At 43.0% G+C, this 127,466-nt stretch overlaps 5 protein-coding genes and 2 long non-coding RNA genes across 7 annotated transcripts; 3 read left to right on the top strand and 4 right to left on the bottom strand.

Moving 5' to 3' along the window:
* Nucleotides 1-5,869: 5,869 nt before the first annotated feature.
* On the top strand, nucleotides 5,870-41,984 carry gna12a (guanine nucleotide binding protein (G protein) alpha 12a). The gene is made up of 4 exons (XM_048990288.1): nucleotides 5,870-6,895; nucleotides 15,119-15,334; nucleotides 37,649-37,699; nucleotides 38,940-41,984. The coding sequence occupies exons 1-4, from the start codon at nucleotides 6,578-6,580 to the stop codon at nucleotides 39,507-39,509; spliced, it is 1,155 nt and encodes a 384-aa protein (XP_048846245.1). The 5' UTR covers nucleotides 5,870-6,577; the 3' UTR covers nucleotides 39,510-41,984.
* A 463-nt stretch (nucleotides 41,985-42,447) lies between these two features.
* On the bottom strand, nucleotides 42,448-50,983 carry LOC125717414 (uncharacterized). The gene is made up of 3 exons (XR_007384531.1): nucleotides 50,915-50,983; nucleotides 47,867-48,014; nucleotides 42,448-43,042 (listed from the first exon to the last, which is right to left on the bottom strand). It is a non-coding gene; the product is annotated as an uncharacterized LOC125717414 (long non-coding RNA).
* eif3ba (eukaryotic translation initiation factor 3, subunit Ba) lies at nucleotides 50,947-70,018 on the top strand. Its single transcript, XM_048990276.1, has 19 exons — nucleotides 50,947-51,176; nucleotides 51,775-51,967; nucleotides 52,080-52,199; nucleotides 52,664-52,721; nucleotides 52,828-52,956; nucleotides 53,184-53,341; nucleotides 55,604-55,735; nucleotides 55,973-56,039; nucleotides 56,585-56,631; nucleotides 56,836-57,046; nucleotides 58,050-58,122; nucleotides 58,207-58,329; nucleotides 58,469-58,547; nucleotides 58,638-58,776; nucleotides 58,896-59,021; nucleotides 59,107-59,184; nucleotides 59,558-59,666; nucleotides 68,508-68,616; nucleotides 69,618-70,018. The coding sequence occupies exons 1-18, from the start codon at nucleotides 51,074-51,076 to the stop codon at nucleotides 68,609-68,611; spliced, it is 2,049 nt and encodes a 682-aa protein (XP_048846233.1). The 5' UTR covers nucleotides 50,947-51,073; the 3' UTR covers nucleotides 68,612-68,616; nucleotides 69,618-70,018.
* Nucleotides 70,019-79,322: 9,304 nt separating this feature from the next.
* Nucleotides 79,323-94,778, bottom strand: LOC125717410 (uncharacterized). Its single transcript, XR_007384527.1, has 4 exons — nucleotides 94,597-94,778; nucleotides 85,628-85,788; nucleotides 79,585-79,830; nucleotides 79,323-79,457 (listed from the first exon to the last, which is right to left on the bottom strand). It is a non-coding gene; the product is annotated as an uncharacterized LOC125717410 (long non-coding RNA).
* Nucleotides 79,398-85,416, top strand: chst12a (carbohydrate (chondroitin 4) sulfotransferase 12a). Its single transcript, XM_048990286.1, has 2 exons — nucleotides 79,398-79,472; nucleotides 81,287-85,416. The coding sequence occupies exon 2, from the start codon at nucleotides 81,349-81,351 to the stop codon at nucleotides 82,654-82,656; it is 1,308 nt and encodes a 435-aa protein (XP_048846243.1). The 5' UTR covers nucleotides 79,398-79,472; nucleotides 81,287-81,348; the 3' UTR covers nucleotides 82,657-85,416.
* Nucleotides 94,779-107,435: 12,657 nt separating the features above from the next.
* LOC125718435 (gastrin/cholecystokinin type B receptor) lies at nucleotides 107,436-108,734 on the bottom strand. Its single transcript, XM_048992288.1, has one exon. It carries the CDS (start codon nucleotides 108,732-108,734, stop codon nucleotides 107,436-107,438), a length of 1,299 nt encoding a protein of 432 aa, XP_048848245.1.
* Nucleotides 108,735-111,014: 2,280 nt separating this feature from the next.
* On the bottom strand, nucleotides 111,015-116,278 carry grifin (galectin-related inter-fiber protein). Its single transcript, XM_048990308.1, has 4 exons — nucleotides 116,191-116,278; nucleotides 113,678-113,757; nucleotides 111,710-111,872; nucleotides 111,015-111,432 (listed from the first exon to the last, which is right to left on the bottom strand). Exons 1-4 carry the CDS (start codon nucleotides 116,200-116,202, stop codon nucleotides 111,271-111,273), a joined length of 417 nt encoding a protein of 138 aa, XP_048846265.1. The 5' UTR covers nucleotides 116,203-116,278; the 3' UTR covers nucleotides 111,015-111,270.
* Between the last annotated feature and the right edge of the window lie 11,188 nt (nucleotides 116,279-127,466).

Genomic DNA, 127,466 nt, shown 5'->3' with positions numbered 1-127,466 from the left:
ATCAAAGTAAGAATCAAAGATCTCCACACTGTCCAGTCCTTTAAGGTCTATAAATCGGTGATTAAATAACAAAGTCAGGCTGAAGCCAGTAAACTATACCAATCACCTTGCATGCCATCTTACAAAGAAAACATAATTTCCAGAGCTATTTAAAGAACTCTTTCCCAGAACAGGCAGCAAATTTGATGCAATACAAAATACGAAATTTTCCAGTATGCTGCATGCAAATGTGGTGGAGCGCTTCACACGTGGCCTAAGCCAGCCCTGATTATAGGATCGGAGGGGGGAGGGTTATGATATAATGATGAAGAAGGTGTTGAGGGCCATGCCCCACGTATCTTAAACCTCACTTCCCAGGCTCAGTTCACGATCACATGAAGGCAGAAGAAGACGTGAGAGGTAGCCGCCCACACAGCCCTCTCAGCGGCGAAGATCCGCCCCCACCAGTGGCGCCCCGCTGCTGCACGCTCACCTAGCAGGGCTCCAGCTAACAACAACAGTGTGAGGAAAGTAAAACCTGCCTCTTATGCGTGATTAACAACGGTGGAAAATTTGCTTGATCCTGTCCGGCGCCTTTCGATCAGTCTTCAAATTGCGGCGGTGTCGTTGGTGGTGGTTTTGCACGGGGGGGGCTGATGAGACATGGTGGGGGGGGGGGGGGGTTAGGGTTAGAAACCACCATTGTTTTCAACAACACTGACAGTAAATCGATGTTCCACTGTTTTTCGAGAAAGGGAACCGATATGCTGTTGTGAAACACATTACATGTAATAATTTACATTATATAAAAATGGCTTAGAGCATGGATATCAGTAGTGGATGACTATACTGTGAGCTCTGCAGCCTTTGTTCTCGCTGTAGGGTGACATTGAGCTTCTGCATTAATGACACGTCAGACCATATGCACTGCATACATAAGTGCTGCTTATTGTCTGTCGGTGTTGGATTAACAGCCTATATAAGTTACCTGCGATTTGCAGGCAAGACTTGCACGCTAGGATCAGGATTCCGTATGTTCTTTATGACGTTAACAAGTCATGGGTTGCAAATTAGCAAACCGTTTCTGCTGGGTTACTTACGGTGTGTAGGACTTCCAAGCGCTAATTAGGGTCAGGTTTACTGGGGACCTGGAGCTCACAGAAGGCACACGGCTGGAATATGCCTTAGGTGGGATCCTGGTCCATCGCAGACCATGTACAGCTATGCGTTGTTTAATTGCAGGGATACATTCTGGGAGATGCTTTCTTAGACAATTTCACCATTGTGCAAACATCATATAGCTTAGGCCTAATTACACCCTCTTCGATGGTATAGCCCACTACACACCTAAGCTAAATCCATCCATCCATCCATTTTCCAAACTGCTTATCCTACTGGGTCGCGGGGGGTCCAGAGCCTATCCCAGAAGCAATGGGCACAAGGTAGGGAACAACCCAGGATGGGGGGCCAGCCCATTGCAGGGCACACTCACACACCATTCACTCACACATGCACACCTACGGGCAATTTAGTAACTCCAATTAGCCTCAGCATGTTTTTGGACTGTGGGGGGAAACCGGAGTACCCGGAGGAAACCCCACGACGACATGGGGAAAACATGCAAACTCCACACACATGTAACCCAGGCGGAGACTCGAACCCGGGTCCCAGAGGTGTGAGGCAACAGTGCTAACCACTGCACCACCAGTGCTAGTTAACCACTAGTTAATGTTTGTTTTTTTTATTATTTTTGGTTTAACATTTCTATAGGTATTTTAGATACAGTTCATTGTCTTGCTTCTTGTTTCCTGTTCATTCGATTGCCCTAGTTTTGCTTCCCTTAGTGTTTTGTCTTTTTTTCCCGGGGCCTGTTAATCGTACTACCCCACCTGTGCCTTGTTGCCCCATGCCCTTAATGATCAGTTGATTTGATTGTCCTCTTCTGTTCCTTGTTGCCGCTAGCTCTGTGTAGCCGCACCTGCCACTTGTTAGTCATTGTGATCAGTGTTGTTAAGTGCCTGCCTTTGGTCTATTTGTTAGTCAGTGATTGTGAATATAGCTGTATGTGCTGCCATAGTGCTATGGTTTTTGTAGCCCCTTCCAGGTTCTACTCTCATTGTTGCCCTTCTACCTGGTTGTTTCCCTTATTGTTTTGTGGCTTGTTTTGGTAATAAGTTCTGCTGTAGTTTTCTGATCCCTCGTGGTCCCTTATTTTGTGTTATTCCCAGTGTTCTGTGCTTCACTTAAATAAAACCTATTTTTTGGTCTGGAACTGCAAGTGGACCATCTCCTTCTTTTCCCTACCTGTGCCGTGCCATGGTGCATTAACGGACAACCTGCAGCCCTAACCCTTAACCATAAGCAATCAAACAAAACACAAGACTTTTGGCATTTTTAGTTTTTTTATTGCAGTCACTGATCTTTATAAAGTTGAGTTTCCCCTTGTGGGGACCGAAAAAGTGGTCCCCACAATGTCAAAATAACAGATTTTTTTTGTTTTTGCATTGTGGGGACATTTGGTCCCTGCAGTGTAATTCATACATAACCCACACTTGCACACACGCAGAGCTGAAGCAATTAAAAAGCCAGTCTTAACAAATTCATTGAATGGAAGTTTACAGTTGTACTAAACAAATGGTGATTAGGCCTAAGTAATATTTAGTCATTTATCCACAATGTACAATCATAAGACATTTACAAGTGCGAAGGGGATCCCTTGTTTAACCTTGAGAGCTAAAATAGCGTCAATACACCTGTCTTTTCTGATTTAATATGAAGGTAGAGCTTGGTAAGTTATTGGTGTATTTTCATCGACAAATACAGCAGCTTACAGCTTATGGTATTATGTCGAAACAGTGGAAAGAATTGGTCTTCATCATTAATGTAAATTACTATGTTGCCTGGTCATGCCAGTTAATTCATTTCTTTTTCATTCGGAAGTATTTATGCTGACAGGCAGAATATAGAGTATTTTCCCTCCCGCTTCTTGTCATACTTAACCATGTCACGCTGCAAGGCTGCCGACTTTGGTCAGCTGGCTGGCGTGCGATTTTCAATTCGAGTCTGCGCACACATGCGCACGCATTTACATGTATGTAAGAGTTTATTACCTTGCAAGCAGGTCTGTAGGGTTTGCAGACTACCCAGGCACTTGTGATGCTGCTAGTTTTAGGTTTATAATGGAATAACATAGAGCATGAGAGCCAGACGGGTGAGAGATGACAACTCTGTTATCCCCAAAATTTAAGGCAGAATAAAAGAACCATGTAGGGGTGTAGGACGGGGGTCATGTACCCCCCATATAATCAATACGGCTTCATTCATTCTCCCCAAAAAACAGACATAGAAATTTTTACATTGGGCCCCCCTCCCCCCCCCCCCCCCCATATCAAACTCTCCTGTATGCCTATGGAACCACGCATGTCCTTCTTTGCATAAGGTTTCCTTGCAATCAAGGTTCAAAACAAAGCGATAGAAGTGCATGCTTCTGGGAGATTTCCGGACACACCAGTGCTCTCACGCTCAGACGGAAACCTGAGATTGAGAAAGACAAGGGACCTTAAATCTACTTGGCTGGAGTGCATGGCGTACAGTAAGGCTGAATGCAGTGTTTTCTGACTCTTTCGCGTAAATGTGCAAAGACCCAGACAGCAGTGGAACAACATCAATACGACGCACCTCCCTGCACAGTCACTGCTTTTCGTGTCTTCGCAACCCCCACTAGGAGCAACCTTTTCTGGTAACGCCTGTGGTTTGTGCGCCTCCTCATTCACTCCAATCCTCCCGTCTTCATCAGAGATCACAAACACCTCGGATCTCAGTTAAACATCAGTCCTTGTGTAATCCTTGCAGTTTTTGCAAGGACACGAAAGGCTATTTTTCCATCACCGTACACAGATTTGAGTGTAGCAATAAAATGCCTTCAATGCAGCTTGTCACTAACAACCTTCAAAAAAACTCCATCATTTAATGTTTATATAAAATATCGGCAGAAAATGTTCTGTTTGATTGTTATAGTTCGTAAATGGTGTTCCGTTGATACTATTCTGATTTATTTCGTATAGCTTAAGAAACGAGACGAGAGAGAAATTCCAGCTTCCCTGACGGATTGTCACCTTGGGCGCCCTGGTCAGGTTGGCACGTTCGATCTGATGAAACATGGGTTCCACAATAGATGGAATTTGTGGGTAAATTTTAAGGGGCTATAAAGTGTGGGGGCCCTGATTCTGCTAGGGCATGCTTGGCACTCCGAATGAGAAGCAATCCTAACCTTCTACACTGAGGAGGAGAATGCCCATACAGAAAGTGAGAGATAATAACGGAATATGCTTCTGGGTGACGTTCCCCGGGGGCTGCTCAAATCTGAGCATGTGGTAAGAATTCTACGTGCAGAACCTATGCACTCACAATACACTTTGCACTAATCTTCACACCCATAGCTTTGTTCAACTCCCCCCCCCCCCCCCCACACACACACACACACACACACAGACACACACACGTGGGGTATAACTATCCTTATAGGGCCCACATTCACTTCTATGGGAAAAATGCTAACGCTAACTATGACAACCTTAACCCCCCACCCTGCCCTAACCATAAGTAACCAAACTAAATACAAGAGTTTTTGCATTTTAGTTTTTTTCATAGCAGTCACTGATTTTTAGACCAGGAAACCGGTCCCCATAAGGGGGAAAAAACGGATATTTATCACGTTATGGGGACATCATGTCCCCATAAGAATAGGTATACCCGCTCACACACAAACACACACACACACACACACACAAACCCCAAAAGGGTGGTAGACCTCTCTTAACTGATAAACATTTTCTTTAAAAAGTGTTCAGAGTGCTGAGACCGCTTGAAAACCACTATTGTAATATACCCAAAGAAAGGTTCCCTCGAACAGCCCTAAACACACACGACAGCAGAGATGGCACTGGTGCGACACTGTGGTGACGGCTGAGACCGCTGACATGATAACAGCGTAGAGTGACAGCAGCAAACCTTTGAAAACAGGAAACTGACGTCGTCAGTCATGCGAAAAGCAAGACAGAGTATAGTTTCGTCTCGACTATAGATCGTTATAAAGAGTACAATCGGGATGTAACACTGTTGCAGTGATAAATTCTGTTTCCTCTCAACGATTTCTTATACGTAGAGCTCTGTTGTTACTGTGACTTGATGGGGAAACATATTAATCTACAGAATAATATGTAAAATAAGTATTATAAATTTCTAAAAAAAAAAAAAAAATTCGGAATATAATTTTGATGAAGAAAGAAACCGAAACTTAAAATAAAATGTAATATTGTTTCATGGCGCCACCTGCTGGCCACACAAAGAGATTAGTCCATTATTTACAGAACAGCGCTGCTGTGCGTCTTCAGAAGACGACCCACAGCGCCATAATCAGAAACATAGCCGCTCCTGGACCCTATTTGGGGGTGGGGGCGGTTTATGTCTCAGTCCCCCGAAAAATAATTATTCTAAAACAATTTAGCGATTTGACATCATATGTATTTAATACCAATCACTCGGCAGATGTTATCATGGGGATATATTTGCAATCTTAATCGTGTGGGACTGGGGAGGGGGGGGGCTCCCGTGTTTCTTCAGGGGGTAAATCCTTGAATCGCCCCTAATCAGAAATAATCAATGAATATGACAAATTAAATGTAATGTATTTATTGCAAACAGAACAGCATCGACCATTCCAATGCCTAAAACATATTCTAATAAAGAAAGAAAATTAAAGTTCTTGCAATGAACAGCTTAGTTGGTTTCCTTTACTATCTTCTCTGTCCTGACCTATGTCTGGTGGACAGAGTAAGCCAAAATCACAAAATATGAAAACAAGTAAATTCAACGTAATTCATATGTATTCCATATTGGCTTGTGATTCCGAAAGAAATCGTTCAAACGACTTTATGGTGAAATAGGGTTACAGATTGAGTACAATAGGTTTATGCGCCACCCACGGCTCTACCGACTCCCCCTGCAGGCGATTCCCATACCTGCAGCTGAATCCGTAATCCACTGGTATTATGAAAAGGAACAGAGTGGCACTGGTTTAGATATCCGCGCAACACAACCAATGCTTTTCTATTCAGAACTACTCTCAAAATTATTCTGTCATACAGTTTTTAAGATATTTTGTATAAGCAGTTATTCACGGAAATACTAGCTTGTTGACAGAACATGATTTGAAAATTGGAAAGAAGTTTCCTTGCGTGTGGTATGATAGATGTGAACTTGTTAGTAACTGTGAGCAGGAAGAACATTATTTACTGCACAAAGATACTTGCTTCGGATTTTGCGTCGATATTTCATGTTGCTTTAAATAGATAAGGTTTCATTCCTAGCTTTAAAGTTTTTGTTGCTTGTTTTAAAGAGAGTTAGACCTGTTATCTTTTGAGAAAACATGCGGATTAGTGGCTCTGGGTTATTTTTCTTCAGGAAGTGAGTTAACTTTTTAGTCATCGCCTGACTTACGGCGCTTAAAGCGACGCTTTCGATGAAAGCGACTCGAGGAAAGTTTCAGATGTAAAGGAACCAGTAGGAGTCCGTCATAGCGTCGGCTTAACTGGAAAGAATGGCCGGCGTGATGCGCACCCTGAGCCGGTGCCTGCTTCCAGCCGAACCCGGTCAGGAGCGAAGTAACGAGAAGGAACGGGAGCGAAACCGGGATCTGAACAAGGAGCGAGAAGCCAAGCGCCGGAGTCGAGAGATCGATGCCATGCTGGCCCGAGACAAAAGGTCCGTCCGACGCCTGGTCAGGATACTTCTGCTAGGGGCTGGAGAAAGTGGGAAATCCACGTTCTTGAAGCAGATGAGGATTATCCACGGGAAGGAATTCGACCAGAAAGCTGTTCTGGATTTTAGGGATACAATCTTCGAGAACATCATCAAGGTAGGTGACACGATAGAGATCAGTAAGTCTCCTACCCTTTTATAAAGATTTAAAATATTTATTAGTTGAATACCCTATAATGCGTGAACATAATGCATATACGCATTGTTAAATACGTATTTTTGTAAATGCAAAGTCTATATGTGATATAGGCAACGGTTTTTTGACACTCTAATAAGGCCTACATAAAATAGGTTTGACACTCAATCTGAATCCCGTCTACACTATAAATACCAAACCATGGGCAATAAACTGGGTGAATTAAATTTTAATTAGTTTAATGTGGACTTCAGCTATCAAAGCAATCACACCCTTGAGATTTAAAAAGTGCAAGTCAGCGCTGTTAAATGTAGATTCTGAGCATCAGGATGACGCCTTGGGTCAAGGGACATGAAATGGCATATATTTATGCATCCCCCTGCATAACGTTGACTGATACACCACTTGAGTGCAAAAATAGGCACTAATGTGTACTGGCTGGATTAGTATGTTGGTTGAGGAACCCTTTCTCAGCATAAACTCTGAGGTTGACGTCCTTCCATCGCAGAAACTGTATTAACCTCAAGTTGCAATATTGCAATAGGATTGCACTGTCGAGAGGTAGAAAGGGCTGTTTTTGTTGTCCCCTAAAGAACAGTTACGCAATATGTGACGCTGGCAGCCAATAAAAAAGAGCTATTTTTTTTATACCATGAGTTTTTGTATCTCCATTGAGTGAAAGTTGTAGAAGTGACTCAATTAATTGCACGTAAAACAAATTAAATCGACTGCTCAAAAAAATATTTCAAATATTTTAGATTGTTTACATTTACACAGTACGGTTTGCAAATAACTATACAGTTGAAGCCTCGGTTTAGCAAACAAAGAGAAAAATCCTACTTGTCCAGCTCCCTACGCTTGTGATTGATAGACTTGATATTGGACTAAATTATTCGCTAAACTTGTCAAATGGGCTCCACATATTTATGCAACTTAACGATTCCTAGCCTCACATATAGTTTGTTTTTCTGAAGGTATACATCATCTTCCTGGAATACAATTAACATTTCCCTACTTAGCCTATTTGGTTGAATCTGTTTGTTGTCCTGTTGCACTCCCTAAAGAATAGTTGAATGGTGCTAAAGACACAGAACCATAGATTGAAATTCTTTCAAATGAAGGTGCAATGAGTGGCTGTATTTAAAAATCGGTGACTTTTTGAAGGATGCGTCATCCCCTGTACCATGGCCTGTGTCATCCCCTGTGTCATCCCCTGTGTCATCCCCTGTGTCATGGCCTGTCTCATCCCCTGTGCCATGCCCTGTGTCATCGTCTGTGTTATCCCCTGTGCCATGGCCTGTGTCATCTCCTGTGTCATCGCCTGTGTCATCCCCTGTGCCATGCCCTGTGTCATTGCCTGTCTCATCCCCTGTGTCATTGCCTGTGCCATGCCCTGTGCCATGCCCTGTGTCATCGCCTGTGTCATCCCCTGTGTCATCCCCTGTGCCATGCCCTGTGTCATGGCCTGTCTCATCCCCTGTGCCATACCCTGTGTCATGGCCTGTCATCCCCTGTGTCATGGCCTGTGTCATCCCCTGTGCCATGCCCTTTGTCATGGCTTGTCTCATCCCCTGCACAATGCCCTGTTTCATCCCCTGTGTCATTTCCTGTGCCATGCCCTGTGTCATGGCCTGTGTCATTGCCTGTGCCATGCCCTGTGTCATGGCCTGTCTCATCCCCTGTGCAATGCCCTGTGTCATGTCCTGTGTCATGGCCTGTCTTATCCCCTGTACCATGGCCTGTGTCAATCCCTGTGTCAATCCCTGTGTCATGTCCTGTGTCATGCCCTGTGTGGGATAGATTCCATGCTCACTGTAGAAATGAAAGAGCTCATTTTGTATTAGTACAACAACAACAACAATAATAATAATAATAATAATAATAATAATATCATCTTCCAGGGAGTTAGGCTAGGCTTCCAGCTACCCCCCCCCCCTCCCGACTGGGATATGTGGTTAAAAGACGGATGGATGGATGGATGGATGGATAATTTCTTTTGTCTGTAGGTTTGTTTGTTTTCATATCTAAGTATTTGAGTGGCTGTGCAGGTTAAGTGCCTCAAGGGAACTAGAACTGGGCCATTTTTGGCCCTCGTCCTTAACGCCGTAACAGAGCTGCCAATTATCACCCAGAATTTGAGGTTAGGTACCCGCTGCAGTTACATCACTATCACTGTTATAACTCACGATAAGTGTCATTATAGCCATTACCTATTTAAGTGGATGGCTGCATATAAGAGAGCAGTGTGACTGAACCTAATCCTGCATGATCCGACCACTTGTGTTTCCACATGGGACGGCTTTGAAAATTGTGCAAAGCAATTAACAACGTGGCTTTTCCATCTCCTCCTGGGGGGGTGTTTCAGTTCACGTGGCCACGTTTTTAAATGGAACACATTTAATTTTAATCGATTCCACCCCTCCCCCCCATGTCTTTGAGTCTATTATGTTATAATAATATTATAAGTGATTGCCTTTTATAAAATAATGAATGTTTTTCTTATTGCATAGTCCATAGGTCCAGCACTGGATGGATGGATGGATGGGCATGAATATTTTACAGAATGTTGCAATACAGTAATTTCTGTCCAGGCACATGGGCAGTTGTGTCCGCACTGACCCTGACAGGAAGGTGGCTGCTAATTAGTCTTTTTGTTTATTAACCAATTTAGGCCTTTTCCATACATACACGGGTATTTTTAAAAATGGTGTTTTCCTCCTCCATTATTGAAAAAAAAATGCTGTCCACATAAACCCTGATTTTTATAAAATCTTTGTCCGCATGAAAACGCTGACTGACTAAGTCAGACCGCGGGGTCGGAGCAAGTCTGAAACGGCATGTGAAGAGCTCATGGTCAGTCGTGGAGAGTACTTACTGAGAGTGGACCAAGGAAGGAAAACCATGATCTACCAACACCATCAATGCAAGATGGGCACGTAGGGTGTCCCGCCTGGTACAAACTAACAGAAGTGGCACAAATCTCAGCTCATTTATATGATGGTCACGGGTATTAAAGCACTAAGAAAGGGTCAAGAAGGGCATTAGAATGGACAGTAAGTGTAATCTGAGTATGTAAAGTGTGGTGTGATTGTTGGTGCCGGACATGGTGGTTCCAGCACCTCAAGAACAGCCACCTTCCTGGGAATTTCACACGCCACAATGTCTAGAGTTTGCGGAGAATGATGGGATAAACAGCATCCATTTCTGTAGCCAAAAACACCTTGCTAATGAGGTTCGTGGAGAATGGTTTGTTAAAGTTGACAGGAAGGCCAGAACTGCAAAGAGAGCAGCTCGGTTCAGCAGCGGTGTGCAGAAAGGCTTGTCCCTGACTATATAGTGCTTATGGTGCCCTGAGAGTGACCTTCACATGCAGCCTTGCGTCGTCATTGATGTTGAGTTTTGGAGACGACGATGCTCAAGCCGGAAGGCGAACCTGCACGGATGACTTAAGTAGGCAAAGTTTCCGTTGGAGGATCCGTCCTCTGTTGTGCTGAGATACATGGGACTCCCCCCCCCTGGGTGACCTCACTGTGTTGTGGTGACGTGGCCTGCGAGCAGATGGTCTTTGCCGTTGAGGTTCCTTCAGTGCAAGAACATGACTAGGAAGATACAGTTTGACTATGTACAGCTGCAGCATGCCTTTCTGGGGTGTTCTCAGGAGGGATGAGGTAGCCCCCTCCTCTGTTTGAAGGACACTGTGTGAGACGATGCCCTTCGGGGGAGGGAGTAATGAGGGTTCAGGACCCTGTCAGTCACTGACTTGTGCAGCACACGTCTCCATGGTTATACCAGAGGCTGCCATCAGATCACACCAGACAATGACTAGCACTGTACAGCGGTCCGACCCATCGTAGCATCAGAACCTCATTCCCACGCAGGCCTACACATGGTCACATGACTAGTGAGTTGTCCTTCCCATGATGTGCCTGACTGTCCCTGATTCAGCTCTGAGACATCGTCCTATGTGTCATCTTTTACCCAGTCGTCACATGACCAGCCTGCTTTCCATCAGTCATTCTGAAACACCGAGTGGAATCAGGCCGTCAGCATCGGCGCGATATCAGGATGATGCATGTCTGCCTGTCACAGGCTCTACTCTTCCCTATCCTGGTCTGAGAAAGCTCTGGTGTCATTGTGGGTTTGAGTGCATCCGTGTTCAGAACCACGTGCATTCAGTTCAGTGTGAAATCTCTGGATATCCCTGCCCCCCCCTCCCGCCCCTCAGTTTGGCTTTTTAAATAAAAGCTTGTTTTTTGGCAGCTTGTACGCCGTCCTCTCTGAGCCTGCCAGGCGCTCTCCTTCCGACGACCCCTCCCACGACGAGGCAGAATGGCCGACGGGCGAAACTGCCCCGGTTTAAAAGGCGTGTCGCAGCTCTGCTGAGGACGGTGTGGTGGGCCACCACGAATCGCTTTGCCCGAGTTCTCAGACGGCCTGTGGATATTTCAGTCAGAACGCCACACTGACAGCCCACACAGAAAGACACAGAGAAGCGCGGTCAGGAAAGAGTAAGGTAGCGAGGTATATGAGAGTGCTGGAAATAGTGTGTGTGTGTGTGGGGAGCAGCTTCAGTCAGAAAGAAGGTGTTTACATTCTGGCAGTATATAAACAAAATATATATCTGTGTGGGTGTGCTTTCGCTCTCTTTGAAATATGAGCAAGCAGGCTAAATTTAAGAAACATGGCCACTTTATAGTGTCCCTGGGTCTAGAGGCTTCTGTCTTCTTGTTGCACTAAGGGTGGGGGAGGTGTGTTTAACCAATCTGTTTGAGTCAAGGTCAGGTTTGGTCAGTAATGGCCTCTCGCTGATACACACACAGGCCTATCTGGGTTCTTACGGTTCTTGCTGAGCCTTGGCACAGGCTGTTGGGAAGTTTTGTGTTTTAATCGCTCTTCCTTAACCTTGTGACTTCAGCTCATACTTGACATGGGGGCGGTGGGGGGGAGGGGTAGCCTCCTATTGACCTACAGAGGGTATAGCTTTTAAGCTATAGTAGACACACTTCCATTTTGGCAGCTTTTAGTGTTTTATGCCTGTGTATCAGCAGACCCCTGTGGGGGATCTTCCATGACCCATGAAGACAGCCCCACGTAATCTCTCCGAGCTACAGGATAAAGATTCAGAAGATGTTGGTCTTTCACTCCTTATTCCACACATGCAGGCCCCAGAGCTGACGCTATTCTCCACCTTAATCAATCAAAAGCCCTGAAAGTTCATCGGCATTCCTTATGAATCCCCTACAGGATTTAAATGAGAGCTTGCATGCGATTGGCTGTTTCCTGAAAATCCTACTAAGACTTGTGCTGCTAACGTGTCGCTCTGCTTGTTTCCTTACTGCGTATGGTTGCGTTTTAAAACATTAGGTGGGATATCTAAAGAATAAAAAGACTGCTTTTGTGTCTATAGGTGGAGGTGGGAAAACTAACATAAAAAGACCTGAGAGTCTTTGAAGAAAACGAAATGCTTAAAAATAGTAAAAAGTTTGGTACCACTTGCAGCTATTGTACAGACCTTAACAGAGCTGACAAATGCATACCCAGAATCTGGTCAGGCTACAGGGCGTGGGAATCCAAAACATTAGGTGGAGGCCACATTGCAACAGTGCAATGATACCTCAGGCTAAAAAAACGGGCAGCGTGGAAAATCTTAGAGTTTAAACCGATGCCTTCAGACAGCTGGAGTTGGTTTTTCCTGGGATGAAGCGTGAAAAACAGAATCTCTATTGCCCCTTTTCCTCTTTATAACGAGGACTAATTGCTTGATAAACATGATAACAAAACGATGTGGAAGAAACCTTTGTTTAAAAATTCATGTGGACATGTGAGATGAAGTTTATTGTGATAACGTCCATCAGATGGGATATGAATTATAGAAAGCGCAGATCAAAACTCAGTTTACATCTCTCAGAATGAATATTTAACAGAAATCCCCCAAAAAAATCTGATGGACTTATATTACATATTAGTTATCAAAACAATTAGTCCTAAATTATGCATTTTGTAGGTTTTAATGTACACAAATAATGAAGTAAGCTCTTGAATTTATATATAGTTTAACCCAACCAAGGCTAGCAGACGTCGAGAGAAGTCATGTGATCTAGGCATGTGAGCTGATTGGTCAAATCCGCATCACAGCAATCCCACAATCCACAGGTCTCAGGCAGCACTTGAGGACACATCCCACCTGCAAAAGTGGGACATGCCTGACAGCCATAATAAGAATTTACACCAGTGACCTGCTCTGTTTTCATGTACTGAGAAACTGTAACTTTATCCAACCATCTTCCAATTTCATATATTTTTCTTTTTATTTGACCTTGTAGTTGATTTGTTACATGTCAGAGATTTATAGTCCCTTAAATAGCGTGAAAATACATGCTTATAGTCGTACTTATTCTGCAGTTATGGGACACACTGTGTTTTCTGCTTTGTGCACTTATTAGAAAGCAGTCGCTTACAGCCTCCATTTCACTGTTGTCCCCGTGCTGCTCCCTGAATATGCTGTACTTCAGATTAGTTTATGACAGTGTTTCTCAAACTGGTCCAAGGACCCGGTTGAGAAACACCGGTTTCAGAGACTGCGCACAGGCACTCGCATGGTAATGATACTGGTCATCAGCCCCAAGTGGTCACACCTTCATGGGGGTCTATTTGACCCCCACAGGTGTTTCATTAACAGAGGACTTATGGGGGCAGGAAGGCATCTCAGGAGTAGTAATTCCGCACAAACGTTTGCCTCGTGCCTTAGGTTGCTTCACCAACGCGTGGATAAGTTCTCTGATTTCAAGGTTATCGCAGACATGCAAGGTCAGAAAGACTCCCAGCCATTTCCCCGGTATTTGGAAACATCAAAATTTATTGTTAAGATGAACGTTAGCCTGCTCAGGGTCAGCCTACTGCAAGCCCTCTGATGAAAAGCTCCTTTGTAGGGCAAAGTCAGCTTATTTGAATGGACTCCAAATTAGTTGGGGCGGGGGGGGGCAGTACAAAGAAACAAGAAGGGGAGGCCAGCTGAGAACATCTGCAGGACTTTGCAGAGATGCTGAGCCATTTTACACCCCACACTGCAATTATCCTGCACAGTGATAATGCAGTGATAATGCAGAGAAGGCTGATAGCCCCCCCCTGCTCTCCCTGCCCCCCCCCCCCTGCTAATTCCCATGTGGTGCCAGCTCACAAGGAAAGCAGGGGAAAGGTCGGGGGTATGGAAGAGAGGCCGGCCGTGGTGGGGATCTGCCCTGGAGACCAAACAAAGACCCCTACAGCAAGGCAATGCAGCTGGGAGGCCTGGGTGGGGATGACAGGCATTGAGGGGCTTCAAACGAGGGTGTCTGCAGTGTGAGGTGTTTGCTCTCAGTGTGCTGGACAGCTTCAGGAAGAACCCTGGGAATTTTGTGCTTTTATAATCTCTTTCTTCGAGTAATAAAAATAACAATCAATGTTCGGTCAAAAGATGTACAGTGGTAGCAGCACCAACCCGATCCACCATATTGGTTGCTGGAGTGGCATCCCCACTGCACTGGGCCGCCGGCGATTCTTCTGCATGAACACAGTGAGATTCCCAGGAGGCTTAATTCCGGCTGTGCAAGCTCAATGACATGATGTAGGAAGGTTCATTAATGGACACCCTATTTATCCTGAGATAATTAAATTAAGGGAGAGTTTATGTCTTAATAAATCACACTGATCCAAAGATGATGCACAGCTCTTCAGTTAAAGGATTAATGAGCCTCGCCTTTGTTTTTGCAGTTACCTGCAGTCTCCTTAGCAATATTCCGCTAAGCACAAAGTAGGCAGGGTCTCAGTGATTCTGTTTTCAGAGGTACATGTGACTCAGATCTTTGAGAAGCTTTCACTACTGATGGCACAGATTAGACGGCTTCGCATCACCCTCTGAATCACTGTTTCCATTGCTAGCTTCCGAAGCAGCTTCGTGCTATAAAAGTGCAAGAAACACAGATTTCTTTATTTACCCATAATATTAATCCCAGTTCTCTATACATCTCTATCCTTGGTGCTGTCTGAATGATTGAAGTCCTGTCATTTCTGCTGTCTTTTACCCTTGATGTCTCTGTGCTGAAAATCACGTCCATGCCTCTGCGAGGCCTCAGGCCTTTTTCATACGCCCCCATGGCGCTAATCCCAGACACTGACTGACTCTGCGTCTTCCCCACCCCTCCCCAGGGCATGCGGGTGCTGGTGGACGCCCGTGACAAGCTGGGGATCGCCTGGCAGAACTCGGAGAACGCCAAGCACGCCATGTTCGTGATGGCCTTCGAGAACAAGGCAGGGGTGCCCGTGGAGCCCAGCACCTTCCAGCTGTATGTGCCGGCGCTGCAGGCGCTGTGGGCCGACGCCGGCGTCCGCGAGGCCTATGGGCGCAGGAGCGAGTTCCAGCTGGTGAGTATCTCCCTCTGTGACCAGATCATGTGACCAGCAGGTGAGGCTTCCAAAGTGTTTAATTTCTTCGGTTGGTCGACTTTTTAAATGGTTAAGATAACTGACCTGAGGAAACATCTGCTTAACAACAAACCAGTTAGTGCAGACTGCTGGAACCAGAGCGGTGCTGGGGGGGGTGGGGGGGACTCAGCCGCGCTGAGGGTCACAGTGGACGACCGACCTTGCCATGCGTGTGAAGAAGCTTTCCTAATGTCCGCTTGCCTAGTTTCTCTGAAAAGATAGATGAGTCATCTACCCATAACACGAAAACTGTTTCTGTGAAGCATAAACCACAGTGATTAATGTGGCGTCCATCGCGTCAGGGTGTGAAGAATCCCCGGCTGCTGTTGTGTGTCTAGTTGCAGAGAATATTTAGATTTTTCTATCATACTGCTTTCATTGTGCAGCTTTTTTCTTGTTCATTTCTAATTTGATCTGTCATTACATAAATCAGTCACAAAATTCAATGTGTATACTGCCTTATTTGTCTATACCATAGAGACAACCGACCACAGGAATACTGATTTTAGGGAAGTGGTACTTGCTAGACTTGGGCAGTATTACAGTCACCCCCCAGCAAAATTTATTGGGAAATATTGGAATAGCATGGTTTTAGAAAATACAGTCAAAATACTATATACCTCAGTACATTGCCTGGACTGGACGGTTTGCGGGTGGCTGGCTGGGGCGGGAGTGGTGCTGGTGGTAAAATTTGCTGACTGGGTGGAGTGGGGTTGCAGCAGTAAAAATTTGAGTCTGCTAATTTTATCAGCGCTGAATAGCGAAATTACAGACTGCCAGCATGTTGTGCCTCGTTCACAGGTGTCAGGGAGCTGTTGTCAGTTTGCGGGCGACTCCTGGAACTTCTGGGAGAGGCGGGACGTCTGGCAGTGGCTGCATTTGAAGTGTCTTACGCAATACAGGAGTAAAATTCAGCTTATTGATATTTGTTTCCACTTGTGTTTGTGTGCACATTTGGCATTTAGGCAATCCAAAGGTAACAGGAAGTAATCAGGTTACGTTACTTAAATACTGATAATCATACTGGAGAACTTTTCTCCAGTAATTCTCCTAACCCTCTCTCATGGATATACATATCAATAGCACCATGGTCTGCTGCCTGCCCTGTCACAGCAAAGTTAGGTTTATTGTTGTTTCAGGGCAACACTATTCCGGTGTTTTGAAATCTTAAAGGTACAATTTACCAGGGGTCACTGAAAATACTGTGGTATACCATTGTCAGGGTGTACTACATCAGGAGGTATGTTTAACTCTTTTATCATGGTCTCCTACAGCAGGAAGTGTGGATAATTTTGCTGTCATGGTGTCCTACAGCAGGGAGTGTGGGTAGCCCTGTTGTCATGGTGTCCTCCAGGTTAATTCTGTTGTCATGGTGTCATACAGCAGGAGATGTGGGTAACCCTGTTGTCACAGTGCCCTACAGCAGGGAATGTGGTTAATTCTGTTGTCATGGTGTCCTACAGCAGGAGATGTGGGTAGCCCTGTTGTCACAGTGCCCTACAGCAGGGAATGTGGTTAACTCTGTTGTCATGGTGTCCTACAGCAGGAGATGTGGGTAGCCCTGTTGTCATGGTGTCCTACAGCAGGAGATGTGGGTAACCCTGTTGTCATGGTGTCCTATAGCAGGGAATGTGGTTAACTCTGTTGTCACAGTGTCCTACAGCAGGAGATGTGGGTAGCCCTGTTGTCATGGTGTCCTACAACAGGAGATGTGGGTAACCCTATTGTCACAGTGTCCTATAGCAGGAGATGTGGGTAGCCCTGTTGTCATGGTGTCCTACAGCAGGAGATGTGGGTAACCCTATTGTCACAGTGTCCTACAGCAGGAGATGTGGTTAATGGTGTTGTTGTGGCCTCCTAAAGCCGTCCTATTGGGGTGGCTTCTTTGATGTATGTCCATTTTGCTACGAGGGGGCAGGCTTTCCTATACTGCCTTCCCCCGGGGCCCGCAGACAAGCTGACAAGACTTCCTGTTTGGGAAAGGCAGCCCTCAGGACCAGCAGGTCTTTGAGAAGAGGATGTTGCCTCAATCCACTTGAGGAGCTTAGGGAGGAAACGAAATTACCATGACAGTTAAAAGAAAAGAAAAACAAGCCTTTCGCATTCTCTGGCTCTGCCTTTCAGTCTCACATCTCCTATTTTCTTAAGATTATATTTCTATAGCACTTCCTAAGGATTGCAAAAATAAATAAGAAAAAAACATCTCTTTCCTCAAAAATCTGACTTTGCTAGACGAGGCTGTAATGTATGTTTCATATAATAGTGTGTGAATATACTGTGTATGTAACCTTAATGGTATGAAGTAAATAGTGCCAGAATGCATTTTACTGGGAACTGATAACATAATTGTCTGGTCGTGGTTATTATAAGGGAATAAATTTGCATTTCCTCTGTAATCTGTATGTTGATATTGGACAGGGAAGGTGGAAGGTACTTGAGCTTGGTGAAGAATTTCTGATTCCAGTAACAGCAATTGCAGAATATAGATTTTCATGCTTTACATTCCACATTCCTCTACATCCAGGATTTTTGTACTACTTTGGGGATTCTGTGGAAGGAGTTTTATTTAGGTAACTCCGAATGCACATCCTGTAATGTGGGAAGCTCTCAGACTGCCCTCTCCGACCACAGCTAGACATTCTCGGATGACTTATTAAGGATTTAGCCCGTTCCTTTGCTGACCACATCTGAGGTTTACCGAGACTGTGACGAGGTTATGGATGAGCGGAGAGACTTGTTTAGAGGAAGAGGGCAATATTATGATGTATATTCTGGATGAGATGGTTGGTCTGTCCCTCCCATGAGTCTCTTAGACGGCAACTCGGAGAATGCTGTACATTTCCTGTCCCCCACATTGCCTGACGTCATCCAAGCTCGGATCATTCACAGACATAAATATCACTTTGGATATGAAGTGGGGAACATAGGAACATTGTACCATTCGTGTAGTAACGTGAGGAACGCTGATGGTCGATTCCCTAATGACCTTATGTGTCCAGCTGTTGCCCCTATCAAAGCAAAGGTGCTTTATTATCATCTGAACTGTAATACATCGGTCACACACTGAGGAAATGTATTGTACTGCTGGCAAGATGGCTTCAGTAAATGTGCTAAACATGCTGGGAGATGCTTCTAAATAGCCCCTTGTTTTGCTTATTGTTAATACTTGTGATCCCAAATGTCATGTGTGTGTTTGCCCATGTCTTGAGCTTTGTATAGATTACCTGCTGTGTGTATGACCTCTCTGTGTTTTCGTAGTAGGGTGGGGTCTGGTGTATATTCAGTGCCTGTAAGGATGTGTTCTCCCCTTTTAAAGAGCGTCCTCATCATTCATGCGACAATTCCTCAGTCTGCCTGGTGCTACAACGTCAACGCTTGTTGGTCAAAATCCATCCATCCATCCATTTTGCAAGACACTTATCCTACTGGGTCGCGGGGGGTCCGGAGCCTATCCCGGAAGCAATGGGCAGGAGACAGGGAACAACCCAGGATGGGGGGCCAGCCCATCGCAGGGCACACTCACACACCATTCACTCACACATGCACACCTACGGGCAATTTAGCAACTCCAATTATCCTCAGCATGTTTTTGGACTGTGGGGGGAAACCGGAGTACCCGGAGGAAACCCCACAACGACATGGGGAGAACATGCAAACTCCACACACATGTGACCCAGGCGGAGACTCGAACCCTGGTCCCAGAGGTGTGAGGCAACAGTGCTAACCACTGCACCACTATGCCGCCCTGTTGGTCCAAGTAAAGTAATAAATATAATATACTGTAAATATTTATTGGACATATTAAGACAAAACATGGAGATAAGATATTAGTGTGGTTGGGTGAGAGAGATTATGTAAATGGTTAATGGAAATGAAAGGGCAGATCAGAAGAATGTGTAGTAAATAGACAGGATATGCATTTGAGTTTGTTTATGTGCGTATGAGCTACACGCTGCTCAGGAACCCTCGTGCAGTAGATGTAGGGTTCATACTCACTAAGACAGTCTGCAAAACTGGCTCACTCTTTAAAGGGAGTGTATTGTGTGCTCAGCGTCTTCTGTTAGGATCTGCTGTTTGTAAGCAGTTAGCCGCTGGGAGAATCTGCTTCTGACGGCAGCTTGTGTGTCTCCTTTCATCGGGCCAAACAAAGAGGCCGTTAGACATCACCGATCCGTTTAACGCTGCCAGGCGAGAGACGACACTCCATTTTACCACAGCCCCTGAACGGCCGCCACTCATCCAGGGAGAAGACTGAGTGTTTCGGCAAACCAGGGCTACTGTGCTCAGAGAGGTCATGGTCAGTGGTGGGGGAAAGTCCCCCCACCCCCCCCCCTCGCTCTGCTACTCCTCCCCCCCCTCCTGCTGAGACCTGGAACGATTCCATGTGTATCGGAGCTCATCGGCGTAGGCGGGGTCCAGCTGACGTTAATTGGCGAATCCCCATCAGACGTTGCTGGCACGGGTCATGTGAAAGCGAAGACCTGGCTTTCGTCGACGCTCTCCCCACAATGACTCCATCTTTTCTTTCTGTATGCGGCTCAGAACACAGAGACGCCGCCCCCACCCCCTCAAGGCAACAGGTGGAAATTCTGGTGGGAGCCAAAAGTTGGTAACGTCACGTATTCTTACGGCCTCTTTCTGCTGCATGCCATGCTGTCAGAATCTTTGGGACTTATTGGTTGCTTGGGGTTTTGATGGCATATTCCAGCAGGGCCCATGAATAAACATTGTAATTTACTGAAACACAGCAGGAGCCAATCAGGCATGATGTTAAAGCCCACGTGTGGCTCTGTGCGTCAAGGGTGTTTTTACGTTAGAAGTCCGCTGAAAATCCCCCAGAGTCATGTGAGTCACTTTTTATTCTTTTGTGGGATTATCACTGCGTAAGTCACAGTCTGAAAGGCAAGAGATTATCCACCCTCGCGTTCTACAAAGGGAAAGGCCAGCTGGATGGATGTTTATATGACCTGAGGAATTCTGGGAGTACTATCTGGGTTTTCCGAAGGAAGCTGATGCGGTGCGGTCGCCGTGTGGCCAGCAGGCACCAGCCGACGTATGCGAAAGAGATCATGTGACCAGGTCGAGAGAGATCATGTGACCAGGTCAGGAACGATCATGTGACCAGGTCGGGAAAGATCATGTGACCAGGTCGGGAACGATCATGTGACCAGGTCGGGAAAGATCATGTGACCAGGTCGAGTGGTGGAAAGCCTGGAGGAGCCTGGGTGTGATGACGTACACGTGCTGTTCGACAGGCAGCTCGTGGGGTTGATGGCCTCTGCAATCACAGAAGCCACACACTCGCACTGAGGATACCCTCTATCTAATGATGAGATATGGGAGGATTTTCGTCAAACTGAACCAGATAGACTATGTTCTGTATTATAACAAAGACACTTTATTGATCCCATATGGAGAACTTCTCTTTTCACCCCATCTTGTTCTCCATGACACCCATTCCGGCAACAGCAAGCCTGCCAGCAAAGCCCAGCCCATAAAGCTGGTGGTTACGGGCCTCCCTCAGACGCCTACAGCCATAACCATTCTGCTAAGGTCAGGCTCAAACCGGTGACCTTCTAGTGATAGACATGAGGCTTAGCCCACTGAGCCACATGCAGCCGCTTTCAGGGGTCTTGCTGTGATCTTTGTGTGTTTATGTTTCTTGTATCTTTTTCTGCCATTTTATTGCCCTAAACTGAACTCAGATCCAAATCACTTGACTTTGTTCAAGCTGATTTAGTTTGCCGAGGGGACCAAAAAAATGTATGTGGTTTTTCCAGCACGCAGGGGGCCTGCACGCCTAACCCCCACCATGTGGAAAGGTTGACTGTATTTGATTCACATATGCGCCCAGATTTACTGTTACGTTGTGCGAAATTATGCTCTAATTTGACGATAGAATACTGAGTGCTTCCTTTATGCTCTACAGAATCCAGAGCCAATTATAGCATGTTAGTGTGAAGGCCCAATAGCAGCTCAGTATATTAAAGCGTGCTGTGGCAGCTTTGATCCCAGCTCGAATAGAACACTTCATTACTGCCGTGTTAAATGCAAATAGCAAGATCAAAAGTTACCAAATGAAAGCAGTCAGATTTAAACCAGCTGTGATCATTTTCCTGTAAAAGAGGAACAGAAAATAAATTGCCCAACGTGACCATGATCTCCAGAGGCCTCTTTAATGTAACCCTTCCCTCAAATTAAAAAAAAACGAGAGCAGTAAATAAAAGCTGAGGATGTCACTTTTTCATCCTCTCTTGCTATTGGAATATATAGGCTAATAAGTTAATTTCATACACTTTATATATTGCAGTTATTTATCTTATACATGCAAATGGCAATATAACCATATTATGAAGGTGCTGCCATTTACAGCCATACCTATCATATGACTTTAATGTTGAATGAATAATGTTGGCTATCTAGTACAACAGTGCGTGTCAAGGTCTGGGATATATTACACAATAAGTTAACATTTGGTACTCGTGGTCGATGCATTGAATGCAAAATTGATGGGCAGGGACTTTGATAAAAGTCAAATGACTATGGCCAGATGACTGGGTCAGAGTATCTCAGAAACGCCGAGGCTATGAACTGCCAAAAGGGGGTTTGGCGGCCAAGACTTGTCGACACAAGATGTGAATGGAGGCTATTACATCTGGGACGAACCAGCAGAAGGGCTACTGCATATGGAGCTACCTAGCTGCAGGCCAGGGTGCCCATGCTAATTCCTGTCCCCCTTTGAAAGCACCTGCAATGGGCATGTGAGCATCAGCACCTGGACCTTGCTGCAGTGGCAGATGGTTTGGTGAATCGAGTCTTCTGTTGCTTCAGGTGGAAGGCCAGGTATGCATTGAGCATGTGTGGGATACGTTGGACTGACAAGTCTGGCAGCACTTAATGCTCTGCGTCTCATGACACATCACTCCCATGACCATCATTAGAATGATTTGCAATTTGTGCCGCAGCAGCACAAATCGCATATAAGGTGGGGAAGCTCTGTGGCTCTCGCATGCCGATACCTGATGGGCCCCACACTTCACTGTCACATGGTTTTCAAAGGTTGGTGCGTGGCAGCATGGAGGCGGAGTGTGTCTCGAATGCAACTCGCATGCTTCGAGTTTCTCCATCTGTTCAGCCTCTGATCTGCTCGGTATCTAAAAAAAAATAACAAAAGAGCTGCTCTGGCACTGTGTGTATTTCTGTGTGTGTGTGTGTGTGTGTGTGTGTGTGCCTGCGTGTGTGTGTTCTGTTACTGTAGGAACCAGACAAAAAGTGTCAAATGAGCCAATTGTTTTACAGAGCAATGACTTTAAAGACCATAATGCACTGAAACTGAAACCGGCGTCCATCCTTTTGCTCATTTTATCTTATCTGCTCTTCGATAAATTATAAATGGAGCGTATAGTTAACTACACAGCTATTCCAATTGTAATAATTTTTTTTATACAATGAAGTATAAAAACAGTGAGAATAGAAATAGCCCAATAAAATCGTTTATATTGAAGGCCTCTAGCATATTGATATATTATGTTGACAGTCAGATTAGGATCCGAGGGCCTGTTTTTTCTTGTCCTGTTTACGTGATGCTCCCCCCCCCCCCCCCCCAATCAGAGCAGGCTAAGTTGGTCAGAGGAGCAGGTCTGGAACATTGTAAAGCAAGGCTTATGAACAGAAAGGGTGGGGGGCTCGGGGGTGCGGGGTTCTCCGTCGCATTGCAGCCTGGCACATCCCAGCTCTCTGGTAGCCATGGCGATGCAGTGCTGCCACCTGCCTGCCAGAACGAGGCCGTCTTCGACGACTCGCCCCCCCCGCTCTCACTCACTGGGCCACCTGTATCGGCGATCCCGCTCTGCACTGGCTCGGCGGATCGCCCCCCGTGCCCCGAGGTGACCCACGGCCAAGCTCTCATTGTGAGCTGCTAAAGAAATCGGAGACTAGAAGACCAGCAGCCCGACTCTTCCTGCCATTTCGCTGTTCCAGAAACCGCAGTCGGCCAGCTCCCTGCTAGAGAGCTGACGCGGTTCACCTACTTAATCCTTAAAATTCACTTCAGCCTGAAAAGCCAAGGCTCATTTTCCTTATTTGAAAAACTACACTCTGTTAGTTTCCCCATCGTTTTATACATGGTAGTTGGAAATAGGCTTGCAGTTGAATTGTCCTGTTTCCCCGAGTTTGTTCATTAATGAATGAAACAATAGGATTATTAAAGTCAAATCTGAAGAAAATCTGAAGGATGGAAAATTCATTTAAAGGGGAAGAATTTGCCAGACCATGAACATGTGATTCTTGCGCAAACATTGTATGCTGACACCTAACTGTAAACTGTGTAGCTTCATTATTGTTTCATATTTTGTAACAGATAATGGGAAGATCATATTTATAAGCAGAATTACTGTGTCAGTGTCTTTGCAATGTATTTGTCAAACTTTAGCTCTTCGAGAATAATCGAAGCAGCACATTAAAAGAAAATAATGGTGAAATTAATCAATGCTAAACCATTCAAATATACACACAGTGCACTGTGCTGTACGCTGAGGACTGTTTATGGGCTATATAATAAAGCATGAGAGAACTGGAGCCTGATCTATGAAAGCGAATGCGGCAATCCGTCAGGCTGGGTGAGACAGAATCCCAGGGATTTGGTGGGAGTCATTCAGATCTGATGCAGTGCCAGAACAGATTCCAGCAGCATCCGGCTGTTGCACTGGCTCACATCAAGGTCTGCCTGCTTGCATTTGTGTTTACATTTAACAGTCCAACTGTTAAATCTTTCTCATTGATTGTTTAGAAAATCCAGCTTACCTAAGTCTTCCAGTGTAATTGTCTATGTTACAGTATAAGGATATAATGTGAACTGTCAATAGCTTAGTATTTGACAATGTCTCTCAGGCACTGCAAACAAGCAGCCGCTGAAAAATACAGTTTCTTCCTCTCAAACACTAAATCATGGCTTCCCGTAAGGGGGAAAACCCATCCACTAGATACTGTGGAATTTGGAAGCCCTACAGAGGTTCACCAAACCATTATTTCATAGAGCGTACAGCCAGATGAAATGACTGATAATCTCATTAAGCGATCCAAAGTAAATAATCAGACTCTTTATGGAGGAAGGGTGTATTTGTATATTGCGCTGGCTTGGAACAGTGGCATGCACTGGAGCATGAACTGATAAGAGCAGAATGCACATTCCTGAGGAGCTGGATCATAGTCTGTTTCTCAAGGAACTGATCATCTAGTGGTCAGGAAGGATCCCTCACAATGGTGCTGTGCTACAAATACATAAGATAGTACACTATAAGCATTCTGTGGTTTTAATATCTGACCATAACATTTTCTGAAGTTCTGCAAGTGTTTCTAGTGGAGATGCACCAACCCACCGCCCAGCAACCCGAATCGATTTTCAGCGTGCTTAACCCTTACTGGAGACCGGCAAGTCAGTTTCACGCATTTCCTATACCAAACCAGTCCCTTTTACGCATGCGCTACACGTCATACGCACAGAGGCGCAGGCGATAGTAGACGCGTGCTCGCTCACAAACGCATGTTGAAAGCGTGAAGTTCTTCGCAGTGAGTGAAGACGGCACAAAGATTGCAATATGTCGTATATGTAAAGCCAAAGTAAACCGTGGGGGAAACCACCACGAAAACGTTGTAAAACATCGGAGATAAACTTTAAACAGATTTTTAAACATATACTAGATAATCCTGAAAAGGAAAAATCATTACAATTGCAAATCTAGCTAAGTTTTTTTCCTATGATAGACTAAAAATTTTTTAACTTTAACCCCCTGCGCTATAATATCTGTACAGTGTGAAGGTATGAAAACACGCGATCTTAATCCAGCTTACTAGCGATGTAAGAATTGTATGTGCATAGCATGCGATGTTAGTATTAATAATATTACCCTGCAACAATTATCATTTGGAAGATTATAGTACACTTAAGTCCATTTGGAGGTTTGTGCAAAAAAAGAAAAAACACAAAAAACGAAACTGAAATCAATAAAATTGCAGTCGGTGCATCTCTAGTTTCTAAGATGATTGGTTTCAGATGCAGTTATTAAAGTGCTGTTTGGGCTGAATTCTGGCAGTCCTTTGTTCATTACCATATCATATTTACATCCTTCTGTTCCAAAAAAACCATTAGTGATACTGTTAATGGTATTTTTCAGACTATGTATCTGTGTGTCTGTGTCTGTGTGTCAAACTGAATTTTGTGTTACCCTGTACTGGATGAGTTGTCAGGAGATACATTTACATAAATTCTCAAGTTTTACTTGTTCAAACGCACATTTCTCTCCCAGGGTTACCCTGACCATTTGTAAGAAGTCACATCAAGGAATTACCCACTTTCTTTGCCTGAATGAATAACTTTCTACTGATTTGCCCACAAAATAAATGTAAAAATGTGAAGGTTTTCCTGGTTTGAAAAAAAATATTTGGAAAAATGTTTTTTTTTTCTTTGCAGGAACTAGTTGAAACAAAGGCCTGACCTCTGGCCAAATGATCAATGATTCAGTCAGCCAGCTAATCAGTAAGTCAGCCAGCTAGTCAGTCAGTAAGTCAGTCAGTCAGCCAGCCAGCCAGTAAGTCAGTCAGTAAGTCAGTCAGCCAGCCATTAAGTCAGTCAGTAAGTCAGTCAGTCAGCCAGCCAGTCAGTAAGTCAGCCAGCCAGTCAGTAAGTTAGCCAGTCAGCCAGCCAGCCAGTAAGTCAGTCAGCCAGCCAGCCAGTAAGTCTCTCAGTCAGTCAGCTAGCCAGTCAGTAAGTCAGTCAGTCAGTCAGCCAGTAAGTTGTCGACTTGGTGGAGTGGGGGCTTGGGTAAGTGGACTATCATAGCCATGTCCCTGGGAGAGACTGGGCTTATTTGTTGTAGTATGAATACTTTTATAAAAAAAATAAAACATAAGACGGTGTCGTTGGTGAGTGGCATTTTGGAGAGCACAATGTTTCATTTGGGGGGCGGGGGGCCTGTGAATGCCCCCCCCCCCCCCCCCCCCCCATGACGCAGACCCTGTTTTTGACTATGGTATTGGTGTCCACAGTTTTCCATTTCCCTTGAAAATGAAGCATTGCCATTTCACTCATCACACATTTTAACAAGCATTGTCTTCAGATTGTGTGCAGTAAATCTTCCTCCCTAGGTGGCATTAAAAGATTATGGCCTGATTTGCCCTTCAGCATGAATTTCTGCATGTGTTATTCCAAATCTCCTTTTGTTTGGTATTTAATGCTGTAGAACAAAACAAGCAGAAATCATTTCTGTTCATAAAATAAACGTTATATCATCACAGATAATCTCGTCCCTATTTCCAGATTTTCGGCATTTGGGACAGTATGTCAGCATGGAAATTAGGAGATTCTTCCCTTGCTCCTTTAACCCTTGGGAGGGTGCTAACAGTGCAGTGTGAGAAAGCCCCCTCTGTCCCACTCGGTGCCCGTCAGCAGCATCTGCTGCACACAATGGTACCCCATTATCAAGGGGGCCACGACTCTGCCCCAAAGCGTCCCCTCACTCAGTGTGAGCGGAAAGAGGGCTGATTGTGTGCTCCTCCGGAAAGGGTCCTTGATATGCCGGCCCAGAGAATAGGTATCCACAAAGAATAAGAAAATGCACCATATATCAGTCACACCTCATTTATTTATTTAAATCAACAACAAACATTAGCTGGTTAATTGTTTTTTTTTTGTATTAAGAATCACTTTGCAGGAAATCTGTAGAGGATACTGGAAACTGAATGGTACATTTGCAATACTAAATCACTGCTCCATCAGTGCATTGGCAACTCTCCTTTAAAATGGTGCCAGATAGTTCCAGATATTCTAAGACCATTTAGTCCAGGAACCCCTTTCTAAGGCTTGACAGGGCGTAAGGTGGAGAGGGCCTTACAGCAAGCAGGAGAGCATGTGGACAGCAGCGTCTTCGGTTAAATGTCTCTGTGATTATGCCCTCTCTGATTTGAATTCTATTTTTGATTAGATATAATTTTCCATGTGCACAGAGGCACCTCATCCAAAGTATCCCCTACTTTTGCCCAGTTCTTCTTGGGGTGGGCTCTAGACTCTGCATGAGCCTTTACCGAATAAGCAGTTATTGAAGATAGATAGACGAATGCATGGATCAAAGGCCTAGAGGCAATTTTGATCCATCTAACCAGAGATCACCCATAATTATAAAGAGTAGAGTGTTGTTTGCTGACTCTAACCTTACTATGAACTGCACGTAATACTTCTTATGGCCCTTGTATGAACTTTAAGAATGGTACAGAGAATTATGCTTTATCCGGCTGATAGTATTATGTAGAGAGCTGGATTTTAGAAACCCTGAAATTTTAGCTTTAATCCCAAAGTCAACAGAAAGTTCTGTGGGGGGGGGGTGTTATCTTACAATTGAGCCAAATTGAACGTTCCATGAATCGTATAGGGAGTTACTGGGATAAACCAACATTGCATGAAATTATGCTGGTAAATGGGAGCTTTTCCTAAAAGAAGTATCTTTGTTCTATCTTTCCATTTGTCAGATATTTTTGTTTCCATAATATATTTTTTGAGCCAGATTACTTAGAAATAGTGGTAATACCCCCCTCCCCCCCCCCCCCAAAAAAAAAAATGTCTTTGAATTTTGCACTGGAGTGGAGTGGCAGGAGATCACATGGTATCAAGGATCTTGCGCTTTTCAGTGGAAGTGTCTGTTATTTTTGGGACAACCCTTTTCTCATTTCATTATATATATTTTTTTTTCACGTGAAACCTGACTGAAAATTGCAGCATTGGATTTCAGTCCCCCCCCCCCCCTCCCCCAAGAGTCTTAATCGCTACTGTTCAACTCCAAAAAGTCCTGTCATCTGCAAAGGAAACATCTCTCTGGGATATATGATTTAGGGTTTGGCCGTATGTCAATACCGTCGTCACGATGTCGACAACCTTGACAAACAATATCACTTCCGCGTAAAAACGATGACCGTCAAACACGGAGGACTGTAGAAATGGTGGTCTGGATATGTTTGCCTAAGTCACAAATGTTTCTTATTAGATGAAACTACTGCCTTACCCTACTTACCCTTCTTAAATTTATTTATTTCATATGTTTACCTCTTATTTTTGATAATCTTGGAAATGTTCTGTATTGTGTTTTAAAAATGCTAAAATTGAACATTTCTGGTTATGGTGTTTAAATGTGATTACAGTTTTATCCAATCATTTTCACACTTGTCCACTTTTGCAAAACATATCACACTGTGAAACATGCACCTGGGCATGTCAGTTAACTTTGGTGCAAAATGCGCTAAAACCACCAAAACACTTCGCACTTCACCCAAAAGTGACTCATGCCGCCAAAACTATAGCACATGCTCTCTGTCACAAGACGACTTTGTCATACAAAGTACAATGCATGGAAAAACACAAAGAACTTGAAGCAAAATTCATATATATATATATATATATATATATATATATATATATATATATATATATATATATATATATATATATATATATATATATATATATATATATATATATATATATATATATATATATATATATATATATATATATATATATATATATATATATACACACATATATATATACACTAGGGGCGGCATGGTGGTGCAGTGGTTAGCACTGTTGCCTCACACCTCTGGGACCCGGGTTCGAGTCTCCGCCTGGGTCACATGTGTGTGGAGTTTGCATGTTCTCCCCATGTCGTCGTGGGGTTTCCTCCGGGTACTCCGGTTTCCCCCCACAGTCCAAAAACATGCTGAGGCTAATTGGAGTCGCTAAATTGCCCATAGGTGTGCATGTGTGAGTGACTGGTGTGTGAGTGTGCCCTGTGATGGGCTGGCCCCCCATCCTGGGTTGTTCCCTGCCTCGTGCCCATTGCTTCCGGGATAGGCTCCGGACCCCCCGCGACCCAATAGGATAAGCGGTTTGGATAATGGATGGATGGATGGATATATATACACTGAACAAAAATATAAACGCAACACTTTTGTTTTTGCTCCCATTTTTCATGAGATGGACTTAAAGATCTACAATTCATTCCAGATACACAATATTACCATTTCTCTCAAACATTTCTCACAAATCAGTCTAAATGTGTGATAGTGAGCACTTCTGCTTTGCTGAGATAATCCATCCCACCTCACAGGTGTGCCACATCAAGATGCTGATCTGACATCATGGGTAGTGCACAGGTGTACCTTATACTGCCCACAATAAAAGGCCACCCTGGAATGTGCAGTTTTGTCTCACAGCAAAATGCCACAGATGCCACAAGCATTGAGGGAGCGTGCAATTGGCATGCGGACAGCAGGAATGTCAATCAGATCTGTTGCTCGTGCATTGAATGTTCATTTCTCAACCATAAGCCGTCTCCAAAGGCGTTTCAGAGAATATGGCAGTACATCCAACCGGCCTCACAACCGCAGACCACGTGTAACCACACCAGCCCAGGACCTCCACATCCAGCAGGTTCACCTCCAAGATCGTCTGAGACCAGCCACTCAGACAGATAATGCACGGCCCCATGTTGCAAGGATCTGTACACAGTTCTTGGAAGCTGAAAATGTCCCAGTTCTTGCATGGCCAGCATACTCACCGGACATGTCACCCGTTGAGCATGTTTGGGATGTGCTTGACCGGCGTATACGACAGCGTGTACCAGTTCCCACTAATATCCAACAACTTCACACAGCCATTGAAGAGGAGTGGACCAACATTCCACAGGCCACAATTGACAATCTGATAAACTCTAAAGAAGATGTGTTGCATTGCATGAGGCAAATGGTGGTCACACCAGATACTGACCGGTTCTGAGTCCCCAGACCCCCAATAAAGCAAAAAACTGCACATTCCAGGGTGGCCTTTTATTGTGGGCAGTATAAGGTACACCTGTGCACTACCCATGATGTCAGATCAGCATCTTGATGTGGCACACCTGTGAGGTGGGATGGATTATCTCAGCAAAGCAGAAGTGCTCACTATCACACATTTAGACTGATTTGTGAGAAATGTTTGAGAGAAATGGTAATATTGTGTATCTGGAATGAATTGTAGGTCTTTAAGTCCATCTCATGAAAAATGGGAGCAGAAACAAGAGTGTTGCGTTTATATTTTTGTTCAGTATATATATAATGTGTTGTATCCTATATTTTCACACAATGTTTATTGCAAAATAAAATAAACATGTATTACATTTCTTACAGTAAGCAATGTAATACAAACAAATAATACGGTCAATAAATTCAGCTGCGCAAAAAACATCAAAAATTCAACCACCTACTGAAAGTACGTTACATTCAATACCAAAAAAAGCAATCCTTTGCATTTGGCCATAAATCGACATTACACCGAATATTTTCTCTAGCAATACACCAAGGAAAAAATCACTTTGAGTGCCTTATCCAGCTCTGGATGTCCTTCACATGGATGTCCATACACCCAGCAGCCACTGCATCTAAAAGCGACATCTGATCATGTGACCAATGGTCATATACAGTACCTTCCATCTCCATGCAGAAAAAAAGTTCTTCAATGGGGTTGAGGAATGGAGAGTATGGTGGCAAGAATAAATTACATCATCCTGGGATGGGCAGTAAACCATTCTGTTACTTGGCAGGAATGATGAGAGGCCACATTGTCCCACACAATCACCAATACTGGTCAATTCTTCCTCTCCCTCCTGTGGGAGGTAAATGTTGGATCCTACAGTAGTGGGTTACAGTAAAGACAAACGTCCACCGATGCATCAGTTTTTTTCCCAGAGACTTTCCTCAAATCACACCAGTACAGTAATATACACATCAATCAAATGCCTTCAGTCAGAATGCTCTAAATAGTGTATAGTACCTGTTGCTTTGCCTGAATATCCTGACAATTGATGCCACTGTGGATCTAGACAGGTGGGGTTGAACTCTTAGCCCTGCTTCCCTAAGGGACAGACCATAATTTACAACATGGTCAATTACTGTGGCTCTGATTTCATCAGTAACCGTGGTACTTCCTCTCCGTTGATGTCTTCTTGCTCTTCCTCTGCCTTTTGCATCCATTTTCACTAGCTAAAGAAGAACGGCAATGGAAAATGCCAATCCAAAGATGGCCCCTTTTGTACATATGGCAAATTGGCACTAACTACACAAATTCCTAGATAGGTGCTTAGCTGAAATTACAGGCAGGTGTGTGTTTTCATTCAGCTTTCCAGCTTCAGGGATTGTAAAATGCTTGGTGGCGATCTAGGAGGATGGTGGTGGTCTAGTGGTTAGAGATCTCCCAGCTCCCATTAGGAACACCGGAAGATTGTGAGTTCACGCCCAGGGGGTGTAACCATTGTGCCACTGAGCAAGGCACTTGACCCCAACTTGCTCCAGAAGGACTGTCCCTGTAGTTACAGTACTTCACTGTAAATCGCTTTGGATAAAAGTATCTGCTAAATGAATAAATGTAAATGTTTTATTGTGATATATGTGTCGCCATACCCACTGTTTTTGCACAGGATACATTGTGTTGCATTGCAAAAAGGAAAAGGGAGACTTCATGGCCTCGTTTGTATAGATGGTAACAAAGCAGCAACAAAAACAAGATTATGAAATTTCTGCTAAAAAAATAATCATTTGTGTTAGTGCAAGTGCACAGTGTCCAGTGTCTGTCAAAATGCAACATATTTCAATTTACAGTGCCCTAAATTTCATTAGGGTTAGGGACCTGAAAGTTAACTGTTTTGAACAGATTATATAAACGTCTGACAAATCTGCTGTAGTTGTAGTTTTGCTGGTGGCGGACACTGACTGAAAGAAGGATTCATGAAATGTTGGGGGAGTGGTGATTGAATGCGCATTGTGTCAAAGCAATGTAAACATATACATAGTTTAGCTCTCATAGTCCAATGGTATGGTGCATGTGTTGAGTGTTTTGACAAAGTGGACATGGTATTGAGACACGCGTTAAGATGATTGGAAAAAACTGTAAAACCCTTGTTTTTTTCACAAGTTTATAAACAAATTACTATACTGAGGTACAAATTGATTTGTGATAATTATTATTATTATCGTATAATCACACAATAGTTAATTGATGGTTCTTGCTTGTTCTCTTCTCAACTCTTGCTTGTAGTTTGGTTTGTAGTTAGGAGGGACAGCAGCTAAATGCCACCTTGTGGCCAAATTTTGGAATTTCTTTAATGAGTGACCTTTTTTCAGTAACCTAAACCATGCTATCATCTATCATGAGATTACAGAGACACTTTATTTGCGCAGTACTGACTTACTACTAATACTGACTCATCGCCAGTTCCGTGAGGATGGGCTGAGGTAGAAGGGAGGGCATTCGAGCTGGAAACTCACATGTGGAGGGACATGAATGGAACTTGTGATTGCAGTGAACGTCAGACCTGCAGGATGGTTTGGTTACAGATGTAGACCTTTGGGCATATATTAATCCTGCAGAGCAACTTTACACCAATTAATGGAATAATTCCTCCTTTGTGCCAGTTTCTTGGAAGCTTTTCATAGAGGTACACCACTAGCCCAAAAGGTCACAGCTCACAGATTTTCTTCTCGTTTTCCTCTGACTAACTAGTGTACTCATGACAAGCACCAACACGTTTACGCTGCCAGGTTCTGAAATGTTTGTTGTGCTGTAACTCCCCCGACTCCCACAACCCTCGAGGGCTTCTGTCTTCTGGGATTCAGTCCCAGACCTCATTATCTCTTTGGAAATCACCACAGACACCATTGCTGCCAGTAAATGTGAGGAACCCTTGCTAACTCTTCCTGGAACCACACTTTCCTGTTACCCCTATTAATTCTTTGCTAAATCCATTCATTGCTCAACTCCTGATAGTCTAATTGCTGCTTGGGTCGAGCTCCTATGTTGCCGTTTCACAGTGACAGCAGTGTCTGAGCTCCTCTTATGCAGCCTCTTTTCTCCTTATGGCTCTCCCATGTATACTAGAGTTTGACCTCTATTCACCAGTACCTAATAGAGACATTTTTTTCGAACCCATGTCAGCCCAAATGAAATGCCTGAGGAATTCCTTGGGTCTCTAGTTATATCCTGTGAAACTCCGGAAAGGTGCAGATGTGCTGGTAAAGTGGTGTGATCAAGGCACAAATTCCTCTATATGTATATTTTGCTCAAAAATGTATGTATGCATACCTATAGCTAACTGTAGTTAATATGAAGTAAGTTTGTTGACTGGTAGAGAGGTGGGCAGGTTGGGAGTAATGGCCCATCCCATGTGACTTTACAGGCTTGGCCCGTTAAAGTTACAGAGCAAAACCATTCCTTTGCACGCAGTCTGAATCGCCTGATCCCAGTCACCCCATTCCACCATCCAATCACGCTGTTTTCCATCTGGAGTATTTTACAGCTGGTGCCAGAACCTGAGAATACATTCACTGTTGGAGAAGCCAGGCGGGTGTCATTTTTATTTTGGGAGGGTGGGTTTATTCACATGTTTCTGCACTTTTACGGTTCTTTTACGGTTGTTGCTCAGTTTATCTTCCATTAAGGGACGATCATTTCCTTGCAAGATTGCACATAAAGTGAGATACCTGTATCTTCGGTTTAAAAAAGTAATAAAAAATAGGAAAAGTCCAGAAATAAACAGTTCGTAAGTTTCAGATACAGGCTGTAACACAGTGAAATAAGAAAATAAGAACATAAGCGTTAGGGTTATCTTCTTCTAAAGATACGCTGGAAACCAACCAGTCTCTGAACACAGAACAACATGGACAGCTGTGATAGACTTCATTCTAAGAAATGGCATCTAGCAAAATGACAATAAAAAAAGTACATATTTCTCTAACAATAAGAAATTTACAAACGAGAGGAGGCCATTCGGCCCATCAAGCTCGTTTGGGGAGAACTTGACTAATAGCTCAGAGTTGTTAGAATCTTATCTATGTCTGAATTACAGGAACCCAGGGTTTTAGCTTGTGCTACACTAAGAGGAAGACTATTCCATACTCTAACTACACGCTGTGTAAAGAAGTGTTTTCTCAAATTCATTTTAAAATGTTCTCCCGCTAATTTCCGAGAGTGGGACATGGAAGCATCAACATACACACCAAGGTCTTTCTTATAACCAACTACCTTTATTTCAGTGGAACCCATAAAATATCTGTACTTTATATTTCTGCTCCCTACATGTTTTACCTTACATTTATCTATGTTAAATTTCATATGCCAGGTATCAGCCTAGTCGCTAATTAAATCAAGAGCCCGTTGTAGCCTCTCTGCTGCTAAATCAGTATCTGCTACACCACCCACCTTGGTGTCGTCTGCAAATGTAACCAGTTCACTGTATGTATTGGTGTCAAAATCATTAACGTAAATTATGAACAATAGTGGTCCTAAAATTGAACCCTGTGGTACCCCACTATGAACGCAGGCCCACTGTGACATTGTGCCTCTAATAACTACCCGCTGCTTCCTGTCTGTTAACCAGTTTTCGATCCAAGCTGCTACAGTTCCTAAAATCCCTGCATCTTTGAGCTTAAGCAAGAGCCATTTGTGGGGGACAACATCAAAGGCCTTCAGGAAATCTAAGTAGATCACATTGTTGGCCTTTTTGTGATCAATTTCTCTTGTAGTTTCCTCAATGAACTCAAGTAGATTAGTCAAACAGGATCTACCTCTCCTAAATCCATGTTGGCTATCCCACAGAATGTTATTATCCAGATAATCTACCATTTTCACTTGGATTATAGCTTCCATTACTTTTACAGTTATGCAAGTTAAACTGATTGGCCTGTAGTTTGCTGGATTACTTCTATCCTCTTTTTTGAATCTGGGTATTATATCACTGTCGCATGCTTCCAACCACACCAGTAGATAAGGATTTCTGGAATATTAAAGTTAAAGGTTCGCTAATAATATCTCTCATCTCTTTTAAAACTATAGGTAAGATGCCATCAGGGCCCTGTGATTTATTTATTTTGAGCTTAGCAAGGCTTTGTACCACATCAGCCTCAGTTATACATATATTGGTCATAGACAACACTGTATTTGTACCTAATGGTGGCAAGTTATTTGTGTTCTCTATAGTGAACACCCGAGTAAAATAATCATTAAACTAATTTACTAAATCCGCCAGCCTAGTCACGCCCAGTACATAACTCATCTCCCTTTGTCCCTCTACCCACGCTTCCCAGCAGAACTCTCATCCAGTCTAGCATTCTCGTTGATCGCAATCATTGCCGCACTCAGTGACTGTATTATAAAAATTTATAAAAAGCATGATTTTTATTGCTTTGTCATCATTCAATATATATCATTTCATTGCATTGTTGTATCTTGAGAATTAGAATAAAACATCAGCATTTCTTTCATTTGAGAGAGTATAGTACTGCTCAGCACTGTATAATAATGTACAATGTACTTTATTATTACTGTACTTAATGTTTGTAATGCCTTACTATGCATAATTTATCAAATTTTACCGTATGTATGTACATGAAAACCATGTTTTATATGGGGTCCGTGGATTGATCACCATTATCTGTGGTCCTGGAACATATCTCCCACGTAAATGGTGGGACTACTGTAGTGTGAAATGAGATTAATCGACAGCACAGAGACAGTCCATTCAGAATAAAGGCTGAAAATGTGTCCACACTTATGGTGTGATAACACTTCTCTTCGTGGCAATTTATGTGAGGATCCAATGAGTGTAACAAGCCTGCATGTAGCAACTAGAGTTATAACTATCAGGTACCGAGTCATATAAAAGTGCCACACACTCCATGGCCAAGCATCTGGTCATGGAGTGGATGCCTCAGAGTTGAATCATGGGTATGTGGACTGTAGTGGTGGTCAGACCAGGAGAAACATCAGCCACCATTCATCCAGCTGTCAGCTAAGATGGCTGCCTGCCGGATCACCACCTGACCACAAGCCATACACGTTTCTTTAGCTAATAACTTTCTTGGGCTAAAACATCAAGGACAGGAAACCATATCGGCTTAGTTCTTATGAAATATCCTGTTATTATTCTGCTGCGTTTCAATATATAGGAAATATCCATCAATGCTGTTGAAAGCTGAAACAAAGCTGATGTGGAATTAGTGGCCAGTAGCAAATGCACTTAAAACTCCTGTTTATATTTGGAGGGGAAAATCCAGCATTCTTGTTGGTTTCCGGCAGCCTGATAGCTGGTGTCTCCCTGTTTAGCATCATTTATTTGGCCTACAGCTTGTGATAATGGTTGTTGTAGTGTGTGTGTGTGTGTGTATGTGTGTGTGGGCGGGGCGGGGCCGTGGGGGGGTGTGCTTGTAAACCGGGCTCAGCGCCGCCTGGCTGACCCGCAGCTGTTTCCTGCCCGGGGGCTTTTCCAGACACACGCGGATGCAGTCATGGCCACTGTTTGCCCCGCTTCTCCCAGAACTGCACTTTCAGTCAGCATAACAAGGCCAGTCGAATAGCAGTGAAATGACCAATTCTCATAACTTGTCTCTGCGGTTCACTAATAAAGGGGCCACAGCAACCCTGTTTTAGGTGAGTGGTGTGGATATGGAGATATATATATATATATATATACATATCTGCAAGAAAGTCTGAAAAACAGATTTCTGTTGTACCTTACTGGAATATATTTTATCTGCCGATGTTTATCACAGTTTAAAGTGTTCTGTAATGTGCTCTCATGGAGCATCAGGGTCATGCTTAGTGTTGATGTTTACATGAAGACCCCCCCTCCCACACACACCTTTTTTTCTTGCTTGATGGCTAGACTTTCCCACAGGCAGGATGCGGTGCTTCTTTAAGGCCATATTCTGCTTTATCACCAGATGTGACGATTGGGTTCTTTTGGTGGCATCTTGCTAGTGTGCACAGTGTCGGCCAAATGACCGCCCCCTACCCCCCACCCCACCCTCCATGGTCAACTGCTGCTCAAGACCTCTGATACAATGACATGCTGGATGGCATCCTGGTTGGTTACATACCCCCTTAAAGGTCTTGGGTTAGTGATGAAACACTCAGTTTTGAACCCTCAAAAACAGAAAGGTGCTGAAAGGGTTCGGTATTATAGTAAACAACCCTGACACAGTTGCTGTTAGGTATATCATTAATTGTAGTCTGGATATTGGACATTTCGCAGATGGCTTCTCAAAGTCTTAAGCCCCATCCTTCAGCACAGCCAAACTGAGCAATCTTATATCCTGTTTAACCAGAAAACCACAAATCATGCAGCAGTAATAGCTAGCTGTTTGAGAAAGCATTTCCTAATGCCTTTTGTTTTTATCTCCAAGGGGGAAGCAGTTAAATATTTCTTGGACAACTTGGATCGCATTGGGCAACTGGTGAGTCATTGTAACTTTTCCAAAATTTCTTTCTTTTCTGAATTCGGTGTACATTGTTTATCCTGTACATCTGTCCTTACTCATAATGCTAGTCACACCGGAGCCATGAAGCAGAAAGAAAAAAGCAAGTAACGCTATTCAGTTAGCATTTCCCTTTTGGAGAAACATATCCATAAACTGTGTTGATCTAAAAAGTATTGTGTGAAGCCAGAGTACCCAAATACAACATCATGTGATTCAGATATTCAGCAGGGAGAATAAAGACTCAACATCTAGGCTAAGAAAGTTCAAGGGGATGTTCACTCTGTGAAATGATTAACTATACAGATGGGTAATGTAAAACTGTCATTTAAGCAATTCTAGGTCTCTAAACATTTTAACAGTTGTTCTCATCACATGCACCTATCATTGCATACATGTGTTCAAAGTTGCTGTGTTCCCATATAAAAGAGAGACATCGTGTTCCCGGATCAGAGCCAGCCTGTATTCTTCTAATATGCTGATTCTGTGGTCATCAGCAATCAGGCCCGGGCAACCCAAATCCTCCTTGTCTGAACTTGTGTTGTCCCTGGCCCAGTGGGGGAGCTCTCTGCCCTTCTTTCTCCGGAGCCTGGACAGAGAGTACAGAAACTATTGGAAATATGAAGACCTGGCCTTTAAAGTTGGTTGACTCTGTCTTACTCACAGCAACACTGGGTTTCTCAAACTGTCACCAGCTGTTCGGGGCTTTCTTAGCCTGTATTTCAAAATATACTTTAGTCTTTATTCTTTGTTTTGTGCATAATGATGGTTTGTCTTCGTGATAGCAGAAGATCGCTTCAGAGGGAAAGTTCTTTACTGTGTGACATGTTAGTTTAGTTTCTAGTTTGGTTAATGTGACTGAAAGCAGAGTGTGTCAGTAACATTGGCAATATCCCAAGTGGCAGGAAGAAATTTCAGCAATGGGATCCGTTCCATGGAAGCCTTGTAAAAACCTATAAGTCAACAAGTTCTGGTGAAGAATTTGGACCCAGTCTGCGCTGTGTTGGAAACTGTTTGGAGAAGCAGTGTATCTCCTTTCTGCCAGCTTCACTGTATATATTTTGATCATTTTAGGTATATTTAAAGCAGAAACTCCTGCTGTGTCAGTTTGATCATTCTGATTGCTTGCATGATACCTATTCTTGCATGACTACAAAAACTTTCAAAAATTTTTTGAAGAATTTGCTAAAAGGAAATTCCTTTTGTCTTTGCCTTGCAGAGCTATCTCCCAAGCAGACAGGACATCCTTCTTGCACGGAAAGCCACCAAGGGGATCGTACAGCATGACTTTGTCATCAAGAATATCCCCTTCATGATGGTGGATGTGGGGGGACAGCGCTCCCAGCGCCAAAAGTGGTTCGAGTGTTTCGATGGAATCACCTCCATTCTCTTCATGGTGTCCTCCAGCGAGTACGATCAGGTCCTGATGGAGGACCGCCATACCAACCGGCTAGTGGAATCCATGAATATCTTTGAGACTATTGTCAACAACAAGCTCTTCTTCAATGTCTCTATCATCCTTTTCCTGAACAAGATGGACCTTCTGGTGGAGAAGGTGCAGAAGGTGAACATCAGCAAGTACTTCCCCGATTTTAGGGGTGACCCACGGTGCCTGAAGCATGTTCAGGACTATCTAGTACAGAGCTTCACCCGACGGAGGCGGAACCGCAGCCGGCCTCTCTTCCATCACTTCACCACTGCCATTGACACGGAGAACGTCAGATTTGTGTTCCGTGCGGTCAAGGACACCATCCTGCAGCAGAACATTAATATAATCATGCTACAGTAAAAGACTGCTGGGACAGGAATCTGAGACCAACACCTGGTAATAGAACCAAGGATACCATGGGATCAGAGACAGTGGACTTTCTGCTTTGAAATCTGTACTTCCGTGACTTTTCAAGCTTACAGAACCTTTCATGGAGTTTGCCCTAATTTTATAGTGGGAATTAAGATAATAGAGAAAGTTACAAAATAATTTACGGTGGTGAAATAGTCTGAAGTGGGCCAACATGGTAATATTCTTTCAGATGCACCTCCCACTGACGATCCATCTCCTCTGCATGGTCCTAGCTGGCTGCAAGCTTGGAACACACTTTGATTTTGACTTTATTTCAGCTGCATCCCTTGCAAAAAAATAAAAGAAATATCAATGGTACATTTTAAAAACACTGTAAATGAGGGGCAGTTTTGTCTTTTGGTATACACCCTCTGAAATTAGCTAGACACTTTGTAAGGTATTTACTCAGAAAGTATCTCAGTGGGTTGAATGACCACGTGCACTTATTAGTTACGGGCTGGAACTTAGATAAACTATATAAATATAGTCAAGGGCCCTGTTGATTGTTTAAAGAAAATCACACCACCCTTGGTCCTAGTGTGTGTGTGTGTGTGTGTGTGTGTGTGTGAAGTAGGATTATATTGCATTGTGGGGACCAAACATCCCCCACAATGTGATAAAACCTGTTACTTTGACGTTGAGGGGACCATTCTTCAGGTCCACAAAGATCTGTGAATGCAATCAAAGGCTCGTAATTAGTTTGGTTACTTATGGTTAAGGTTAAGGCTGGTTAGGGGTTAAGGTCGTCATATTGGGATTAGAGATTTCCTAATAAAAATTAATGGAGAGTCCCCACAAAGATGTAGTTACAATCCTGTGTGTGTGTGTGTGTTGTGCTGTGTATTAATTAAACAAGTCATTATGTGCTTAATGTGTTAAGAAGTAAGAAGACGGCAGTGGACTTAGTCATAACACTGATACCGAGTTCACTGCAGTCCATTGTTACCTAAATCTCATATTAATGGAAAGACCAGTGAGTCTCATATAGGTTTTAAGCACTTGATTTTCTTTTAGAGACAATTAAATTGGGGGTTGCAGATTTTATTGACAATTTACAGCCAGGACATAAGAGACTTTGCTGTTTCCTGATTTGTTACCTTAGTAGGAATCATTTAATAGCAGGAATCATTTAATAGCAGTAAGCTATTTCATCTTTCCTCTGAAATACAGCATGAGTTTATTACATTTATCAAATTTCTGGGAGGTACGCTCAATAGCATATGGCTACGAGGCTATTATACATGCAGTAAGAACGCTGGGGTGGATAACATTACTATTCCCATGACTCAGCCGACTCCCATTGAGTTAATAGGCAGCCGCACATTTCTCTTGGACTAGATGTGGAATTACACATTCCTTGAGGAAAACATAGATCGTTTTTGTTTCTTAGTTTATCTTGGTTCTTGGTTTATATGCAGTTAGAATATATTTTACCCTGCAGCAGTACAAGCACTGTTTTGCCATTGCATTCTGTCTGCTTGATCTCAGGAAGTCCAGTTCAGGTTCTTGTGTTATCCTGGTAGTTTGGTGAATTGTAAATCTATTAAAAGCCTGCCGTGAAAAGCTGACTCCCATCCATTTAACAGCTCATTTTACAGTTTGTCTACCAGTGGTATTTTCACTGTCTGGTAGCAGCCTATACCATTGACTGTGGAAATTAGCTTATTAAGATTCACTGGAGATTTCAGCCATGTAGTAGATTGCATCTGAACTTCTGCTAAATGCTGTCAAATACATTGGGCCATGTTTACTTGCTTGAGGTTACCTGAGGGGTTGAAGTGTCTGCACAAGCATATTGCTTGTTGATTGAGCTCCGCCCCCCTCCCAGAATCCCACGGCCTTTCACCCAATCAGCCTTCAACTAGCCTGCTTCAGTGTAGTGCTTTGCAGGGCCACCTCTGTGACTCCCTGTGCAAGAAGAATGTATGTGATCACTCAGCGGGTGATACATGGCCTGTAGGGTGAACTGTCAGGTCAGGGTGGATCTTTTAAACAGTTTTAAACAGTTTTTAAGCATCACCTGGGTTCATTGGTTCACTGGAAAACTCTGTGTATAGGAAGGGAGAAGCAATTTTCTTTTCCCTCAGTCTGAACAATTCATAAAAGCAGACTATCACAGAACTCACATCAGGACCAGGGTGAAGAAATTATTTTTTCCCATAAACTGGGGCCACTACTTTTGCGAGCACTCTATGCCAGTAATTCTGAAGGGTCATTCATGCCTTTGTACCCCTCCCCACCTTCCTGAGACATGTGCACATTGTAATGAATCCATCTGACCATTAGGGGGTGCTCTTCAATCTCCCTTCCCCATCCTATTCGGTATTCACCAGCCACTCTCCTGAGGATCCTCATTCAGATCATAAGTTTGAAACTGTGTGGCCTTTTAAATGCAGTGAAAATAAAATCTAATTACCTATTGAATTATTTATTCTGAGCATGAAATATAAAGAGACTAAACACAATTTCCAGACGAATCATGGCCCTGTTAATAATTTTCTGAAATGGCATCGCTCTGAATTTAATGGAGTTTCTAATCTCTTGTTTCCACCTTGAAATAATGAAGTGTTTGTCTTTGAAGAACATTAACGTAGCATGTCTATGCACTAGTGCAGAATTCCTAATTATCATCTACAGCAGCAATAGTGTATTTTAATGAGAGAACATTAGCATTCTTACAAGCAGCTACTACCCACCAGAGTTGAAATACAGACCCAAGACATCGTAGTGATTATTATACCATTGAAGGGTAATGTGGTGCAAACCAAAAGTATTGTTTCATTATTTGACAGCTATCTGGGTGACAATTGAGCATAGTCTTGCTTGATAGCATTGAAACATTTGAAACAGTTTATTTGGTAGATTAAGAGTCGTAAAACTCCTAAAATATAGCCTGCAGAAGGTTACGCTCTGTCTGTGAAACGTCGTCAGTTATTATGTTCATTTATTACATCCCATGTATTCACATGCATTCAAATCCTCTTACACATTACCCCCTGCCCCCCTACAGGTTACCTACCTGTAGAACTGAGACTCTGAAAGTGTTCATCAATTGCACAGGCGGTATTACAGCTGTATATATAAATTATACAGAACGCAGTAAAGTGCTTTATGGTGAATGAACAGCATGGCGTGATGTTGTTTTTACAAACAGTGCTTCTGCTAATGGTAATGTGATCTGCACTCACTGCATTTTGTAGTAAAGCGTGTGTTTGAATTAGAGACGCTATGGTGGTCTATACTGAGATCAGAACCCCACCCCCTGGGCCTCTTTCCAGGCTATAGTTCAAGTCTCCTCCAGGGTTCCATGTGGGTAGAGTTTATATGTTCTCCTCCTGTCGTCCTGGGGTTTCCCCCCACAGTGCAGAAACATGGTTAACTGGAGTTACCAAATTGCCCGTAGGTGTGAATGGTGTGTGACTGTGCCCTGTGATGGGTTGATGCCTCATCCTGGGTTGTTCCCTGCTTTGTGCCCATAGCTTCTGAAATAGCAGAACAGAAATTGGACGGCTCATCTGCTCTTCAAATCCATGGTTCATACCTGCAGAGTATGTTCTATTAACCTTTAGAAGACCCCTCTGATGATATCTCCAGGATTCAGCTTAACATTCCGCTGCCCAACACCCTGACTGAACTGACTGAAGTAATCCACCCGTCTTCGAAAACTATTTAAAACTTCCTTCGAAGCTTCATTGACAAACACAGTTTTCGGAGATTAGTATGGAAAAGCTGGTCATGTGAGCTTCATTCATAAAGTTTCATTCATAAATTTTAAGAAAGAGACAGACAGACAAGAGCAGGCAGATACTGTATAGAAATCTGTTACTGCTTCACAAACAAGTGTGGGATGTGGGATAAGTCATCCACACAAAGACTCTTTCTGCAGGCATAATCTTATGACTCTCGTTATGGCGACATTTCCGCCAGTTCACGCTTAATTGAACAGCTAAATATTTAACCATCTCTCCTCAACATGCGTAGCAGCTGAGGTCTACGCTTGCCAGCTGGCCCTCTACCTTGCATTCAAGTTCTCAAGTAACAGAAACAGCATTCATGGTCAAATCTTCTTAATTCTTATAAACAGAATTGCACCAAAATAGGAAAGGCGTTTGCAACCTTGTTTCCAAAGAAGTTGGGACACTATTTAAAACGTAAATAAAAACAGAATGCAAATGATTTGAAAATCATATAAACCCATATTTAATTGAAAATAGAACAAAGACAACATATCAAATGTCGAAACAGAAATGTTACTGTTTTATGACGGATATGACAAATATGAATTTGATGCCGGCAACACCATGGTGATGCAGTGGTTAGCACTGTTGCTTCACACCTCTGGGACCCAGGTTCAAATCTCCGCCTGGGTCACATGTGTGTGGAGTTTGCGTGTTCTCCCCATGTCGTCGTGGGATTTCCTCCGGGTACTCCGGTTTCCTCCCACAGTCTAAAAACATGCTGAGACTAGTTGGAGTTGCTAAATTGCCCATAGGTGTGCATGCCTGAGTGAATGGTGTGTGAGTGTGCCCTGCGATGGGATGGCCCCCCCGTCCTGGGTTGTTCCCTGCCTCGTGCCCATTGCTTCCGGGATAGGCTCCGGACCCCCCGCGACCCAGTAGGATAAGCGGTTTGGAAAATGGATGGTTGCCGGGAATACATCTTAAAAGAGTTGATACAGGAGCAACAAAAAATTGGAAAAGTAGGGTATTGCTTAAGTAAACCACCTGGTTGAATATCTCACAACTAATTAGATTAGCAGGTCAGTAAGATGATTGAGTACACAAGGGACAAGGCCAAAAACCAGTACTGGACAGCCATGATCTTTGGGTCCGCAGGCAGAACTGCATTAAAAACAAACATGATTCTATAGTGGAAATCACTGCATGGGCTCAGGAACGCTTCAGAAATCCATTGTCTGTGAAAGCAGCTCATCGCTGCTTCTACAAATGCAGGATCAAAACCTGCCATGCAAAGAAGAAACCACATCTAAACACGATCCATAAACAATGGCAATTTCTCTGGGCTCCGAGCTCATTTAAGATGGACTGAGGCAAAATGAAAAGCTGTCCTGTGGTCTGATGAATCAAGATTTCACATACTTTTTGGAAATCATGGACGCTGCTTCCTCCAGGACAAAGAGGAGAGGGATCATCTAACTTGATACTGTATCAGTGTACAGTTCAAAAGCCAGCATCCATGATGGTATGGGGGTGCATTAGTGGTAGATTACACATCTGGGAAGGTACCATTAAAATTGAATGATATATACAGGTCTTGGAGCAACTTGTGCTGCCATCCAGACAGTGTCTTTTTCAGAGAAGGCATTATTTATGTCAGCAAGACAATGCCGAATCGCATTCTGCACATATTACAACAGCATGACTCCGTAGTAGAAGAATCTGGGTGGGAGACTGGCCTGCCTGAAGTCCAGACCTGTCAGCCACTGAAAAGATTTGCCACATCATGAAATGAAAAATATGACAAAGGAGACCCCAACTGTTGCAATGTTGAAATCTTATATCAGGCAAGAACGGGACAACGCTTCACTTTCGAAACTCCAGTAACTGGTCTCCTCAGTTAGCAAACATTTACAGTGTTTTTAAAAGAAGAGGTGATGCAATACAGTGGTAAACATGCAGTAAAAAACTTCGTTGAAACATGTCACTGGCATCTAATTCAAAATGAGCATATATTGTCATAAAACAATAAAATTTCCCTTGATATGTTGTCCTTGTTCAATTTATATGGTTTGTTAATCATTACATTCTGATTTTATTTACATTTTACACAGCGCCCCAACTTTGCTAGAAACAGGGTTTTGATATTTCTATGTGGGCAGTGGATATTGCCATGTAGATTATAATTGGACAGGCTGAGAACCAGGGAGCCGGATGGGGATAAATGAGGAGGGACAGTTGAGGACCATACAGTAGCTTTCATAGGGAAATCGGCATAAAATGTCTTTTTGGTGCAAACACAAATCTATCAGATTTCAGCATAACAGAGGAAGAAGCAGTTAATACATGCAATTTTTTTTATGACAGAAAAAAGACAGAACATTTTCTATATTTAAAATGGATCTACAATCAATTTTGCTATTTAATTCACACTACATACACATGGAGGTGTAAAATAGTTTTGTGGACAAAAGTTGCAAAAAGAAAAAAAGCAGACAGTTGTTGGTTGCATAAGCATTCAAATACCCCCCAAGGGAGTCGATACTTGGTAGAATCACCTTTTCTTGTAATAAGAGTTTTGGGGCAGGTTTCTTCCAGCCCTGCACATGTGGATCTACTGGTTGGTGAATGGTGGCAATTTATAAGTCATGCTGCAGACTCTCAGTCAGACTGGGCCCTGGGCATTGCCTGGACTATTGTGAGACATTCATATTTTAAAACACTCCAGTGTAACTTTCCCGACGTGTTTTCGATCACACGTCTATTGCTGACTGAAACAGTTTCTCTATGGGACTTGATTTTTGGAATTTAACTCCATCCATCTTGCAATAAGTTCAGAGGTTCTCAGTTTCTCTGGGGAAAGACCAGTAGCAACATGAAGCTACTTACAAAAGGCACTGTCGGGATTCTTCATCTTGGTAGAGAGAGTTCTTGGGGTCAGAAACTGGGCTGAGACGGTGTGCTGTAGCCCAGGGCCAGACAGGCGTCCGGGGACTTTTATGAAGTCAGCTTCCGCCCTGCTAGGTTTTTGTGATCTGGTCAAATGGCCTTTAGGAACTGCCTGCTATGTTGGTACTAATCCATCCACACAACCAGTGGCCAACTGGGAATGCCAGTCTTGCTGTCTAGAGTCTAGACAGTTGTCTTGAAGCCACATCACTATTTGGGATCAAAGGAACCAAACTGGGAATATTTCACTTCATGGCACTTAATAATGCCAGTGCATTTTTGGCATCTTGCCTTTTAAAGGTGCCGTTATATTTCAGCTTCATGAAGTGGATCATATGTCGCCCTCTGCTGGGCAATCATTTTCCTAGAAAAGCTGCGATCGGAACCCATTGAGGTAGACTGGGCAGAGATGCATGCCTGCGGCTTGGCACCAGCCGCCTCCCTCCCTCTGTATACTGTAGTTCCAGCACTTTGGCCCTCACTGGGTTCCACCCAACGTGTCTTTTACATGTTGTGTAAAAATCGCAATACCATTTCAATTGGAGATCTTGAGAAATAGACTGGGTCACTGCTAACCAAACCGTGAAGCTCAGTCCCATTTTTCACAACTTCTGTGATTTCTGATACAACCTGAAAATTGGTCATAGACCCAGCATTTAAAACCTTTGTGCTGTAATGATCTTCTGCTCTCCATTTGCTAGAATGGACTACCTACATTACCTGCACTGCTTTGACCCAGTAATCTTCCATGTCCAGTAAATGTGTGATGGTTGGCACATACGACCCTACACTGCCTGGCACAGACTCCATGCTCAGTGTAACTCAGTGGCACCTTGCTGGCTGGGAATTCAGTCAAGCACTCTTTTAATGACAAGTGCACTTCCATAACCATTAGGCCACCGCTGCCCCATTGGTTATACTGCAGGGTTTTCTTGGTGAGGGAGGTGGTGTTTAGAGTCCAGGAGAGCTTGTCTGCCATGTTCACTCCTAGGAGCTTACCACTGCTGACTGTCTTGACAATGGAGCCCTTAATCTTCAAGGGAGAGCGAGCAGCACGTTCTTCCTGATGTCAACTGCTTCAACGCTCTTTGTGTACTAAGCTATTTTTACACTTCTGGCCTTCCTGTTAGTTTTAATGAGTCCAGCTCTTTGCCTAGGGGTGGGCGGTACACCGGTGTGATTGTGTGCCACGATATGGATTTGCACTATACCGTGAACTCCGTGAAAAGGAACAGCCTACTTTTATATGTGAAAAACATTTTATGTTCTTCAAAGCTTCAGTAGTAATCTGAATACCTGTCCTTATATAGTATATGTAACTGGTTTATCTGCATTGTGTAAATTCTCCATATTAAACACACTCTGACATTGTTTCCTGATAGCATATTAACAAATTTATGTCAGATGTTACTTACTGTATGTCAGATAAGGAGCTGGATGTGTTTCATCTGAAGAAATTCATCAGATCAGATCTTGTTTAATTATACTCATTAAACAAAAATAACCTGTTTACATATATAGTAGCAAATTAAAAAGTTAAACATATAGGCTAAATCAGCATATTACCCTCCTCCAGGATTCCATGTGGGTACCATAACCTGCTATAGAAACAGTGAGGGCTCTTTATCCAGAGCAGGGATATTCAATCGGCTGACGCACCCGAAATCCGGACCAAAATACCGTTTAGGTGTTGAGTACCCCAGATCTGGAGGGTTTACAGGTGGTTTGTCAGCAGGTGTGTTCATGTGATGGATCCCAGAGCAAGCAGCTTCCAGAATACTGCTGTCTCTAGTTGCTCACTGGCGCCCTCTGCTGGGCTCAGCTGCTCCTGACAGAGGAGAAAATAGAAGAGAATATCTTTGTAGATATTCTGTGTGCTTTCCCACCAATCACAACATCTCCACTCGAGCAGTTATGTATTAACATTGTTTAAAGCATATAACGAAAATATATCATTTATTTCCCATTTGTAATAATAACAAGGCTGTTTTTGTTCTCCATGACAACCTGGAAGCCAGATTTTATATAGACTGAAGTTAGTGTTGTAGTAAAAACTAGACAATCCTTTGTGTGACAAACAGCTAAGAACCAGAATTTCACAGAATGTTCTGACTCTGTGCCTGTGAGTGGAAGGCAGCTGGTTCAGATCTCCTGGCCGGCAGAGTGATGTCTTTGCTGGGCCCTTACTGCCAATCGCTTAAGGGACACTGGATGGTGGCCAACCCTGCACCACGACCCCCAAACGTCCTCTCACTGTGTATGTGCCTGTGTGTCTCATGGAGAGCAAAATGGAATAGGTGACAAGACAATTTTCCCATGGGGATGAATGAAGTATCATGATTCATACATAATTATTTTAAATTACTATTTTAAAAGCTTATCTGAAAGGACTGGTAGTCCTACGATTTGGGGTTTTTGTGATAGCAATACAGGAAAAAAGGATTTTACTCATGGGATCAGGAATTCAAGTGCCATTTGAAAAGCATAAGCTCATCTGGACATCGTTTAAATTAGAGATTCACCGACTGTGTCAGCCAGCTATTAATATTGGCCAATACAGCAACAATTAGCCATCAGCCAATAGTTAAAAATGAGCCGATATTTACGCCTGATAATTCCTTTTAAAATGGTAACCCTTATTGCTCTTTATTTACACGTACGCCGTCTGTAATCGAGAAGGAAATTTTAATTGATCATTTTCCATAATCGAGTGTAATCGAGTAAATGTGACAGCTCTTACTTCAGCATAACAAATCTTACCTTAAGGGGAGACAGTGAAGATGTTGTAGAGTTTCCGACAAACAGAGAATCTGATTGGATAAGAGGCGTCCTAAGAGTGCAGTCATCAGAGTACGACCGCACTCGGACATTTCACAACAGCTGTATCACTCCGCTTTACAGGTGTATCTAAAAACCGTTACATCTGCCTCATCACCACCAGCGCAGAGCCGCTACCTTTTGAAAACCTGCCCGGGTTTCTACCTATTTCAAAAATGAACGTATATGGAAGTGAGAGTAAAGGTTCATATGTATTCCCTTGTGTTTGGGATTTATTTTTATCTGTTTCGGATTTTAAGTTTTTATAATCTGCCGAACCGAAAAAAAATGTTTTCAAAGTATGTCATCTTGCGCTATGTCTCTATTGACTTTATTCCACTTTTGTCTCTGTAAAGGCACCCGGTCTGTGTATAAGTGACTTTATACTCTCACTCGCTGTTTTACCCCCGTCCTTTTAATATAGTAGACGCGCAATAAAAAAAGTCTACTATAAACTGAACATGATCTCTAAAGTTACTGGAGCGCCACAATATTCTATTTATTAGACCTGCGGCATGGTTTTAATTTAAAATGCATATATAGTTATTCCGCTAATAAGCTGACTGGCTGTTTCACTGCTGCCACGGGCGATATTAGAATAAATATAATATTACATTATAAATGCTACTTGAACTGTTGTGTAAAAGCAATAACACAAGAAGGAGTGCGGTTATACTGGAGTATATAACCGGTGATTCGGTCGTAGGCGTGAAGCCTCGGAATACAGAAATATATTGGAAACAGAATTATATTGTTGTGTTGCCTAATAAAAAGTTTTTGCATTAATTCTTTGCTGTTGTCTTTAGTTGATATTGATGCAATCCAAAAGTAACTAAAAGTGATTTGTTACATTGATACATTGATACACTGAGAATGAAGTCTTTCTATTCTATCCTATTAATATTCTGGTTCAGAGTAAAATAAACAGTACTCTGGGGAATTCGATTAATTCACTTTACTACTACAACATAACTAGCATATACAGTATACAGACGTCCCAACACTCTCGGAAGTTCCGGGATTCTCCCGCAAAGCTTCCTGTGAGTGTAAAAGATGTACAATGTACAATGTACAAGATGTACAATGCAAATCTGTCGTCCTGTTGATCAGCGGTGGTAAAATTAGTCGGCAAAACGTTTTACCGCTGTAACCTCGGTCCAAATTTTACCCCCCAAATCTATCCCGCCCACCCAACCACACCCTAGTCTGCAATATATATACGATACCAGCCAAAGCACTGGCCAGTACAGCTGCCCTCCTGGATGCCTCTCATCTGCCTCCCTGAAATCAATATCCTTGAAGTGGGATTATAATGACTGGTAGACCAAGGCATCGCCGCGGCAAATAACAAAAAAATAAGATTTCTGCAAGGAGGAACACAGCTTTTACTACAGCCTTGAAAAACACATACACACATACAAATAAAACAGCGGAGCGTGTATATAAAAAGAAAGAAAGAAAAAGATTAAGACTGACACCTTGTTTATTTTAATATAAATAATAAATGTGTCCTCTTCTAATTCAACGCAAAACTACATGCTACGCTGGGTGCATTTATATAGCCTTCTCCGGATTTTTTTTAAAAGAACGCCACTTAATTAAATCTATATTAGAATATGACAGACCAATAGCTACAGCATTTTATAAATACAAAAATCACGAAATATCCAAAATAAGCCTTAAAAAAAGAAAAGAAAATCACACCCGTAAGCGTCCATTTTTGGAACGTACCAAATGTACAGATGCATCGAGGGAGAACAGCGTGAGATTCGCTGACTTTTAAAGTATTCGTTCTGACGGATTTATGTTTTGGACTATTTTATTGCTATAAATAAATACTGAAAATACTTTTAATAACATACATGAGTTTCTTAGTATGTTGCATGAAATAGACTTTTAAAAATTGTTTACCTAATTTTTTTGAGTCGGTACGGTCCTTTTCCACCGGGGAGTGGGGTCCGTGCCGGTTGTAGTGCACATGGTGTGCTGAGGGAAAAAAATCCTTTATTGTGGTTGTAAAATCAATCATCAGTATTTTGTTTACGTCTGAAACGGCGAGGCACGCCTTAAATGCGGGATACTGGCAGGATGGAGGACGAGGTTGAGTTTGAAGAAGGCGAGGAACCTTCCTTTAGCGACCCGGAGGACTTTGAAGACGACATCAGTGATCAGGGTGAGAAAGCTGCCCAGATCGACCAGCTGTAGAGCTAGATCTGCGGCCTGCCGCTTTATATAGTAAAATGCAACTAACCAGTTAGTTTAAACAGCGCAGCAGAATGCATGCTAATTACCCGTAGTAGCTCAGTAATCTCCCATGTTTTGTTACTCGGTGCTAATCGCTGGATAGTAGATTGAATACACAAGTACGCATGTATATGCACGTATATGAGGACGCTGAAACATGAAATGTCAATGTCAAAAAACTGATTTGGCTACAGAGTTGGATATCGATGGTGCATATCAGTACATTAGTAGCGTATGTTACCCCGCAATTGATATTTATGATTTTTAAGACTTGGTTCCAGTTGTGATAAGGTTAGATGGCTTGTTACCTGTCCGGATAACGATTCTGCATGTGTAAGATCGTCTGTGCACCAGATATCCATTCATTGATGAATATGCCTTTGATGTTCTGTTATTTCCTCTGCTTTGCTTAAAGTTCACGGAATTCTAAAATGACACCAGATTTCAGACAGAAATAATGAGGCTATGTGACTGTTTGGCGGGTTGATTGTATATGACAGTGGCTCAGGGCAGTTTGTGTTCTCCAGAGCTCCTGGAGGACGTCCTCCGAGAGAGACCTCAGGAGGCAGATGGCATCGACTCTGTCATTGTGGTGGACAATGTACCACAGGTTGGACCAGAGCGTTTGGAGAAGCTGAAAAATGTCATCCATAAGATCTTCTCTAAGTTTGGCAAGATCACCAACGAGTTTTATCCTGAGGCTGATGGCAAGACCAAGGGGTCAGTGTGGCTGTGTATCGTACCGGAGAGTCTTGCTGGGCTGGCTGTACCTGTGGGTGGATGTGCAGATGGTGCTGATGTCTATAAGCGGTGCCCCTCGTTCTGTCCTCAGGTACATCTTCCTTGAGTATACCTCCCCTGGCCAAGCCGCAGAAGCCGTGAAGAATGCTGACGGGTACAAGCTGGACAAGCAGCACACCTTCCGGGTCAACATTTTCACAGACTTTGACAAGTAAGATTCTATTCCGTTTTCAGCCAAAAAAACTTGTGCGTAATTTCATCATCGCAGTCTCTAATGCCTCAAGAGAGTTTCTCTTCAAGGGCTAATGTGTGTGCAACGCAGATTGTCCATCTGCAGGAGACTACAGTGAGAATAATGCCTAGTTAAGTGGGACAAATCATCCGCTGAATGAGGGAAACATTTCAGGGTGGTGCAATGGCAAGACTCCCAGAACATATACTGTCTTGTGTTTTTATCGGGAAAGGCTTGGGGCTTCATTCTATTAGAACTCAGCTCACACTGCCATATCTCAGGCATGGCAGTGTCTGTTTCTAGATCTGTTCAAGCTAGGATAAGCGTCTTGTCACCTCTTAGTACTGGGCGTGGGGAACATGTCCTACTGTAAGCTCTATGTGTCTACATGTATCCTTATAGCCTTTCTATAACCGTTCTACCCTTCTTTTCCTTCCCTCCAGGTACATGAACATCAGCGACGAATGGGAGACACCTGAGAAACAGCCATTCAGAGACTTTGTGAGTGCCACCCTACTGTTATGTCTCATGGTGTTCCCAGCTGGTGCGGTAAACAGCATCCAGGTACGGTTGACACGTACGGGTTTGTGTTTGACATTCACCCAAGGGGAACTTGCGGCACTGGCTGGAGGATCCTGACTGTCGTGATCAATACAGCGTGATCTTTGAATCTGGCGAAAGGACAGGAATATTCTCCAACGATGTCAAAGAGCCAATCTTGGTCGAGGAACGGCCGGTGAGTGATTTCACTGGGCTGGCTTTGGTTGGCCCTGTTGCTCCTGCTTTGGTGGGTTTAATCTGGCTTGACCCAAGGTTTCTCTGATCAGTCCCTGGGGCCCCCAGACGATCCAAGTTTTTGCTCCCTTCGAATTCCCGGAGAGCAGAAATGTGGACCGTCTGGGGTCCCTGAGGACTGGTTTGAGAAACACTGCCCTAACCCAATTCATCTCTGTGTCCCCCCAGCGCTGGACGGAGACCTACGTCCGCTGGTCTCCCAAAGGTACATACCTGGCCACGTTCCACCAGAGGGGTATCGCACTGTGGGGGGGGGAGAAGTTCAAGCAGATCCAGAGATTCAGCCACCAGGGCGTCCAGCTGATTGACTTCTCACCCTGTGAAAGGTGCGCCGCCTTGTTATCATAAAGGCTTTCCATGTTACGATGATTAACATTAGCAGGTTGCAATTATTGTAATGTGTTTCAGAAATGGATGACAGTAATGGGTCCACAGTAGTGCAGTAAAATGGTCTTTAATGAATTCTTTAGTGTTTTGAAGTCTAATGATGTAAAGCTAATTTAACTGTGAGTTTTACAGCGTACCTTACTAGTTATATTCAAAAAATAGATGGACTTAAACAGTGTCGCTATTAACTTAATTTTATTGATGGTTTCAAAATACAGTACAGCTGTTTTAACACTTATCAAATGACAGTACTCTACAAATTAAATTACTGAACTGTGTGTAATTCAAATACACTAACATTCAGTACTGTACTTAAATTAAATTTTATTGATACAGCGCATTTTCACGTCTCAAAGTGCTTATAGTTTCGCTGCTGTATCTTGTTGGCTTGTTTTTGTCAGTTTATCATAAATTTTAATGTGTCTATACAGTGGGGGGGGGGAGACCGGATTCATGGTGTTCATGTGTTTCTTTTAATGACAGCAGTAAAAAAAAAAACATAGATATTTTTGTCTACTTTTCAGGTGGTTGACCCGACATATTTTCCGACACGCGCTCTGTCCGCTGGTGTGAGTGTGCTCACACGTGTCTGTGCGCTCACAGGTGTCTGTGCGCTCACAGGTGTCTGTGCGCTCACACGTGTCTGTGCGCTCACACGTGTCTGTGCGCTCACACGTGTCTGTGCGCTCACAGGTGTCTGTGCGCTCACAGGTGTCTGTGCGCTCACACGTGTCTGTGCGCTCACACGTGTCTGTGCGCTCACACGTGTCTGTGCGCTCACAGGTGTCTGTGCGCTCACAGGTGTCTGTGCGCTCACAGGTGTCTGTGCGCTCACACGTGTCTGTGCGCTCACACGTGTCTGTGCGCGTGCATGGGGGCGGAGCTCCGCCATGCGCGATACAGAGAGCAGAGGAGACCTGTAAATGCGCGACTGTGAAGAGAGAAAAATGACAGTCTGTTGTGTAAATAAGATAAATAACATAAGGCTATTTAGTTTGTTCAGTAAAAGGACCATGTATAGACATGTTCTATAGGAAAGGTAACTATAAGTGACTTCTGTTGTGATCTGGCACTATATAGAAAATAAAATTAAATAAAATCAACTTGACTTTCAAGGAGGGGTTGGAGATTCTGTTGGGGGGGGTGGGGTGCTCCCCTAATATAATGGTAGGGGAAACACTGCTATATTTGTCATTGACAGGAAATTACGTTCTTTTTCCTGACGTTTTTTGTGTGCGCCGCATTGACCTCGGGTAGCTAGCCAGAAGCAGATGGGTTACTGCAAGGCAAAGTAAGGCAATTTCTACAGGAATGATTTTGTCTCAAGCTTTTTGATCCATATAAACAGTTGATCACTATAACCGTGATCACTATAAGCGGTTTCCACTGTATATAAATTTAAAAATATCAGGATAAATGATGATACAGTACAATCATGTTATACCGGACTTTAAGGGATCTGGCAAAACAGTCCGTTATATCCAGAGTTGCTGTATGCCTGACCATGACTACAGGACTCATGCCACACCCCAGCAGACACAATTATGGTATAGATTATTATATTGTACATGCTGTAATCCAACTTTACCTGACTGTTGGAAGTATTTATATGACCTATAAGTGGTTATACATGTACGGTACAGTAGTAACCTTGACCTCATTGCTTACTGCATCCCTTCAGCTGCGAGCGTCATCTGCGGATTGATCAAGATTTAATTTTTATTTAAAAAATTGTTGGCGGCCGTCGTAAAACCATCTGTTCTACGCAGTGGTTCACACACTTATGATAAGCTGTAGCTGCGTACCACCCTTACGACCGGCATTACACTGACGCCTTTGCGTTCCGTATGAGGAGTTGAAAAAATGTGTTTTTTTTTTTCCCTTTAGCTGCATCAGAAACTTAGGCTAGAAGGCTGTCCTGAAGGGCAAATAGCATAATCATATTGTATCATTAATATTTTATCTTGCTTTGCGTGTAGCTTACGCCTACTTCCTTGAAAAAGGAGATAATCGCATGTCAGTCATTGTCACGTAATGATGCTGGTTTACTTGTTTGGTATTGTCCATTACCGATACTATCATCATAGTACACAGCCCTAGGATACTTATGAGCTGGCTAATTAAAATGTTATATGCTGCTTAGCTGTAAAATGCATAGTGATGGCCAATCAAATGTTTGTTTTTCTGTATTTTTTTTTAAGATATGTGGTAACCTTTAGTCCACTAATGGACACGAAGGAAGACCCGCAGGCTATTATAATCTGGGACATTCTGACTGGACAGAAGAAGAGAGGCTTCCACTGCGAGAGCTCAACACACTGGCCAATCTTTAAGTAAGTCTGCCCAGCTTGCCGTCCCTCTGAAGGGGTATCTTCAGCACGATTGAGGCTGTGCAGGTTTAGGTGAGGGCCGAGAGGAATGAGGTGTATCGGGGAAGGATGGCTTTGCTAAAGGTTTTGAACCTTTTTTAGTGTGGTGAGTGATGTCACCAGGCTCGCAGACCATCTCCTTTCCTCATCTTGCTTCTGCTTGTACTGGTAAATCATTGTGACATCACCTTGTTTTCCCAGGTGGAGTCATGATGGAAAATTCTTTGCCAGAATGACCCAGGACACTCTCAGCATCTATGAAACACCAGTGAGTGTTACCTGCTCGTCCTTTACCAGCCCCTCTGTAATGATCCTTCTGACGACTCTTCAGGGTTCAACTGATGGGAATTGCTGTGAATGGATGGCTGTATAAGGGCGTTGGGAACTGTGGCAGGTGGAGTAACTGTACATTGCTCATCACTAATGGGTCCACATCCTGTTGGTCACTTTATTGGGTCTAGTCGAGTAACATTAAACTGATTGCATTCAGATTCAAACCTCCCACAGGGTTTCTGGGTTTTTTGTCGTACTGGTTACCGTCACTAACTATACCTATGGGATCCATAAGGTGGTGTTTCTCAAATCGGTCCTCGGGGACTGTGGACTGACTAGGAGGGAGCAAAAACATGCATCGTATCGGGGTCTTTCAGGAGTGGGTTGAGAAACACTGCCTTGAAATGCACTCCTGGGCAAAACAAATGGGCTGAACCCAAATCACACAACATTAATCTTTGACCCATTGTTTGGCCAGGAGTGTATATCTTGTGTTTTTTCATTGTTTCACATTAAACTTGTATTTTGCTTTTCCCACAGTCAATGGGGCTTCTAGACAAGAAGAGTCTGAAGATCAGTGGAATAAAGTGAGACCCATGTTAAATTTGTAATCTAACGATGAATATAATTTTATTAGCTCTTCCTGCTTCATTGTTCTATGTATGGCTAGATATGCAGTTGTCAGTTTTATCAAACCCATAAACACTTGGCAAAGGACATTTAGAAGCGTTAGACGGAAATCCAAATGACTGAAGATGTGGTTCTGCATGTGGTTCTGTTTTTATTTTTAGGGACTTCTCTTGGTCTCCAGGGGACAACATCCTTGCCTTTTGGGTACCAGAGGACAAAGACATTCCAGCAAGGGTGACTCTGATGCAGATGCCATCCAGGCAAGAGATCAGAGTCCGCAATCTCTTCAACGTGGTGGACTGCAAACTACACTGGCAGAAGAACGGCGATTACCTCTGCGTGAAGGTGGACCGGACCCCTAAGGGCACCCAGGTACTCTTTCCAGCTCATTCGTGGAAGGGATACTTATTTCCCAATTGTTGAGTGGTGCCCTTTCGGAAAGTGAATGTAATAGTGATTAGGTGACAAAGTGATAATAATAATGGATACTTTATTAATCGGAGGCATAAATTGTGTTTACGCCTCCCTCAACTTGCTCTCTGTGGAGTAAGTTGTCCGTGAAGGGCAGCCACCCGTAGCAGCGCCCAGGGAGCTGGGGGTTAAGGGCCTTGCTCGGGACCCGCAGACGTGCCGAGGCTGGGTTTGAACCAACGACTTTGTGGTTACAGGCATACAGGCTTAGCACTGCCCCTAAAGTGGTTAGCTATGGTAGGCTTGTAACCTGAACTTCGGAAAGTGCCATTTGCTAAAATGTATTAAAATATCGGAGTGTCTATTTGCACCCCAGTGAAAATAGGGACATGGCGTCTATTCGGCTATTTACACCCAGCCTTCTCACTCCTTGCCCCCTGGCTCCACAAATAATTGTAAGCACTGTGCTGCACGCATGGCTGTACGTCACTTCAACAGCTGAATGCGCCAAAGTGGGATGCAGATGTAAAAGCTCTGGTACATTAAATGCAAAATGTACCCATGTTTTAGCAATAGTTAGCGAGCTGAAGACGTGCAGTAATTTTGCTAACTATCGTCAGCACTCGGTACAGGGCTGGGAATTTATTGCTCACAGTGGGTGAGAATTTTAGATTTTATTTTATTTTTTTGGGGGGGAGGTTATTAAAAAATTGCAAGACTTCAATAACATTAGCCATGGAATTTGTAATTCAGTAGTATTGTTGGCTATTGACACCTTGGTGCAAAATTGCATTTTCCTTAAAATATGTGGTGCCAAAGTGATTTTCGAGAAAAATGACCAGCAGAGTGAAACGTCCCTGGCATTACTTGCATGAACTGAAACCTGACCTGTCCTTAGCCCTTTTGGTTGCACTGTACCTCCATCCCTCGTCCCAGTTTAGTCTCTCACTTCTCCATCTTCCAGGGTGTGGTCACCAACTTTGAGATCTTCCGGATGAGGGAGAAGCAGGTCCCCGTGGACGTGGTGGAGATGAAGGGTGAGCTGGGCTCCTCACAGTGACATTGGCGAATACGCACTCTTGGTTATTAAGTCCGGTGCCTGCCATGCTGCCCCCTTTCAGAGAGCATCATTGCCTTTGCTTGGGAGCCCAATGGCAGCAAGTTCGCCGTCCTTCATGGCGAGTCGCCCCGCATCAACGTGTCCTTCTACCACGTGAAGAATAACGGCAAAATCGAACTGATCAGTAAGTGTTCATTCACAGCTGACCCTTACATCAGTATAAAATGTGTTCCAGGACGTTCTCTTCCAGTTTCCTGAAGCCTTTCCTGCTACACATCTGCAAAGAGTCTAACACTAGCTGTTTTTTTTAACTTGTTCTTCAGAAATGTTTGATAAACAGCAAGCAAACAGCATCTTCTGGAGTCCTCAAGGCCAGTTTCTGGTGTTGGCTGGGCTAAGGAGGTGGGTAGTCTGTGTAGCATGTATGTGTGTGCGTGACTTGCTCTTTCCATAAGTACATCTCATCCTTTCTATTTTCCCGTTCCTGGAAAGCATGAACGGTGCCCTGGCTTTCGTGGACACCTCGGACTGTACGATCATGAACATCGCCGAGCACTACATGGCTTCTGATGTTGAGTGGGATCCCACTGGCCGATACGTGGTGACCTCTGTCTCCTGGTGGAGCCATAAGGTATGAGATGGGCTCCCCTGCCCACCAACGGTGGTTGTTGGAGACACCCTGAAGCCTAGGTGATCCATTATTGTGCCCAAGAGAGGTTAAAGTCCACCTTCTTTATTTCCATTCCCCAGGTGGACAATGCGTTTTGGGTCTGGACATTTCAAGGACGGCTCCTGCAGAAGAACATCAAGGATCGGTTCTGCCAGCTGCTCTGGAGGCCACGGCCACCTACCCTACTAAGTCAGGAGCAGATCAAGGTGAGGGTCACACAAGGGATGCGTCTCTGCACAGCCTGACCCTTTGGGCATCGGCAGTTCATTCTGACTGTCTCTCATCATTCAGACCATCAAGAAAGATCTGAAGAAGTACTCAAAGATCTTTGAACAGAAGGACCGTCTGAGTCAGTCCAAGGCCTCTAAGGTAAAAGTTCTCATTTTTGATGCTTTGTCTGCATGCTTACAATGGTTGCCATCATAAACCAGTTCAGACAGCCCGACCTGGATGGTGTTGATGAATCTACATCTAGATGAGATGATATTTTTGATTCCCAGAGGGAAATTAAGAAACCGCGTAAGCCATGGAAAATGGCCAATGCTGTAGCAGAGTCGATGGCTTCCTGTGATTCATGCTCCCAATAACATCATTTTATTTCTGAGATGTCTTTCGGTTTTATTTTAATCAGATCACATGAACTGAAGCACGTCTCCCTGTCAGTCTGATTGCTCATCCCTTTGAGTCGTACTGTCCACATTTTTGTTTGTTTAACCATGTGACTCCCCGTCTGCCTCTGCAGGAGCTGGTGGACAAGCGGCGCACCATGCTGGAGGAATACAGGAAGTACCGCGAGGACGCATTGAATATGTACCAGGAGCAGCGCCCCCTGCGCCTGCAGCTCCGGGGAGGTACGTAAGTGCATGTCACTCATCTAGGGTGTTCCATTGCCACTCGGCAGTCCAAAGACATGCGGCTGGATAAACTGGCTCCAAAGTGCCCGTATGGTGTGGTTTGTCACATGATGGACTGGTCCCACTCAGGGTGTTCCCCACCTACACTTTATACCTCCTCGAATATGCTCAGCAAACTCCACCACCCTCTACTTAGGTAGGTAGAACATGGATGGAAGATTGCAATGCTGGTGTGAATAGTGAATATTGTGCACATGCATACTGGCAGTTTTTGACTGTGACCCTCACGCAAGTCAAATTTTACTCAAATTAAATTTACCCCCCTTACCATCTTTTCCAAGACATCTAAGCCTAAAATAGGGATACACCAATACTGATACTAGTATGGGTCTCGGCTCTGTCACTGTTCTCATCTACTCGTACTATAACCCATACCATGTAATGACATGTCAGCGATATTATTAACGAACAAAATAAATGGGACAAAAATACTTCAAAGTTAACCCTTTGGGGTCTAGGGGTAGGGAGCGCACTTTCACTTACTGGGGTATGGTCACACTCGACCCCAGAGGGTTAACAACAAAAAAAAAACAAAGGATAAAATAAAACAGGATGAACCTGTTTGCCTGAAACCCTCATGAAAAAAATGATCTTTAAGTAAATTCACTATGAAAATATACTTGAAGTTCTGCACGGTATGATCCAGACACTGGGGCATGATTTTTTCACTACTGGAAACTTTTAAGTAAGGAATAATTGACGACGGGCCGTTGAATTATTAGAAAATAATGCACACCCGAGGTGGTAATGCGGCCACGACGCGAAGCGGAGTGGCTGTTACACCTCGGGTGTGCATTATTTTCTAATAATTCAACGGTCCGGAGTCAATTATTCCGGTTATACTATGGTTGCCACACCTCAAAACATCGATCAGATGATATATTTCAAGGGATTCGTCCGGTTTTTCTACTTAAATCGCTATTGTGAGTAGGATTATTTCTTCCGCATCTCATCCAACGACTCTTTTGCTAGTTCCAAAACGTCATTTTAAAGCTGGCAATGGAGGCTTGAGCCGTTGATAGCAGACTAATGCAGTTAATAATGAAGTTATTAGAAAGAGAGCGAGAGAGACAGAGACACAGAGAAAGAGAAACAGAGAGAGAGAGAGAGAGAGCTTGTATGAATTAGGCTACCTCTGTGTGTCCCTCAACAGTGTTCTGAAGCACCGTCTCTAAACTGTAAGTCTGCTTTAAGATGCAGCGCTGTTATTACCTCGCTAGTGAGAAATGTCATGTGTAGCCTTTAAGTTGGTACACTAGGCTAACTAATACTGCTGCAGCCCAGTTGTTGAAAGTTTCATATTCACCGTAAATATTAAAATTTACTTTCGGAAAATCGTCTATCATGTTGTTGTTTTTGTTAGTCCTGTGTGCTGTATAGGTACTGTATGCTAATTTCCGTTATTACAGTTAACTATGCGAAGTGATATGGAACTGTAATGCGGTCAAGAGAGCTACCTGGAACTACGTTCGCCGTGCGGTTATCTGAAAATAATTGCACACCTCAGAACGTTCGTCAGCCAATCAGATTAAAGCATTCAACGGTCCCGTAGTATAAATAGTTATATATTGCAGAACCAAAAAAAACTGATAAATTACAACCCCAAATCAGAAAAAAGTTGGGACGGTATGTTAAATTAAAATCAAACTGAAGACAGCTCTTTGTTAAATTATCTTTGACCTGTATTACATTGAAAACAATACAACAGCACATTATTTAATGTGTTCCTCATGAATTTTATTGTTTTTCCTCAAACACATATTCCAATTTTGGTTCTTGCAACACATCTCAAAAAGAGTTGGAACAGTAAAGCATTTACCACTTTGTAATGTTGCCATTCCTTTTTACAACATTTAAAAGACATTTAGGGACTGAAGACACCAAGTGATGAAGTGTTTCAGGTGTAATTTTGTCCCGGGGTCTTCGTTGTCGTATTTTGCGCTTCAAAATGCACCACACATTCTCTACTGGAGACAGGTCGGGACTGCAGGCAGGCCAGTCAAGTACTCGTACCCTCTTCCTCCGCAGCCAGGACTTTGTAATGTGTGCAGAATGTGGTTTCGCATTGTCTTGTTGAAATATGCATGGGCGTTCCAGGAACAAATGTCTTCTTGAAGGCAGCATATTGTGCTCCAAAATCTCTATGTACTTTTCAGCATTAATGGTGCCATCACAGAACTGCAAGTTGCCTTTGCCAAGGGCACTGACACAACCCCATACCATGACAGACCCTGGCTTTTGGACTTGTTGCTGGTAACAGTCTGGGTGATCCTTTTCTCCTTTGGTCCGAAGCACACGGCACCCATTTCTCCCAAAAAATACCTGAAATACTGATTCATCTGACCACAGTACAAGTTTCCACTGTGTGATGGTCCGACCTTGATGCCTCCGAGCCCAGAGAAGTCGACGGTGTTTCCGGACGCTGTAAACAAGGTGCTTCCTTTTGGCACAGTACAGTCTTAACTGGCATTTGTGGATGTAACTACGTATTGTGGTACTTGACAAAGTAGTCCTGAGCCCATGTGGTCATATCGCTTATGGATAAATGACGATTCTTGATGCAGTGCCGCCTGAGGGATCGGAGGTCACGGTTGTTCAGCATATGCTTGCGCCCTTTTCCTTTACGCACTGAAATTCCTCCAGATTCCTTGAATCTTTTAATTGTGTTATGCACTGTTGTAGGTGAAATATCCAAATCTCTTCCTATCTTTCTTTGAGGAACATTGTTTTTCAACATTTCGATAATTTTCTCACGTATTTGTAGGCAAACTGGCGATCCTCGGCCCACCTTTGCTCCTAAAGGTCTACACCTTTCTTGGATGCTGCTTTTGTACCAAATCATAATTACAATCACCTGTTTCAAATCACATCATTATTTAACCAATTTACCTCATTACTAGCCCTAAATTGCTCCTATCCCGACCTTTTTTGGAATGTGTTGCAGGTCTGAATGACAGGAAAGGATGTATATTTACAAATGACATGAAGTTGACCAGACAAAACATGAAACATTTAGTGTTCATATTGTCTGCAATGAAATACAAGTCAAAGTAAATTTAGAAATCACTACTTTCTTTTTTATATTTGCGTTTTCCATACCGTCCCAACTTTTTCTGATTTGAGGCTGTAGGTGCACCTCCTGCAAGGCGGGAGACTGAAGGAACCTGTGTATCTTGTTCGACGGCAAGCCAGAACGCAGAAATGTCCGAGGCAAAGCTGGGATTCAAGCTATTTGTTTAAAACAAAACAATAAAAAATTCCAAGAACATTAGTACAAACAATTCTGACTTGTTCCTCCCCTGCAATGTCTGCTGAATATAGAAAGAAATGTGACTGACAGATTGTTTTGCTACTGGGTGTTACTTTCAGTTGTCAGTGCACGATTGCATTGTCTAAATAGATCACCGCGTTAGCTAAATGCAGCCAAAGCCTGTCATCTTCTGAAATGTGGCCCCATGAACCCCAAACAGGAGAACAGTGTATTGCGCCTGGTCCCCTGCGGTACTAAAGGAGTCTTTTCTTTGGCCTCTTGAGTGAGGTCCAAGGTGCTGATATACCAGCCTTACTTGTCTACCTGCTTGTTGATCTGAGGAAGGGGATAGCCACCTCACTCAGCCTCCAGGGTTCATTATAGAACCATAGAGATCCATTTAGCTTTGGTCCCATCACTCTGTGTTGATCGGGGACTCTCTGACTCTTCAGTCACACCATCAGTTGTAGCATTTTTGGATTGCTGCCCTTTGGGCCTGCGGGATGTGGTTCAGACATTGCGATCAGGTATGGTGGAGATCAGTTCGTGGTACTGGGCCATCAGCACCCAGAGATCCTACTCCATTGTTACCAAGAGGTCTGGCCCCAGTTGGGGGTCCTTTTGCAGACAGTGGTTCAGGTCAATCCAAACATTGATCAAGTTCATGGAGGAAGCTTCCTTTTGGCACAGTACAGTTTTAACTGGCATTTGTGGATGTAACTACGTATTGTGGAACTTGACAAAGTAGTCCTGAGCCCATGTGGTCATATCGCTTATGGATAAATGAGGATTCTTGACGCAGTGCCGCCTGAGGGATCGGAGGTCACGGTTGTTCAGCATAGGCTTGCGCCTTTTTCCTTTACGCACTGAAATTCCTCCAGATTCCTTGAATCTTTTAATTGTGTTATGCACTGTTGTAGGTGAAATATCCAAATCTCTTCCTATCTTTCTTTGAGGAACATTGTTTTTCAACATTTCGATAATTTTCTCACGTATTTGTAGGCAAACTGGCGATCCTCGGCCCACCTTTGCTCCTAAAGGTCTACACCTTTCTTGGATGCTGCTTTTGTACCAAATCATAATTACAATCACCTGTTTCAAATCACATCATTATTTAACCAATTTACCTCATTACTAGCCCTAAATTGCTCCTATCCCGACCTTTTTTGGAATGTGTTGCAGGTCTGAATGACAGGAAAGGATGTATATTTACAAATGACATGAAGTTGAGTAGACAAAACATGAAATATTTTGTGTTCATATTGTCTGCAAAGAAATACAAGTCAAAGTAAATTTAGAAATCACTACTTTCTTTTTTATATTTGCGTTTTCCATACCGTCCCAACTTTTTCTGATTTGAGGCTGTAGGTGCACCTCCTGCAAGGCAGGAGACTGAAGGAGCCTGTGTATCTTGTTCGACGGCAAGCCAGAACGCAGAAATGTCCGAGGCAAAGCTGGGATTCAAGCTATTTGTTTAAAACAAAACAATAAAAAATTCCAAGAACATTAGTACAAACAATTCTGACTTGTTCCTCCCCTGCAATGTCTGCTGAATATAGAAAGAAATGTGACTGACAGATTGTTTTGCTACTGGGTGTTACTTTCAGTTGTCAGTGCACGATTGCATTGTCTAAATAGATCACCGCGTTAGCTAAATGCAGCCAAAGCCTGTCATCTTCTGAAATGTGGCCCCATGAACCCCAAACAGGAGAACAGTGTATTGCGCCTGGTCCCCTGCGGTACTAAAGGAGTCTTTTCTTTGGCCTCTTGAGTGAGGTCCAAGGTGCTGATATACCAGCCTTACTTGTCTACCTGCTTGTTGATCTGAGGAAGGGGATAGCCACCTCACTCAGCCTCCAGGGTTCATTATAGAACCATAGAGATCCATTTAGCTTTGGTCCCATCACTCTGTGTTGATCGGGGACTCTCTGACTCTTCAGTCACACCATCAGTTGTAGCATTTTTGGATTGCTGCCCTTTGGGCCTGCGGGATGTGGTTCAGACATTGCGATCAGGTATGGTGGAGATCAGTTCGTGGTACTGGGCCATCAGCACCCAGAGATCCTACTCCATTGTTACCAAGAGGTCTGGCCCCAGTTGGGGGTCCTTTTGCAGACAGTGGTTCAGGTCAATCCAAACATTGATCAAGTTCATGGAGGAAGCTTCCTTTTGGCACAGTACAGTTTTAACTGGCATTTGTGGATGTAACTACGTATTGTGGAACTTGACAAAGTAGTCCTGAGCCCATGTGGTCATATCGCTTATGGATAAATGAGGATTCTTGACGCAGTGCCGCCTGAGGGATCGGAGGTCACGGTTGTTCAGCATAGGCTTGCGCCCTTTTCCTTTACGCACTGAAATTCCTCCAGATTCCTTGAATCTTTTAATTGTGTTATGCACTGTTGTAGGTGAAATATCCAAATCTCTTCCTATCTTTCTTTGAGGAACATTGTTTTTCAACATTTCGATAATTTTCTCACGTATTTGTAGGCAAACTGGCGATCCTTGGCCCACCTTTGCTCCTAAAGGTCTACACCTTTCTTGGATGCTGCTTTTGTACCAAATCATAATTACAATCACCTGTTTCAAATCACATCATTATTTAACCAATTTACCTCATTACTAGCCCTAAATTGCTCCTATCCCGACCTTTTTTGGAATGTGTTGCAGGTCTGAATGACAGGAAAGGATGTATATTTACAAATGACATGAAGTTGACCAGACAAAACATGAAACATTTAGTGTTCATATTGTCTGCAATGAAATACAAGTCAAAGTAAATTTAGAAATCACTACTTTCTTTTTTATATTTGCGTTTTCCATACCGTCCCAACTTTTTCTGATTTGAGATTTAGGTGCACCTCCTGCAAGGGAGGAGACTGAAAGAGCCTGTGTATCTTGTTCGACGGCAAGCCAGAACGCAGAAATGTTCAAGGCAAAGCTGGGATTCAAGCTATTTGTTTAAAACGAATCAAAATAAAAAATTTCAAGATTACTAGTACAAACAATTCTGACTTGTTCCTCCCCTGCAATGTATGCTGAATATAGAAAGAAATGTGACTGACAGATTGTTTTGCTACTGGGTGTTACTTTCAGTTGTCAGTGCACGATTGCATTGTCTAAATAGATCACCGCGTTAGCTAAATGCAGCCAAAGCCTGTCATCTTCTGAAATGTGGCCCCATGAACCCCAAACAGGAGAACAGTGTATTGCGCCTGGTCCCCTGCGGTACTAAAGGAGTCTTTTTTTTTGGCCTTTGAGTGAGGTCCAAGGTGCTGATATACCAGCCTTGTTGATCTGAGGAAGGGGATAGCCACCTCACTCAGCCTCCAGGGTTCATTATAGAACCATAGAGATCCATTTAGCTTTGGTACTATCACTCTGTGTTGATCGGGGACTCTCTGACTCTTCAGTCACACCATCAGTTGTAGCATTTTTGGATTGCTGCCCTTTGGGCCTGCGGGATGTGGTTCAGACATTGCGATCATGTATGGTGGAGATCAGTTCGTGGTACTGGGCCATCAGCACCCAGAGATCCTACTCCATTGTTACCAAGAGGTCTGGCCCCAGTTGGGGGTCCTTTTGCAGACAGTGGTTCAGGTCAACCCAAACATTGATCGAGTTCATGGAGGAGCTGTGGTACAATGCCCATCTTCAGAGTCCATTCACCTGCGAGTTGGGCTATAGCTAGGTCTGTACAGTAACAGCCATGGTGGGAGAGGAACCCATGCAGACCAGCATGTCTGCTTTCAAAGCATCATAATCCCGAGGCCAGCCAGAGCGGGGTCAAATAGGTGGCCTGGGCTTCCTCAGTCTGGAACAGGGCCAGGATCTTCTCCGTGTCACGGTGGTCTGTGAGGTATTCTTCAGTTTCTTCTACATCTGTGAGCTTCTTCACCACCTAGTAGGCTCATTAATGAACAGCATCTTCAGCCACTGGTTAGGGGGGTGGGGGTTACAAAAATGATTCTGGGTACAAGCCGTTAGATGGGCGACAAGGTCCCACTCCCAACTGAGGGACACCTACACCAGTTGTTGGAGTTGGTCCACCATCAAGTGGGTCTCTTCATCCGCCGCTACTGTGTGCAGGTCAGCTTCCGGGTCCCAAGTTACCTGCATTCTGCATCACTGCAAGGAAGCGGGACTCAGAGACTGGGGCACAATGGTTGTGGTGCACAAAAAAAACCCCAAAAAACTTCCAAGAGGCTATGCAGCCGAAGGAACCGGTTCTTCGGGGAGAGCTGTGAGGGGAAAGGAATACGGGTGGCAGATTGCTGGCTGGCCGTGGCTCGTTTTGCTGCTGTACATTTAGAGTATGGCATTTGGCAATAGCAGTTTGTGAGGCCGAAATTCCCGCCGGGTGACATTTTGCCGTCCAATGTGCAACACTTACTGAACTTAATCAAGAAACATTACAGCAGTAACGCATATAAGCCAAAAATATAATGGTAATATGTACTAAACAACACCTATGAAATGCATTACTTTGAATACAGACGCTCCATTCCGAGATACATTCCGAACGGCCGTTCGTAAGTTGAAATGAAAGTCGTTATTCAACGTCACAAAATGGCGGCGCCCATGCAGGCTGCGGCTAACAGAGGTCCTGAAAGCACAGGTAAAAATTACACTGGTTTTAAAAATTCAATTATATGTATATTCTGTGGATTCTGAGCTTCGCCATCTCGTTCTTCTTTATACTTGTATATGGAATGATGACAATAGAGTTCACTTTGACTTTGAGTAGCTGCCAGAAGTCGTACTACCCAGAATTGGCGTGCAGAAAAAAAAACTGATGTTGCGGACAGGAAACAGGAGACCAATGAACACAATTTTGACTTGCGGTCCTCTTCGTTTGTATGTCTGAAAGTTCGTAAGTTGAAAGTTCGTAAGTAGAGGAGTGTCTGTAATGTATTTTCACTGTAATTGTACTTTCAGCCCCATACTATACGCATCAGGGCTAAAATGCACTATGTGTTGTAACAACATTACTCATGTGATCATCATCAATATTATCTGCCATTTGTGCCACAGTAGCCCTTCTGTTGGTCTCTTCCACACAGGATGGTCTTCGTTCATATCTCGCATTGATTAGTCTTGGTTGCTGAACACCCTGTCAGTGGTTTGTGGTTTTTCCCTCCTCAGACCACTCTGAGTAGATGGTCACCATGGCTGCCCGAGAGCTCCTCACAAGCCTTGCTCTTTCAGAGATTTTCTGAGCTTGTCGTCTAGCCATGATGATATGGCTCTTATCAATGTCACTCAGATCTTTATCTCTACCGGTTTCTTCTGCGTTCCGCCTGTCAGATACTGAATGTTAATTTGACATGCACTGTTTTTACGAGAGTCAACATTATTTGCTTCACATGGAGAATAATGTTTTGTCTTATTAGTGTAAACACAAACTGTGGGATTCTGGAATGATTCTGTGAGTTTAACATGTTTTATGAAGTTTGATTTAGAGGAGTAATATCAGGTAAATTTCTCTCCAGCTTCTGAAAGTTGCCTGTGGCATTTGCCTTCCGTAGGTGTGGACACGGGTGAACTCGACAGCAACGTTGACGACTGGGAGGAAGAGACGATTGAGTTTTTCATCAACGAAGAAATAATTCCCATTGGAGATCTGGCGTAGTCCACGTATGAGCTTCTTTGTGGATACCTCTGTGTGTGGTGGATGTCCTGTATTGGCCCGATTATAAGACACCCCCCCTACTTTGTCAGCAGCTAGTTTCTGGAATGCCAAATCTTATCTTTATAAAGCAAAATCATTTTATTTGCCAAGAACATATAAAAGGTTAATTATATCACTGTTAAAAAGCCACCACAGAAATTCACATTACAGTAAGTGTATTAAACAGCAGACATTCCAATAAACAAATGTATTATTTGGATGGGAAAGGATAAATAATCAATAATACAAACTCCACGACCCTAGAGGACGCAGAATGTTTTTGATGCAGCAGAGTCACATAAAGCAGCATAAAATGGCAAATGCTTGAGTAATTTTTATAAAATAGATGACAGTTTTAAAGCGAACGTTTGTTTTCTTTATTGTCAGGTACAATCTGTTTAATGCTGCCGGAGGGACAGACAGGGACGCCCACAATCTTCATAACACTCACTAAGAAAGCATGCATTCCATGTTTAAAGTATATGGCCAATATCCAGCCGGGAGGTGGATAATTGACTCCATCTACTTTTGTATGTGTATAATGACATTTAAATTCTAGCCCTCGAATATAAGACAATCCTAGTTTTTTAGATGCATTGTTTTTTCCGGGGAAAAAAAAAACTTATATTTGGGCCAATATGGTATATTGTTAATAAATAAATGCAAACATTTATTTTCAGAACAGAGTAGAGGAGCGATAGATGAGGTGGGGAAAATGGGCCACAAATCTAGGAGAGATGAGATTTCTAATGAAACAAGGGTCACATCTACAGGCATGATGTAACTGCGCACATACATCATTTATAGTGCCGCGCATGTGGCTTTCAGCGAGAGTCCATGGTAAATCAGTGCAGGTCAAACGATACCCAAGAGGACATACACCTTAAATGTACTGAGTAATCCAAGGCTTAAAATATGTACAACTAATGTAATCCACTGATTGCAAGTTGTTGTTTTCTGTCAACAGTAAATCTGACTTCGAAGCGCTCAGTTGCATGGTGGAGGAGAAGCGTCTGGGATCTGACCACTGACCCTGCTGGTTCAGCACAGTGCTTGTGCCTTTTAATACTGCGGTGAGAGGATCTTGAGCTACAGTCTTGCTTTTTCTGACGTCTTTCCTGAACTGAGACCCCCCCCCCCCCCCCATTTTTAATTTCTGGTCCACATAGTGAAGGAAGGGAGTGAGGCCACATGGCCCCATGTGCCGAGGCCCAGTGGGGCCAACCCCCACGCCCGGGGGTCATGACAGGGGTCCGTGTGAATTTTAGCGTGCAGAGACAGCACTACAGCGGCCTTTATCCTCCCCCTTTCAGGTTACCTGCTATTAAATGTGCAACACGGCAATAAAGTCTGTCGAATCCACCCAGACCTCAGCCTTCTGTTCTTATTTAAGACCTTTCCGCGATGCTGCTAAAATCGACCCCTTAAATCTCCATTCGCAGTCACTTCTTTTCTCCATTTTCTCTCACTTACACATTAGCTGAAATGAAGTGTAACAATGCAAGTTAAAATTGAACGGTTTACCCTCAACGTGGCCAGCCTCTAATTGCGCGCGCAGACAGGTGGGGTTCAGCGACGGGTGCATTACGACTTTCTTATGCTGACTTACTTAGGAAGTAGGTCACTTCATCTTTTTCCCATGGGCCTTTTCTGTCGTGCACCTTGTAGATGTCTTCACTCACTCTGAAAGTGGGATCGTGGGATGCCGATGTGTGCATTTGCTTTTGGCATGAACGTAACCCCCCCGTGGCTATATTAGGGACTTGCTGAAGGTGCAGTTTTCTGCATTTAACCAGAAGCTGTTGTATGGACTGGAACCCAGATGCAGAAGGCAGATGTCCTTAAAGAACGTCCGTGTAGAGGCGGATTTTCATTGGCTGGTCTCTGTAGGCGCTTGGTGTCCATTGGCTCAGAAGGGGAAAAAAAAGGAGTGATGGGCGAAATCCAGGTCTACAAATACTTAAAATGCCAAAGGAAGCTGACATTTTCTGCAGCAGCAGTGCTAAATTTACTGATGGGCAGAAGCGGAGCGTCTCCTCTCCTTATGTAATGGGCGGTCTAAATTTCAAACTTAAGATAGTAAGAGTTTGACAGGGATGTGAACGCATGTCGGAGGGAAAGAGAAGTGAGGGGATGCGTGGATAATGGTTACGAAGGGCTAACGTGACGTTAAGTAAACGTGACATTTACGTTTCTTTTTTTACATTCTGGTTTGGTACATTCTGCCACCTTTCGGAAAATCAAACGCATGTCAAGGAAATTTGGCATATCAGGGCATGGAAATGGAATAAATGTAAAGGTCAGGTCTGCTGAGATGAGACTGCGTCAGAAAACAGTTTCAAATTTGCGCTTTTTTTTTTTTTTTTTAATGTTCTTGGTTTTATACATAGTCTTTGAGCTGCTGAACTTGGTAATATTTAATGGGATTATTTTGTTTTTGCAAAAACACATTAAAGTTACACTCCAAAGCAGACAATTAATCTATAATTTGTACCTAGATAGCCTGAAGTTGTCAGCAAGACATTAAACGGTATTGAAATTGCAGTTGGTATTGAAATGTCATGTGGGTTTGTATATTTGGCTGGGGTTGCTGGTCCTAGGACAACAGTGTTAGATGTGATGACAGCAGTGTTTAATGGGAGCCTATTCTTAGATTTGGGAAGACAAGGCATGAATTATATGAACCGTTTTCTGTTTCTGCCAAGCACTGAAAATAAATAACACCCAACAAAGCTCAGCTGTCCCATCCCCCCCCCCCCCCCCCAGAAGGATTCAGTTTATTCACTTACAATCATAATTGTTCCTGTATCTCATTGATAATATGTACTTCACATGCTGTAAACCTTTCGCGTATGCAAATTACTGAAATAGTGCTTAATGTGATTCATTCTTTGAATTAATAAGTCATTTACGTTTATAAATAATGATTCTTATCATTGCTATTCATACTAACACACATTTTATGCGATTCTGGGTTTTTTTCCCCTTTTATGCTTGTGTTACTGGAATCGAAATATTCTGCAACCTCACGGATGAAGATAAAATGTTCACATTCATTATGGACCGTTTTGTATTCTTTGAGGTCATTAGCGGGTAAATGGTATAAATGCCAGGAACAGATCTAATTTTATAAAGCCAATAAGAAATCCCATTTCTTTCAATGATTAGTGAAGCAGAACAGGGGATGTATTCTCTCTTGGAGAAGCAGTGAGTCCCTTCAGAGCTATGTGTGAAAGATAAATCACAACTCAACACCGGTTCTAGAAATATTTCCGTTCTTTCACTAAAGATGTTGTTGTTATGATAAAGAGGGTTTATAAAAATGCCATCTTGTTTTTTCAAATTATCTCCTAAAAATGACATTTCTAACTTTGTTGAGGTACCATGCTTTGCTTAAGAACAGGTTCTGGTAGATTACTGAGTTTATTTAGTTAATGAATTGTTAATTCCAATAGCATGTTTATTCAGATAGTAGATTTTGGTGCAGTGGGCTAAGTTTTAGGGACCCATCCCAAGACTGGCTTGATCGACTTCTAGACAGTTTCACAGAAAGCCATCGGTTGTTTCCTGAATATCTTGTTTGTCTTGAACAAAATGTTCGGGATCTTCCAGCCAATCAAGCCGAGTAGGAATTTTCCCAAACAAGCAAGAAAAAACATTAAAAACAAATGCGTGTTTATGGACACTTTGTGAGGCCTCTGAGCAGCATTCGGCAGACTGCTTGGGGCTTTACTGGCTGTTCCCTGCTTAAGAATGCTTCGCTCTCAATTTGCAGCCTGAAATCCGTCTGCTATGGAATTAAGGCACGTCAGGGAATAAAAAAGACTCCAGAATGGAATTTTCCAAAAAAGCCAATTAGTCAAAAACCAGATTTTTTCTTTTTCAAGGATGCAGAAGCTAATGAAAGCTGCTGTAGGCCGGACTCTGGTCAGTTTTAATATTTCTTTAGTTGAGCTAATCACGTGGCAGGAGTTCGTGGGCAGCTCTGCTGTTTCACACCTTTAATTCCAGGGGCTGGAATCGCATCTCTGCTCTGGGTGGAATTTGCTTGTTTCCCCTTTGCTGAGTGGGTTTCCTCTGAAGTCCAAAGACATGCAGTTAAGCTAACTGGTATCTCTTAGTCACCCATAAACTATGATAGTGTGTGGGTCATGTATAGGTTACATTGCGGGGACATGTGGTCCCCACAGTGTGATAAACACCTGTCATTTTGACATTGTAGGGACCTTTTTTTTCCAGTGTCCACATTGGGAAATTCAATTTAATAAAAATCTGTGACCGCAATCAAAAAATAAAAAATGCCAAAAGTGTTGTATTTTGATTAGTTAACTAGTTAACTGTATAGTAGTTTGATTAGTTAGCCTTATGGTTAAGGTTAGGGCTGGGTAGTGGTTAAGGTTGTCATTGTTGGGATTAGGGTTTTTCCCATCAACATCAATGGACGTCCCCAGAAAGATGTGTGTGTGTGTGTGTGTGTGTGTGTGTGTGTGTGTGTGTGTATGTGTGTGCGCGCGCGCGCATCTGGCCTGTGATGGACTGGCACAGGATTATACCCTATGCTGTCTGACCAACATAAGTATAAACAGTTGGAACCGGGTTCCCCAATTCCGATCCTGGAGGGTCAGAATCCAACACAGATTGCAGATTTTTCTGCTGAACACACACCTTAATTAAATAATTACCAGGGCTATATTCAACATGGACTATGGTGTCGTTAGGGTTATCTTCTGAAAATACGCCGGAAACCAACCAGTCTCTGAACACAGAACAACACGGACAGCTGTGATGACTTTTTACTTGCTGCAAGTAAAGTCCGGTCCTGACTTCGAGGTGTCAGCCTCTCAGTCGAACTCAGCCAACTTCGATAGAGGAACTCCCCTCACAGTATCATTTATTGAGGTACACAAACAGGATATGAGAATAACATTCAACATTGTTTATCACCATGTATAGGGTGGAAATATTCAAGCGACAGTTCTTAAGAAGAGTTATTGCTAAATGAAGATCAAGCTGCTGCAGGGTGTTATTTCTAAGAAATGGCATCTAGCAAAATGACAATAAAAGTACATATTTCTCCAACACACCTGTTAAACACCCTGTTTTACAAGTGTCACAGCTATGGCAAGAATCCATTGTGGGCTCTACCTTTTTATTCTAGTGGAGTTTACATACACGTTACTGCTGCCTGGGTAACACCTCTGACCCACCAAGCGAGAGAAAATGTACTTCAAGGTCTGCTGCACAATGTTTCACACCGTTTCGAAGGGAACATATCGCTCAACCCAGAAACCGTAACGAAACATTGCACATCGGTTTCACCCGAACGTGTCCTGGGTTTAAATAGGAGAGTGTTTGAGCAGGTAAAGCTGCAAACTGTGGGGACCTGGGGAGCCCTGAGATAGAGGATAGATGAATGGATGGAGTAACATCTTAAACACAGTGTTCTCTGTCTTGTGGCCATTGCTCCCTGGGATAAGCTTCTGTGCCCACCCACCCCCCCCCCCCCCCCCCCCCCGCCAACCCCCAAAACCCTGTAATGAATATGCAGATAGATGACAGTAGAAGTCATCATTTTGACTTTCACGGCCCATGGTCATGTCGGTATTTTAAGTGAGCATTCGGAATACCCACAAGATTCAGGTTCCATGAACACTTCAAACTGATACCTTCCTCACATTTACTTAGATTTTGTGCATTAGAGCAAAAAATTTTAATTTTTTTTTCTTTTCCTGGAGTCAATGCTGTAAATGTATCATTAGGTGATAATTAACCTCTCTGCAGGCTGTTCCCCACACATGGCCTTGGGGGGGGGGGGTTATTTTATTTTCGCCTGCTGATTTTGGCCTCGTTCAGCAGTTTTAGCTAGACACCCGTGAAGGAGGCTGGGATTCCTGTGCGACACGGGGGACACAGGACATTTCCAGCTTTCGAACTGTGCAACCAACCTGTCTGTCTGAAATTGGTTGCGTGTCGCTAGACAACCTAAGATCAAAAACAGGAGAGTCGTGCTCGTCTGGAAAGGAATAAAGAAGGGAATGCAAGCTTTGTTTTTCAGTTTAAGCTCTAGTTCATTTTAAGGCATGACCACGTCACCCAAATCCAAACCACAGCTGTGCTTATGACTGGTTTAAGCGTCTATGGTTTTCCTGACACTCTTCCCACAACCAACTTGTATTGTGAAATGAGCCGTGATTTTTATGCCTGATATAAAGTCGGCCTTCGGTGACGGATGCAAACAGGACCTAGACACCGTTGTCTTGAGTGTTCCTGGGGAGGGCCGCTGTTAGGTCTGCAGGCCTTTGACTGGCAGGCCTGTAGATCATGCAAGGAAACCTAGGTGGCAGCCCAAAGCAGTCACTCCTTCACGGTAAGGGGGGGGGGGGTCGCTCCTTTATGGTAAGGGGGCTGCACACCATACTCTGCTATTCTGATGTGGGGTACAGTGAATGCTGCAGCACTGACACCCAAATGATCCACGGCAAAGCGTCTGGTAAACAACTCCGACACCCAAACATAGGCTGAATAACCCAATAGCAGTTTGCTGTGTTAATCAGAAAACAACCCATCAATTAAGGCTTTATGGTGTCATTTAATGGGAATGACCTCACTGTATATAAAAAAAGAGCTGGAAATATTCTGGGTTTCATGCATGGGAAAGATCTTGCGCATTATCTCCGCACGTCCAGAACAAGCAGGGAGATGGGGGGGGGGGGGGGAGGGGTTATTGTTTGTAAAACGTATAATTACAATGTGTGTTTCTTATATGATGAGCAGAAGACCTTGATGCTAAAATGGGCAATGGATGGAGAGCAACTAGGGTGTAAATGACAAACTATAATTAATAGAATAACAGATGTAACAGATAAAATAGATAACAGATAAAAAGGCCTGTAACTGGAATGGACATTCCAATAGAAAATGTTATTATGGAATAAAACTTTCAGTAATTGCATTTTAATACAAAACTGCTCATAGGCCAACCTGAATATTTTTTCTGCTGGATGTAGAGTGAATAATCAGATAGAGGCAGACTGAGTAGTTTTCCCCGCTGTGTTTAACAGCAGCATAATGCCAGTCAGTTTCCAAAGCCAGAATTAGCAGCGTGTAAATCTTGCCGCCTAGGGTGTCAGGGGGTGATTCTGACCCTTGCGGGAGCTCAGTCCCTCCTCCCCCTCACAATTTTATTTGAGTAGGGGGGATTCCCAATGAAATTTCCCGAGCCAGGGGTATGAAACGTACAGTATACGAAAAACTGGTACAAATTGCTAAAATTGTTGTTTTTCAGGGGGCTGCAGCCCCCCTAAATAGGGTCTAGAACAGTCTATGTTGTTAAAGGCTCAAGTTATCATTAAAAACATTAAGAGAAGAAACAATGGCGTGGGACGTATGTGGCGAGACCTTCCGTCGCCTCCCAGTGGAAGAGGGGCGGCTGGGCATTTTTCAGCCACTGGAAGATGAAGGCCAACGTCTAAGACATGGAGACGCTCGGGTGAGCAAATCAGCACTTTAGTGATGCCTCACGCTGATGACGGTCTGATGCACGGAATTTCTGCCATGGGGCAGCACGACCTGCCAAAAAACTGGAAGCGTTGGTATCCATGTCTCACAATGACAATGATGAGCACGTAGGCAAACTGAAGTCACACGGCATTCCACATCCAATTAGTCAGCTGCCAGTATATTTACATATTTATGTAAGATGTGCAAAAATGCCAAGCATAGTTCTGTCAGGTCTGGGTTATATTTATATCCAAAATGGAAAATAACACAAAATGTGCCAGTAGGAAGTATCAAACTGAATGCTGGCTGAAATAACTGTAAAATCACAATCCACACAAATAATAAGTGATGATTATGTAACCATATGCTGACACATCATTTTAAAGCTCTCTTGACATGTATTCAATCTTTGTCAACACGATAATCTCACTTCCGGCTCATGAGAACAAATGCTGCATTGACGTGTTTTTTTTGTGTGTTTGTTTTTAAATGCGCCTCCCACATGTAACTTCATGTCATTTGACACTTTAACTGCATCTAGGCAGCCTCAGACAGCATCAAGCACCCTGTGGTTAACAGTGGCTTCCATATAAACAATAATAATAACTGACACATATATAAGCTTCTGCACTTAAGCAGCACTTTAACTCCTGGGGGGGTTATTCTCCATATGTCGCTTAAATCATCCAAGATCAGCAGCCTCATCTTGGATCAGCTGACGGCGGTAAAACTCATCCAGTTATGTCGGCTCCCCAAACGCACCTGAGGATTAGATTAGCATAGCTGGATTCAATAATCTGAGATGACTGCGCTCTCCCACGCTGCTCAAAAAGCCCATATATATCTGGGCTAGGAAACATGATCAGCAAGTCGCTTACTGGTGGGTAGAGATGGCAGGAGAAAGAGCGGAATTTTTTTTTCCCAGGCTGAGCAAGAAGTTACTGCAGGGGTGTGATGAATTCAAGGAATTAATCGGTAAAAAAGGAAAGACGGCAAAAGCAAACAAAACTCCAAAAGAGGGCTGACAAAAAGTGGCGGACAAATGAAAGGCATAAGTGCCTTTTTGTATGCAATATCAAATTTCCACAGTGTTACATCCATCCATTTTCCAAACCGCTTATCCTACTGGGTCGCGGGGGGTCCGGAGCCTATCCCGGAAGCAATGGGCAGGAGACAGGGAACAACCCAGGATGGGGGGCCAGCACCTCGCAGGGCACACTCACACACCATTCACTCACACATGCACACCTATGGGCAATTTAGCAAGTCCAATTAGCCTCAGCATGTTTTTGGACTGTGGGGGGAAACCGGAGTACCTGGAGGAAACCCCACGACAACATGGGGAGAACATGCAAACTCCACACACATGTGGCCGAGGCGGAGACTCGAACCCGGGTCCCAGAGGTGTGAGGCAACAGTGCTAACCACTGCACCACCATGATCATTAATTGATATTTATTCATTATAATGCAGATCAAATGTAAGCACAGAGAGGATCTGGGAACATCTTATATATCATAGCATAAACAGTTTCAAGAACATTTGTTTTATTGATATATTATTATTATTATTATTATTCCTTTAAAAGCTAGTAAGAAGAAGGTGGAGCTAAAAGGAACTGGTGGAGGTCCACCTGGTCCAGACCTCACCCCTGCCGAAGAGCTGAATCTCCAGCAAAATGCCCGTCGCCCTGTTTCTGAGGGCATCGGAGGGGGACACTCCTCCTCGAGCCGGGTGGCAGGATATGTGCTTTGTAGGTGTGTTTTCAGAGGCCTTGTGGTTCAGTTTCCATATATTCTTTTTTTGATGATTCAGTTGCAGGGAGTGTCATAAAACGTCCACCTGTGTCTGAGCGAGAAGAGGCTGACCCGTGTGATGTGCTGGATGGGGACACAGTGTCACAGTGACCACTCGTGAGGAGAATCAGTAAGTATGTAAATACTTAATATTTAACACTGCATAAACTCCACTCCAAGCATTCCTGTACTGATAGTGATGGAAGTGTTGCGCAGGAGCCCATGGCCGGCACACATGCCCCTCCCGGTATACAGTCCGCATCAAGAAAGGGAGATGCGGCGGGTAGTTGAGATACCCTAATGAAGCTTCTTGAACCATTTGCTGTATTTTATAAACACGTGAGTGACATATGGCACGAAGGGTTCAGAGTGGCGATATTGTGAGCCTTTTCCTGACACCACAAGAGGGTTAACCTCAGAGCAATGCACACATTCAGCGTGCTCGTGAAACCAACCTTCCTAGACTTGGGCTCCAAATATAAGCAGCTAATATATTTCTGACGTACAGTCGGTAACTAGTTAAGTGTGTGAGCTCATCCGTGTTTACATAGAACAAACCTACTCACGAGCAGATTTTAAGTTCACGATTTGATACAATGAAGAAAAGGCAGATCTAGGATCAAGATAAATCATCGACAATTTAATGCTGCTCTATGCTCTATGCAGAATGCTCCCCTAGAATGTGAGGCGGAGCATGGCATGGCACTACACCAGGCCATTGTAAAGTTACAGCTTAAATCGTGATCATTCCTGTCTAAAAGTACATCTTAGCTCAGTCGAGGTGACATTCCATTCAAGGTACAATGCAACCCCGCACTGGGTACACCGGCTGGACGGATGAATTATTCATAGGCCTACATAGAACGCCTAAAAAACAACTGTTTTAGTAAAAAAACATGCATTTTCAGTAAATATAAATTCACTGTTGAAACATGGCATATTTCTGTTTCATACGTTTTTGAATACTTCATAATTATGTTATACCTGGAGGTTGACTGTTTTTTAATTTTTATTATTTTCAGCTTGGACTGAATGCAGTGGAGGCAATAATTCACTGGCACTAAAACTTCCATTTTTGGAAGAGATACGGGGTAGGCCGGTGTCTGAACCGCGCTGCAGTTAGACATCATTTATAATAGTAAATTCATAACTCCCCTCCTGAAACTATATCTGAGGATTCCTTTGCTGAACTTGCTCACCATACCACTTACATATGCACGCACAATACATAGATAAAATTATATACGTATGAATTAATGAATAAATAATATGAACAATAACCAACAGACAAATAAATGCCATTTTAAATTACGTTTGAAACGTGCGGTTATCAGCCGTCATACTCATAATCTGATGCGTCGGTAGCCGCTTTCAACATCTTTAAACTGCACTCGCAAACGGAAATCTCGCGATATTTCATCATGACGGTTCCCCCGCCTCCTGGTTTATGTAGCAAAGCATTTCGTGCATCATTTTAGTCGCCGATGCCACCAGATGACAGCGTGGAGAACCTGAAAAAAAACGAGGTGAGTTACAACAAGCGCTGAATACGGTGAGCTTTTAAGAGAAGGAGAGCGGTTGATTTATTAATTTATATTTTCAGACGCAGATCTACTGACAGCCGTCAAAACTGCATACCTTTTCAAAATTTGCTCTGAAGGGTCTTACGGGAAAAGTGATCCGAAATCGTTTCGGTGCAGGTCTGGTCTGTACTTTGCTGAGGAAACGCGTTAGATTATTTCAACTTTGTATAGTTGAAAGGGGATCGTGGTGGACTAGCAGACAGGCTCTATGGGGGCTGCCTTCGGGCGGTCGCCGATCGGTCTGGGTGTAGAGCCTGCAGGAAAGGCGCATCTTCCATCGGAAAGGCTGCGGCGCTGGCAGCTGTGGAGGGAGGGAGGGAGGAGGGAGTGAGCAGGAAGGCTTGAAAGAGATACATTGTATTCCGCGGGGGGACACAGTTGCATTTGATCAGTAGGTGCAATCGTCTCCTTTTATCAGACCATTCAGTTACCCCGGATTTGTAGATCCGTTGTGATTTCTAGCTCGATAGAAGAGTAAACGTTAAACAGGAAGTTTTCAGCGCAGCGAGAACGGATTTTCTCTCACTGCCGGTGCCCGATCGCTGTTGTGTCAACTGATTGTGCCAAACGTGCAAACGTGAAGTTTCCTTGGGCTCAGCAGCAGCGCTGTTGTTTTTGAACGAGGTCTGCGCTCTTCATCATGTCATCATGTATATTTAATTTGTGCGCAACGGCAATTGGATATCTTGGCACATTCGGCGAGGAACTTGTGTTGCTGCCAGGTTTCGATAAATAGGTTATAATACTATAATAGAATATACTTTAATGAATCTACAATGTTAATAAAACTTCGTTATCCGGAGCTTTATTTGTGGTCGAATTATTATAATGCACTCTGCGCTGTCTCTCTCTTTCGCTGTGTGTATGTGTGTGTGTGAGTGAGAGAGAGAGATAGAGAGAGAGATGAAACCTTGTTTTGCGAAAGAAACCATATCTATATTTCGTGTTATACTTCTGCTTTGCATTAAATTTCATTATTAAAATCATACCACACCAATTTCGATAAAAGATCCATGGTGTGAAGTAATGGTATGACATCCTTTGTAATACTTATCAAATCCACAGACAGGTTTCACTTTAAGTTTCAATTTATTCATTCTTACTTTTGAAATGTGTAAAGGAACTACCCAGGCCAACTCAGTTGATCACCTAAAGACCCATTAAGAAATCGTACTTTTGTTTTTCGGAATTGAAAGCTTATTTCACTGGATCGTCTGTTTGGCATAACTGACCACGCAGGATCGAGGTCGACGTCTGCAGTGGAAGTGGACTAGCTTACTCGCAGCCAGCCGCAACTTTAGATGTTTAATGTCAAATCTTTCCATTCACTGAATGGCATTTCTTTTTCATTGATTATGAAAAATGCCAGAAATAGCAGAAACGAGGCACATTTTTACCCTGGTGTTCGACTCTCTCCAAGACTGCCAGGGTGGTGAGTTTTGGTGAGGGAATATTTGTATGTAACAGGATAGGTAAGAAACATCAGCATCAAAGTTTTGACACCTAGTGTCTGGATCCGGTGGGTTTAGGGTCTCTAGAGGCTTGAATCCAGGGACACATGAGAGCTGTTTCTGGCTGACCCTACAAACCCATGAAACCAATGGGGACATTTTAGACCCCATATTAATAAATCCGTAATAATTCTGTATACGTTTAATGATTCTAATAATAGTTTCATCTGTGATGATTTTACTGCATATGCTGTACATTATTATACAGATAACATCTGCTTTGCTCTTTCTTTCGTCTTGGTCCAGGACCTGCACAAAGGAATAGTGATTCCCTGGACAGCGGACGGTGACATGGAAGTGAAATAAGAATGGAATTTCTTCCGTTCGGATCAGATAAAATGGGAAAACCGAGACTTTTTCGCATCTTCCTGATCCTGGGCTCCCTGTTTATGATCCTGCTGATTATAATTTACTGGGATGATGTCGGAGCCACTCATTTCTACCTTCACACCACTGTCTCTGGGCCCCATTCCTCTCGCATCCCCCCCAAAAGCCAAGCCAAGGTCAGACACAAAGCGGACGACGACAAGGGGAATGTCTTCCTCTCGGACGTTGATGCCTTCATCAACCAGTTTCTCGAGGGCACCTCTGAGCCCAGTGAGCAGACGCAGGAGGGTACCCCCGGCTCCCGCAACCAGTCGGGAGAGGCGGGGAAGCCCGAGGAGAAATTTGTGCCACGACGTGAGTGGAAGATCCACCAGACCCCCATTTCTGCCGAGCAAAGGCAGCGGCAGGAAGACAGGAAGCAGACCCTGCGAGACCTTTGCAGCAACAGCACAATAAACTTCCCTGGGAAGAAGCGGACATTCGACGACATTCCCAACAATGAGCTGAACCATCTGATTGTGGATGACCGCCATGGCATCATCTATTGCTATGTGCCCAAGGTGGCATGCAGCAACTGGAAACGCATCATGATCATGCTGAGTGAAAGCCTACTTGTTGATGGTGCCCCCTATCAGGACCCCATGGACATCCCCCGGGAGCACGTTCACAATAGCAGCAGCCATTTCACCTTCAACAACTTCTGGAAACGCTATGGCAAGTTCTCCCGCCACTTGATGAAAGTAAAGCTCAAGAAGTACACCAAGTTCTTGTTTGTAAGGGACCCCTTTGTGCGACTCATCTCAGCTTACAGGAACAAGTTCGAGGAGGAGAACTCGGATTTCTATCGGCAGTATGGCGTCGTCATGCTGAAGAGATACACCAACCACTCTAATCCCCCTGCCTCTGTCGTTGATGCCATTTCTGCTGGCATCCGTCCATCCTTCGCAAACTTCATTCAGTATCTGCTGGACCCCCAGACGGAAAAGAAGATATCATTCAACGAGCACTGGAAGCAAGTCTATCGCATGTGCCACCCTTGCCAGATAAACTATGACTTTGTGGGAAAGCTGGAGACTTTGGACGAAGACGCTGAGCAATTGCTTCGGGTCCTGCGGGTTGACAACATCGTACAGTTCCCCCCCAGTAGACACAACCAGACAGCTGCCAGCTGGGAAGGGGACTGGTTTAGCAGCATCCCACACAAATGGAAGCAAGACCTGTACAGGCTTTACGAAACAGACTTTAAGCTCTTTGGGTATCCAAAACCAGAAAAGCTACTACAGAAGTAGATATGCCTTTGTCAGCGTTGGTGTGGGGCTGCAGTTTTGTTTGAAATATAGAAATACTGTAGCATTACATCCCATGGTCAATATAGAATTTAGGTTAGAATGCCGAGATTGAGGTCACTCTTTTCCAGTTCAAGTTAATACTGTATTTTAATAAGATTGTGGAACTTTCTCGTGCCACCCGGACTTCGTTTTCTACATGGGATAAAAAAGGGCGAAACTGAAGAACGCAGGGCTTTCCGCTACACACCTGCGATCCCACTCACGTGACATGGATCGAAAATATACCGCTGGAGCACAGGAGGCGAGGAGGGAGAGGAAAGACGACGGCATGAAACGGGTGTTGAAATGGCGTGTTTGCCGTTTAAAAAGGATATGCATGAAAGTATGTCAGTGCACTCTGTCAGTCACCTGTACTATTGTCATCCTCATTTTGTTTTTAATAATGTATATATATTTTTCGGGTGTTGCTGCGAGGTTTAGCTGACGTATCTAAGGAAACGTGGTAGTGATGGAAATGGGAAACTTATAAACTAGATGATAGATGAGGGAGCAGTGTGTGGCTCTGTGGGCTAAACCTGTGTGCCTGTAATCAGAAGGTCGCAGGTTCAAACCCCGCCTCAGACTGTGGGTCCTTGAGCAAGGCCCTTAACTCCCAGCTCCCTGGGCCCCGCTACGGGTGGCAGCCCTTCGCAGACAACTTCCTCTATGAAAAAAGAGCAAGTTGTAGGAGGCGTAAAGGCAATTTCCCTACGGGGACAATAAAAGTATCGATTATTATTATTATAAATATAAAAAAAAAAAAATTTTTTTTTTAAGGAGGAAGTGTTTTGTGTAGCTTAAAAGGAAACAAGGGCAGTTTTTATATAAGTGAGGAATAAATATCCGTCAGTTGATTATCATCGTAACTTAACTAGTACTGTTTTTTTTTTGTGCTTTAGAGCTCATTAAGAAATCATTTAGTGAGGAAAGTAAGATGTTGCAAAGGACAACAGTAGACCATGCACTGCTGACCTCATCCACCAGTGGCAGCTTGGCCAATGAGAATTGCGTGGGCCCGTTAGCACTTATCCAATCAGCACATCACACACAGGAGTATTTTCTGTGTACCATCTGTGGACTGTAATTATAAATAAACAACAAACCACACATTGTATTATGTTGTGTTAAAAGCATGCTGTTGTTTAATCTGCAAATTACTTTTTATAATCAGGCTAGTGGTCTGCTGCTCGGACTGGATATGTAGTTCTGTGCATTTGTTTTGTTCATCCCTTGTCTGAATTCATCAGTTATAGATGAATATATAGAAACAAAGAAATATCTGTCAAAGTTTTGCTGTACTAAACTTATTACTGGCAACCATGACAAAAGTTAAATATGCAACACTTCCATTTAATTAAATTTGAAATAGTGTAGCGCCCAGTATTTCAAATGATTTGACCCTTTTGGTTTCAAACGTTAAATGAAAATGTCGTATATGTGCGTGGTATCTAAGTGTGCTGGCTGCTCATTAAGTTTTATATCCAATGAAAAACAAGATTCTGGACAATGGAAGGGCAACATATTGTTATTCTCAATAGAATTCTGTTATTTGCCTTTGATGTGCTATTGTGTTATAGATGTATTTTTTTTTATGTATAATTGGAAGTACACAATCGTATCTGAGGAGCTTGAAAAAATGTTTCCTCTATTTGTAAGCCAGTCGTAAATGGTCGTTGATTTAGAGGGGGATAGAATATTTTAGTGAAATTCATAGTACAGTGTTTTCAAGCTGAACTTGTGAACCGGTGATAACTTGCTGCTGTTTGCACACGAGTGGATTCTGGAATGTTCCAGCTTCCCTCTGCGGGAATTCTGGGAGAACGGTGGAAGGGAACGTTGGCTTCAAGAGGTGTCTGGTGTTTGGAGATAAAATAAAGGGATTTTTTTTTTTTTTTTACCTCTTCTGCCCCAATCCGAGCCTAAAGCCCAACCAGCCCTGAGGAACATACAGCTGATTATCCTAAGCTGAGGTGACTGCACTGGCCGATTTGTTTGGGAACAGTGCCTTGTTCCTGATGGGGGGGGGGGGGGGTTGGGGCTGAGTTACATGTCAAGAAATATTTTTATAAATTGAATTTATTTTATTGAGTGATTTCTCTGGGAATATTTTAAATCAGGATATTCTAAAATGCATAGTAAGTTTACGCTGCCTGTAAATCAAGTATGGCACCAAAATTATTGGTTATATTTTGAAACTTTTGAATGTTCTTTTCTTCCAATGAATCTGTCTCTTTTTTGGCCTCTGTATAAAAGTTCTTAAAAGAGGAAGGACTCATTCTTTTAGATGCAGCTGCTCTGTAGCGTGAAAAGGTGTCAAATATTTTACATCAAATGTTTACTCTCTGTTTTCCTGTAAAACCAGTAGAGCCCTGTATGTTATATTCATGTTATTTGAGTTGGCCGCCTAAAAGATCACTGTGTTTCCAAAGTGTATGCACAAGGCAGATATCAGCTAAAAGAAATCAAAAACGGGTGTATATTCATGCTTGTGTAATGTTATTAGCGTGGTCAGGCTGATTCTTCTGCTTGCCGGTGTGAGCCATTGGTGGAAACTGTTTTTAAAAGCTATTTATTTCTGTATTATTTAAAACGATTTAGTTCCATAAGATGGGGTAAAGAGTATGAAAAAATAGGGCAAAAGGGAAAAGTAATAGATCAATGCATGATTTATGCCTTTTGAAATTTTTATTCTTGGTGATTTGAATAAAGTTTACAGTGGTACCTGCCTTTTGTCATTTTTTGGTGGGATTTTAAAAAAACATTTTTTTTGCCTGTGACACATGAGTTGTATTAATGCATCAGGAAGTACAGTGCGCTGAATCAGCCAGTCAGGTTTGCTTACTACACCTATGACTCCTGTCTTCAACGCAGATTGGGTGGATTTCAGGTTGAGGTTCTAGCTGCTGTGTTTATAGAAGAAGCAGTTTCTTACCCCAGGAGTGTAAAAATTCAGCCAGCTGTGCTGAATCTGCGAAGCACAACATCGCAGAAACGATGTAATTGCAGGTCTGTTCTACCGGTGTCATTTTAGGGTCTCGATGAAGGCTTTGGGGTGAGCTAAGACATCCAAAGGTCGATGTGTGATGTGGTTTCCTGCCAAAACACGTTACCAAGTGAAAATTCTCGATAGAATGGACAGAACAGACAGAAAGTTTAGCCAAAGCCCTTCTTAAAAATATGAATGTTTAGACAGTTTGTGAAATTCAGAACCATTTCATAGCTGTGAAGATGACACCTCTAAGCTTGTTCCTAGTGTTACTTCGTAGATCGCTGTGTGTAGGCTGGTGATTTCGAAGACTCACATTGAGTAACCATGGTATATGTTACAAAATCTTGCTTCTTGGCTACCGAAAACCCTCCAGCAGCCAGTGTCTACAAATAACATGTTGCTTTTTTCCCCTCTTCGTCTCTATTGTAGGCATCCTGCAGCATCCGGAAAATGATTAAATATTTAATTCCAGCCTGCAGTGATTTGACAACCTGTGATTTTCTAGTGGTCTACCAAGGTGATATTTGTTAGATGCTTGTTGATTCAGGTGGTTCATTTCGCAATGTGGTTTCCTTCGCATACGGAGATTTGTCTTGCTGCAGAGAATTACTATTATGCAATGCTCAGGCATGGATAAATCAATTTGAAATCCCGTTCAGATACAGAGCAAAATATCTCAGTCGTTTTAAGAACGTTCCTTGTAGTTTTTCTCTCCCTTGGGCCTTTTCACATGTTCCCGGTATTTAAGTACTAACACTGAAATTAGCCATTTAGGTTTCAATCTAAACCCGAACAGGGTTCAATTGAGCCCCGAGCAGACAGGCAGTGCTTTAAAGAGCGCTGAAGAAAGGCACTATTTAAAAGTCTTGTCAGTTACATTTCCACTACTATTAGTTGTCTATCCTATTGTATGGGCAGCTAATAAACAAATGCATGCTCTGTCACGCATAAGCTAGGTACTCTCAAATGTAAATTATTCATTGACTAACCCCTACTGGGAGTGAAGCTTCCTTATTTTATGAGATATGGTTACCTGCACTATTTTCCACTAGGTGGCAGCACTGTGCCACCTATGGAGTAAACCGACCAAAATATACATAAAAATAAACCAAAACGTGTGAATATTATAATGCATGTATGTAAAACAGAGGTTTGAATGAGAATCATTTCGGGTATGTAGCCATCCTGGCTGTCCCTGGGTAATTATATATGCTGGCTTTATATCCAAGTGACAGAGATACTTTTCAAGCCCACATGACAGAAACAACGGGAGATAAAAAAAATGGATGCTGGGTGGCATGGAAATATGTATTTTTATTGCTTGGTTCCACTAGAGTGCTTCTGAATGGCTTGGGAGTATCTGCCATGTATTAGCCTTCAGAGAAAGGTCAGTGTTGTGTCTTGCTTGGGGAGGTGTTCTGAGATGCGGGTGTTTTTGTGTCTGCATGTATTGATCAGTGTACCATGGTAGGAGCCAATGAGAGCGCCAGTCCTTAACACTTCCTGTAAGCCCATGGTAACCTGGGTACAAGCACAACAGTGTCACCGTCATAATGCGTCTGACACAGTGGGGTGGACCATCGAGGTACACTCTGTGAGTACTCCATGTTGTGGAAATTGTCTAATTTCAAGGTAATGGGAACTCTGCTCAACTGCTGTTCGATCCTGTGTTTTTCTCCCATTTTAAAAGAACCAGGCGATGTGAGCTTGGCATTGCCATTAGGCAGAGGTGGAGATTTCAGGTCCAGAGAGTACAAATCCAGGCCAGGATTTTGTTTCAACTAATCAGTTGAGTACTATATGACTGTGACTATTTATGCTCAACTGGTTGGTTGAAACAAAATCCTGGTCTGGATTTGTACTCTCTGGACCTGAAATCTCCACCTCTGCCATTAGATCTCATCTTTCGATGAGTGACATGGCATCATTCAAGGGGGACATGACAGTTGGTGCCCAGCTCGTTACCTTCGCTGGGTCATAGAACCTATTGATGGATATTTGGTTCCATAATAGAGGACATGGAATTAAAATGGCATGCAGTATCAATTGTAGTCACTCATGCCAATGCTGCCGTCATGTTTCCATACCAGCAAATGACTTACTGGCCCAGTAGTTCCAGTCGTCTGAAATTTGTCTGCTGGTAGGAAAGCAATGATGATGATGAAATGTTCGAGGAGGGAATGTATTGTGAGTGCTGGATCGTGTTCTCACTTGGTGTGGGTAAAGGAACTCATTACCATTGCCGTAAATCACAATCAAACTCATTTACAAAGGACGGCACTTGTAATGAAGGTGGACATGAAAAATGACCCCCAGTGACATGGGTTCACCCCGGAAGGGGAATCTCTGCACTCTTCTTTTGCTATGCAATTCTCTGCCTCGCCTACCAGCCCTCAGCCACATCCAGTTAAAACCGACGTGTGCATTTCCAGAATCAGTGGTGGCAGAATCAATCAGACTTTAGAAGGTCTTGCTCTCTTAATACATCATTTTACACGTCTTGGTGAATGGGAACATGGATTAATTGGTCACACTAATGAAGAACACAAAACTAAACTATATTGAGGTCTTTTCCACAATTAGATAGTAGTCCTTCTTTGTCATTGTCCCGAGGATGACAAGTTGTGAACAGATGAACACAGATATGTCATTGTGGAATTCTTGCCATGTAATGACTCATCAGTGAGTAAAAGACTCCAATACAGGATTTGTGCCCCAACAAGATCAATTAAATACCTATTCAGTATCATAGACATAAACTGATACTTTGTTGCCTAATTAAATCTAGATAGATAGGGTTTATTAATCACCACAGGGGACAATGCAGGCAGGATGAACAGTATGACATTATACACCAGTTAGCCGTAACATTAAAACAAGTGACAGGTGAAGTGAATAACATTCATTTATGCAGTGGTCAGTACCTACAAAGGTGCTCCAAAGAAAGCCAAGCAGTGTACCAGCGACTGGCTCATGGGTGCCCAAGGCTCAATGATGCTAGACTGTTTGGTCTGATCCCACAAGAGAGCTACTGTAGTAAGTTGCTGAAAAAGTTAATGCTGGCTGTGATAGAAAGGTGTCAGAACACAGAGTGCGTCACAGCCGGCTGTGTATGTGGCTGAGTAGCCGCGGACTGGTCAGAGTGTCCATGCTCACCCCTGTCCTCTGCTGAAAGTGCCTACATGTGAGTAATGGGAGAAGATGGCTTGATCTAATATGTCATCTCTAGGTGTGTGGAGTTTAAGTCAAGGGAGGAGATGCTACGATTATATAATTCCACGGTAAGACCCCAACTAGAATATTGTGTGCAGGTTTGGTCACCATACCTTAAGAAGGACATTGCTGACTTGGAAGAGGTTCAGCGTAGGGTTACAGGAATGATTCCTGGTCTTAGAGGAATGTCTTATGAGGAGAGGTTAGCTGAGCTGAATCTGTTTACCCTTGAGTAAAGGAGACTACAGGGGGATATGATCCAGGTATATAAGATTCTAACAGGTCTGGATGCTGTTCAGTCAAATAGTTACTTCAATATTAGTTTAAATACTAGAACTCGTAGCCATAGGTGGAAATTAGCAAGAGAACATTTTAAAATGAATTTAAGGAAGCACTTCTTTACACAGTGTGTAGAGTATGGAATAGTCTTCCTGTTAGTGTAGTGCAAGATAAAACCCTGGGTTCTTTTAAATCAGAGCTAGATAAGATTTTAACACCTCTGAGCTATTAGTTAAGTTCTCCACAAACAAGCTTGATGGCCGAATGGCCTCCTCTCTTCTGTAAATTTCGTCTGTTCTTATGTTTTTTGTTACATTGTGTGGATGGCGACACGTCTGTGAGTCACTTAGTTGGGGAAGAGAAGGCATCAGCATGTCCTATGGAAAGGAGGCAAGAGGGAGTGTGATGCTCTGGGCAATGTTCTGCTGGGAAACCTTTGGCATTCATGTGGACGCTTCTGTGACATGTACCACTTTCCTAAGCATTACTGCAGACCAAGTGCCCCTTCATTGCAACAGTATTCCCTGATGCCAGTGCTTCATTCAACAGGATAATGCTCCTTACCACACTGCAAAAGTTACTGAGGAATGGTTTGAGGAACATGAAAAAGAGTTCAAGGTCTTGACTTGGCCTCCACATTCCCCCTGATCTCAATCCCATAAGGCATGTCCTGGACAAACAAGTCCAATCCATGGAGGCCCCACCTTGCAACTTACGGGATCTGCAGCTAACGTCTTGGTGCCAGATACCACAGATCAGTTTCAGAGGTCTTATGGAGTCCATGCTGCGATGGATCGGAGCTGTTTTAACAACATGGGGGCGACCTACATCATATTAGGCAGGTGGTTTTAATGTTATGGCTGATCGATGTATGATTAACAAGAAAACATGAAATGGCAGGAACACCCCAGCTATTATAGGGTTTTCTTGGCAGTGTTAGATCATGTTAATTGGAAGCATGTGAAAATATGTGGGTAAATAAACAGATGCAAAATATTGAATATTAAAGAATATGTTACAGGAGATAGAAATTGATATGTTCTGATTCTCGCTATTTAACACAATCCCGGGAACAATCTCTGTCAAGTGTGAAGTGGATGGGATGGGAAACAACAGCTCCAAACCTGACAGCGTGGTTGTCTCCTGGAGAAGATTGGAAATGAGATGGAATTGCTGCATTTTTGTTCTTGACAGCATTTTATCATTCTAATTTATTAGCAACCAGTTTGTAGCCATGTTGGGTAGTAGACCTAGGACCAACCCCATCTTATCATGTTTCTTCCTTTGTCTCTGGCTGACAGGATGTGCAGGGAAACCAGTTAAACCATTAATAAAAAGGCAATCTGAAGTGAAGACGTTGGCTCCGCCTTCATGGCACATCTTTGCAAATTCGTGTTAAATCCCAACGCCACATTTTTCAAGCTACTGAGCTTGAATGGGATGGTCTTCCCAGCACGGTCCTGTCATCCCCCGTTAGACCCCGAGACAAAGATGGGAGTAGGTGCCTTTCCGTCCGCTATGCAGCTAAAGGGCCTGCCTGACAGCAGTAATTGCCTGGATACTTTTAAATCCACTTAAATACTAAGGCTGTAAGAGCCACAGGTCATTTGTCCTCTGATAATTAAATATGGGTATTGCTGCTGCATCTCCTAGGAGAATGCTGTCTAAACAGACTCTGTTTTCTAGTAAAGTTATGCAATAATTTGAGACCAGGCGGTGGTGTTCTGTCGGCTTCCAGCTCACGATAGAGGTGACCGCCAAGCCATGCGATTCTCCTGATATGTAGCCTTGAGATGATAGCCCATATGATAACACCAACTACAACACCGGTGTGGTGTTTTCCAGAGAGCCAGATATTTAGCTGAAGGTTAATTTAAGAGATTGCCATCATAATTAGCATATTTTGAACCTTCTGATTGTTTGGAGCTCTTAAGGATGCTTCTTTGCATCTGCCTCGCATGTTATGCAGAAAGACGTGTGCGCTGCAATGCTTAATGATGATGGCAGATGAGCCATTCTGATGGGCTTGCGCATGTAAGGATGTGCTTACAGTTGATGACGTGTTTATGAAACGCTCAATGAAATTGCTATGATTGTTTGTGCTCTGGAACTGTAGAAATGGACTGTTTACGAAATGTCAAATGAAACAGCTATGATGATTTCAGCAATGATGCTTTAAGACCTGACATTTTCCCGGGTAATTCTGTGCTTACAGCGTGAAATTAAAATGCATCGTAGTTTCCACTCGTCTCTTTAGCTGAATTTCAATTGGATATTCCACCTTAAACTGCAATGATGTAACACTGATGTTATCTCTCAGCGGAGGGGTGAAAAGCCCAAAGTAATGCACCAGAGAGTGTTTTCCATCCTCAGGGAAGGATATTTCCTGGGCACAGAGCCTCCTGTTGGCTACTGTTTGCTGTTTTCCGAGCCTCTGGGGGAGGGTGCATTGTAGCAGATTGATCTGAGTACAAAGGCGAACTGCAGGTTCACATGCTATATGCGTCCACTGTAGTGCCCACTAAGGTCCTTAAGCTGAATTACTTAAGCAATGCATCCATTTATATTAACAGTTGAAAATGGCACATTTTTTTTGGATTGAGCAGTAGCTGAGCAGTATGCGTGTAGGCAGTGTTTATCAAATCACGTCCCCTCCCAGTACCCACCTACTGGTTGGGTGGAAAGACAGACAGATTGGCTCCCTATCCACTCTATGGGTAAGTGCTGGAACTTGGTAGAGCAGTAACGACGATCAGCACATTCAAGACTTGGCAAACCTCAAATCAGAGCTACAGTCAGTGAGCACACTCCGTGAGGTCATTGAAAACCTCAGTTTCCTGAATTGTTTTCCCTCATGGGAGACTCTCAAAATCATAGAGGTTAAGTGTTCATCTCTGATTCCCAGTGACGGGGATCTTTGATCTGTCAAACCAAAACGAAAATACGGGTACAAGATCAAATGGATAAAAAGTCAAAGATCAAATTTAATTTTATGAATGTACTCTGCTGCCTCTTCATTCAAGCCTTAACAATTCCAGGAAATACAGGCGCACCATTTGAGACTGAGATCAATAGCAGGGAGTCGGATGATGACGTCATTCCCTAAATACATTTTTTTTTCCAGTGGGGATATTCATTTGTTACGCAGCTACTCGTCACGGATCATTATCGCTAACCTCTTGAAGCCTGCTACCAAGGACAAAGCCTTCCGTGTCCTACCCACCTGGCAATGGGAGGCATTTTGTATTTCTGGAATATTAATCTACTATGACATCAATCGCCCCCAAAAAAGGCACAATGATGCAAAGGTACGACCATGTGACACACTCACTGAAGGTCACCTACCTCCAGGTGAAGCACTATAGCTCGTGTTATTATCGAAGAGAGCAGTGTTTCCTAAACCAGTCCTTGGGGACCCACAGTCGGTCCATGTTTTTGCCTCCTCCCAGCTCTCTGCCAGACAGTTCACAGTTTTGCTCCCTCCCAGCTACCGGCAGGGAGCAAAAACATCAACTGTCTGAGGTTCGCAACGACTGGATTCGGAAACATACGTCTATCGGCCCCAAAGGAGCACAGGTGGGTTTTTTCTTTTCTGAATATGATTTAACTGGCTGATGGCCAGGAATTACCCAGCAAGAAAGAATCTTTCTTGACCTAACATAATTAATTTAGTCATTACAATAATCCATCTAGTAATCTGCATAATTAACAATTAGTGATAATTCTGTCAATATAATAGCTGGGCAATTTTACAGATTTTATGAATAATACTTATCTGTATTTAAGGTGAGGCCGGCATGGTGGTGCAGTTTGCCTGGGTCACATGCGTGCGGAGTTTGCATGTTCTCCCCATGTCGTCGTGGGGTTTCCTCCGGGTACTCCGGTTTCCCCCCACAGTCCAAAAACATGCTGAGGCTAATTGGAGTCGCTAAATTGCCCGTAGGTATGCATGTGTGAGTGAATGGTGTGCGAGTGTGCTTTGCGATGGGCTGGCCCCCCATCCTGGGTTGTTCCCTGCCTCGTGCCCATTGCTTCCGGGATAGGCTCTGGACCCCCCGCGACCCAGACGGATAAGCGGTTTGGACAATGGATGGATGTATTTAAGATATGGGTACATCAGTTTGGTCTTTTTACTACAGTGATGTCATCAGCAAATTGCATGACTGTCACAGTGATGTCCAGTGACTCATACCATTGCTTCGAGGTGTTTTTGTTTTGCTGTGGACGTATACTTTATGTTTGTTTACTTTGTGGAACAGAATGTTAATTATTATTACTGACGGTCATTGTTACTGACTGCACAGAAAGACATTAGGTTTCAGTGTTCAAGTGTTCCAGATTCCAGCTGGCAGCTTAGCTGTTTCACAACACCAAGATTTCTGCTCTGAATCTCTGTTCTCAGAGTTGTAACTGGTGGCTCATCATATATATTCAGGGAATACAGGCTCACTGTAATACAATTATATGGTATGTAGCCTCCTGTGCTTCAACAATGTTACATCTTACTCTCCAGAAACACTAATACCATTACTTGAAATGTTGAACACAAGTGCTGGGGGCCAAAAGTCGGCATGGCAACGGGATATTTTGCCACACAATGGGAAAAATGTCCACCCGTTTTCCCATCTATGTCTCACAGCAATGTTCATCAATAGTCAGATTGCACTTGGAAGTAAATTTCAGCACAGACTGCTGTTTTCAAAGACATTCTATTCCCACATTTTCTTGGTTTTCTTGAAGGTCATGAATATTACATTAGTCTGATGGCTTTGACCAGGGTAACCCATGATAGTTACGTCTCTGCCCGGATGGCTGTTTCACAACAAAAACCGGATAAAACGTACTAGTGAATCGCTGCTGTTAATTTGCAATCTTTTGAGCAATTCTGGGATCTTTAATATGCTACCCGCAGACCTGCAGCTGGATTCCAGCACAAATGAGACCCGTGCAATGGGAAAGAGGGGCAGGGGTGCTGTGACACTCAGTTTTCTTGCATCGTTAACAGGCTTATTTCTTTCCCACGGATCGAGCAGGAAAACAGAGGACAAATGAATGCTTTTGCTTTCTAACGAGGAATGTACAGGTGCCTTCAACTCTGGTATCTGTTTTGTTGGCCACATGTCTGACATCTGTAAAATCTGAATAAGCCCTACGTCCACCCAGGCCTCGATCTCTGCGAATCATCACACACATCATGCTCAGCAACAAAAGAAACACATTTTCTTCTAGTCTGAAACAAACGCCTAATAATTGCGAAATGTAACTTTTCCAAATGTAACCAAGGACCGGATTGGGAAACACTGTTCTAGAGAGTTCTCTATCATTTTGCTGGGTGTATTCACCCCCCCTCTAATAAAGCTTTGCACGCACAGCAGTGCAAATCACACAGCTGGAGAAGCACCGTCCCACTGACTACTCACCATCCATCCAGAGTGAGCTCTTGTCCCCAGTCAGCTGCTGCGCCATGGCAACTGTCACCCAATCACTCAGGAAGACTTCAGGCCTTCAGCAAGTCTTCAGAATTGCATTTTAATCAAAGAACACAACGTTCTAAGGTTCTTCAGAAAGCTGCAGGACCTGACCTGCCTGTCTCCAGCAACACTAAAGCACTTGCTCCAGCTTGCTCCACATATTTCCAGTCATTCACTGTTTCAGTGCCAGACTGTTTCCAGTCATAACTTTTCATTACTACTGTTAAATTCTACCCCTGTTGACTCCCCCAACATTTTTGAATATGTTTGCTAATGTTAATGTTGCCTTATATTAGTGTCACTTTTGTATTTTGTATTTGAGTTGGAATTGTATTTGTATTCGTATTTGTATTTGTATTTGTATTTGTATTTGTATTTATATTTTTATTGGGCAGGTTTTATATGTGCCGAGGTAAATTCCAGTACTTGAAAAGTACTTTGGATTCAAAAAGATTTGGGCCGAATGCCCTCCTCTCGTTTGTAAATTTCTTATGTCCTTATGCTATTTCAGCAGTGTGGCTTTTCCCCTCCCGTTGGAGAGAAGGTCATCAGACCAGCAGACCTGTCACCTCCTCAGACAAATCCAGTAATTAGGTTAAGGTGTCTGTAGTGAATGATTAATTTAAACACCCAGGAGCAGTGGGAGACTTGGTATGGTGGGGGGGGGGGCAGCTTCCTGGGGGGGCTGCCCAGCGTGCTGTGAATGAAAATGCCTGCATTACCTGCATCCTCCGCAGGTTTAGCTCCAAGTGTGACAGACACTCCCCATATTCCTTCTTATAACCCTTCTGTGTGACTCTCACTGAGAATTGCCCCCTGAAATGAATCACATTTTGTTAGGTTTTCTAAATATTACAGGCAAGACAACAGAGGCCGAATGTCTGATTGCATTATTGCATTATTATTTATTGGCAATCTGTGTGATTTACAATTGTGAAATTTATGATATGTGATGCTACCTATATGCAATATTTAAGAATTCCCCACATGTTTTACATTCAGCTAATCTATTTTCCTTAAATTCCTGGTGAGTATGTACTGTATAGTGTAGCAAAGGTTGCGGTCTGAGGAGACTTGGATGAAACTGCTTAGTACAGATACATGTAATCAACATGAACGTGAAAAGAGAAAAAAAATCATGCAGATTTCTACAGCAAATGGGAAAAGTTACATATTTCAGAGGAATCAGTAATAAAGCATCCATCCATCCACCTATTCATCCACCCATCCATCCAACCATCCATCCATCCACCCATCCATCCAACCATCCATCCACCCATCCATCCACCCATCCAACCATCCATCCACCCATCATCCACCCATCCATCCATCCACCCATCCATCCATCCAACCATCCATCCACCCATCCATCCATCCACCCATCCATCCAACCATCCATCCATCCACCCATCCATCCACCCATCCACCCATCATTTGCTTATCCTGATCGGGATCACAGAGGGGCCTGGAGCCCATCCCAGGCAGCACAGAGCACAAGGCAGTGGAGCACACTAGGCAGGATGTAAAGCCTAAACTCCATCCCTTAAATTTGCCTGCCTCAGTTATTCACTTCTACCTGAGTCTGCTTGAATGTGATAACACAGTAATCTGTGTTTCCCACACCTCTGTAGATTCCATAATATTCACACGAATAACTGCAATTTCTTCAGCAAGATAAGTCACTTTTACCAATATACATTATGTAAGTTAAAAAAAAATCACCTGATTGTACATTCAGTACCCAATGAGAATATTTTTTTCCTTGAAATAGTTGTCATATAATCTTTCTTGGCATGCCTTATTTTTCTCTGACGCATTAAGGATGCTAAAACGTATAGGATAAATATTTAGGGTAAACAATTAGATGACAATTAGAAAAATATATTAGGTATGTTTGAATAGCTGTAGGCCTGTTTGTGTTGGATGTAAGAAATTGTACTCGTCTGACTGTGAGTGCCAGTCCGTAAATTACCACTCCTCCACCTCAAATAAAATGTCCTCATTAAACTAACGTGAAGACCAAAAATAAGGCTAAATGGGTTATTTGGTTTACTTGATTGGGTCTTGCTGAAAGGCTGTCTGAATGCACAGGAGAAGAAGACACAGCGTATAAGGGTGTGTAAGCTGTATAAGGGTGTGTAAGCTGTATAAGGGTGTGTAAGCTGTATATGGGTGTGTAAGCTGTATAAGGGTGTGTAAGCTGTATATGGGTGTGTAAGCTGTATATGGGTGTGTAAGCTGTATATGGGTGTATAAGCTGTATAAGGGTGTGTAAGCTGTATAAGGGTGTTTAAGCTGTATAAGGGTGTGTAAGCTGTATATGGGTGTGTAAGCTGTATATGGGTGTGTAAGCTGTATATGGGTGTATAAGCTGTATAAGGGTGTGTAAGCTGTATATGGGTGTGTAAGCTGTATATGGGTGTGTAAGCTGTATATGGGTGTATAAGCTGTATAAGGGTGTGTAAGCTGTATATGGGTGTGTAAGCTGTATATGGGTGTGTAAGCTGTATAAGGGTGTGTAAGCTGTATATGGGTGTGTAAGCTGTATATGGGTGTGTAAGCTGTATAAGGGTGTGTAAGCTGTATAAGGGTGTGTAAGCTGTATATGGGTGTGTAAGCTGTATAAGGGTGTGTAAGCTGTATAAGGGCGTGTAAGCTGTATAAGGGTGTGTAAGCTGACTGTGCCATGCGAGAGCAGCAGGTAAATCCCAAGGGATGCAGTACTAAGGTTCAGTGTAGCTGCACTTCACACACATCTCTGTCTTCCTCCTGCTGCTAGTAGAATATATCACTTTATGTTTGATTTACTGGAAGTTTCCATGTGCTGCCACCAGTCTGTGACTCTAATGTGCATTTACTGTTAAACACCTGCGGTTTGGGACCTGCCTGCATTCTTCTGAGGACCAGTGACAGACAGGTTGTTGTCTGGTGCTCCCTGCTGACACGCTTAGCGATGGAACATGGGCAGACGTGAGTGGAATAGTCCTCCGGTTCTTCATGTTTACATTTTTCATCCAACAGCAAAGTCCTTTAAAAACCCACAAGTGACAGGAACGGCGAATGAAGCTGAAGGTTTCCTCCCACACGGCTCTGCACAGAGGCATGGGGGTTTTCTTCTGTGTATGATACACAAGGCTGTATGCAGTATTGATCGCATGGTGAGTTGCAATTAAATTTCATTATTGATTATTATGCTGCATGACTGGCTTAGAGAAACACCAGGCACAGAACCAAACGAGTTATTTTAATTACCTTTCTAGTTGGAAATTTTGACTTCTAAATCAGTATTTAGATACACTACTGGCCAGAATTGTTGAAACACTTCCAGTTTTTAGAGATTGCAGAACTTTATTCCATTTACTCCAGTTATTTAATGGTCCAATGTATGATATTTGCAAACATTCTTTTATTATTTATAAACATTACCGCCAATATTCACGCAGTGATGTAAAAATGTAATGCCAACATGCTAGGTGTTTCAATGATTTTGGCAACTAGTGTGTTTTAAGTTGGGATGCGTTTCATTAAATTGCAAGAAAGTACTAATTATTATCTTCAGCTAGAAATTGGACTAACTGTTATGTCGGCATAACTTTTGGGTCTTCAACTGGAGAAAAAAGCAGACAGGGTGAGCACTGGGGTTATTCCAAGGGTTTACTATGCAAGAACCCAACAAAACATGAGCTGAAGGTGATCCACTCACCATGACCTCTGTCCTATAGCTTGAGCAAAACTAGCTTACGCTTGGCAGAGACTTGTTCTAGATTCAGAACTTGGGAATGGAGATATAGTGCTTAAAAAGATCACCCCCTATATAATTGTTGCTTCACTGATAGACAGTTAAGAAGCTGAGCAGTAGTGGTTTGGCGCTGCCCACATGTCATGGTCATGAGACAAATGGGAAACTATTATGCTAGAGCAATGGACGGATCCATGTTGTGGCTTTACAAAAACAAGGAACTTCATTGAACTCAAAAGGAACCATGAGGGGTCTAACAAAGGTGGGTAGGTAGAACACAGCCAGGCGGAGAGCATAAATCAACACAAGCATCTAAAGCAGAACAAACACAATCACCAGCTGAAGCACAAGGGAAGGACAGCAGATAAATACATGGATAATGAGGCTTAACAAGGGATAGGTGCGGATTATCAATCAACCACACACACTAGGACTAGGGGCAATGAGGAGCAGGTGAGGATAATAATCAAGCACTAAATATTCGCACACCAGGAGAGAGATGGCAGCATGATGAAACAGAACATAACTACAAAACTAGTCACAATCAGGGTAAACTATAAACAAAACGTATAAACAAGGACTAATGCAGGAACACAGGCTATGAAAACTTATATGTCCTGCAAAGTTGACTGACAAGATACTTGCTACTCAGCGGCACACTTAGCCCATTCAGTCATGTGGCAGCCCTGGAAACAGGGGAACACACTAGGAATAGAACAGACCAGGGAAAAATCAAGAGCTGGGATGGCCAGCGACACCTGCTGGCCAAACAGGGAGATGACAGACCAATCCTGATAGGTAACACTAATCCACACTAAAACATTATGCAAATGCATGAGTTTATTTACAGTTTCTTTGTACTGGGATACTTTCAAATGATGGATAGAATGTTTTGCAGAAAATCTTCAATTTTCCTCAAAGCTTTCCTCAATTTTGACCTTCCAAACGTTTAGCCACCAGGCTCCTTCTCAAAGAACCTATTATTGTTGCTTGTTCTAGTCTTCCCTGTCACGCTAAAGATTTTGATTGAACCTGAAATGAAAAATGGCTGGCATCTGGTATGACTCTCACACAAGAAATCTTACGGCAAATCCATATTATTCCATTATAAACCAAAGATTAGCTATATCAAAAGCATTGGGGTAGTTTGCAAACCCTACAGACTATTTACAAGGTAATAAATCTCTTACATACATGTAAATGCATGTGCATGTGTGTGCAGACTCGTCTCAAATTGAAAATCTCATGCCAACCAGCTGACCAAAGTAGGTGACACTGTGATATATTTCAGTACAACCACATTCCCTCTCATATGTTATTGCTGAAATGACTAATATCTTTACTAGCAATTTAGTTACTCAAAAAGATGCATATTTGGGTCTCTTCCAGATAAAAAAAGTATTTATGGCCCAGAAATTAGAACTGTACCATCCATATATTGGATCAGCACAACGAATGCTACTATCTAATGGTCCATAGGGGACAGAACTGTGCTGTAATGGATGTTGCTCTTTCCATTAAAAACAAATATATCCTGCTTGGTCTGTTTCATTTTTTGCATTCATTTAATTTATTTCTGCCTATTATTTCAGCTGATTAGGTTGACATTCACCGCCTGCGGAGGCATCTCCATCGGGCTCTATAGAAGACTGCATCTGAGAGCATCAGGAACCTACAGTGCTGCCTGTCCTGGTGGTCCGTTCTGCGCAGTAGCAGCTGTGTACTTCATTAAGCCGCCACGACTCACGATGTCAGACGAACAGATGGCAGCATTCAAGTGAACCGAGGTCCGAAAACCTCATTTGAGGACTTTCATTCTTTCTTCCTTTACTTTCAACCAAAGGGGCGTAACTCATCAGATTTGCTGTGTGTGATAGCAGCTCATTGATCGTTTTACAAAGGACCAGAGGGGGCACATTAGAAATTAACTAAATGCCTTATATTTGCTACAATGGTGTAATCATTGATTCTCACAAAGTAGGCAATGGCTCTGCTTCTTTTAATTTGGAGAGAGTTTTAAAAATAAATTTTACTAGTAAAATAAAAAAAATATCCATCCATACATCCATACATCCATCCATCCATCCATCCATTCATTCATTCTTTTTCCACCACTTATCTAGGGTCAGGTCGTGAGGGGCAGCAGAGGGATTCCCAGACCTTCCTCTCCCCAGCCACCTCCTCCAGCTCCACTGGGGGAATACCAAGGTGTTCCCAAGCCAGCCGAGAGATATGTCTTCCCAGTTGAACATGCCCGAAACACCTCCCCAGGGAGCCATGCAGAAGGTCTCTTAAATAGATGCCCAAACCACCTCAGCTGGCCCCTTTCGATGTAGAGGAGCAGCGGCTCTGCTCTGAGTCCCTCCTGAATTGTCTGAGCTCCTCACCCATCTCTGAGACAGTCCAGACACCCTACAAAGGAAACTCATCTCTTCCACTTGTATCCACGATCTCACAACTGAAAGCTCCTGACCATAGGTGAGGGTAGCAGCGTAGATCGACGGGTAAACGGGAAGCCTTGCCTTCCGACTCAGCTCCCCGTTCACCAGGACAGAGCGGTACAGCGTCCACATTACTGCCGAAGCTGCACTGACCCGACTGTCCATCTCCCACTCCCGTCTTCCCTTTGCTCATGAATAAGACCCCGAGATACTAAAACTCCTCAACTTGGGGCAGCAGCTCATCTCCACTCCGTTTCTGGTCGAGAACCATGGCTTCAGACTTAGAAGTGTTGATCCTCATCCTGGCTGCCTCACGCTCAGCTGTGAACCCCCCCCCCCCCCCCCCCCCCCCGTTGTCTGCTGTAGGTCACATCATCCGCAAAAAGCAAAGACACCATCCTGAGGCCCCCAAACCGGACCCCCTCCACCCCTTGGCTACGCCTAGAAATTCTGTCCACAAAAGTTATGAACAGAATCGGTGACAAGCCGATCTATAAAACATACGCGTATCCATACTTTACGCTAATTTTACTTTAAGTGAAGTGATATTTAAGAGTGTACAAGAATAAGTGCACTGAACAACCGAGAAACAAAAATGCTGTTTATTCAGTGATTACGGCTAAATACCAAGAACAAAGGATATGGTGTCACGCCTCCACATAGTTTTGTACAAACCAGCACATAATTATGGAAATAAGTGATCCAATTTACATTTCTAAGGCCAACAATTAGACCGATTACCCTAAGCATTATGCAAAGAATTGTTTCGGAATCCTTGAAGAATCCTTGCATTTTGCGGCCATTGAGGAAGTCGCAGCGCAGTAATTAGCTGTCAACGTGCAGAACCAGAGGAGATCAGTTGCTAAGGCACTGCGCATATAATGAGAATTGGCTGCACATAAGAGAAGGGGGCGTGTCAATAATGAATCTAATGGTTACGGGATGTGAACGGTAGCATATTAATTACATGTCATCCATCATCTCAGATGCAAATGCAGTCAAATATGCAATGGAAGCCATCAATTATGGAAGAATGAACATATAATATAAACAGTACAAAAGTGGGGTAATGATACTACGTAGGAATCAGGATTTGCTCCCCATTTGGCCAGCAGGTGTTGCTGACTGTTCCATCCTTTTTACTGTGTTTTGTAGGTTTAGCACTCTTCTGTCTTCCCAGTATGTCTCTCTATTCCTCGGGCTGCCCGCTTAGCCCTTTCAGCCGTGCAGCAGAGACCATCATTCCATCCCTACTGTCGTGGGATCTTTGCTGCTTATTTTAATTATCAGTTTCCCCAAGGTTCTTACCTGCATGAGTTTTTATTTCTGTATTGGTTCAGGTGTTCAGGATTTTGTTCTTGGTTCTCCCTACTTGGTTTTGTTGTCCCTGGTACCTCTAAGTGTTTTGCTTCATTGTTAATTATCCACACCTGTCTCTTGGCTAACCCTTTATCAGTATAGACTGCTCAAAAAAAAATAATAAAGGAACGCTTTGAATACTCATCAGATCTCAATGGGAAAAAAATCATGCTGGATATCTATACTGATATGTACTGGGGAGTGTGTTAGGAATGAAAGGATGCCACATCGTTTGATGGAAATGAAAATTATGAACCTACAGAGGGCTGAATTCAAAGGCATCCCAAAAATCAAAGTGAAAAAATGATACGCCAGGCTAGTCCATTTTGCCAAAATATCATTGCAGCAACTCAAAATCGTACTCAGTATTTTGTGTGGCTCCATTGTACTTGTATGCATGCAATGGCCCGGAACATAATGTCCCAGAGATGTTCTATTGGATTTAGGTCTGGCGAGTGTGGAGGCCAGTCAATGGTATCAATTCCTTCATCCTCCAGGAACTGCCTGCATACTCTCGCCACATAAGGCATTGTCGTGCAGCAGGAAGAACCCGGGACCCAATGCACCAGCGTAGGGTCTAACAATAGGTCCAAGGATTTCATCCCGATACCTAATGACCATCAAGGTGCCATTGTCTAGCCTGTAGAGGTCTGTGTGTCCCTCCATGGATATGCCTCCCCAGACCATCACTGACCCACCACCAAACCGGTTATGCTGAACAATATTACAGGTAGCATAATGTTCTCCACGGCTTCTCCAGACCCTTTCACATCTGTCACATGTGCTCAGGGTGAACCTAGTCTCATCTCTGAAAAGCACAGGGCGTCAGTAGCAGATCTGCCAATTCTGGTATTCTATGGCAAATGCCAATCGAACTCCATGGTGCTGGGCAGTGAGCACAGGGCCCACTAGAGGATGTTGGACCCTCAAGCCACCCTCCTGAAGTCTGTCTCTGACCAAACAATCAGAAACATTCACACCAGTGGCCTACTGGAGGTCATTCTGTAGGGCTCCAGCAGTGTTCATCCTGGTCCTCATTGTACAAAGGAGCAGATACCGATCCTGCTGATGGGTTAAGAACCTTCTACAGCCCTGTCCAGCTCTCCTTGAGTATCTGCCTGTCTCCAGGAATCTCCTCCATGCCCTTGAGACTGTGTTGGGAGACACAGCAAACCTTCTGGCAATGGCACGTATTGATGCGCCATCCTGGAGGAGTTGGACTACAGTACCTGTGCAACCTCTGTAGGGTCCAGGTATCGCTTCATGCTACCAGTAGTGACACAGACCGTCGCCAAATGCAAAACTAGTGAAAAAACAGTAAGCATCCTAGTTCTTACTACATATGAACTTGCATTTCAAGTTGTGAACAGCCATTCGGAACGTATCTCGTTCGTGAGTAGAGGCGTGTCTGTATATATATATACAGTAAGTATACACATATATGCACACACATATGTGTGTTATATATTTTTATAAACAAATGGATTAAGTTATAATTTTTGTTATAAAATGAATACACTTGCAGTACTTTTAGCAGACTAAACTCCGCGTGAGTGTCGCACTGTATGTACAACCTTGGCTCTCTGCTCTTGGCAGTCATTGCGTCTGTTTGCCGTGTGTTACCCGGATGTGAAGATGCTGCTTGCACTGCTTCCTGTGCGTCCCTCAGCCCTCCCCCGTCTTAGTGTGGTCTTTGTTACTTTGCTTCACATACCAGCCTTGTGTTTTGACGTCTTTATTTCATTCATTCTATTCCCAGTGTCGCTGTAGTCCACTCTCAATAAAATCCACTCGTCGTCCCCAGCCGCCTTCACTCCTTCCCTCATTCCCCGACATGAAACAATCCAGTGATGGATTGTTATGACCATGGGAATCATGGAAATGGACTTTTAACTCCGGAAGGGGGTCCTGCTGTAGTGCCACGGAGAGTGGTCCAGTAAAATATCCCATGGATTTGTGAATTGTGCTGGGGCTTTAATGTGGGCTCCTGTTCAGGACGGACAGGACAAGGGTCCCCAGGCAATTAATCGTCCTTTATTTAAGCCTGGTTCTGGTGCATCATTGGCTTGTTAGTATCTATCTCATTGCAGCTGATACATCCTGTTCAATCTCAAAGATTCCTTTCTGAGTCAGTGGTCTCCTTATAAGGAAATAATTTCTCTCAGATTTTCTCTTCTGTTACAATGGAGCCTGAGCCAGAGTCTCTTCTAATCCTGTCCGCCTTGTATCGCCATGACCCGCACCCACTTGGATATACAGCACTGTGCAAAGGTGTTAGGCAGACGGAAGGAATGTTTAAAGCTATTTGTCTGGGAAGTAAGTGCACTCTTGCTGAGAATAAAAAAAACACAAATTAGCATTGTGACATAGGTACAGTAAATTTATAATAACACAATAAAAACTAGTTAAAAATTCTTTTTTTTCTCCAACAACTCGTCGATGTCTAGTTGGACAGCCAGATGAACACCGCTTCAGTTCCCAATCATCTCCACAGTAGCACCCCAGCCATTCCATGCATTTATTAAATTTCACCACCAGCTCCCTTAATTAATTAATTAGTTTTAAAAAAGGTCATTTTTATTGATTAACTTTAAAAGGTGTGCTAGTCGTCAAGTTAAAATATACATGGGTTTGGGGAGGGTTGCTGCAAATACTGGGGTTATAAGTTTTGAAATAACTATGCTAATACTGTACATTTTGACAGGCATAATAGCATAGTTTTAGACCAACATGAAAATCATTCGAACGTAATTTTCTTTGGCTGCCTAAGACTTCGGCACAGGACTGTATTTCACGGAGGTTTCATTCATCATTAAGTCAAGACTATTTGAGTGACAGGTTCCAGGAGTGTCCAGGAATCGCCTTCTCGTGAGAATATGTGAGAGACATGCATGTGTGTTTATGGACTGGAGAAATGGATAGAATCCAGCAGAGGAGATTCTATATGGAGAAAGTTCTTCATTTCACTGTATAGATTGAGTTTTTCCCACTGATGATTAGAATTGGGGAAGTCCTGCTACACTACAGTAATAAACTTGCATTGGTATGTGTGATTATTCACTGCATGACACACACCCAAACAAAGTGTCGGTGATCACAGCAATGGACACATACGCTGGCAGAGATCTGACAAGTAAATAAGTCTCGCATAGGATAGAAAAAATTTGGGTTGTCAACATTTATCCGTTCGATACTAAGTGCAGGTTAATCACAGCCTAGCTGCGTAACCACTCACCTCTATGGAGACTTACACACACCCACCTCATTGATGGCCATAGAATTGACACCTTTTTCAAAAAGGTTGTTTATGTTCTTGTCATCGGTTTGAAAGGTGAATTACCGTGAATTGTGGCCTTGGTGGAAGATTAACACTTTGATCCAAAGAGTGCATTTTAGCTGTGTATGCACACCGATGTTTTACTTCCACACAGACACATGACCAGGACACTTCGCGTGACTCTAACCTCCAGTCTTTGATGAGATTGTGTCCTTAGCTAAACCAGATTCCATATCTACTGTTATGTGCTTAATAGGTGAGTTTCGATTTGTCCTTTTCTAGATCATTACGGTCGATAAGCTAGTTAGAGGACACAGTGAACACAGGCTCAATGCAGAGTCACAGCAAGTAGGGAGTCACACTTCATTTTTGTAAGTTGTTACTGATGCAGCTTTATTTTTGCAAGGTGGGGGCATTTTAAGGTCCTTGTGGAGCTTTTAGTCGTATGTTTTCAGGGAAGAATAAATGTTTTATAGCTCTGAAGACTCTTATTAGCATGCCTAGCAGGGTTGCTCTGAGAATGAAATTCCATAAATGTGATTGTTTTCACTGAGTATGAAATGTCATGGCAGGTGAATCAGCAAAAGCCGGGTTTTGGTGACACTAATGCCTGCAAGAGAAAAATCACAGACAACAGTGGAACCTTTATTCTCCTAAAATGTTCTGTGACTGCCTTCCTCTTGGCATAGAACGACACGGATATGGGCTGCGTGTAAATCTGGACTAACGGTGAAGGGGGATCCCATTTTAATCAGAGAACGTTAGCCGATGCCGAGCACGAGACATATGTCTGAGATTCACAACACCTCTCTACGACTCTAAATCCTGCCTCCGTTTTAGCAACAGAATATTTTATAATATGTAATTTTAATGGGGCTTTCAGCGCAAGAGGGGCTTTATTGTAATATTTCTGGTATTTAAAAATTACTTGGTTGCTGAAAATGTCAGGTCATTTTAGTACTGGTTGCACCCCACATCTGACCTTCTCACGCTAGGAGTCTGCAAACTCTCAGCTAAAGCAGGGATATTCAGCAAAGCTTACTTGTATGTCAAGCATGAATTTCACTGACAGAAATTATTTTTCAAGGAATAAAATACACCGTTGTATGTACTGTCCCTCACAAAACATCCTTTCACCCATGAGATTAAGAATATTTTAACAAATTAGCTTTTTCATATTTGCCCATTTTGTTAACTAGTTGTGTTCTGGTGTGTGTCAGTGGCCATCCGGCGTTTCCATAGAACATGATCATTCCACATCATGTCCATCATTAAATACAACATATCTCGGTCTCAACAAAGCCAGAAACAAAACCAATGACTAACAAAAATAATCTGGATATCAAATACGCTGCCTTGGATAGCAGCATTGTTGAACTTGTGTTTTACCATCACCCCTTTCTATAAAAGCAAAAGGAGAGGGAGGTGTTTCAGGGGGGCGTTAAAAAGGATACACCACCAGTTCTTATTGAGAGTGCTTGACCACAGCAAAGAAGCAGATGATACATACAAGAATTAAAAACAAAATCCAGTAAGGCAGTGAATGACTCGCCGTTGCGTTGCTGTTTTAGATAACACAGTGCAACGTAATCAGAATATCCCCCCTAAGGTGCAGATGAGCAGCTTCATTCGGATACAAAAAAGAAGGACGGCAGATGAAAGAAAAAGAGGAAAAAAGAAAGTCCTTACTGAAAATGCGTAACACGTGTTGCTACATCAAGGAAAAAGTGTGCAAACCATTCAAAGTATTTACAAAAGAAAAATAACTTGCATTGAGTAATGAACATGGTCTGTTCCTCAAATGATGACCTATATAAATAATGACACATAACCTATTACTGGTGGCACACCAATGTTTGGTACAGGATTACTATATAGGTTTAAACAGACCAGAGAAACACGATATCTACAAGAAATAGAGCTCTGACTACTACAGAACTTGCTAAGGTCAGTCAGATTAGTCTATAGCTTCTTAGGTTTGGAGACGATCGGACTGGCTGACAGAATCCTTCCTGTCTGCAAGGCTCTGAATAGACGTTGGATGGATGAGGTTTAGCATGACCTCAGACCTACTGGTGGATGACATACATGTATAGTTCACTTCCGGTAGGTCACATGTGGCTTCCTGGGGCCTTGATGGCCGCTGCTTCTTGGAGCCAATAGAGGTAACAGAGGTGAAGACAGAAATGAGCCTCGTGTGGTACTTCGTCCTGATGACCCTGGCTGAGCGGTACAGGTCTCCGATGAAGCAGTAACAGAAGGGATTTAGGCTGGAGTTGGTGAGGCCCAGCCACTGGGCAAAAGGTCGAAGCTGCAGCAGCCACGGGGGCGGATGTAATACTCGGTCAATCCACAAGTCGGCCACGTAGAGCGGCAGCCAGGAGATAGCGAATAGAAGGACCAAAGCCACCACCATCTTGGCGATCTTCTTGCGGGTTTTGAGGCGGGCTGTGTACATCACCTGGCTACGGGAGTCACTAAAATTGTGGGGCATGTTCCACAGCCTCCGTCCTGTCAAGAAGCCCACGGTAAGGTTGAAGGTCACTGGGAGACAGTAGAGGGCTACGAAGAGCACAACATTGTAGGCTTGCTTCAGTCTCGCCTGAGGCCAGAGCTCTCTGCAGATGGGCAGCACAAAGGGCTGGTCCTCCATTAGGAGGATCTCATCTCGCTTATTCATGAAGATGAGGGGTGAACAGATCCCTGAAGACAGGACCCATACCACAACGATGGTCCAGAAGATCTTCCTCCAGGTTATGAATGACCGAGCATTCAGAGGGTTTTGGACACTGTAATACCGGTTGATGCTGATAACAGTTAAGCTAAGGACGCTGGCCGACACAGAAACGGCCTGGGTGAAGGGCACTGCGCGGCAGAGGAAGTCCCCGTACACCCAGGCAGTGTAAATCGTGTGGCCAAGGGTGATGGGCATGCAAACACACACCACCATGAGGTCGCACACAGCCAAGTTGACCAGGAGGCTCCGGGTGGTGCTGACTCCTGGAAGCCTCTTGCTTCTGCGGCTGCTGAGCACCCAGATGGACATGACATTTCCAACAAAGCCCACGGCGAAGGAGAGTGCGTACATGACGGTGAGCGCGATGGTGGTAGGCTCACGGATGGTCAGCAGGATCAGCCGTTCCAGTTCGGCGCGCTCGTGCAGGAACGAATCCCTGCTCGTGTTCTCTGCTCGGCCAGAAGATCCGTTCTCGTACGACAGCAGATGGAATAGGTGCAGCTCTGACGAGTGGTGCTCAAAAGACACATTCATCTCTGTTTGGTTGGCGAGGTCCTCCTCAGTGACAAGAATGATCACATATTCACTCCAAACAGAACTGAGAAATGAGGATGATTATCTCCTACATCACTTTCAAGAAAGGTCATCTATCCCTCGAATATGTAGAATCTGTCCAAATTAAGATGACAATCGATTATTTTCTCCTCCGCCTGTTTATATTAACATTAATGCATAATTGATCGATTAAACTTCAATACCGCAGAAGAATTGTTAAGCCTGAACTTGTTTAATAATGTGTAAACTGCAATGTACAGAGCCCATAAAGAGACAGGGTTGTAAAATATTATTTCTAAGCAGTTTTGCGCTCCCTCGCAATTTTAGATGGAACGCAAATGGTTTGCGATTTAATGCAAAACAGTTTCAAGTTATATTTTCTAGCCCTGTCTTTTATGGCCTCCGTAGTATTGTTATCTAAACTTTTTATTGACGCACATTGACATGCCTGGTACTCAAACGACATGCTATCAGTTTTATTTGAAACATTATTAATAGTAGTTTGTAGTATCTTGTTCCATTAGGACGTCTCAATAATTCTAAATTATTCAAAATTTTAAAATTTTGCACCAGAAATGAATGTATTCGTGAACAGAGATAAAGAGATAAAATATCGATTTACAGACGAATCCTAATATTTAGGATTAGGCACATTCTTAAAAAACAGACCGCCAGTCTAAAACGTTTTTGCCCGCTGATTAAAATCACATTTTCATAGCCTTAATCTCTCCCACTTTATCATATTCAAAAATGAATAATTTACAAATAGATAATCACTTGCCTTTGACTTCATCACAGTGATCAGAATGCGGCGAAACAAAAGGGTGATAACACTCCTGTCCCAGGAGGTGGTCGAGTTACTCTTTTTGGCCGATTTACATTAAATGTAGGAATAAACCTACGGGGCGACACGACATGTCCACCTGCTCGCAAGTGAAGAGTGACTGCGGCTCTTCAAACCCGGCAAGAAGCTGATGAGCCGGGAGCCCCAGCGCCAGATGCTGAGTCAAATCCCGATGCACTGAGCCGCAAAAGCGGCGACTCCAGGTGTTTCTTTCCCTGCTGCAGAAATGTGACTCACATGTGTATCAGCGCCGACGCTTTCTATTGAAATTAATTCATAACTGTTGCAGCCATACAATTAGATAAATACGATGTGCTAGACTGGGACTGGGGATGTGAAACGGTAAGGGAGTTGATGTGCTGGATTTTATTAAAACTAACGTTACACTGGTAAGGTTTGACCATAAATGTGAATTTAATTGCGGGCGATCTGAAAATGTCTGATAATCGATTTGTCTATAATTGTTTAACATGTGCGAATAATGTACACCATACTGCGTGCTATTTTTATTTATTTTGTTTCCTGTTAAGGATTCTTTTGGGACACTGAGACTTGAAGACAATTGCATTAGCCTATGTAACATAATTCGTCTAAAAAGTGGACAAATATACAGATAGTATCCATCCATCCATCCATAGGGTCGAAATATGGGAATACATACAACTGTATTTCTAAATTGGTGCTATATTCCAATTAAATTAATTAATGTTAATAAGTAGGTTATAGCTCTGCCTAACACTGTACTTCCAAACTATTATATTTAAGACAAAGAATACGAGCCCAAAACACTGTACACCTGTCCACACTGTAGTGTATGTGTGTGTAGTGTTTATATATTCCTATATATTTAACAAAATGTCGCCAAGAAAAATTCTCAATGCACAATGTCAAGAACATGGATGTCAACCTGTAAGTACGTGGACAAACCGTGGCTAGACCCGTCTGTGGCTAAATGTTTTAGCTAGAAAAAGATAGATATGCTGGCTACGTTTTAAATACCATGTTCGTGCATGGTAAAAAAATGACCTTTAATTAAAATATTCCGTCAGAATTCACCATGGTGTTGACATTTGGTCAACAATCAGCGTATATGTACAAGCTGCAAAAATCTCTGTCGAAAGTGAGAGTGGCAGGCATTCATAGTGATATGAGTACAATTAATCAGTGGTAACAGAAGAATTAATGGTATCCTGGAAAAATGGGACTTGAGAACTCTGGATTGCCGGTCTGTTTTCCCTAAACACGTCATAGCTTAGAAGGAACATCTCAAAACATCAATCCTTGTAAATTTCTCACCTATCTCTAAATATACACATATATCTGCATAGGCTCATAAGGCGTTTTGAAATATGTATTTTTTTTCTCTCCTGGTTTTTCCACAAAAGATAAAAACAAGGGAGATTGTGTCGGTTCACTTTATTTAAATGCTTTTTGTATGTGTTTTGGAGTTATCAGTTTTGGAAAAGTTACAAGATGCTGTTTTGGACGTGATATTTTAAAGAAATGTAAAACATAATATTACACTCATGCATATTAAACTCACACGCAATCAAGCGTACTTAAAAAAAAAAAAACTAACAGAGAACGAATAATCTAGTATAAAAATCACAGCCTAATTTGTTAAAGAACCATTATGGCCATTTAGCCTAATTCCTTCGGGTAGTTGTTTTACTAAAACGGTTTTTTAGTGATCTCCAGGGAGGAGATATTCACGTCATTGACCACCTGAACCTTAGTGATAGTCTTCAGGTCTTCAACGCGATGCTTGTACTGCATGATCTTTCCCTCGTCGATGTACACGTGGAAGCTTTCATTATCCGAGTGGATTTCAATCTAAGAGGGAAGGGACGTTTTCAAGGTGAGTCATATGACCTGGGACATCAAACAGACGCTGTTTTCAAGATGATACTGCGCCTGCCTGTCTGGAGCAAGCATAGTACCAGTCTAATTATAGAAGGTCCTATTCCACTTTTACCCATAGGAACCTCCGTCATACTATATCGTTGGCGACTTTCACTCAGACTGCAATCACGCAATTACTGATTATTAAGAGAAAGTGTCTATCCACGACTGCTAAGACAATGGACAGGTCGTCTGGAGCTACAGCTACCTGAAAGGGCTCCTCTGCCGCGAAGGGGAAATTGCTGCAGCGCTCCTCCTGTCCCCAGCGGCTGCGCGTGAAGGAGTTGCACACGATGTGTGACTCCGCGAAACGGGGGTTGAAGTGGAACGCTATCCCACCATCTCCATCGCACATAAAATTGATTTCAAATCTGGGGGGGGGGGGGGGGGGCGGGGGGTACAGTATGAAGGGGAAGCATTGAGAAATGGATGAAAAGCAGATAGAAATTAGCAGGGATAATCCTATTATTAGGCCAGCTGCAAGTAAGCGAGTCTGGACTATAGGTGTCGGTCATATTCAGGCGTATATTTAAAGCGCATAAGACATTTTTCTTTATACAACCGGTTTTGGAACTGCGCATTTCTGTCACATATAGGCTACTTTGCACACACTGACATTTCATCTGAAAGTGAAATCGGCTGCTTATTTTTAAAGGCAAATAAATGAATACATTTCCATTGCATTACTTTTCCAGAGCAGGATTTCCAGAAGAGACATGTGCTTCGTTTTTCTCTCAAAGTTTCAAAAGCACACTCGTTTTCCTGGGATCGTCCCGATTCATTTTATTGATAACAAAATTTAGTTATGTGTTACCCCGCTGATTTTAGACAATTTTCTGGCCAAGTCATTACAACTCACGTCACACTCATGTAATCTCCAGCCTTATAGTTTTCTCCCAAAATGACATGTTAACTCAGTGACAGAAGAAATTTCCATTATAGCTCAATGCTGTAGCTGACAGTTAAATCCGACAGCTCAGCGAAGCAGAAGGCGCAGGAAGCGCGGGGCTCTGATGGTGCAGAACGGGAACGACGGGATTGACTTGCGGCTTCTGCAGGACCTCGGGAGATTAACAATAAGCAATGAATCGATTTCTGCCTGGCCCTAGTCGATCTTATCTTACAACCCAGAAAGGTTCAGCTAGAATATTTTCATTTTTAAAGCTAACGCTTTGGTTCAAAGAGACATACAAGTGAGACAAATAGCACATAACAAACACGAACCTGCCGAGGACTCGACTAGACATACATAAAATACGCTAATCTTCGGGTGATTTCAAAAGAAAGCTAATTAAGACGCCGTATTTCATCTGCAGGCCCCGTATAGTAGTTTAAATCCTTCAAAATACAACATTACATTTTATTAAATATGGACGAGGCAATATGTCCACAACATTCAATATTAAAGAAAATATGGTAACTCACTTTGTAAATATTTGTGTTTGCTGTACTCATTTTCATTCATATACTGGTTTTGGAAAACCGTTTCTGACAATGAATTCATTAAAGATAATTAAGTGGGTTGTTTTAGGGATGTCATGGCTGAGCTTTTTGGTGGTTATACTTTGTCTCGATTACGGCATTTTTTCAATGCTGACACTCCATCCATTTTCTGTACTCGCTTGGTATATGTAGGCAGTCTATCCCAGAGCTATGGGCACAAGGCAGGGAATAACCAAGAATGGGGTTCCAACCCATTACAGGTCACACCATACATACCTACATAGAGTTTGACGATTTGATAACTCCAATGAAACTTTGCCTGTTTTTGGCCTCTGGTGGGGTTTGGACTGGAGAAGGTGATGTAAACCCCGTGATGACATGGGGAGAACATGCAAAATCTGCACACGTAGAGCCAGGCCAGAGACTCAAACCTTGGTTTCCAGAGGTATGAGGCAACAGTGCTGGCTACTGTGCAACCATGACACCCCCCATAACGATAGTCCATTAAGGAATTAAATTTAAAAAAAAAAAAAAATGGAATATTAATCCATCCATCCATCCAACTTCTTATCCAGGACAGGGTTGTGGTGAGAATTTAGTTACTGAAACAGAGATTACATGAGCCCTGCATGTTGTCTGATTTACAAAGCAGTTAGTACAGGTTGTTATTCTATTTCAGAAACACAGCGACGTCTCTGGAAGCTGCCCAGCACATGCAGGGCAGGACACTTACTTGCTGGCATCGGAAGGAGGCTCCCCTTTAAGGATGACACTCCATCCAGGGCACAAGCCGTCAGGGCAGGAAGCCTCAAACTAAAGACAGAAAGAGAGAAAACAGACAGGCTTTGAAAAGGCAAAGTACTCCGGCATTTATGCAGGGAACGGAGTGTGCAGTGACAGCTCTGTGACCCTGGAACGGCGAACTCTTATTATTTTATTTAGCCTCACCCACACATGACGGGGCACACGATGACGAAAAGCTACATTTCTATAACCGGATATGTAGTGCCAGCCAGCTCAATTCACAGATCTAAGTCGATGCGCAGTTAGCTACAATCTTTAAACTAATGTTACTTAAAATTTTGCACGCAGAACACAATTTAAAATTAACGGAAATTGTAAAAAGAAAAAACATTCTACAGTGCTTCAGTCTGAGCACCAGGACCTATACTCAGTGATTAAATACCAAAAATGATAATTGATGTAATGCACTTAGGACAGTCGTGCTTTACAGTCCTGTGTAACCGAAATAAATGGGATGGTACACAAGTCCAGATTCATTTGCAAAAAACAGAAAAAAAACCTCGATTTTATGATTAACACAGCTGAATACCCAGAGGTAGACCTCTTTAAAATGAGTTAAACTGTGACTGTCTGTGTTATATATGTTACAGCGGGGCATCACTAAGGAGGAATGATCCACACAGTGACTGTCAAAAAAACTGGGTTTATTAACAAACAGAACACAGATGGAGAACCAGAAAGTAAAGGAACCATGAGGGTTCAAAGCAAAGGAGATAAAACAGGAACTAACTAAAACTAATCACAAGGGAAAACACTAAAACTGGGGAGACATGTGGGAACCAAGCCAGGAGTAAAACACTAATGGCATAGGAACTAACACACAGTAACAACTGCAACTGAACACCAGTAACATAGAGCAAACAGCCACAATGACTGACTAAGGAACAGAACTAAAGCAGGCACTGATGACAAAGGCTAACGAGGGGCAGGTGAGCGCTACTACAAGCTAGGGGCAACGAGGAGCAGGTTAGGGCTACTACAAGCTAGGGGCAACGAGGAGCAGGTTAGGGCTACTATAACCTAGGAGCAGCAGGTGAGGACAATAAACAGATACAGTAAAGGTTCAAACACTAAGGGAAACTGAAACCAGGAAAACCAAATGAACAGGGAACATGGAGCAAAGAACAAGGAACTGTAACAGAAATACCTAAATACACATGAAACCAAGAGAATGACGAACAGTGACTGAGCACTTAGCCCATTAAGCCAGTACGGTAACAAACTGGACGGCCAGCAAAAACACACGGGACAGGGCCAGATGGGCACCGACCCTGTCAATAAACACACACACAGACACACACATGCACAGGTTAGGTATCTATATCTTTGTGGAGACTCTCTCCTAACAGTTGGTTTTTCGATGCACTATAGGTAAATTTAATGGAAGAGGAAAATTCAACATAATGGGAATTACTTCCTGATAATGATCTCAGAAGATGAGAGATGGCTTTTGGCACCTTGGCTGACCTAGTGGAGAAACAGACCAGATATGAGGCTGCGTTTTTAACAGGTTCTGACTCATTTTTCCTGCACCTCATGTGCCTGGAAGTTCTCATGAGTATCTGATTAAGTGCGGGAGCTTGTCACCCTCCCTGCTTGCTGGAGAGACGCCCTAGAAGCATGTATACTTCCCACATCATGCTGGCATCCCCATGGTAAATTGACAGCTATTACTCCTGATCAAAGTATTCATTTTGAATCGCCCTAGAAAACAATAATCGTCCATTGAGATTTTCCACTCATTTTCTTACATTTTTTTTCTACATTTTGTGTCAATGCCTCTGTATTTAGTTATATTCTGTTAGCCTATTTTAATTAATTTCTATCTTTGGAATAGACCTTCTATGTAAATTAACTGTCCCAATGAATCTGTAGGATAATCAGAGCCAATGTATGAAATAAAACAATGTTTTAGTTGCACATTCTCAGAGGAGGATTTAGATGATAATGGATAAAGAAGTGTGTGTATACAGTATGTCTGTCTGTGTGTATGTGTATGTGGGTGGGGCATCGACTAACAGCTTATCCCAGAGAAAAACTGTTAACCCTGATTTCCAAGTTTAAATGCAGATACTGTGTTATTTGTTTATTCCATCTATACATAAACCCCTTTTGTTACAAAATCATCTTGCATTTCAAGCACTACCTTGTTCATTTTCATTGAAACAGGCGCAATTTAAAGACTGAGATGGAAAAGGCTTCCGAGACCAGGTCGTGTACATAAACTCCAGAGAACAAAGTGATATCATGATTCTCATTAACATGCGGAAGGATGGATGATAACTGCTCCCTTATTAACCCCACGAGAGGTTCTGGAGAAGCTAGGAGAGCACTCAGGAAAACGTGGAGAGCAGGGCAGCTGCCCAGCCAGCTCAGTATGCCAAACGCATGCAGAGAAACACGTTTCTGCTGCCCCGAGTCGCCCCAGGGGTATCATCTTACCCTTAATGTCATTTTCTCCCCTGCTTCCTGGTCCGGTCCCGGGACTCCGGCTGCTGTTGCCAGGGGCTCCGTCACGCTTTTAAAGCACAGGCCACATGAGACACTCCCCGCTTTATGGGGATGAGGGCAGTGAAAGGCCACTGCAGAACTCTGAGCCAATCCCGGGTCCAGCCTGCTCCTATGTGCGTACACTGGCTTTGTTGGGGGGGTTAGTAAACACTGTCCCCACATTCTTTAGTTGATTCACCCATGAATCACCTCTGCCTTACACTATACCTCAGCTTCATCATGCTGTGAGGCACCAGCCAACATGTCCTCCTTCGGCTTGTATTTGCTTGCCAGTTGCTATAACTGTCAAATTATTAGCTGGCGTCTACCTTCTTTATTGTTGGCATCTAATGAACTTCTGAAGAACATGCACATAAGCCCAGGACAATCCCTGTGGCTGGAACAATAAACAGTCGCTAGCAGCAGGGATTTTACACGGTATGGTCATTTATTATGGGGTATGAAGGGAACGATTTATCATCACGCAGAAGCACTGGCTTTTGTTTAGCCGACAACAAAAAGCCCAAACTCAGTCGGAAAATGCGGCCACTGTACAAACGACTAACCCATGGCTCCAGTGAAGTGCCTGAAGAAGAAGTACAGGTTGTCACTAGCATGAAAGGCCCTGTTCCTACATTTCTTAGACATCAGACAGAATTTCTCTCTTTTTGTTGGATATTTGGGCCAGAGCGAATACCATAATACTCCATTACCAAAGTGTTGCTGATATCACAATGGAATCTTAATAAACCAAAAACACACTTGCATGGAATAAGCGGTACCGTGGCCATATGTTTTTGATATCACATCTATTTACAGCAACATAGAGCTCAGGAAGTATGCAGGGTAACGCAGAACACTTCCTGGACAAAACACCAGGCCATCAAGGAGCAGCTACTCACTGAAGGCACCATATCACCAAAAACGGCCAAGCATATACAGGGAAAATGAGCAAAGCCTTTTACACATGCATTGTCACAAGCTGGAAAAGGAACACACCAAACGGCCTTCCAGGAACAAAATGGGGTTCCGGAATCAAGACAAAAAAGGATTTTGGAACAAAAAAGAACAGAAACAGACAGTCAATGAGGGGACAAAAAGGCAGGCAGGGAGGAGCAGGTATATATATACACACACACACACACACACACACACACACACACACACACGTAAATATGCACACTTAGCCTAGTTTGACTTTGAATACAAGGTGCTAATAAATCTTTGAGGTACAATATTCCCCCTCGGCTAAAGTGGTATCTTTTGAAAAGAATTTCCTCCGGAAGCAATCAAGGATCTTGCCGATCGCGCAAAAACCTCTCTGTGTGAAATTCTCTTCTTATAATTTGTGCACAGATATCAATTGGTCGCTCATTCATGAATGACGAGGCCATGACTGTATGAGCTAACCCCTGTTTACGCAGAACAAACCTGCTCGGAGCAGGTTTGAGGATTTGGATGTGCTGCTATGACAACACATCCAGCAAGAGTTTTGGAAAACCGACAGATCCAGGATCATGCCAAATCGTCAACGATTATATCCGGCTAAACCAGTAATCCACGTACGAAAAATACCCCCCCAACAAACAACAACTACATACCACTAATGACAACCAGGATGATCAATCTGGGAAGGAAGGCAAGGGCAGACATATACATACGCAGAGCATGATTAACAAACTCGAGACAGGTGTGGATAGTTAACACATTAGGGTTGAGATCAATTACGTGATTACAGGATAGGCAGCAACCTCTGTTGGCAAATGGGGAAATGATGAATGCAGATCATAACACACATGCAAAAACTAAAGCCAGATTCAAGGCAGGAAATCAACAGGACATGCATAATCAGTATCACATAGGTGTTGCCTGAGGCGCTGTTAGGCCTATTTTAGGGGGGCTTTAGGCCTCCTTAAATGTTGTTTAACCCCCCAAATAAATGTGTATTTAAGTTATAAGTAGCTTCTTATGTTATATATGAGTTTCCCACCAGTCCCCCTCCCCCCAGTAAAGACTCACCTCCCTGCAGTCACCTCGCCTTTGGTTGCTGCAAACATCACAGCATGACAACCTTTTAGGATACAAAACTCATCAACCAGAAAGATTTTTGGAACAAACATATATATGGAAGCGACACAAATACAAAGGGAATAAAGTCATTTAGCCTCTAGTATGAATATGCATTAACAAAACAGTTATTTGACCTTGAGTGTTACGGCACATGTAAAAATAACTCTGGTTGTTTTAGTGCAAATTATAAAGGCCAACATCATTGTTCCTGACTATAGTAAATAAATGCAGCACGTACACGGAACAGTGAATCACCTGAAGTTTGGTATTTTATTGTCTTGCCTGGCATTTTAAAGATTTTTAAATGCTTTCCTGATGTTAAAATGGTAATTCTTCACAAATCACATGTTGACTTAGTTGGTAAAAGAATAGGATCACTGGTGGACTCAAGCAATAGCTTCCCCCCATGTCGAGAAAGAATTGCTAAAAAAGTGCATGTTAGAGTGGTGAAAACACTGCTGTTGGCTGCCCTTCACACGATTTAGTACTGTCTAGGGTGCCACCTTCATCTGAGATGATGCGCCCTATAGACCAAGAGAACCTGATCAAGTGTCTTAATGAGTGCCCATTTAGTGGACATAATGTGATGCAGTGCCCTATAAGGTGCCCTTACAATGGTCTAAGTGGTCCCTATAGGTACCCTTCCAATGGAAACAGATGCCGGTATGAAGTTCCCTTTTAGTGGACAGAATGTGATGCAGTGCCCTATAAGGTTCCGTTACAATGGTCTAATTGGTCCCTATGGGTACCCTTCCAATGGAAACAGATGCCGGTATGAAGTGCCCTTCTAGTGGACAGAATGTGATGCAGTGCCCTATAAGGTGCCCTTACAATGGTCTAAGTGGTCCCTATAGGTACCCTTCCAATGGAAACAGATGCCGGTATGAAGTGCCCTTCTAGTGGACAGAATGTGATGCAGTGCCCTATAAGGTGCCCTTACAATGGTCTAAGTGGTCCCTATAGGTACCCTTCCAATGGAAACAGATGCCGGTATGAAGTGCCCTTCTAGTGGACAGAATGTGATGCAGTGCCCTATAAGGTGCCCTTACAATGGTCTAAGTGGTCCCTATAGGTACCCTTCCAATGGAAACAGATGCCGGTATGAAGTGCCCTTCTAGTGGACAGAATGTGATGCAGTGCCCTATAAGGTGCCCTTACAATGGTCTAAGTGGTCCCTATAGGTACCCTTCCAATGGAAACAGATGCCGGTATGAAGTGCCCTTCTAGTGGACAGAATGTGATGCAGTGCCCTATAAGGTGCCCTTACAATGGTCTAAGTGGTCCCTATAGGTACCCTTCCAATGGAAACAGATGCCGGTATGAAGTTCCCTTTTAGTGGACAGAATGTGATGCCCTTTCATTTTTTCACCCCTGACCTTCAAAGAGCTTGAATCCACCACTAGGTAGAGTGAAAATCCACACTTGCCTCTGTTTATCCGGTCAGCATGACCTGTGCTTATTTATCATGGAATATCAGGTTGCTTGTTTAATATATATTTTAAAAAGTATTCTGTATTAATTAACCTTGAACGTACGCACACCCACTCATGGATTCTCCTCATTTTTAAAGCCATACATTTCGCATAGGGACAGCAAAACATAAAATTTTATGTCAAGAAGTCAAACCTAAAATTTATTCCTAGCACCTGCCAGAGGCCTCTCTGTGCTGGACACACATTTGTATGCAAACTGTGGAAATATGGAGAGCAGAACTGAAAGTGTTCTGATTTCTCATTTATTCATAAAGTGAATGCGTTTTCTTGCAAGGCTACTTACAGACTAGGAAATGATGTTATAAATATGCAAACACCACAGCCTTGGAGGGTATTCCACAATTTAGCAAGTAAGCCTGATACGTTACATCAGAGTTAGTGGACATCTGGGAGTTTGAACAGAATGAGTGCTAGTTGTTACCACTGCAGCTCACACCTTTAAACAAAGCTACGGGCACGAGGCAGGGAACAACCGAGGATGGGGGCAGCCCATCGCAGGGCACACTCACACAGCAGTTACTCACACATGTACACCTATAGATAATTTTTTTTTTTTTTGTGTTAGCCTCCGCCAATTAGCCTCAGCACTCGGAGGTGCTCCACACACATGTAACCCCGGCGGAGACTCAAACCCAGGTCTCAGAGATGTGAGTGCTAACCACTGCACCACCATGCCACCCCATTTACTTTACCATTTCTTTAAAATCTCATTATCCTGGATAAACAAACATTACCTGTCATTTTACATGCATATCCTATATATTTACAGCTAATTACTGTTAAATATTATTAAAGGCTTTAAAAAACTGTTTGCTCACTGTTTCATCTACAAGATCTCCGTGTTGTAACACAGAACGTCATAAGTAACACAGAGAAAAGAAATGTAAAAGTGCATGCAATTGTTGTTATATAAAAGTCTATAAAAGACAGTTGCCTTGCAAAGTACTCCATACTTTACTACACTGTAAATTACATACATAGATAAAATAAGATAAAATGCATAAAACAACATGTGCTGTAATGACAAAGAAAATTTTTTTTTTTTTTTTTTATAATTTCTTGATATAAAACTGGATGCGAAGCTTAGTGAATATGCTTCCAGGAACTCTCAGCTGTAACTGCTGATAATGCAGCCTTCATATAGAACTGAATTGCTGGTCTGAATACTTACATAAATGTAAGATTTCAATTTTTAATATTTAACACATTTCCAATTTAAATTTACATTTTTTATTTAATATTACATTTACAAAAAAATGGGCCTGAATACTTTGAGGCAACTGTGTACAACATTAAAGCTCAAAAAACAAGATCAAAACTAAATCTTTACGTGGATTCTGAGCCACATTCTTAAAACCAGTTAAATTTTCCCTTTGCATCCCACTGCCAGTCATGCCTGATACTGCACAGCACTTAAGCAAAATGCTGCTGTAGCTCGTGAGGTTATCATGGACATTTTCATCTACGTCTCCAACTGCTCTCACTCCTAGCTTGCCAGTGCTTTCGTGGTTTTGTCGCTAGTTTTCTTCTGTGAAGAAATTGTACGTAATAACTCTAAGTGAACATTTAATCAGTATCTTATTACACTGCAGTGAATGTAATTTTATTGGACATTTCTGCATCAAACTAATCTTATTAGATTTTATTATGTGATAGTTACTTTGGATATACAGCAAATTTCTAATACCATACAATTCTGTATTTTTATAGGCATATGCATGTAGTGTAGAGGGACCCCTGCCTGCCTCTTCTGCACCTGGACTGCAGTTGCCCATCAGCTCGACCCATAGGAGGACTAGGGAGACGGCCACTGGCACACTGGAGGCCTGGTTCCAGTGTTTCCCCAGGGAAAGCAAGAGAGATCATTGTGGCATCTGTGATCCTGCATAATCAGCCCAAAGATGCATCCAGCCTACAGGAAGAAGAACCAGACTCCACACTGCGGACCACAGGGACGTTACCTTTACAAACAAGCATTTCCATGTCCGTCACAGTAAATGAAATCAAGACAGTTTCACCACAGTGTCATTCATGATCTCATTACTGCCCGCAAATAAAAATGACAATTGTTTGGTCATTTCACAACAATTAATAATCATCCATATTTTGACAACCATGAAACCCAGCTTTATTTTGTGATTCAGCAATTCCATTTCTAAACTAAAATGCTTCATCTGGAGCCCTTTGTTATTTAATTCCCCAAATGGATGTGTATAACTTGTATAGTTCCTTAACAGGCAACTGGGAAGAGAATATTTTGGCAATACTGGGACTCCATACTTTCACTTATATGCTGGACGTTAAATTCATAAATTCATACTGTACTTTGCTGACACAGATGGAGCCATCAGCCAAGCGTATAATAAATATTAACATGTATCAAAATCCAGGTGCCCCCTGTTGTCCCCATATTTCCACTGACTGACAAATGTTCCTTTAATGGGTACATCAATAGGATCGACTAGGTAAATTTTCCCATCATTCAATGGGGGAAAAAAAACGATGATTGGATTCAAAAGTCAGTGTCAATTATGTCAAAAGCATGAACATCGCCAACCCCCCCCACCCAATTCTAAAACGATTTTTCATTGCAATGTCACATACCCTCCATTTATCTAGGAACTTTGCTGCGGGGGCTGCTACAGAAGAGTTCCCGTATGGAGTGCCTTTGATAAGGTGCCCACAATTCTGGGAGAGAGCTAACTGTGGTGGAGTGGGAGGTGGTGCTGTCCCTCCACCTCTCGCATGGGCTTTAGACGTTTTCTTCTTGGCTGCAAAATGAAAGCTGCCCATTAGCCAAGGTCTACATTTAGACAAACATTGGCATGAGATACAAATAAGCAATAGTACTGTAAGCTTACCACTTTGAATAACGTCTTTACATTTTATTCTTATTTGCTATCAAGTTCTTTTAGTTCCAGTTGGACTGCACCTACACATCCACATAAATACACAGCGCTACATACGTACAGTGAACCGTTTTGCCTTAAAATAAATTTGTAGCGTGCATACATGGTCATTATTATAGGTGAGAAGCATGAGGCTCTGCACTTTTTCACATTCACGGCAATTTGTTTTCTTTAATTGTTCCGTCCGAATGTTTCGTTTAAGATTAACATGTTAAAGACTGACTAACCCTGAGTTCTGAAAACTCTGGATATGTTGTGTCAGTTTTTACTCAAGTCAGAGTAAAGATTTAAACTCAGGGTTTGCTAAACCCACTTTCTAGCACAGTCCCTGTACTGCCTAAAGGAGATGAGAGATGAGTATCCAAACAAGGGGAGTAATGGGCTTCGGCAGCTTAACTCCACATAGGCGGGTAGGTGTACATAATCGGTCTCTAGGGTGGAGATTACTTAAGAGCTTCGTATAGGATAGTAGGATAAATAACTGTAAAAGCACAATATTATCTAGAAATAAACCTAATCGTAGGTACAGTTGCATGCGCTGTGTCAGACAGCTATGCATGACCTCAAAAGTGGCACAATGCAACCTGCAGGTCCTCTGATGCAAAGGGGAATCCCAGGAACAAAGAAAATGCACCTTTGTACCAGAGAGGAATCCCATCCAGTGTAAATAGTGCTGACCGGAGACCATGCAGGAAAGTGCATGTGAGTGTGGAGGGGCCATTGTTAGCCTGTAAAACCCTGATGTGAGGGATTAGGGCGGCTTTGGGAGGTGTCTGTTTGTGTTTAATGCCCGACTGGGTAGCCAGGTGCTTTTTTGGTGTTTCCCGCCTCTGTTCTGGCTCAGTCCTAACGTACATCGATCAGTCTCATGCGTGCTTTGATGCCTTTGGACTGCAACCAAACCCGAACATTGTTTATATCTTTAAAAGTAGGCAAACTGTATTGATTTTTTTACCTAAAAATGAAACGTGTCACTTACCCCCCCACCCCCCAAAAAATAAGTTGCCACAAGCAAAAGATAAAATGATCTTGTATTTCATTCGTGTTCCTGTAAAATTAATTGTCTGTCTTCATACAACCGTCTATTTTTTTGCTTTACAGGCAGTATACAACATGGGTTAGGGTCACCGATATAGAAGTAAATTAATGGAATTTGTCATTGATGCTAAAAAGTAAGCCAAATTACACTAATTGAATAAAAATGCATTGCTTTAATAATGCTTGATTTATTTATTTATTTTTTTTGGGGGGGGGGGGGGGCTGTAATTTAATGTGAATTTAAACATTGAATTTTTCAACTGTAATTTCCTTTTTAAAATAATCAATGCAACAACATTCAGCTTCCACAATTCAGTCCCACACTTCCTAAAGGGAATCTTTATAATTCAGTCACTTGAATTCAGTTCATTTACTTTTACCTCAGAATAAATTTTAAGGGCACAAATTCAGAGACATTTGATGTGTTTTAATCAAATTTTTATTATCCATCCATTTATTCCATCCATCCATCATCTACCACTTTTCCAGGTCGGGTCGTGGGGGCAGCAGTCTAAGCAGGGAAACCCAGACTTCCCTCTCCCCGGCCACTTCATCCAGCTCCTCTGGGGGAATCCCGAGGCGTTCGCAGGCCAGCTGGGAGACATAGTCTCTCCAGTGTGTCCTGGGTCATTCCCGGGGCCTCCTCCCATTGGGACATGCCTGGAACACCTCACCTCACATATTATTCAAAATGCAATATTCAGCTCTCTTATTTTCGCTTTACAGATACGTCGGCAAAATTTCAGTGGTTTAAAATACAGTCAAACATTCAACTTACTACACCCAGGGCTGGCAGTACAGTATGAGCAGTAGTGTGCCGGTAGAGTTCTTATCTGGATCTGCAGTCAAAATTAAGCAAGCGGTTTCTTCTTAGTGGAGATAAAAGACGGGGGACTCTGTACCTGCATTGATTACAGAGCCCTCAGTGAGATGAGTTTCCAAAGCTATTCCAAGACTGCTAATTCGACCATGACCATCGATCCACGCCGTCCTGCCCCAGACCTTCTTTGTTGCTCCTGTATGATGGGAATTGACCTCAGCTGGGCCCAGGAGACACAACCTGCTCTCTCCTCCATTCAACTGAACAAACTGTATGTGCTGCCTTGCCTACATATCTACCTTAGCTATGGACACCCAAGTGTCAAGATATTGAAACAAGTGAGATGTAAATACTAGGGGAAGAAGACATTCACAATAACATCTTACTCAGCAGCCATACCATCTGCAGTTCAGCCTAGGTAATCCATTTGAAACTAAGCTGGTTTAGACCTGGCCAGTACTTGGATGGGAGACCAACCAGGGAAGCTGGGTTGCTGCTGGAAGAGGTGTTGGTGTGGACAACAGGTTAGCCCATCCAGTGGTCTGTGTGGATCCCAGTGCCACAGTGTAGCGATTGGGACACTGTGCTGTAAAAATGGTACTGCACTTCGGATGAGATGTAAAACTAAGGTCCTGACACTCTGAGACCATAAAAGACCCCTGGGCATCCTTTGAAAAAGCAGGGGGGGGGGGGTATCCTGACACCCTGGCTAAAATTGGCCATTGTCACTTTATGACATCTTGCCTCCTAATTATCCGCCTATATCTAACTGGCGAATTCTCTCCTAACCCTTCACCACCTTAGCTACTCTGTTGTGAGTGTACTGGTGCAGAATGGCTGCTATTCTATCATCCAGGTGGGGGGGCTACACAATGGTGGTGGTTCAATGACTCCCCATTGCTTCTGCGGAGTGCTTTCGGTGTCTTGAGAAGTGCTATACAAATGAAACCTTAATTAATTGTTTTGTCCTGTTTGTGCCCAGTCTATAAGCTCTTGTATTTTGTCCTCCAGTACATTACAAGCATTGCCTATTCCTCAACATCCATGATCCCACTTGTCTCGCGATTGTATCATGGACGTACCTCCATCAAATGGTTTTGTGGGAATTCTCATCGTCATGGACTGCTTTTAGAATCCTTCTGGGATCGTAGCGTAGCAGCCTGTTGCAGCAGCTCTGTCTAGTTTGCGTTCTTATGTGTTACAATGTGTCTCGTTCACTTTTAGTTTACAATATAGTTTTGCTGGTTCACATATACTCAACTAATCGCCACCTTTTTGTGGTGGAGGGCTTTGTGTGCCTTTGTGACTGCTTAAAGCACACTTTACTTTTGTAAGGAAGTGACATCATGATATATTTCTGTGTCAAATGTATTCAAGTGTGTTTAGTGTTCTGAAAATCACCATGTGTGCTGTTTTGCAAAAAGTGTGAAGGATTCAGGTTTTCCCCATAGAAATGAATGGAGAGTCCCCACAAAGATATAATCACAAACCTGTGTGTTTGTGATGGATAAATGAATATTGAATTGGTTTGAAGTTTATTGAATATTTAATAATAAAGTGATGTATAAATATGAATAAAAATTCATCATGAAATCCATAAAGCACATGTTTGGAAATAAGATTATTGGCATTTTTAATGACAGTGATCTGTACATGTGCATTTATGCTGTCAGTAATCTGCATGCAGCATGCCTTTGTAGCACGATGATCACTTTTGTAATCGCACAATTGGATTTGTGACCGCATGTCTCAGACACTCAGGTGAAGAGAGGGGCTGAGCTGTTAACTGATCACAACCGGGTGGTGAGTTGGATCAGATGTCAGGGGGAAAATGCCACATAGACCCGGTAGACCCAAATGCATAGTGAGGGTGTGCTGGGAGCGTTTTCTGAAGGCCACTGTACAGTAGATCATTGGCTCATATCTCCGACAGCCATTCTCTTGCATCCCTGAGGGAGGCTGGAGACATTGAGCCTGAATGGATCATGTTCCATGCCTTCATTGCTGAGGCGGTTGTGCAGAGCTATGGCTATGAGATTGTTGGTGCCTGTTGCAGTGGCGATCCCTGAACTTGATGGTGGACACCAGCAGTAAAGGGAGCTATCAGGCTGAAGAAAGAGGCCTTCTGGACATAGTTAGCTTGTGGGACACATCATTTGAAACAAGTGTGATCAATGTTGAGTCATAGTGTTTAATTTATGACAGCTGTGTTTTATTTGAGTTTACCTTTTGCTACTTGGGGTTACCATTATGTATCAAAAGTGTAATGTAGTACAGAATGTTTTATTGTATGAGAATGAGTCTTGCAAAAAGAGTCAATGAGATCTACAAATTGTATTTCACTGGGTGAAAATTGTTTATGATATTGTCAAAAGAATTAATTATTCAATAAATGATTTCAGGCCACTGAGCTTTTAGTTCAGATAATAGAAATTAGTGTTCTAGCAATTCAGAAAAACTATAAAAAGTGTAGGACCTAAAACTGATCCTTGAGGAACACCACAGTTAATTTTATAATATTTAAATGAACATTCGTCCATGCTTACAAAAAATTCTCCATCAGTAAGATATAGTTTGATCATATTAGCCCTGTTCTATACTCCCTTCACTGGCTTCTAGTTAAGTCTTGGATTGACTACAAAATACTGCTGTTAACATATAAAACACTGACATCTTTGCACCAGAATACCTTAGAGATCTACTGGCCTCTTACAACCCTCCTCGCTTGCTTCAATTTCAAGGAGCAGGATATCTGTTAGTACCCAGGGTAGAAAGAACTACAGCAGGTTGCAGAGCTTTCTCTTATAGAGCTCCTCAGCTGTGGAATGGTCTTCCAGTGGATGTGCGAGATTCAGGTTCACTCTCAATGTTCAAGTCTAGACTAAAAACACACTTGTC

This window comes from Brienomyrus brachyistius, chromosome 22 (genome assembly GCF_023856365.1).
Source record: "Brienomyrus brachyistius isolate T26 chromosome 22, BBRACH_0.4, whole genome shotgun sequence".
NCBI lineage: Eukaryota > Metazoa > Chordata > Actinopteri > Osteoglossiformes > Mormyridae > Brienomyrus > Brienomyrus brachyistius.
The sequence above is the reverse complement of the archived record's forward strand: the minus strand, read 5'-3'. Positions and strand labels throughout refer to the sequence as shown.

Bases quoted from the DNA above. Each gene is read 5' to 3' on its own strand.
- grifin (XM_048990308.1), bottom strand. The intron at 111,873-113,677 runs GTAAGTGTCCTG...CCCCCCCCCCAG, and splicing joins CCTCCTTCCGATGCCAGCAA to ATTTGAAATCAATTTTATGT. The intron at 111,433-111,709 runs GTAGCTGTAGCT...CTTCCCTCTTAG, and splicing joins CGGCAGAGGAGCCCTTTCAG to ATTGAAATCCACTCGGATAA.
- eif3ba (XM_048990276.1), top strand. From the start codon at position 51,074: ATGCGGGATACTGGCAGGATGGAGGACGAGGTTGAGTTTGAAGAAGGC. The intron at 56,632-56,835 runs GTGAGACCCATG...TTTTATTTTTAG, and splicing joins CTGAAGATCAGTGGAATAAA to GGACTTCTCTTGGTCTCCAG. The intron at 58,330-58,468 runs GTAAGTGTTCAT...CTTGTTCTTCAG, and splicing joins CGGCAAAATCGAACTGATCA to AAATGTTTGATAAACAGCAA.
- gna12a (XM_048990288.1), top strand. From the start codon at position 6,578: ATGGCCGGCGTGATGCGCACCCTGAGCCGGTGCCTGCTTCCAGCCGAA. The intron at 6,896-15,118 runs GTAGGTGACACG...ACCCCTCCCCAG, and splicing joins TCTTCGAGAACATCATCAAG to GGCATGCGGGTGCTGGTGGA. The intron at 37,700-38,939 runs GTGAGTCATTGT...TTTGCCTTGCAG, and splicing joins TGGATCGCATTGGGCAACTG to AGCTATCTCCCAAGCAGACA.
- chst12a (XM_048990286.1), top strand. From the start codon at position 81,349: ATGGAATTTCTTCCGTTCGGATCAGATAAAATGGGAAAACCGAGACTT.
- LOC125718435 (XM_048992288.1), bottom strand. From the start codon at position 108,734: ATGAATGTGTCTTTTGAGCACCACTCGTCAGAGCTGCACCTATTCCAT.